General features: G+C 42.6%; 2 protein-coding genes and 1 pseudogene across 18 annotated transcripts; 1 reads left to right on the forward strand and 2 right to left on the reverse strand.

The window, feature by feature from the left end:
- Positions 1-18,452: 18,452 nt before the first annotated feature.
- Positions 18,453-52,697, reverse strand: SP110 (SP110 nuclear body protein). 3 transcript variants are annotated; one of them, XM_059393677.1, is made up of 20 exons: positions 52,471-52,697; positions 49,551-49,698; positions 47,782-47,950; positions 45,492-45,746; positions 45,084-45,125; positions 42,458-42,535; positions 40,352-40,420; positions 38,197-38,346; positions 35,988-36,071; positions 32,921-32,986; positions 31,213-31,356; positions 29,883-29,951; positions 25,861-25,959; positions 25,256-25,398; positions 24,377-24,418; positions 21,961-22,076; positions 21,163-21,271; positions 20,792-20,863; positions 20,087-20,227; positions 18,453-19,000 (listed from the first exon to the last, which is right to left on the reverse strand). In XM_059393677.1, exons 1-20 carry the CDS (start codon positions 52,695-52,697, stop codon positions 18,890-18,892), a joined length of 2,334 nt encoding a protein of 777 aa, XP_059249660.1. In that variant the 3' UTR covers positions 18,453-18,889. The 3 variants fall into 3 exon arrangements, with proteins under 3 accessions (XP_059249660.1, XP_059249659.1, XP_059249661.1); XM_059393676.1 differs by having other exon boundaries at positions 18,454-19,000; positions 45,084-45,128; XM_059393678.1 differs by lacking the exons at positions 18,453-19,000; positions 20,087-20,227; positions 20,792-20,863 and having other exon boundaries at positions 21,166-21,271; positions 24,366-24,418; positions 45,084-45,128.
- Positions 52,628-121,384, forward strand: LOC132013626 (nuclear body protein SP140-like protein). Of its 15 annotated transcripts, XM_059393681.1 has the most exons (26): positions 52,632-52,713; positions 54,363-54,458; positions 54,597-54,724; positions 57,083-57,246; positions 62,177-62,557; positions 73,514-73,691; positions 74,634-74,802; positions 77,027-77,110; positions 78,567-78,650; positions 85,744-85,809; positions 86,207-86,290; positions 89,521-89,607; positions 90,031-90,135; positions 90,939-90,992; positions 103,488-103,553; positions 105,026-105,106; positions 108,367-108,426; positions 109,743-109,847; positions 112,055-112,197; positions 113,344-113,391; positions 116,235-116,276; positions 118,494-118,609; positions 119,298-119,403; positions 119,744-119,821; positions 120,016-120,159; positions 120,945-121,384. In XM_059393681.1, exons 5-26 carry the CDS (start codon positions 62,469-62,471, stop codon positions 121,050-121,052), a joined length of 2,097 nt encoding a protein of 698 aa, XP_059249664.1. In that variant the 5' UTR covers positions 52,632-52,713; positions 54,363-54,458; positions 54,597-54,724; positions 57,083-57,246; positions 62,177-62,468; the 3' UTR covers positions 121,053-121,384. The 15 variants fall into 15 exon arrangements, with proteins under 15 accessions (XP_059249662.1, XP_059249664.1, XP_059249663.1 ...); XM_059393679.1 differs by lacking the exon at positions 54,363-54,458 and having other exon boundaries at positions 52,628-52,713; XM_059393680.1 differs by lacking the exon at positions 54,363-54,458 and having other exon boundaries at positions 52,635-52,713; positions 54,600-54,724.
- Positions 98,816-99,661, reverse strand: LOC132013324 (large ribosomal subunit protein eL6-like; annotated as a pseudogene).
- Positions 121,385-131,750: the final 10,366 nt, after the last annotated feature.

Genomic DNA, 131,750 nt, shown 5'->3' on the forward strand with positions numbered 1-131,750 from the left:
TCACTTGCAAGGGAAGGGGAATTAGATTCCACCTTTTGGAGGTAACAATGTCAATGACTTTGTAGATATATTTACAAATGACAATGCCATGTGATTGGTTTTGCCAATGAAAACCAAAACATGTCACTTCCAGAGGAAAACACATCTTGTTTTAATTTAAGAGTGATTTAAGAGCTAAGATGTGATTTCCCACATTCTTGCCCCTTCCCAATATTGAGGTTTATGTGTTTAACTGAAGAGGTAAAGCTGAGTCATTGCATGAGGGACAGCTGTCCTAGAAAGTAGCCCTGACTTTCAGGGGACCTTACATGAGTGATAAATAAACTATTGTTTTGAGCCATTGAGAGTTTATTTTATTTATTTTATTTTGGGGGGGTTCTTTTTAAAAATTTAAGTAGAATTAATTAACATACAGTGTATTATTAGTTTCAGAGGTGGATTTCAGTGATTTATCAGTCTTATATGACACCCAGTGCTCATTATATCATGTGCCCTCCTTAATGCTCATCACCCAGTTACCGCATCCCCCCATCCAAGTTTGTTTCCACTCCAGCAACCCTCAGTTTGTTTCCTATGATCAAGAGTCTCTTATGGTTTGTCTCCCTTTCTGATTTCATCGTTTTATTTTTTCTGGGTTTGTTTCTTTAATTAACCAGAATCATGCTGTATGTATTGTTCTTTGATGTGTTTGTTAATGTTCCAGCCTAGAACACTCCTTTTATCCATTGTAGAGCCTATGGAATTAGTGTCACTATTCGGGTTGCTTCATTCTGCTGTTATAATTATGCCCACTTTGTTTATGCATAAACTTGAGTACACTGGCTGGAATTTGAGGGGAAGAGTGTCAGTTTGAGTCCTTGTCAGTCTGAGGTGAAGGTGTGTTGACTTGGCATTGAGCAGGTGGCAAGCAGTACATGCTGACTCAGGCAGGAGGGTTGCTGGACTGTGGATTTGGGATCCACAGGCCTGTGGCATTTTGTGTGATGGGGACATGGCTGGTTTTGCTCCTGGTCATGAATTCCTTTAACTTTTGTTTTCCTGGGCAACTCTATCTTTCCTCTTCCGAATGAAAGCCTTACGGTAGAGTGTTCTTGGCTGCAGATTTTTTCCCTTTTAGCACTTTGAATATATCATGCCACTCTCTTCTAGCCTGTAAAGTTTCTGCTGAAAAATGCACTGGTAGCCTATGGGGCTTCTCTTGTATGTAACTGCTTTCCTTTCTCTTGCTGCTCTTAAAATTCTCTCTTTATCATTACTTTGGGCCACTGTATTTACTTTGTGTCTTGGTGTACACCTTTTGGGGATGGTCTTGTTGGTGGCTGTCTGTGCCTCCTGGATCTGGATTTCTCTTTCATCTCCCAGATTCAGGAAATTTTCAGCTATTATTTCTTTAAATAAATCTTCTTCCCCTTTTCTCTCTCTTCTCCTTCTGGGATCCCTATTATGTGACTGTTATGCTTGACAGTGTCACTGAGTTCCTTGGGTCTATAATCATTTTGTGTACTTGTGTACATTACTCTGTCCTCCAGGTTGATGATCTGTTCTTCTGCTCCCTCTTGTTTGCTATTTATTCCAGGTGATCTATTTTTTAAATAAATTTTTTATTTTTTATTAACATATATTGTATTATTAGCCCCAGGGGTACAGGTCTGTGAATCGCCAGGTGTACACACTTCACAGCACTCACCATAGCACATACCCTCCCCAATATCCATAACCCAACCACCTTCTCCCTACTCCCTCTCCCCCCAGCAACCCTAAGTTTGTTTTGTGAGATGAAGAGTCTCTTATGGTTTGTCTCCCTCCCCGATCCCATGTTGTTTCATTTTGTCCTTCCCTACCCCCAAACCCGCCACTTTGCCTCTCAAATTCTTCATATCAGGGAGATCATATGATAATTGTCTTTCTCTGATTGACTTATTTCACTCACCATAATACCCTCTAGTTCCATCCACCCAGGTGATCTATATTTAATTTCATTTAGTGAGTTCATTATCTCTAACTGCTTCTTTTTTTAGGTCTCCTATCTCTTTGTGGTGGGTCTCATGGAGGTCCTAACTCCTTTCTCAATTCTAGTGAGTATCTTTATGAGCATTACTTTAAATTCACTCTCAGATATTACTTATCTCCATTTTGTTTTGGTCTCTTATTACGATTTTGGTCTGTTCTTTCATTTGGGACAGTTCCCTCTGTCTCCTTACTTTGCCTATTTCTGTGTCTGCTTCTACATGTTAGGAAAGTTAGCTATATCTCCCACACTTGAAAGTAGTGGCTTTATGAAGAAGAGGTCCTATAGTACCCCACAGTGCAATGTCTTCTTTTCACCAGAAACTTGTGTTTCAGGGGTGTCTCCTATGTGTGTTGCTACAGGGGTGACCTACCATTGTGGTGAAGCTGTGTTTGCCTTCAGTGTAGCCTGCAATGGTTCTCTGCCTGTTGTGGGCAGAGTCTGGTGCCTGTGGTATTAGTGGGCCAGTCTGGGGCTGCCTTGGGCTTGAGTTGAGTAAGACCAGGTGTTTGCCAGAGATGAAGTAGCACCAAGCTGCAGGGCACTTTTCCTGTGTTGTCCCCTGAGAAACTTTTGTTGGTGGGTGGGGCCCGTAGTTAGATCAGCTGCTTTCCTCCAGCCCACTGCAGGGGCCACAGTCAGACTGATGTGTGTTTATCTTCTCCTCTCCCTGGAGCAGGACTCACTTTGGAGTGGTGTTGGCCCTTGTCTGGGCTGCTTCCACACTGCCAGGCTTGTAGCACTGTTTTGATGGGATCTTGCCAAGAGTGATTGGAGGAGGTGGGTCCACTTTGTTGTGGCCTCTTGTCTACCTCTGGCTGCAGGGAGTGTTCTGCCACTCTTCAGGTTAGGTTGCTTTCTGGGTTATTTATGCTAATGTGGGTGTTCTCCAGGGGATCACCCTGCACGAGGTGAGCCTGGCTCCTATTCTGTCATTTTCCTGGCAGTCTCTAAGCCACTGAGATTTTAGAGTTACTGCACCATAACCCAGTCTGTCCTGACCAATGTTCCCCAGCATCCAAATTTGCAAGATGGATTGTTTCAGGACAACCCTGGAGATTACAGCATATGATTCAAAAAGATAGACTGCATTACCAATGTTCCTGACAGTATAGAAGAAGGGTTGGCAAACTAAGTCTCACAGACCAAATCCAGCCCACAGTCTGCTATTGCATAGCCTATAAATATGAATGTTTTTTCTATTTTTAAATAGTCGGAAAAAAAAAAACCAAAAGAAGAATATCTCATGACATGTGAAAATGATGACATTCAAATTCCTGTGTCCATAAAGATTTTTGGGACCATGCCCATTGATTTAAGTATTACCAATGGCTGTTTCTCATCACAGCAGTGTCAAGTAGGTGCATGACCCCCACAGCCCAAATTAGTTACTATCTGGTTCTTTGCAGAAAACATTCGCTAACCTTGGCCAAGAAAGACAGCCTGGCAAAACACGGAATCTGATGACTTTGATTTGAAATATGGTTCAAGAAAGTTAGGAATAGATTTAAGAAACACCTTAACCAATCAATTTTCTTTGCATCTATATTTTTATTGGCTCATAGGTGATATGGGATAAAAAAGAATCTGTCTAAATAAGTTTAAAAGCTTCTTGAATAAATACACACTGCAATTCCTAAGAAATAAAAAATAATTGTGGCATAGTTTAATTTGTAACTTTTTTCCCTTCCTTACAATCTGTAGTGTCCTTGACTCAATATAATATGGTAGTGATAAAAAGTGAAAGAATTTCACTTTTCACATTTTACATTCCAACAGTCACATAATAGGGACCCCAGAAGGAGAAAAAGTGAAAAAATTTCATAATTTTCACTGCTCATTATGATAAGCAGACTGACTTAGCATCTCTTTCTTGCACTTACTCTACCTCTGGCAGTTGGCCCAGTACATATAATACAGTGGGTTGTGACTTACCTATCTAGGTAGAACATCAGGATTGGAGAGTCTTAAATCTAGGGCGTTTTCTGAATTTCACTGAGCTGTGTGGGAGACCTGGAATGGTAAAGTGAAGCAGGAATGCCCTAGGGCAGATGCTGTTCACATCTTTTTTCCCCCATCTGTTCTTACTGAGCAGTTCTCATCTCTATACAAAAGGTAACTGCTGCCAGAGATGTCTGGGATGAGTGTTCATTTGTTTTCTGAGGTCTCTGTTGTCAGCACTTCTGAGGATGGCAGCTGACATGTCCTTACTTTACAGAATTCAACCATTGTTTTCTGGTAAAATACAGGGAACCTGAAGATGTAATATGGGATAGGCTTTGTTCTTTTTTTTTTAATCGTCATCTATGATTAAAAATCATTCATCTGATGATCGTTCATCTGATGACGAACTCTTAGCTGGGATGAGAGGAAGGAAAGCAGGCAATTCATTCTAATTCATTATCCTGAGTTGTAGGGATCTTAAAGGCACAGAGCCTTCTTCTGGGTATTTTGCCTTTAAATGGGTCTTTCACTGCAGAAGACTTGGCAGAAAAACTCTAGAAAACTCATCTGTTGTCAAAAGCAAAAGTAACAAGAATGATCAAATTTAAGGAACCACGTGGGCCAAGTGGAACCAAAATGGGGGCTCTGACTTCTTTTGAAGTCAGATTTATTGGGGGATAGTTTACATACAATAAAATTCACCCCTTTTAGATGTAGATTCATTGAGTCCTGATGAATATGGAGAGGTTTATGACACCAATATGATCAAAACAGAAAACAGTTCCTTTATCCCAGGAAGTTCCTTCTGGCCTGCTGGCAGTCAGTTCTCTCTCATCCCCCAATCCCCAGCCCAGGGCCACTATCTATTTGTGTTTTGTTCTTCCCATTTTTCCTTCTCTAGATGGTCATCCAATTGGCATCATATAAATGAAACTATCCCATTACCATCTATTATGGACTAAATTGTGTTTTTTTCTCCCAAATTCATATATTGAAATCCTAACCCTGAGTACCTTAGAATATGACCATATTTGGAGATAGGACCTCCAATGAGATAATTAAAGTTAAATGAGGTCATATGAGTGAGCCCTAACCCAATAAGACTGGAGTCCTTATAAGAAGAGACAACAGAAATCTCTCTACACGCACACATACACACACACACATGCACACACACACACACACACACAGAAGAAAGGCCATGTAAAGACACACCCAGAAGGTGGCTGTCAGCAGGCCAGGATGAGAGTTCTTCCCAGAAACCAACCTTACCCACACCTTGATCTTAGACCTCCAGTCTCCAGAATTGTGAGAAAATAAATAAATTTCTCTTGTCTAGGCCACCCAGTCTGTGATATTTTATTATGGCAACCCTGGAAAACTAACACACCAGCCTTTTGAGTCTGGCTTTCTTCAGTTAGAATATTCTTGGGGTTCATCTATGTTGTTGTGTGTATCAATACTTTATTCTTTATTGAGTAGTATCCCATTGCATGAATGTACCACAATTTGTTTACCAATTCACTGGTTGATGGACATTTAGGATATTTCTCAATTTAGTTTTTGTCCATTACAAATAATGTTGCTATGAACATGCATGCACAAGTCTTTCTGTGGGCCTGTGCTTTCATTTCAATAACTATGGGGGGGGATTGCTGGATCAAATGATAAGCGTATGTTTAATCTTATAAAAACCACCAAACTCTTTTCCAGCATGGCTGTATCATTTTGTGTTCTCTTCAGCCACGCATGTGATTTTTATTTGTTCTGCATCCTTGTTGACTCTTAGTATTGTCAGTCTTTTAAATTTTAGCTGTGCTGACAGGTATGTAATGCTATTTAGCTGGGACTTTCATTTGCATTTCCCTGATGGCCAGTGATGTTGAACATCTTTTCATATGCTTAATTTGCCATTTATTTATCTCTTTGATAAAGCATCTGTTCAAATTTTTGGCCCTCCCCACTTAAAAAAATTGGGTGTTTTGTCTTCTTAATTACTGAGTTGTAAGATTTATTTGTATATTCTGGATTCAGGTCCTTCACTGGATACATGTTTTGTAAAAATTTTCTTCTGGTCTTGGTTTGGTTGGTCATTGTTATTTTCCTAAAAGTATCTTTCAAAGAACAGAAGGTTTTCATTGGGATGAAGTTCAATATATACATTTTTTCCTCTTATGATTCATGTGTTTTTTTTTTTTAAGATTTTATTTAGTTATTTGAAAGAGAGAGAGAGAGTGCATGAGAGGTGGAGATGGGAGAGGGAGAAGCAGATACCAGGATCCTGAGATCATGACCTGAGTCAAAAACAACTTAGCTGACTGAGCCACACAGGTGTCCCCAGTTCATGTTTTTATGTCCTACCTAAAATCTTTAGGTAGGTCTAACCCAAGATCTCTATTAATATTCTAGTATTGCTATAACAAATTACTACAAATTGAGTGGCATAATTCAACATGAACTTCTTTTTTTTAAAAAAAAGATTTTATTATGTATTTGTTTGTTTATTTATTTATTTGTCAGAGGAAGAGAGAGAGGGAGAGCACAAGCAGGGGAAGCAGCAGGCAGAGGGAGAAGCAGGCTCTCTGCTGAGTAAGGAGCCTGATGTGGGACCCAGGATGCTGGGATCCCAGACCCTGGGATCATGACCTGAGCTGAAGGCAGACATTGAAGTGACTGAACCATCCAGGCTACCCAAGACAACATGAATTTCTTATCTCACATTTCTAGAGGTCAGAAGTGTGGGTTCCTTGGCTGGTTTCTCAGCTCTGGTTTTCATAAGGTCAAAACGAAGGTGTTGGTTGGCTGGGTTTGTGCTGAGAGGATCAGGAAGAATCTATTTCCTTGGAAGAATCCAAGTTCATTGAGGTTGGTGGTAGAATCCAGTTCCCTGAGGTTATAGGACCAGGGTCCCCATTTCCTTGCTGGTGTCAGCCAGGGCTGCCCTTAGCTCCTAGAGACTTCTCTTTGATACTCACACTTAAGTGCCTAACCCTCACGTCCAGTAAAAGCATGTGGAATCCTTCTCACAGTTAGAGTCTCTAATTTTCCCTTCTGCTTAGTTGGAGAAAGTTCTTTGTATTTAAGGGATCTTGTGATTAGATTAAGCCCACTTGGATATGCTCCCTATTTTAAAGTCTGTAACCTTAATTACATCTGCAAAGTCGCTCTGCCATATAACAGCATATTCCAGGTTCAAGGTTAGGGAATGGGCATCTTTGGGAAGTCATCCTGCTGACCACAGGGGCAAATATTTTCCCCCATATTTCTTCTAGAAGCTTTCCCATGTTACCTGTTACAATTTAATCTATGATCCATTTTAAATTAATTTTTGTATGTCGTATGAGATTATGAGTTTGAGTTCCTTTTTTTTCCTTTTTAATTTTTTTTGCATGTGGATATCCAATTGTTTTAAAAGTATTTGCTGGATAAATTAGAGTTTTTATTTCTATCATCATGAAAAATTATGATTTTTATAGTTTCAGAACAAACAGAACTATGATTCATGTTAGTTGATTCCATGAACAGTTGTATCATATTTTAGGCATTTATAAAAAATATTTTTTTCTGGGAATTTTTAGGAGTGGAGGCATATGGAAACCTATTCCCCTTCTCACTTTCTACACATACTCAGCATTCCAGATGGCCATGGAATCCATGGCTTAGTGGGCTCAGGGGTGCTAAACAATTCTGAACTAAAGGAAGCCATAAGAAGACTCCTAGTTTCCTCTTCTTGCTTCTTTAGGGTGAGGTGGGCATTTCCTGGGAATAGTTAAGAAGACTTAACGAGGAGTGGCAACAATCCATGACCAGACTGTAAAGATCAGAAATTGGAGGCAGGACTGGAAAGAGTGGGTCAATTCCGGGTGCTGCAATGTTGGGGTAGGAGATTTGGAGGTGGGGCACAGGTAAGAATGGGATCTGACTGCTTCACAGGCAAGGAATGAGCTAAAAGGTAGAATGTCAGACAGATCATAGCACATGCCACTTACAATGGGAATTTGCCCATCTCGAGGCCACGTCTCACACCTGTCTCTCTCTCAGTAGTGTTGGTATCTGAAGAGACCCATTAAGAGCCTGGGACCTCATGCCAAATATCCAGCATGGATCATAGACCAGTCTGGTCTTTGAAATCAAAGAGTAGACACAGCTCAGTAGATGGGGTGAGGAGTCTTAAATTCTTAATGCATTTCCTTCCTAAGTAGAAATCAGAGTCGCAGCAGCTAAGCTTATTAAATTTAAAGCCTCTTGTTCTTTCTTCCGAATCTGTAGGCGAAAAGCCTGAGACAAAAGTCTCTAAACTGGGGTCGGAAATGAAGGTGGTATCAGAAGGTTCCTGAGATGGCCCAATATTCTGTCTGTGGCCAGAAGAACTGGCAAGTCTCTCGATGATGAAGTGTTTTGCATGGTAGCTGAGTCTGCTCATCTGTCCCCTTCTGGGAAAGTTTTTGCAGGAGAACTCTTGGGGCAAAACTAACTTACCACAAGAAGTCTTGGCCTGGGTACTCAGGAGGGAGACCCCCACTAATGAACGAGGAAGAGGGACAAGGAGGCAAGATGCTGCTCAGGGAAGCTCTAGAATCTACTGGCCAGTTGGCTCAGGATACCTGGGAGAATAGAATCATTCATTCATTCTACAAATATTTATGAAGCACTTCTAAGCTTGACAGAGGTATACTGACAAAGTAGACAAAAAATTTTGTCGTCGAGCTTACAGCATAGTGGCAAGAGACAGACATGGATTATAATAAACAAAGGACAGCTTGTGTTGGAACATGATCAGTGGGTCCCTATAGGGAAACAAAGGAAGCAGGTAAGAGGGAGTGAGAGGGGTCAGGTGAGGGCAGGAGTGCAGGGGTAGGGGCAAGTCTGGGTAAACTTCCCCAAGAAGGAGAGATTTGAGTAAAACGCCTTAAGGATGAGAGAGCGAACCATGGGCATTTGTAGGGGAAGGAAACTTCCAGGAACAGGGAATTGTTGCTGGAAAGCCTTTGAGCAGGAGCCCCTGGTGCTCAGGGAACAATGAAGGGGAAGAGTGAGGTGCAGAGGATCCAGCAAAAAGGAGAAATATTAAGGAGTTTTTACCAGGAGGGACCCGGGGCTTTCACTGTGAGGGTGGAGTCAGTGGGATCCGAGGGTTCAGGCACAGTAGGGCTGCTGTTCAGGAAATAGGGTCTGGGATGGGGTTGGGGAGCAGGTGGGATGGGGGTTGGCAAGACAGAAGTGGGGACAACAGGGAAGATACTGCAAAACCTGGGCGATGGTGGTTTTCCAGTGGAGTTGAGGACACACAGCCCATTCTGCATTTATGCCACCTAAAGGCAGAGCCAGTAAATTGTGGGCCAACTCTTTGAAGTGCTGTGGCTGTTTGCCAACTTCCTGCCTCTTGTCTGGAATGTCACTGGGGCTGGACCTTGGGCTAGATCACGAATTTCCACCCCAGGAAGCTGGGGGAGGGGTGGAGTGGGGAAGTGAGGTAGGGATGTTGCCTTGCTGTGAGTATTTCTGAGAGAGCATTCCCTCTCCTTTTAAGAAAGGTTTCCCACAATGAAAACTACATCCAGGAAAACAAGGAACAAGAGGAGGCTGGGTCTCGGGAACTCCACCCTCACAGCTTCCCTCTGTCCCCATCGTCTACTCCTCTGGGCACGTAGTCGCTCTGGGTGGGGCTGAGGTCACGTTCTCTTTGGGGACCCCCGTGCCTAACCTTAGTCAGGTAGTGGATTCTGGCCAGACTGATGGAAGCTGGTCATCTGTGCTGCGTCCAGGCTGAAGCATGGAGCGTGATGGGACCTCAGCTCCATGGACCACCGACAGGCAGGGTGGTGAGGGAGGACCTGGGACAGTGCAGGAAAGGGCTAGGAATGCCCACTAATCTCAGACAATGGCAATGACTTCGCTTTATTGAGTGGCCACTGTGTGCCAGACACGCTGCATGCACGGTTGGATCAATGACACTTCTTCCCTGCTAAGGAATTAACATGAGTAACTTGGGGCTAGGCACCTTCTGTAATCTGCCTGTGAAAGAAAGTTTTATATACTCTGGGGCTAAGGGTAGGTGTTCTTCCTGCAGAAATAAAGCCCAAACCAGGCTTAGTGGTTCTCAAGAAACGACTTCTGTGAAATATCTACATGAAACAGTCAAATGGAAAGAAGTTAGGTGGATGGACCATGACAGCTCGATAGGATTGGGATTCTTTCCTGGGGATCAGGAGTGGGTGTAATTCTTCAGTATGATGGGGGAGCAGAGGGTGGGCTGGGGACAGGGCACAGCTGAGACCCTGCAGACACCCTTCCCCAAAGTGGGGTGTGTGTGGCATTCCTTGGGCATTCCTGGCTGCCGAGGAGCTGAGGGGAGGAAGACCCAGTGGTTGGCTTATGGAGATCGCTGTCCTGCAGGACATGGGTCTCAGTCTGCAGCTGTTTTGGTGATTTGCAGGAAGGGGGCATTCTTGGCAATGACCTAACTTCTGGAGGAAAATATACCTCAAATTGGATGTCCTTGTAGCCTGCAGCCCACTGACAAATACTAAAGGCCGGCAGGGTATAATTTCCTTTAGGAAGCTCTCAACTGTCTTAATGTTAATGCTTTCCTAGAGGGAAAAACAACCTTAGCTTGACAATAGCTAGGCCTGGGGTATCCTGTACGTCTTCTTCAGCATCTGAAAATCCTTTCAGAAGTTTTCTTTGTCTTTACTTCCCCCAACCCCAAAGTGTATAATCGGTCATTCCTCACAATCCCAGGTTGGCAGCTCTTTCTGCCCACAGGTCCTGTTCCCGTGCTTTAATAAAGCCACCTTTTTGCACCAAAGACATCTCAAGAATTCTTTCTTGGCCTCCAGCTCTGGACCTCACCAACATTTCAAAACTACATCAAGTGCAAGGTGTATTTTAGTTTTAGGCATTTTAGGCCAGCAGCTGGAGCTTAGAGGAGCCTCCTCTGACCCCTGTCCATATCATCTGCCTTTCCTGCCTTGGGTACAGTGGTTCTTCTTCGTCACCCCCACTGCACAGCTCCCCCTTAAAAGCCTGGATGGTTGGAACCTGAGGCTTGGAAGCACTAACAGGGAAGGGCGGGGTGGTACAAGGGACATGCCCCCAGCCACCTCCCCTATTTCCTGTCTCCACCTAGATGTTGGGTGACCACAGTGCCTCTTTCAGGATGTGGCTGCTTCTCTTGCCTTCTTGGGGCCTCTGTTCCTCTGCTCTGGGCCCCCTACTGCCTTCACTTCCTGCTTTTCCCTGCAGCCGTTGCAATGAAGCCTGTCTACCCCAGACCTGGCACTATTCTGGATTCCTTGTTCTTTGCAACTGCCCCTAGCTTAGACACAACAGGGGAGGGGGGTGCCTGGCAGCCACCTTAGGGTGATTTCACATTCAAATACACTACCGGACCAACATCCAAGGAAAGCTTCAAAACAAATGTAGACATCTCAGGTCTCTCAAGATTGACTTGGGACAAAGCATCTTAAGCTGGTCTCCACTTGCCCCTCTCTTCAAGGTCCTGCACTTGTCCGCCAACCCCCAACCCCCAGCTCTGCTGCTTTTCCTCCCAGCCCTCCCCACCCCCATTCCCAGCTGCTTTCTCCTCCTGGTCTCATTTTTCCTTCTGGAAACACCTTCTTTCCTTCCTTATCATTGTTTCTGAAAGCTGGTTCTATTTGAATAAATGCTTAAATAAAAAAGAACGCATGAAACGGCCAAACAAAAGAGCCTGGAAGTCAGGCTAACCACAAATGTGTGCTGTGTCACCCTGCAGGGCTTGGGAAGCTCTTGTTATTAAGTTGCAAGCTTCACCACAGTAGTTAGATTGGTTCCCTTGTCAGAAGATAAGCAGTGGATCTTGTAAAAGGGCAGTGGAGGTCAGAATTCATGGTGGCAAAAATTGTCACCTCAAAAACTTGTTAAGCTTGTAGAATGCACCACTTTCTGGGCATCAGCCTTAGAGATTGCCATCTGGGGCCAGGGACCCAGGAATTTGCATCTTAAGCTTCGTGGTGATTCTGAAGCCGTGAGCCACGGACCATGCTGGCAAGCAGTGACCCCACGTACAGCCATCTTGGAGAACCCCTCTCAGAACACCATCAGGTCAGAGATACTTTACTGGGACCAAAGGCCCCTCTAGTGGTGCAGCTTCCCCCAGAGCAGGTCCTATGGGCGTTCCTGCTAATGGGAGATTCCAGAGTCCAGGTCAGAGGATGCTGGTGGCCAGCTCCAGGCTGGGCCAACCACCAGACCCCAAACTGTTTCAGTGAAAAACAGATCCCACAGCCCTCCTTCCAGCCGGCATTCCTAGTGCGCCTCCTAGTGCATCTACGTTGACCCTGAGGTTTTAAACTGGTGACAAGAAGAGAAGGGACCTTTCATCCTCAGTTACTGCAGAAGTCCTGAGTGCCTGGAACTCTCAGAGCTGGTTTGGAGCCTATTCTGGGCTAGTGGGAAGAGTTCTTCTCTGGCTCAGCTGTGCCCAAGTGTTCCAAAGAGCTCAGAACCAGGTCCAGAGAGTCCAGGGAAAACCACTCTGAGGACTCGGGGATGGGTGGTTTTGATTCCAGGCTTGGCTACACATATACATCAGGTGCGGTCCAGATACGGAAATAGCCAAGTCTGTCCTCTGGCCTCTGTCCCAGGGCAATTCTGGCTGCATTGTTATTCATAGGGGCTGAGGGGTAGCCTGACTGCGCTTGCCCCACATTAGGACTAATCCTCTGCCTTGCTTTTTAGGAGGACGAGCCTCTCACAGGGGATATACCTCCCTGCAGGATACAGTAGGTACTAGAGCATTTCAGGTGTTTCCCGCTGCTGAGTGTTCACATGTGCCCGTTAGCCCCAATGCCCACCTTTGATGGGCTGCCAGAAACCTCCTGCCCTGGGGGGCAGAAAGACCAGGATTTCACACCATGAGGGCACTTCCGTGGGCCCATTAATCAGTTCAGACACTAGGCATGGGGTCCACAGAGCCAGCCCCTTGGTCTGGGCCTTGACCACGGGGCATTGCTGCAGCCCTGAGTCTGAGCTCACGATCCCAGCGCCCTGGCTCCCTGTCTGCAGGGCTGCCAAGTCCAAAGGCAGGAAGCCTTAGTGTTGCCCCTGGGACATAAGGACGTGTCTGCCTCATCTCACTCCTGAGACTACAGCTTGAGAGTGCCAAACCATCCCTCCACCTTGAACACATTCTGTCCCAGGGCAATGGGACAGATGAGTTCTGGTGACAGCTGACATCTTTGACCTGCAGCTGCTCCTTCCTGCTGACACTCAGGCCTTGCGTCCAGGCTCAGGTCCCTGTCCTCACTCCCGAGTCTCCTGGCTTGAAGGCCTTGTGCTGTCTGCTGGCAAATTGGCCTCCATGTCACTTCTGGATCAACGGAGGAGAGGGGTCCCACAGGGGTGTCACCCGCTCCAAACCATCAGATGCCAATGACTACTCTTGGCCCAAGGTGTCCCCAGTGCCGAGGAATCTCAGCTCTGGTCTTATCCAACAGAAACACCTGCTGGCACACTGCCTGAAGGAACTTTCTGCTGAGAGGGTCTTTGCTGAATGGCATTCCCTTTTCTAGATCGCTCCAGAGATGCAAGTGGCCCCCTTGAGACCAGGGGAAAAATGAGTAAGACAATGGCTTCATGGATTCCTTTATCTCGTGTCACTTCACAGCAGCATGACTTGTAAAAGGAATAGGGTCTGTGCTTTTCTTTCTCCTTCCCTTCTTTTCTTTTCCTTTCCTTTCCTTTTCTTTTTCCCAGGGACAATGGCAGAAGGGAGAGCCTGGAATCATGTAGTCCACACGCCCAATTCCAGGAGGTGAGGAACTCCATGATGCAGTAGGAGAATCTTTAGGGGGAACGAAGTAGTCAGTCTCCTCAGAGAAGGAAGGGGAGAGGCCAAGGCTCCCAGCAGGACCTACAAGGCCAGCTGGAGGCACAGCTCCCCAGCCACCTGCGGGATGGGACCTTGCTGGGTCTGGTTCTGCCAGAGTGTGGAGAGCATCTGAGAAAGGGACTCAAGCCAGATGCTGATTGCCAGTTAAGTCTACCTCCCCTGAGGACAGGTTAACTTGACCAGGAGACCATGCCTTCCCAGATCCTAAGATTGAATTTTCCAAGGTTGAATTTCTTCTCTTTTTCCCTTTTTTGTTTTGTTTTGTTTTTTAAAATAGGCTCCACATTGGGTCTGGAGCCCGATGTGGGGCTTGAACTCATGGCCCTGAGATCAAGACTTGAGCTGAGGAGATCAAGAGTCAGACACTTAACCAACTGAGGCATCCAGGTGCCCGTCCAAGGTTGAATTTCTGGTATCAGCTGGAGGAGGGTACATATTCTTATGTATAATTCCTTTAGTCACGTCCCATAGAAATGCCTTTGCCCTGCCCAGCTTCAAGGGACCACTTTAGAGTTATTTTTAACCTTCGGTGTCACAGTTTTTGGGGGTCATCTTGGGCTGCCCTAGGCTTTCTAGTAGGCCTGGCCAGTGTGGTTGGGGAGGAATGGAACAGAGCTGGACCAGGAAGGGAGAAACAGCTTGGGTGCAAAACTAGAAGGGGTTCCTGGGGGGAGGCAATTGGCCTGTGTGCAGGGGTGTCACTGACACCAGAGGGTGGGACTGGGGGTGCAAAGTCAAGGGAAGTCAAGGGAAGAGCAGGCAGGAGCCTACCTCCTGGAGGTACTGAAGGTCAGCTGAGTGGAGCAGAATAAACCAAACCCTGCTCTTACAGGTGGAAACAGTGTGAAAACCAGAGGAACAGTGGGATAACAAAAGGGAGCCAGAGGGAGAGATGGCTTCTGGGATGGGGTCTTGGTTGTCACGGCAACTAAACTGCTAGTGTTTGAAACTTTCAAAGGAATAAAAGATTCTTTCAATGTTGTTAGTTTCTTTTTCAGTTACAGAGCACGCCACAGCTGTGTTAGGAGAAAAAGAGACTCGACTCAGCTTGCTAGGGTCAGAATGGAAGAGAGGGTCACCAAAAGATGTGCAATCATTTCATACACAGCAATCTTGGCCACTGGTGAACATTGGGCCGGGCCAGGGGGTGGGGTAGGGTGGGGTGGGCCTAGAAATCCTTTATCCTGATGCACAGACAGTGAGTTGGGAGGAGGAGAGATCTGCCATCTCTAGCCACACCCTACCCCAATCTTCCCTTCCAGAAGAGCATCAGGAACTGCAGTCTTTATGGCCCTGTTTGTCCCCTTCCCACATCATACAAGAAATTCTAATTCTTTACCTGCTTCTTTTAAGTCAGGACTCAAGCTGCCTGCACCCTTTCCTGGATCATAGCTGGCCAGTCCACATCGTGGTTCATGCTGCTGTGGAAACAATGGGGGACTCTCCCTCTCCACTGTCTGTTTATGAGTCTGTGACACCTGGAACCGAGACGGAGGCTCCCACACACTGCTGCCCGAGTTCCTGTTCGGGGAGAACAGTGGGGTCCCAAGGTGCCTCTCATTCTTTGTGTTAGTCGGCCGGGGTTGCCGCAACAAAACCCCCAGCTCAGGCAGCATAGACAACAGGCATTTATTTCCCACAGCTCTAGAGGTTGAAAGTTCTGGGTGTAGGTGTCTGCTGATTTCCTACAAGGGAGAGCAGGCTTGTGGCTGAGAGGGGGCCTCCTTCTTGCTGCCTCCTCACCTGCCCCTCCCTCTGTGGAAGAGAGCACACGGGCAGAGCCCCCTTGGGCGTCTTTTTTTTTTTTTTTTTTAAAGATTTTATTTATTTATTTGACAGAGATCACAAGTAGGCAGAGAAGCAGGCAGAGAGAGAGAGAGAGAGAGAGGAGGAAGCAGGCTCCCTGCTGAGCAGAGAGCCCGATGTGGGACTCGATCCCGGGACCCCGAGATCATGACCTGAGCCGAAGGCAGCGGCTCAACCCACTGAGCCACCCAGGCGCCCTTCTTCCTCCTTTTATAGGGACACTCATCCTAGTTCACTAAGGCCTTGCACTTGTGACTTCATTTAACCATTAACCCTTTCTTACAGGCCCTATCTCCAAGTATGGTGCACGGGGTGTTAAAGCTCCAACATAGGAATTTGGGGGGGTGGACACAATTCAGTCTATAACATTCTTCCATTGACACTACATAAGAATGAAGAAATCAGGAACACAGGTCAGGACAACTTAGTAGTGGCAGTAAGTTTTTATTTATGTTTTGAGAAAAGAAAAGTGTTGTGATAAGAAAAGTTTGCTAGGTTGATAGAGAGCAATTAGCATGATTGAAATGATGAAAAAATCATTAAACAACGTGGGGGACTTAGGGGGTAGGAAAGAAATAAATGAAACAAGATGGGAACGGGAGGGAGACAAACCACAAGAGACTCTTAATCTCACAAAACAAACTGAAGGTTGCTGGGGGGAGGGGGGTCAGGAGAGGGTGGTGGGGTTATGGACATTGGGGAGGGTATGTGCTATGGTGAGTGCTGTGAACTGTATGAACCTGGCAATTCACAGACTTATACCCCTGGTGCTAATAATACATCATATGTTTATAAAAAAATAAAAAATTAAAAAAATTTTAAAAAATCATTGAAAATATTGACCATAGAATTGTAATTGTTTTGAATAAGTATATTTAAGTCTTAGACTGATGACCTCAGAAGAGGAGTGCTTCCCGGAACTTCTTTTTTCTTTTTTTTAAATGATAAATAGGTAAGCCAGAGAGCAGAGAGCCGCGTATGGATAATAGATGTTCTTGAAAGAGAGCCCAGAACAAAAGGATCAGAAAGATTTAATGCAGCTGCTGAAAAAAAGAACTGGGTATGTATATTGAAAGGGCAGAGTGCCAGGCAAGATCAATGATAAGAATATTATACCGAATCCTGTCCTGTCAAAAATATGTAAGTATAGAGAAAACAAGGAAACCTGCTATGTGTCTACACACTAACAAAGAAGCACACTTCACAGGTATAGGACGAAAATGCCCAAACACAGTGGACCAAAGTCCAAGTTGATTTTGAAGATGAGAAGTTTTGATAAAATACATATTGTAGGGGCGCCTGGGTGGCTCAGTGGATTAAACCTCTGCCTTCGGCTCAGGTCATGATCCCAGGGTCCTGGAATTGAGCCCTGCCTCGGGCTCTTTGCTTGGCAGGGAGCCTGCTTCCCCCTTCTCCCTCTGCCTGCCTCTCTGCCTACTTGTGCTCTCTCTCTCTGTCAAATATATAAATAAAGTCTTTAAAATATGTGTGTGTGTGTGTGTGTGTGTGTATAGTAGCCCAACAGTGAATTTATGAAAACAGAGAAAACATTCAGAGCTATGCAAAGTTTCAGAAAACATGCCACCACCTGTGTACTCTTCTTTTAAAATTGCTGAAAAAAAAATTACCTAAAGATACACTGACTGAAAGAAGGAGCAGAAAAAGAAGCAAGGAGAAGTCATTGCCAAGAAGAGACCAGCGGCACTGATTCACAGCATTAATGTTGCTGTCCTGAAGCTGGGGTATCGTGGTTTTAACTTCTGCTTTTCCATTCTGGTAGTTATTTGAAGTAACAAATAATTTCTATAATGTAAAAATAACAAAATAATGATTTACATAATATAATTGAATAAAACTAAAATAATACAAAGTAAAAGTAAGCATTTAATAATGATAATAGATAGCTATATTATAAAATAGTGAATTCTTCCCTGTTTGAATTAGGAAACCAAGGGGCATAAGAGGTGATGAACACCTTGGCTTAAATATGTGGCTCACTGAAGATATTTTATTTTTGGCTCTGACATTTAGTTATTTATCTTTTAAAAGATTTATTTATTTATTTGAAAGAGAGAGCACAAGCAGGGAGAAGGGCAGGGGGGTGGAGGAATGTCAAGCGGACTCCCCACTGAGCTCAGAGCCTGCTGTGCAGGGCTGAATCCCAGGACCCTGTGATCATGACCTGAGCTGAAATCAAGAGTCAGCTGCTCAACAGACTGAGCCACCCAAGCACCCCAGACTCTGACATTTAAAAAGTAAGTTAAAAACACATTTGGAAAGCTTGCAGGTAAATATTAAAATTAAAAACTCTTACAAAGGTCTTCCAGAATAGATGGCAAAAACAAAGAAAATATAGACTAAAATCACATGAAAGTATTCCAAAGAGAAGGAATAAAATAATATGGCAGAAATAAGGCCAAGTCAAAACAACACATACATGAATGACTTCTTAGAAAACTAAAACTGGAACTGATTCAAAAAGCAAGAGAACATCTGAATCATTTAATGACCCTGAAAAAGCAAAGAACGTGGTCAATATTACCTCTTCAAAGAGCAGTAGGCTATATAATTTCACGAGTTGGTTCATTATAAGCTATTCCAGAGCACATAAAAGGTAGAAAGTTTTAGGCATACTTGTGCCAAGCTGAGATAGCCCTACATCTGATTTTGACAGTACACAGAAACTTACGGACCAATCTCATTCACAAATACAAGCGCAAAATTCTAAAAAGTACTCTCTGCAATGGTATATGAAATATATAATGGTATAAATAACATATCATGTATACATAAAATATATTTATTTATATAAATTATATATCTATATAACAGAAACAGAATATAACAGAATATACATATAAAAGAGAAACAAAATAATTTCCACACAATTTAAGATTCAACTTGGTTTCTTTTTCATAGTGGTTGGACTGTAGAAATTCTGAAGCTATTATCCCTATAGTTTAGTTGAGAAAAAGAGACTAGATAACTGTGGGAGAAGAGAGATGGAAATATTGACAAAGAAGAGGCTTATGGTTTTGGCTGGGGATTAGAGGTGTATCTTACACACACACGCACACACTTTTAGGTGTAGAAAGAATCAAACAAAAAAAAAGAAGGCATGCTGATGGTATGAAGGCTCTGGCTTTGAGTCAAGAGGGTAGCCAATAGCATCCCAGACTCACTGGCTATCTAAAGGTGACCAGGGTCATGTCATCTGGGTCCTGAAGTTGGGGTGTCTTAGTCTTTCTAGAACAGGGTCAACGAGTCTGGAAGCTGTTCTCATTGGCTTTGCAAAAAATAAACACCTCTTTGAGGTTCTTTTCAAATTCTGCCTCCAAGTCCAGTCCTATCTGACCAAAGTTGGAAGCCTGAAAGGAAAAAAAAAAAAAAAAAAGCAAACAAACAGACGTTTAAGGATAAAGAATTAGGACTATCAAAACACTTGCATTTTTAAATTTTTTTTTTTAGAGCCCCACCCTGCCTATCCTGAATACTGTGCTTCCCCAGCAGCCAGGTAGAGTGCGCAGGGCACAGGGAGATGCTGATGCCACAATACTGAAATGGACAAGCCTCTGCCCAATTCCTAACTTGGACCTGACCGGTGGTCAGGACTGGAGAGCTGATTTTAATCACTGCAAAGCCTGAGCTTGGGATAAAACAGACAGAGATAAAGCATTTCTTGAAAGTCCACCCTCTGAAGGAAGGTTGAACCTTCCGTTCTCCAAGGCTGACAGTGGGCCAGGCATGGAGGGGCTCCCAGGATAGATTTTCCCTCCAGCTCCACAAGCTGACACTAGTTTAGAATTTGTGTCTTCATGAACAGGCCAATTTGTGCCATGGAGGAAGGGAAGGTGGCTGGGTGGAAATGGAAATCTTCCTTAAATACCTCCCAAGAAGTATCTGTACGAATGATAGTATAAATCAGGATAAACTCAACAGATTACAGTTAACAACCTGTTGGCTTGCAAGATAACTCAACTAGTTGTCTCTCACTGCGGGCAAAGGATGAACCCAACACCCTCTGAGGGCAATTCTGGAGGTTTGGGTCCCCTGGAAAATTTAGGAGTAAAAAAATCCAAGCATGAGCATCCTGGGAGTTTATTTCATGAAGTTGAATTCCTTTGTTCATTTCTGTATTTCTGAGGCATGGAGAACAAAGTTAACCATAAATCACCTTTCCTCCTCATTTGAACGAGGCAGGATGAGAAGGGCTGTTCTCCGCACGACTATCTCCCTGTTCTAGAATTGGGGACAGATTATTTTCAGGGAAGGATGCTTCCCTCTCCCTGTTCTGTCTGAATTCCTCTCCACCCCTGAAGTTAAGAGGCCACTTTCTTCTGTAATCCAACTCATTTTGAGCTTTCTCTAGGACCAGATTGGTAAAATTCTTGCAAAGTTCTGCTGCCCCAGAAATTAGGGAAAAGTGGAAAGGGGTGCCAAGAGACACCCTTTACCTTGTAAAATGTTTTATGGTTGCTAAAGATGAGGCGCACATCACGAACAAACCACGCCACTGTGTAAACGTTCTCACTCAGCCTTTCCTTAATCAGGTCCAACCACATGGCTTCCTTAAAGGGTTCTCCATAATCTCGAATCTAGGGACAAAGCCACCAAAAGAGTGATATTGGCACCGCCATTATTCCTGGAAGGGATCCAATAGGAATCCAGCAGAAGTGATGATATTAGCACTGGACTTGTCTATGCCAGACCTGGTCTAAGCACTGCCACTAGGTTAACATGATCCTACAACAACCCTGTGAGATTGGTACTATAATTACGCCCGTTTTCCAGACAAGGAAGCCAAAGGAGGGAGACCTTAAACAACCTACTCAGGATTTCACAGCTAAACAATGGTGGAGGCGGGACTTGAAGTCTCCATTAGAAGGGCTCTAAACCCTCTGCCGACTGTAAGAAAGACATTCTCATTTAAGAGAAAGAGAAACTGAGGTACACTTGAGGCAGAGCAAGTCGCCCGGGGCTCCCGGAACCCGGATGCAGAGGGTGGGGTTTGAACAGGGGTGTCCCCCCCTCCTAGACTGTGCAACTAAACCCGCTCTCGGCCAACAGCCAGCGCCCTTAGGGGTCACACTCCTAAATTCTAGAGAGAGCTTTCCGTCAAAGAGATGCCCAGAGAACAAGAACCATGAAATGTCACTTACGTTATGTGGGGTTTCTGCAAAAAAGGAGCTTTGTGGATGACAGTAGGCCTTCAAGAGGAGGAACTCACATTTCTGTAAAATGTGAAGAGAGCTTTAAAGGGAAATGCAGCTCCGAGAGAGCGAAGCCCGGCCTGTGCCCAGACAGACAGGCACAAGAGGGCGCAGCTACACATGGCCGGCTGTCCAGCCACATTTGCAAAAGAGCCGCGGGGTGCATCGAACTCTGGACTTTGGGCGCCGAATCGCCATCCTCGGAAGCCAGACACTGCAGGCTCCCTCAGGCACCTGTGGGCGCCCTTTCCCTTCCCCTATACCTGTTGGACTTCTCACGTGTCTGGGGTGAGAAGGCTTGGGGTTGGCACCCAACTCACCAACCGCTCCTCAGGCTGCATCTGCCCCTCCGGGACCTCAGATACCCCGTGACACGGCTGCCTTCCTGAAGACTCCTTTATCCGGCAGAAGGTGCAAGTCCACGGGCTCCTGAGAAGGTGGGGGATGAGTGAGCAAGGGCCAGGACCCTGGAAACAGACCCTGTTCCTACAGCTGCCACCGTCCTCTTTTCAGGCACGGCCAAGGGACAACACAGCTGGGAGGTGAGGGGGACACCTCCCGGAGTGTCCAAGAACCCCAAGCAGAACTTGAGCCCATGACCCTCCTCCCATTGAGAGTGGCACGAGGGGGCTCAGTGCACGGAAAGTGGTGTCAGGGTGCATGGTGGGCTGCGCTTCCCCGAGATGAGATGCCCCGCATGTCATACCCACGTGTCAAAACTGGGGCTTAACCCCTGGGAACCCAGGTTTCTATCAGTCCGTTGAGCCCGTGGTAAAATGCAGGAACCAAGCCATGTTTCCTGCCTTTTCTGAAAAAGCGGGGAACATAAACAGCTGGTGTTTCCCATCCTCAATCCCCAGGGATGGGAGTCAGGGTTGTAAAACTAGGAGAGGATGCTCGCCAGGGGCAGTGGCAAGGTGGAGGCAAGGTGGCTGGGTCACAGACTTAGAAGTAGAGTCTGCCACGAAACCACATGGAACATAGACCCCATCCTCTTGCTCTGGGTCATACCTGAGCCATGATGCTCACAGGTCCTGCTCTTCTGCCTGGAGAAGAGTCACTAGAGGCAGAGCCTGGGCAGAGTCCGTGTGCAAAAGACAAGGCTGCGTCTCACTAACCTCTCTGCCTCTGCAGATGGGATGTGACAGTCCTCATGAAAGGCTCTTGGACAAGTGTCACAGCAGACCAGTGGTCCGCGTCTACAGCACACCTCACATTCCTTGGAGTTTTCTCCCTAGAAGCGGAGAGAATGCAGCAGCACTGGGATCAGCCCACACTGAGGGGCTTTGGAACATGCCATCCTTGTGTGTTGCCCAGTGGAAGTTTCCAACCTGCCTGACCATGGTGCTCTGGGAGGTGGCTGATGGGGGATGAGCGTGGCCTTTCCTATCGCAAACAGGCAAATGGCAAGAATCATCAAGCTGCCTTTGAACCACACCTTGCCAGAGCTGGAAGGGATGGAGCATGCTTTAAGCCCTTTGTATACAAAGTGTGGCCTGAGGACCAGCAACATCAGCATCCCCTGGGAGCTGGCTAGAGATGCAGATCTACTGAACTGAAATCTGTTTTCACAGGATCCCAGATGTTTGGAAGTACATGAAATTTGAGAAAACCCAGCTTTTGGCAATCTTCTTATTTTACAAGCTTGGAAAGGCGAGATGTCTTTTTATTCTGCAGAGTCGATACAACTTGCTACCTGAGCCAGACTGGCACCCAGGCTGCCTGTGCCTCTGGGTTCAGAGCTGTCCCGTCCACTGTGTGCAGGCAAGTGTGCTGGGCAGACCCAGAATGGTTCCTGACGTATGGCCAAAAAACAGAAACATAAAGACAGAGAGCTGCTGTATAAATGGGTCATTTCGTGAGCCTTTAAAATCATTGTCTTTCTCATGGCCTTAAAATGTGATCCAGTAAATTCTACAAGCGATTTTTACTGCTGGATAAAATCTACAGGCAGGAGCCCCTGGTTCTACTCCTGACCCCACAAGAGGGACAGTGGGGCTCCATACATAAGAACATGTTTTCTCTGTACTAAAGGTAGGAGGCAGGAAGGGGCATCTTTCTGGGTGTTGAAAAGGTGGGAAATAGACCATCAGGAGCTGGAGGAAAGGACTGAAGGAGCTGGGGATCAGTCGTATCTAAGGAGAGAAATCCTGCCACTACCCTCGACTGTCCACGACACAAGTACAAGGACCTGGCTGAGGACATAAGGGATGGAAATGTTTTGTCCATTCTCAAAACTAGGCACTCGGAGGGATGCCTGGGTGGCTCAGTCGGTTAAGCGTTTGCCTTGGGCTCAGGTCATGGTCTTGTTGTCCTGGGATCGAGCCCTGTGTTGGGCTCCCTGCTCAGTGTAACATTATGAGTGAGAAGGAACTATAATATTGGGACCATTGATTAATGCTCTGGATTTAAAATATCTTTATTGTTTTGTTTGCTCATTACAAAAGTAATAAATGGACATTTTCTACCTGTACATAAACATATAATATGGAAAACAATGTCTTATATAATCCTATGCCAAAAATAACCAATTCATTCAGATATATTTTCAATCATAGACCTACATAGTCACATAAACAAAATCGGGTTCCTTCTACTACTACTACTAGTTTAAACTTCTGAAACTTTCTTGACTTTAGAACCTTTGAGTGGTTTTCTATTGACTAAGGAGGAGTCTATGACCATGCTTTTTTTTTTTTTTTGAACACCCGTCAGTAGATGTATCCATTTGTTTTATAATAATGATGGCCATTTGTATTCTTCCCTAATTTTTGGCTATTACAAGGAGCACCCCTGTACACATTAAGATATTTCAAATCAGCATGGACAAGATATTTTATAAAATAAACAGCTTTGGGGACTCTTTGGCTTTTTAAACTTTGAATGAATCCAGCCAAGGGTCAGGGCAGCCTCCAGGGTGACATGAGAAAGGCACCATTGCCTCTGCCTAAGGTTTAGATCAATGGGAAGTTCATGAGTGAGATTTGTATCTGGAGGGCATATTTAAGCAAGTGAAGAAGGTTGAGGAGCACAAGACAATGATGACTGCCATTTTCACCTGGAGGGATGTTCTGCTGAGACAAAGCCCAGTTCAAACACTATTTTGTTTTGGTACTGTTGATAGTGAGCATGTTGAATTGAGGAATAGTTACGTTCAATCAAGGATGGTCTTCTTGCTCTTCCACATACTGTTCTTATCTATCTCTATTTCATAATTACTTTTCAAACTAGAGCACTCTATTTCTGACAACTTTGGTCTGTATTCACCCAAATATCCAGGTCTAAAACACATGTACATCATCAGTTTCTGTCCTTTTATTTTAAGAGTTATTTTTGGCCCCATATTAAATGAACTGTGAAATTATGGTGGCACATACATGTACCAGTGTGCCAATGCTATTGTCATGAGGATGCAATGCCTAAAAGTAAAGGTGACCCAGGGCTGGGGAACTTGAGGACTCAAAGGTAAGCCTTTGGATGCAGAGTCTGCAATACGGAGACTGAAAATGTGGTAGAAATTCACCTGCTCTTTACCTCTCTCTTGACACTTCTTGGAGGACAGAGCAAAAGTCCTTTCTGAAAGAGAGAAGGGGTCAGTGATTGAGGTTATTCTAGAGCCTCTTCTTTTGTCCACATCGAAATTCCCACTTCCTAGTGAATATTTGTACTAGGACATCCTACTCAGTCTCAAACCCATGGTGTCTGAGAGAAACATTAGCTCCATCCTCCAATCAGTTCTTCTTCTGGACTTCACTTGACAAAATAAGTTTTTCCCCCATTGCTCAAGCCCAAGACCCATTAGTCCTTTCCAGTTCTTTTCTCACCCATTTTTTCCTCTCCACTTTTCCTTCTGTAGGTAAAGTCCTTATGATTCCATCCCAGTGATAATTTTTTTAGTGTTTTGGGGAGGCTTTGTGTTGGGTTCTGGGATCACAAAGACCACTTGCTTTGTTTGTTGCTCACAGAATAGATTGTGAGCCGGGGAAGTATAAACGAGGGACTGACTGACTGCTTGACAGACAGGATAGTCTGGAAAGGTGTCACCCAGGGGTCCAGGTAGTTGGGTATGGAGGAGGTCTTTATTGGGCAGAGGGTGCAAGGAAGGTCTCAGAGGTCTGTATCTCTATCTGGCTTCCCCGTAGCTCACCCCATCTAATACCCCCAGTCTAAGCTTCTTAAAACTCTCCAGACCTCACCCTCACAGCTCTTTCCTCACATTTAACATTCTCTGCTGTGGGTACCACCACTCTGCATTCCTAACTTTCTCACCCACAAATTTTTCTATGAAAAATCTAGCTCTTTCTCAATCATGCTTTTGAATCCTAAAGGAAATTCCTTCACATTTCTGCTATTGGAATTCCACTTATCCTTCCAGGAATTAAACCCATCACCCATCTGTTCCCTGTTAAATACCTCCAGCAGTTCTCCTAAGGTCTTTCCTCTGCAATATATAGTCTCCTTCCATTTCTTTGTATGTGCCCGTTTTCCTTCGATTTCAAATTCTTTTGGTGTGAACCAAACCCCCTCCTCAATCCGAATGCATTTCTCTGAGGAGCCTGTAAGATAAAGATGGACTATTCCTAGATCCAATTTCATTCTCTGTGAATTCACCCTAAACCTCAAATCCCTAATTATGGTTGTTCCACCTGCCTGGGTCCAGAGAGCCTCCCTGTAGGGAGGGAGCAGTAGCAAAAGAGTCTGGATTCCTCCTCTCTCAGACTGAAGGAAGCCCTAAAACCTGCAGGAGTGGTGTGGGAGTAGGAGAGGATTTGCATTTTTTGTGACATCTACATGAGGCAAGTAGTGCCTTTGGGTCCATGGATGACTTCCTTGTGGGAGTAGAGTGGCCCAGCTGCCAGGTTTACCATGACACAGAAAACTAAAAATTCTTTCTTAGCAAGCACTTCTTTCTCAGGAACCTCGCTTGCAGGGATCATTTTCTGGGTGATTCAACACACTGGCACTTCTCTCTCTTCTAGTGGTTTTAGGGGTTCCAAAGAGAAGAATGAGAAGCTCACCTTGTTTCAGTTTCTCTTTGTATAAAATCCCTTTGGCTTCACCACAGGTCACAGGAAGCTCAGGAGAGAGAAAATCTACAGTTTCATCTTCAGGTTTTTCTGAAAGTAGAAAGGAAAGTAGAAGAGTGTAGTGTTGCTCAGTCTTCATTCTCTTTTCTTCATGGATTTTCCTTTCCCTGAATTCTGATAATAGTAATAACAATTATCATGTAAATGGCACCAGAGACAACTGGCAGGGGGTCTTCCATTTTAAGAGGCAGGTTAGCTAACATGGACAGAGCAGTTTCCAATAAACCAAACCATTGCCACCAACATTACATCAAACAAAATGGTTAGTAAAACATATAACGGTTTTAATTCATAAGCTAACTGGCCATCACCTAAGTTTCCTTTATTTCATAAGCATCCTGCTTATCCTTCTGTGTGAATAGAAGTTGCCTGCTCAAAATATTTTGTGGTGCACATGTGGCTAGAGAAAAGGTTTTTTCCTATAATCTTATCTCCTGATTTAAACCAAGGCAGCATGAGTGTGATGCTTAGCACTGAGTTACTATCGTCAGTCTTCATTTTTTGCGTCCTTTTTCATTTTATTATTTTTCTGTTTCTTTCCCTATGAGTAAAAAAGAAAACCCGCAAGAACTCTAGACTAATCTGCAAATTGCACATGGAGAGATTTGGTAACTGTGAAACCCTGAGTGGGGATGTGGGATATTGATTCAGGAGAAGAAGTTATAAAAGTTTAAAATAAATATCAACAATTCCTGCTTCTTTTTGTCCCAGCCTCTCTGTAGATGGATTCATTCCAGAGAGACTGCAAGAGCTGTCTCTGGGGGCAAGGAGAAAGCTCTTCCTATGGCTTATGTTGCTTATACAGGATGTTACTTGTGGAATAAGTCTAGGTGAACAACCAGTCCAACTTTCTCAAATACTTATTAAAAGAACCAAAGGGAGGGTCCCCTATGTGACTCAGTCAGTTAAGTCTCTGCCTTCAGCTCAGGTCATGATCCCAGGGTCCTGGGATCAAACCCTGTGTCCAGCTCTCTGCCCAGCAGGGAGCCTGCTTTTCCTTCTCATGCTGCTGCTCCACCTGCTTGTTCTAAATCTAAATCTAAATCTAAATCTAAATCTAAATCTAAATCTAAATCTAAATCTCTCTGTTAAATAAATAAATAAATAAAGTCTTTAAAAAAAAACCAAAAAGAAGTGTATGAAAAAGAGAGCACCATTGGAAAAAGAACAGAGCGGCATCAATGGTGAAGAAACCCATTAGTTACTTTGGAAAGATGTGAACTGGAGTCAGATAAGAAAGCAGAGATCCCTGAGGACTGATGACTCCCCTGAATAGAATGATAGAAGATGTCCAGTCTAGGAAGGGCAGGGTCTATAGCAAGCCTGGGTAGGAATAGGGGGTAGGAAGAACTTAGTTTCAAGAGCCAGCCGGAATTCTTGCATGGAATGGCCGGCTCCACTACTTGTCTCCAGACTCTGGCTACTCAACTAATATGGCCCAGAGGATGACAGCTCAGCCTCAGGAGCCAGATTGGCTGGGCGTATAGTCTTGACTATGCAATTTACTTGCAAGTTTATGTTAAGTGCATATTATTGTCAAAGTTGAGTGAAAGATTTGTCCCTGGGGTTTCCTAATGTGGGTGACAAGGCAGAGCCACAAGCAACTTTGGACTACTGCAAATCCCAAGGGGGATTAGCAGGGCACTGGGGACCTTGTATAGTTCTCTGTCTCATGGAACTAATTTCTTAATTCCCTATGGTAAATACAGGTCCCAGACATCCTTATAAGCAGATGCAGGAACAGTGGGTGGCGCTGGCAGTTCTGGGCAGCAAGCCAGGGTGCAGAGATGTGGGCACAAGCAAGACTCTGTCCTTTTCTTGGTGTAGGCAGCTTACCAAGTCAGGCAGGACCTTGGGTCCTGAGTAGCTCCAAAGCCACCACCATGTATCTAAGGAGGGACAGCTCTCTGATCTGTTCCCAATAATTTTGCATTTGGCTTATTCTTCCTCTTGCAAACAGGCTTTTAAGGATGGAACCCTGAGGAGAAGGCCTGCCTGGAGCTCTCCCACATCTATGAGATCACCATTTATAAGTGTGAGCAAATAGTGAGGAACCTGTTATGAAAAGTAAGCAATTAACAAAGAGAGTTCATGGGAATGAAAAGCATGATGGAGGAAACAAAAAGAAAGCCTAACAGAGACAAGGAAAAACAGAATGGAAAAAAAGTAATTACTGATTGGATAGATGAACATAGGGAAAAGGCAAAAGGTGAGAATCATTCATGGACAGACATAGCCTGGGGAAAGGTCTGGAGCTCCATGGTAGTAGTCATTGGAGCTCATACTGCATTGTATGAATAAACTGAGGCTCTGATATTGGTATTCATACTTTGCAAAGAAGAACGGATAAAATATTGATCTGGCAGTTATTTAAGCATAAACCCTGTGAGGCATGAAGAAGCTGGACGTAGAGCAATGAGCAAGATTGACTGCTTACTGATCTCATTTTCCCTTCACAGAGTCAACAGTTAATTATAGTTGTGACAAGTGCCATGAAGAAAAACAACACCGGGTTCTATGAAGTCATGTCAGGGAGACTCATCCTTGCCTGCTGGGACAGAGAATGCTTACTTCAAGTTGAGGCCTGAGGGTGTGAAGCAAAGGGAAGTTGAGCAAGGGGGATTATTAGCTTTGGGGAGGGAGTGTATGAGGGGGGACACACTGAGGAAGTCCTGAGCAGGAAAGGAGGACATAGCATCTAGTTTCAAAATGGCCCATCTCTGAGAAATCAGGCTAGTGGGGGCACTCAGCATGTGGGTAGGGGTTGGATTGTGGGTGTGGGTTATGTTGTGTTTCTTGACCTAGGTGCCAGCTACATGTGAGTTTTTCCTTTGTGTTAATTCCTCAAGGTGTACATTTATGGTACATGCATTTTTCTTAGGCCTATTACACGAGCGCTACTCAACATGTGATGTGTTAAGAGATAGCAGCTTGATCAAAATAGAATCAAGGCTCTCAAGGTTGTGGCATCTAGCCCTATGTTGGGCTCCACGCTGGGTGTGGACGCTGCTTGGGATTCTCTCTCTCCCTCTCCCTCTGCCCAGGTGTCCCCTGGGGAACTCATTTACTTTTGTCACACTCTCTCTCAAAAAAAAAAAAAAAAAAAAAAAAGAAAGAAAGAAAAAAGAAAAAGAAATGGATATCAAGGCATCTCCACTGAGATGGTCTGTAAAGACAGTGTTCGGTGTCGCAGATAATTTATAAGCTCCTTCTTTTTGCAGACCTGCCACAGACTTGTCAATGGCCCCAGTCTGTGGGCCCTACCTCAAGTAGCACCTGTTCTACCTCAACAGTAAATTCAATACATTCATGGGGAAAAAAAGACCAATGTCACTGAACCATAAAGGGAAGGGAGAGTGAGAGGAGATAGTGCTGAAGAAGTGTCACAAAAGCAGAAGAAAAATGAGTGCAGGCAGAAAAAGAGGAGGGGGAAAAGGAGGAGGAAGAGAGGGGGAGAATGACCCCAAGAGGTCTCAGAGTGCAGGGGGCAGAAGCAAGCCAAGGGGCCGATCCACAGAGACCAGTCCGGCACCCCTGTCTATCACAGGAAGAGAAAGCTCAGCTCTCTGCAAATAGGAACACCATCAGGGTCTTGCTTCCCTAAGAGTTTTCACCAAATTTTACAATGAAGGAAGTAGAAGTTGATGTTAGAACTTGACTCATGGGTTCAGTCATTTTCTCTTAAACATTTTGGGTCTTTGTTGGTGGATTCTGTGTTGAAGAATCCATCCCAGTGGAGAAGTTGGTGATTGGGTAGGCAACCCAAGGTATGCACTGGCTTTCACCTGGAGTGTCAGGTGTGACATTTTGTTAGAGCAGAGAAGAATGCAGGTGAGAACCTATGCAGAGGAGGACAAGGATGGGAAGGAAAGAGAAGAAGACAGGAAGACAGACAATCAGCTGCTGGCCAGGGTGCCATGCAGTCTGATGGACAGTCCCTGCCTCTGGCTTACCCTTTGGAGGAATGTTTTTCTGACACTTTCTTGTTGAACTTGAATCAACATCTTTTTTCCTTTTCTTCTCTAAAAAAAAAAATGAAAGAAATTAATGTCATCAATAGTTTGAAACAGATTTTTATGTTTTCTATATCAACTATTTTAATGTAATTTTTTTCTGTCTTTCTACCACTTTGGAGAAACAAGATAGATATGAATCTTGTGAAATGAACATTAAGTAATAATAAGTAAAATCTAACAAAATAAACATAAAAAATAAAAATAAAGTTTTATCTGCATTTGCTTATATATAATTGTCTCTGGCTCCTTTCATTCTACAGTGGCAGTGTACAGTAGTTGCACTGGAGACTGTATGGCCGACAAATCTTGAACCATTATCTGGCCCTTTTAGAAAAAGTTTGCCAAGTGCTGGCTTAGAACAACCCAGTTGTACTTCTCCTTCATGTTACTCATTTATCACAAGCTAGTTCCGTGTCATTGACATACATTCATCATATGCAGTTCCATGTCATTGACATACATGGATCCTGGGAACAGAGCAATCTCTCTCTAGAACACTGTTGGTCCCATGGCAGAGAAAAAGGTGATACAAAGGTTGTTAAAGCTTTGGCTTTGAAGTGACCCTCACACCTGTCCACATTTCTTTGGCCAAGTCAAGTGAATGGCCACACTGGAGTCCACAGGGCAAGGGTTTATAACCTTCTGAGATATCAGTGAGCAGTAATACAATCTATCACAAGCAAGATGCAAAAAGATTCCAAGGAAAACACGGGTGGAATATCATTCTTTGTTTTTAATCTGTCAACACAGAAAAGTTCTATTATTTCTAGTTTTGGTGGAGGTGGAGGAAAAAGAGCATCTGTACGCTGTCAATGGGAGTCTAAAATGGCAACAATACGATCATCAGTCTGTGCTAATTTTAAATATTGATTTAGCTACTTCACATCTAGAAATAAGCCATTAAGAAATACTCTTAAGAGTGTGTCCACTTTGAGGATTGGTGCCACTCCTCCCATGGAACAAGCATGAATCTGACAGAAGCCCTCAGACCCATTGGAACAGTGGTGACTCTACTAACAGAAATGTAAACAGTAGACACTGGGAAGTGGTCATGTTGAGTCCATGTGGCACAGCTGAACTGACCTGCTTGTTGAGAGCACTGCATTAACTTCTTCCCACAATCACTCTCAGTCCAGAAGCTCCTTGCTGTCTTGTCTGCTCTACTCCCTTCTACCATTTCCTTCACATAATACCCAACCCTGTGCCTGCCCCCTGAGAGGCCCTCCCACACTGAGCAATCGGATGGCAGATTCAGTCCCCAGCTTACCCTTTGGTCCAGAGGTTTGGACACATTCAGTCCTTGCCTTTGGGGCCCTTGTCATGATCTTAGAGTTCCTGGTTGAATCACCTTTCCCTTCAGTTGCTTGATCCACCGCATGGAGTTTCTCTTGGATTCTGGGCCTAGGTGAGGCTGCATGTGGGATAGCGATTTGTGAATAGTTTAAATGGGGTCCCCAGTGAGCTGCCTCCTCCCCCTTTAGTGACTTCCCCTCTCATACCCCAGTCCTCAACCTTTCAGGAAATCCCTGTACCCTTGTACTTCATTTTTAATGTTATTTTCTTATAGTTATTCCTCTTCTTTTTTGTGTGTAGCTTTTTTTCTTTCCCAAACTAACAATACTTCATCTTGTTTCTCTTTCTCCCCGTCAACTCCCCCTTTTGTCTATTACACATCAACTAAACTTCATGAGGGCAGTGATATTTGTGATTTGCTCACTGCTGAACCCATTGGACCTGGGACATGGACCTGGCACATACCTTACACTCCATTCGCCTTTGTTGACTGAATATATAAGGGGAGCATATTTTTGAAAATATTAAACTGATGTATTTCTTATCCTTATGAATCACAATGGCCCAAGGTTCCCTAATTATTATATCAATAAGTATCTGGGAAAGGATAGATCCTGGCTAGAACTGAGATGTCACTGCTCAGTAGAGGCTGTTTTGGAGACCTCATACTAAATCTTGAAACACAGAACTTGTTGAGAGCCCAAGGGATTTCTAAGTTCCAAAAATTACCGTTATAGGCTAAGAATACAAGTTTGGAGGTCTAAATGTGATGTTTTCCTAGAAGTCATTGGTAAAGAAGCATATGACAAAGACTAAATTTCCTCCAGCTGTGGAAGGTGATGGGGTTGAAATCAGGAAAAAGAGAGAAGGGGAAGAAGAAGGCAAGCAAGGAGATCTGAGTCCCCTCCTGGGTCAAACCCGAGACTGAGAGGCCCTAGAAACAAGCAGGAAAATTCGGAGCATGTCCAAAGCAGTGGTGTTTATGTCATGAAGCATGTTGGGAGCCGAGGGGAGATGCCCTCCCAGGGTCCTCACAGAATGGCCCAGAATCCAAGGAAATCCTTACTGATTGGCACACCTTGGATACATAGTTTTGAGTAAAAGTATGAAGGAAAAGGGAAGGAGAAATGTAGGAGAGAGAGAGAGAGTTCAGGGAGACAAGGACAGCAGAGAGATGAAGCAGAGGAACTAAAAAATGCAGTTTCACAAATTTTTTTCCCCTAAACTGCAACTAATCCAATTTTCATGCATGGAGTAGATACAAGAAAAACAAGCATGAGTCGATCCAGGTGATTTTGAATGCTCAGTAATTCTAAATCTAACTCCAGTTTGATACTGGGAGTCTGAATCCTGCCTGTCCATTAAGATTTGCTTGGTCTACTCATCCTTGCTCTGAGCCAGACTAGACACAGTCCTAATCTCAAAACTGTCTGACACCTCCTATCCAGTTCCACCCTATTCCTCCTACTGATAAGAGGAAAGAAGTCTGCTGGAACCAACATGGTGTCTGGGTTCTCCTTCTTTTGTGAGGGGATGTCCTTTAATAGGGTGGTCTAGGAGGCAAGGATGGGACTGTCTGTGCTCCAGGGATACCCAGATGGCCATGTGGCTGGAGGAGGTCATACTGGTTATCCAGGTAAGCCCCTGAACAAGGGAATAGTAGCTTCATTCTTCTTGCTTACTTCTTGGGAGCTTTCTTTCCTGTCTTCTTTTTGAAGATGGAAGATTATATTTTTCTGTCCTCTTTCCTAAAACAGGAAAAAAAAATCACTTATGGCTATAAATATTGATCTTCAAGCTTAAAATATCAATACTTTATAAATAAATTTATGTAAAAATACTCTTTTTTATTTGGAAATAAAAAAAGAATTGAACAAAGAAGTAATAGATATACCAAATTATCAACATTTAAAATATGCCATTTAAAAAATAAATAAAACAAAATATATAATTTTTTTCAAGTTTATAACTAGTTTTTCAAGAGTAGAAGAAAATAGATTGTTATAAGCCACATATAAGAGATTTACTTAGTTAAAACTTAAGGATAAAAATCATAAAGGTGAAAGATGAATAGATTTGAATGTTTAAAAAATAAAAAATCCCCACACTTTAAAAAACATCCTTATAATATTAAGACAAAAAATGAGGGAAATTTCAGTATATATAAAATTTGCCTACATAGATAAAATCAAAGATGTGCAGGCTCTAACCAAGTAATTGCACTTAGAAATTAATTCTGAGGAAATCAATTGGACATGTGTGCAAAGATACAAACACATACAAACATGATTTCTATTTTCATATAAAATTAGAGATAGCCTAACTGTCCGTCATATGGGCGATTATTTAAACTAAATTGCTAATTATACAATAATGTGCTGTATAACTAAAAGAAAGAAAAATAGATAACATTGATATGCAGATATGTGTATTAAGTATATAATTAAAAAGCTGTTTATAAACCCTATAGTGTGAGCTTCTATGTATATATATAGAATGAGATAATGTATGCAGATGTCTAAGGTACAGAAATAAACTAGGGGAAGCAGATATGAAATAGGAGTTTCACTTCGTGATTATTGAGAACACTGTATCACACAGACCAGGATAGTCTTATGCTACAGTACAAACAAAACCACAGTTTGGTGGCTTCATGTTCACAGTGTTATGTCTCAGTCACACAGAGTCCCTTGTGGGACTTGGAGTTTCCCTGCAGCCTTTGCGGTGGGGCTGAGACCCATGCTTCTGGCACCTCCCTCTTCCACACACTTCTGTAGTCAGGGGGAGGAGGTGCAGAGTGGCACAGTGCTCTTCTGTGTTTTGACTCAGAAGTGACCCTAGCACCAGCTTATTGGCCAGACCTGTGATCGCCGCCCTATCTCCTACAAAGAGCTGGGAAATGCAGCATCCAGGGCTGGGAAGAGAACTGGAAATAATGGTGAGCACTTAGCATTGCTCACCACCACGGTACATGGGGCAGGGACTGCTGATTATTCAGCTTTCTCTGGTGTCACTTTTCTTTGCTCATCAAGTGGTTGGATTTTGAGCTGGATACCTGTCCTTTGAGAATAAAAATGACATTTCCCAGCCTCCTTTGCAGTCAGGTGTAGTTGGGTCACTCATAGTAAAGAAATGGTAACAGAATGTCTAAATGCAACCTACAGATGGTGTCCTCAATGGAGGGGACGCACCCTCCTAGACCTTGCCTCTTTCCTTTGGTGGGAATGTAGACCTGCTAGCTGGGCCCAGTGAGGGGATGCCACCCTCTGGGAATGGTGGTACAATAACTAAGGAGTTTGAGATTCTAGCCTACCTCCACATGGGAGTGAGAAATAAGTAAGCTCTCTTATTTCAGCCACTGGTTCTTGAGGAGAAAGGTGGTTTTTGTCCCACACAGCAAGCTAATCTCAATGGCGGCTGCATATTGCTTTTATAGTGTGGAAATTTTTTTATGTTGAAAAAAAAATAAATTATTATTTTAAAAAGCACAAATCTTTTTATGGTCTAGCATGTCTTTCATAGCCTGGAAGAGTGTTAACTACCCAAAAAAGTAACATTAGATCCACCCTAACAGAGACCGAATAGGTTCTTTACACTTAGGCTTTTCCCCAGGTGATCTTTCCAAAGATGGTTTATTTCCATTATTTTTTGGATCTAGAAAGTAATAAGATAAAGTCATTTTAAAGAGGCTTTAAACTTGTGACCACCTCATTTCAGACATTACTGAGTTGGCAAAGAGTTGACAACATTATTTAGGTCTCTTCCATTATAATGGGGTCTGAAGAAAGTTCTAGGGGACCAAGGTGTTTGTCTTATGCCACCATCCTTTATCCATGGGATCTTGGAAAAACCCACTCATCCTTGACATGTCTCAGTCTCATCTGTAAAATTTGAAATCATTATTCAACCTTTTTCAAGGTTTGTTGTACAAATAAAATGAAATTATCCATGAGAAAATTTGAAGTATTTCTATATAAGTTAGTGTAATATGGGAGAAACTGTTAAAATGATCATTTGTATTTCAAGGTGGGCAAATTTTACCCATTCTTTCTGACAATAAATAGTGGTCATTTGAGAGTTGCATTCTGTGGTTTTGTGACACAATGACCACATTGCCAACGCACAGAAAAATATTCATATTCTTTTCCCCTCTGAGGATAGTGGTAGCAAATGGCCAATGGTAGCGGTGGTGAGGGTGCACTCCCCTCACCGTTTGTCAATGCATGCCCACAGCCGTGTCAGCTGTAACCCCTCAGTTGCTTATAGGAAACACAAACACAGTTGCATTTGTGTTTATGATGAGCTGGTCTCTTCCCAACTCTCCCAGAAAGGTCAAGTGGGCAACACGGAAATCTGGGTCTTGGGAAAGATTTGTTCCATGATTTGGGAACTTCCAATAGAGTACCATGAATGTATTTAGAACACATTCAGCAGTAGTGGTACTGCTCCTAGGTAGAAAAAAGCTGACTTGGGGATTGGGGTGGGAAATCATTTTCTTTATGTATAAAGTATATGGAGAGACATATTTGTTCCTCCTCAAAATAATTATCTACCTAGCTATCTAAACATAAACAGACATATAATATATTTGTGGTATTAAAATATCATAGATTGTGTTCATGATTAGGAAAAAATATCCTGAGGGCAGTGATAATTGAAAAAGGTTGAGAAACACTAATTTAGAGTCAAACAGTTCTAATTTGGGCTCCTGGGGACTGCATGCAGGGACTTGCAATCCCTCCTGTTTACCATGTGGGGTGCTTGGTGCTGTGCTGGGCGGCTCCTCCTGGAGGCTCTTTTCTTCATTCATTTCTGGTGAGTCATCACTGGTTTCTGAAAAAAATAAAAGACATTTCTTTCAGATCTCAGAATATCCTCTGGAAAGTCCCATAGGAGTTTCCAGAGGTCCCAGGAAAGATCTTTTGTGGTGAAGGCAGGAGTTTCCAGGTCTTGCTTGTACCTCCAAAACTCTTTCTTTCTTTCTTTCTTTCTTTCTTTCTTTCTTTCTTTCTTTCTTTTATAAAAATATTTTATTTATTTATTTGACAGACAGAGATCACAAGTAGGCAGAGAGGCAGGCAGAGAGTGAGAGGGAAGCAGGCTCCCCGCTGAGCAGAGAGCCTGATGTGGGGCTCCATCCGAGGACCCTGAGTTCATGACCTGAGCTGAAGACAGAGGCTTTAACCCACTAAGCCACCCAGGTGCCCCTCCATAACCCTTTCTGAGAATGATTCTACTACTGGGTCTGTCTGCCTCTGTGGAGGGGGAGCAGAGCAAGGCTGGGCAGTAGCTTGTCTTCTACCAAGGGAGATATCCAGTGACGGGCAGTCATTTGAGCCCCTGGACCAGAAGCTCAAAGTGAAGTTGTGAATTCCTGGGGTGTCCCAGAAACCCTTTCAGGAGATCTTTGAGGTCAAAACTGGTCCCATACTAAGATGATCTTTGCCTTTTCGCTATGTTGACAAGTTTTCATGTGGAGCAGCAGTCATGGCAGGGAAAGCTGCTGGTACCCTAGGACAAATCAAAGCAGTGTCCCTAAACCGCATACAGTTTTCTCTGCCACAGACCATAAAAAAAAGAAGAAGAAGAAGAAAAAAGAAGCCAGTTTCATTTAAGAATGTTCCTGATGAAACAATGAAAATTATTAACTTTATTAAATTTCTACCTTTGAGTATATATCTTTTTCTTTCTTAAGGATTTTATTTGTTTATTTGAGAGAGACAGTGAGCAGGAGGGAGAGGGAAAGAGAATTAGACTCTTCGCTGAGCACAGAGTCTGATGTGGGGCTGGATCCCAAGACCGTAAGATCACAACCTGAGCTGCAACCAAGTCGAGAGTCAGATGCTTAGCTGACTGAGCCCTCCAGGCGCCCCTGTGTAGACATCTTTTTAATAGTCTATGTGGAAAACTGGGGAGTTTATCTAAAGCAGTTCGCTACATCTTGAAGCATGAATGTCAAGAGAAAAATACTCGTGTGATTGAGCTGCAAGCTTAGTGTCGAATTCAGTGAACCAATATTTTCCAAATGTTCGAGATACTGTAAAATCCTGTGTAAGCAGATATGCCATTTAAAATGCAAGATGGCACAATGCGTTGTATTGCAACAGAGTATAACAAGTTAATTTAAAAAAATTTTAAATTTTATTTTATTTAAATTCAGTTAATTAACATATAGTGTATTATTAGTTTCAGAAGGGTGTAAGAAGTTAATTGCTGTGGTTTCAGATGCTAATTCACAACTAACCTTTAAGAAACCATCCCTTCTTCCTTTTGGGTGCAATATCAAAGAATTATCTCAAGAAACTGTTTAAATACTCCACCCTTTGGAACTACAGATCCTCATGAAGCTGGATTATCTTCCTGTCCTCCCACCAAAGCAATGTTTCCCAACCGATCGAACACAGAAGCAACTACACACATCCAGCTGTCTTGAATTCAGCTAGACACGAAGAGGTTTGTAAAAATGTAAAATGGTGCCAGTCTTCTTACCAGTTTTTGCATTTGGAAAATATATTTGTTTTTCATGAAAATATGTCATTTATGTTAATAGGTAGTTGGTATATTACTGTTATGTTTAAATGAACTAACACATAAATATTTTTAAACGATCGGTTTAAATGCCTAATGAAGTACATACAGATAAATATAAACAACAGAAACAGAAGGTCTTTAGGGTACTCCGTAATTTTGATGAGTGTAAAGAAGTCTTGGGACCAAAAAGGTTGAGAGCTGCTGTCTTAGGTCACCGCTGAGGTCAGCGGTACTGTGTGGACAGAGCTGTTTCTGCACAAAATGTCCACAGGTACAACAGATCTGTGTCCCTCTTGTCACACACACCTGTCTCTGCACTTCTCCCTCCCTCTGCTGTTACCTTTACACACCCGCCTAACACTGCTTGTTCCGTGAAAGACCCTCCCACACCGACCATTCAAATGGCAGATTCTGGCACTGGCCTTACCCTCCGGTCCAGAGCTTTGGGCACTTTCAGCGCTTGCTTTTTGGGCGCTTGGCATGACATTTGACTTCCTGGGTGAATCGTCCTTCCTTTGAGTTGCCTGTTCCACCACTTGGAGCTTCTCTTGGTTTCTTTGCCGAGGCGAGGCTTTCCCTGGGCCAAATAGTGATTTGTGAATAATTTTCACCGGGGTGTCCAGGAAAGCACCTCCCCCACCCCCCCGCATGCCCCCAGCTCCCACAGATTTTGAGATCTCTGAACTCCTGTGTCTTATTTTTCTCCTGCTATTCTCTGTAAAATTACATATTTTTCTTGTGTGCACCTTTCTTTCTCCCTTAGACTTCCCATCTGCTCTCACCCCTGTATAACCTGTTGAAATTAACCAGAATCCCAGAGTAATAGAATTTCTTTCCTGGACCCTGTTGTATGACACCATATGCGGCGGCCGCATCCGAATAAAAATGGCCAAGTGGTCTGTTTTGGCTCAGGGGCAGTGTTTAAAAGTACCTCTTCAGGTTCCTGAGGGCCTAGGTATGGATCAGGAGAAATCCAATGTCCTTAGGTGCCTCTGGTGGGGAGAGTGCAAAGTATTAAAGAATTGAGGGGCCCCGTGACAGTGTGAGAGTCTGGAACACAGAGGATTTGCAATGCCTGAGGTGGGGCTTGTCAAGTTTAGGGTTCTTTCCCAAGGTCCTGGATGCTTTCATTTTGCCAAGGACTTATATTTATATCTTTGAGTCTGATTTTTTATCAAGTACCAGAGTGACATACTGTGGGGAAATTAAACTCCCTTGATTTCTCAGTGCTTCTGTAAGAAGCCCTCGCCCCCAGAGACATGGAAATACATACAGAATAAAGACAGGGAACGCTTGCTTTCACTTACCTAGACACATTTGCTCTTCACATATCATGAGAAAGAGAGCTATAGCTAGTCAATTGCTGTCTGATCTAAAAGGATGATAAACTTCTCATCTCCTGTGATTGCCCAATGCCTAGAGCAGGGCTAACTTCTAGGTTAAGTCCCAAAGTTAACTTCCCAAAGTGAAATCCAAAGGGCGGGGGAGGAGTCCTCCCTCCATAGGTATTTACACATCAAAAAGGGGTGAAGCCCAGAACTTGAAGACAACTTTAGTAAAACCTGGAGACACCTGGGCTTTCTCTGCCTCTTAGAAAGAGGCATTTAAATCCAAAAGTTAAGGGTGAGAACCCAGGTTTGTTTCAATCTTAATCTCAAAGCAGCAAAAGGGGTGTTTTTGTTTGTTTGTTTGTTTTGTTTGTTTGTTTGTTTTCTTTTCCTTTCAGGAGGGCAAGAGGATGGTTGTCCTTGTCCATAAACAGAAAATCCACCATTCTCATTCTCTGTCTCTTGTCTGTGGGATATCATCTGCCCTCAGAAAGATTCCATCAGCTCTCTTCTCGTTGCTTGTGGGTCTGCATGTGGGGGGGTTAGATGCTGCAGTGTTACTCTGGATGTTGAGCTGGTTGTGAATATTAATAAGGAATTAATATTAATAAGGAATTCTCTTAGATTCAGGTGCCTGGGTTCTTTAGGCACATTCCCTAAAGAATGTGCGTATCTAATGGGGTACCATCTCAGACCCTTCACAGTTTTTGACAAAAAACTTACTGTCTTGGCACAAGGTCATAGACTGCTAACACCAACCTTGAAAGAAATGGAAAAGTCTAAAATTTCTCCTCCAATTATTTGCATCTTCTTTAAGCAACACATGCTACCCTCCACCCGGCCATTCAAGCCAGATACTGAAAAGCAGGCCTCGTTTCTCTCTGCTCCCAGCTTCCAGTTTATCGAGGCCTTTCAACTCTACCTCCAAGCTGGTCTTGAACTGGCTGTCGTCCCCATCTCCACTGCCAGATCTGAATCCAGAGTTCTATCCACTTGTGTGACATCTGCCCCCCAAATGGGTTGCCCTGCTTCCATTCTTTTCCGTTTCCAGTTCATTCTTTACACAGCCCCAGAACCCTTCTTGTCAAACATAAAATGGGATCATGTCACTTTATTGATGAAATCTCTTCACTTTATTGATGAAATATCTTCAATGTCTCCTCATTTATTAGAATAAAATTCAATTTCCCACACCTTGACCTGCAAACATGAGGTGTCTGTGGCCTCTGACCTGCTCTTGTTCTCTCATCTTACCTTTTGGGAGGCTTTTTTTCTGGCGTCTCTTTTTTGGAGTTGACCAGATACATCTTTTTCTTTTCTTTCCTAAACAGAAAAAGTACAGATCATCTTTTCATGGCTACAAACATAAACCTGCCAACTTTACGTGTCGATAATTTTCAGCTTTCCCTTTCGGTCTTCACACCATAGTGGTGAGGAGGTACTGGGATGACCTTACTTGTTGCTGCTTCATGGAATGAGGGAGAAGAAATTCTAACACGGCAGAGGAGAGAGCGACATGAAGAGATGTAGACAATGAGTTTAGTTAACTCATTTCTAGCAGTTTGGTTGTGAGATGGAGGAGAGAACTATGGAAGCAGGTGAGGTGAGCTGAGAATCAAGAGGAAGCTCTTTTCATGAGCTATGATAAGCTTGGCAAGTGGTTGAATGCAGATCCTGTGACAGGGAGATGCTGAATTCTCAGGAAAGAGAAGGGGTCATGGACCTCATCAGGGGAGGTGGAAGGATTGCTATAGAGGGAAAGAGGGAACCGGAGAGGAGGGGACAGATTCAGTTAGAGTTTGCTGGTTGATAGCAGGAACTGAGGGGATTCCTATCTGAACCTTTCTATGAAGTAGGAGGAAAAGTAATCTGTTAAGAAAAAAGAGGAGGGTTGGCAGTTCAAAGAAAAAGCTCAGGATTGGAAAGGATCATTGCAAGAAGTGCAATTGTCAGGCAGCATGGGAGGGTCATTCATGCTGGAGTCATGAAGACACAGCCCATGTGCTCTGTCCTGCTGTGTGGCTCTCCCCAGCAGTACCTGCCTTCAGACACAGTGTGCAGAAAGCCGATAATGGGGTCCCTCCAAGACCTGCCAGAGGATACTAGGAAAAGACAGTGAGAGTCAAGGCAGATTAAGATATCAGCAAGACGTTACTGAAGTAACGGTTTCTGGGCTCTAACCTTGTATAAAGGGGCATGAAGAGGGCATGTAATGAACCAGAAAAGAGAAATGCCAGTGCACTGGTCATTCAAATGAAGTTGAAGGACAGCTCCAGAGGGAATGAATTGTAAGGAAGAAACCAGGCAGGGATACCTTCATATTAATTTCTGAAAAAGATTTTATTTATTTATTTGAGAGAGAGAGCATGCATATGTGAGCTGGGGGAGGACCAGAGAGAGAGGGACAAGTAGACTCTGCTGAGTGTAGAACCCAACATGGGCCTTGATCCCACAATCCTGAGATCATGACCTGAGCCAAAATCAAGAGTTGGAGGCTTAACTGACTAAGCCACCCAGGTGTCTCTCAAATTAATTTTTTAAGATTGGGCAGAGGAGGAGAGCTCAGAGATGGAACAATGGCTGTAGAAGCAGGAGACTTTAAGTATTAGAGGTCAAAAAAGAGAATTCTGAAATTAATCATTGGGAGGTCGAGCCAGGCTTCAATGATGGGAAGGCTGATGGGTTGCCTTTGGGTGCAGGAGCCAAGAATTGGTGCAGGAAGAAGTTGCTGGAAAAGAGCTGAAGAAGGATCTGAGGGCACTCTTATCCCTGTGTACCTTGAAGGTGTCCAGGATGGTGGCAGGACTTGAACTGATAGAAAAATTCTAAGTCAGCCTTTGGGGTGTGCTGAGGAATTGGGGGCAAGTCAAGGATGGTATTGATGACTGGGGAGGGAGTATTTCATTTGAATGGTTAAGCCTCAAAGTAGAGGATGGAGGAGGAAGGGGCTGGCTGGGACTGGTGGATAGCAAGCAGTGGACATCCTCCCTGCCTTCCACCAAGAGCGAGAGCAGTCGGTATGCGGCCTTATCTTGAGAGAATGCAGTGTCCTCTCAGGGGAACCCACTTTCAGTTAGAGGGAGGTATGACTAACCCTTCAAGGAGTTGTGGGTAAAGAAGACCTTGATGATTTCAGAGAAAGTGACTGCAATGGATACATATTTCAAAGGCCCTCAGTGCCTCCTGGCTTCCTTACAGTCTTCATGAAAGCCTTCAAGGAAGACACAGTGAATGCAGAAACATGTGTACATCATGACTACAATCATATGGTGGGATCTTCTGACAAAATAGCAGAAAAGCAGAAAGTATCTCCAAATTCACGCTCCTGATGTCTACAGGAGAAAGGCAACCCTTCCTTACCTTTCTTCTTGGGAGGTATGCTGGATGCCTCCTGGAGCTCTCTGGGGTCATTTGGTTCGGGAGAGTCATCTGTTATCACTAACAAAGGAAAAAGAATTCAGTTCAGAGCTTGGAACAGGCTGAAGGAAAAGCCCTGAGGGAACTGAGGGCAGAGCAGGAGGGTGCAGAACATGTTACCATGGGCTGGGGGTCTGCCAGCCCATGGGGCCCCCTGGCTCTGCCTTGATGTGATCAATTTGTGGTTAGAGTTGCCTGGGTGGCTATCCCTGTGAAGCAGGGAACAATTGTCACACAGAGGAAGGCTCAGTTTGACCTGTTTCAAGAGGCTCCCCTTATTCAGTGGAAGAGAGGAGGAAGGGTTCTCAGCTGCTCTCATGCATGGAGTGAGGCTTCGAGCTGGGTGAGGGCTGACCTTGAGTTCTGGTGGCTTCAGTGAAGGGGATTGTCTTCGCCATAGGAAAAATACATGTTATTGCTTAGAGGTCTGTGAATGGATATTTTTGGACCTTCTCTTTGTCATGATTTACCTTGAAAAATAGTGAAGGAAGCTAAGAGTCTTGATAAGAAGTTAGCAGGAGCTAACTGTTAACTTAGTTAACTTGCTAAGAAGTTAGTAGGAGCTAACTTCTACTTGTAAGCACGTGTTAACAGCAAATAAAACCAAAGTTCTACTTTTTTTGCTGCACTGAGAAGACAGAAGGGCTGGAAGCCATTATAAATCTCAAGTAAGACTGTCACCTTCTTGTTTGCACAGTGCTATGAGATCAATCTCAGATTTTGGCAAGCAGTCATGAGACATTTAAAATAATTTGTTGCATTTAAAATTATTTTAATCCTATCAACTCTTAAAAATCAAGATGCTATAGAAATGACTGGTTTTAAAGTTGAAACTTCTCCACAGTCAGAGTGGGAACTGGGAAAAATAACCATCCACACCTGGGCCACACAGCGATTTTGTTTCCTTCACATTTGGATGGAGCAGTTTTGAAATTTACCTTATTGCAATGACCTCAGAGTGTGGGTGACTTACACAGTTCTGCTCTGACTCAGTTCCTGTCCTTTCCCCAGGGTTCCTACCACCAACACTCATGGCAGTGAATGCTTGTGCTTAGCAGACCTCCTAGTGATGCTTGTAGCCCAGGTCTAGTGGGTACCAACTGGGCTCCTGCCTCTCATCTTCAGTGACCCCACTCTAGGTTTTCCTTTCCCAGACTTGTCTCCCTTGTCTACCCCAGGGTCTCCTGCGTGTAGAAGCTCCCGAAGGCTGGGAGCACAACCCAGAGATGGTGGTCTAGAGTGGCAAGGAGAGCTCTGTCTCAAGAAGACCTGAATGACCTCGTCTCTCGGTAGACACAGAAAGTAGGGCAAGCTAAAGTTATCTACATCAAAATTACCTGGCACGTAGCCTGGTGGGGCATCTTTTGAGCATTTTGTTATCTTTTATCTGGGGGCTCCAAGTGTTACCAGACACTGAACCGGGGAAGAAGAGGAATTTCAGGTCCTAGGACCAGCAAACAGGGATCTTCTCCCGCCAGTATAAACGATGGGGCCCAGCAAGGGTGGGATAGAACGGGAGAGTCAATAATCAATTCCTTTCAACTAGCTGCTTACAATTTCTTTAAACTTTATTATTATTTTAAAATTTTAATTCTAATGTAGTTAACATACAGTGTTATATTAGTTTCAGGTATAGGATACAGTGATTCATTACTTCCTAATTTAATAATTGATTTCTTTCTTTGGGTAGTCTAGAAGATAGAATCTTCTGTTGTCATTGGTTTCATGATTATGTTAATCTTATATGGATGGTGGGTATTAGAGGAATGAAGGAAACATTTGGACCAAATGGGGCCCTTTATGCTCAGTGTTGGAGAATCCATGATACTATTTTCGACAGTGCCTGATAATACTCCATGGTTACATTTAATGAATCAATGTCCTTAATAATGATGGTCGGGAGAGATATGATACACAATTTTGGAAACTAAATCTTTCAGTGTTTTAGCAGATTTATCAATCAGCAGATCCTTCAACGTTTTATCATCTTTTCTTTCTTTTTTAAAAATATTTTATTTATATATTTGACAGACAAAGACTGCAAGTAGGCAGAGAGACAGGCAGAGAGAGAGGAAGGGAAGCAGTTTCCCTGCTGAGCAGAGAGCCCAATGCGGCTCGATCCCAGGGTCCTAGGATCATGACCTGAGCTGAAGGCAGAAGCTTCAACCCACTGAGCCACCCAGGTGCCCCTATCATCTTTTCTAATAATTTCTCTAACATTTCATCTAACTCTTAGAGTCCACACCACATAAAAATGAATATGACTGGAAGGACCATGTAACCAGAAAGTGAGAAACTTAGTGAGGGTCACAGAGAGGGGTATTGTACAAGTTATGTGTCAGTTCAGACCACTGTTATTAGGTGGACATCATGGCATCAAACTGGTTGTGGAGGTATCCCTGACAAGTAGTCCTGTGCTGAGCTGGGACATCGGTCCTCCTGTTTCTTTTTCTTTGTCTCACCCAGTTCTTTTTCTCTGGGCTTCTGCTACATGCCTCTGGGGTAGCAGGTGCATGTTTGCCCTCATATCCACTCTGAACTAAACTAAGTCAGCCCCAAGCAATATTACCTTGAACAGTGTTGGGGGGAGAGCCAAATGTCTCCTGTGGGTCTTCTTCATCATTTATTTTGGATGTTAAGTTGTCGTCGGGCATTGAAGAGAGGAAGAAAAATCATTACAGGGTACAGGGACAGCATATCAGGGAGGAAAGCAAATGGTAAAACAACCAGGACAGAAGCATCAATGCCCCAGGGCAGAGAGTTGGGTTATTCCAGGGGTGGGAAGCAGGTGTTTAGGCTCTAGGCTTTCCCCAGGCCCCTAACAGCGCTCATAGTCCTTCTTGGAGAAGGCTGTGTGTGGTAGGTGGGCACATGGGATGGACAAGATAACCAAAAGGTGGGACCCTGGGCTTCTAGACCCGACCACAGGTACCCTAGGCCACGGAGGCACAGGTGTCAGACAAAGTCTTTTCCTCACCTTGAATGATCCTTCCTTCCTGGATGGCTCTGGGGAGAGCCACAGCAGGGTCAGAAGGGCTGGATGGTTCGTCCACGATCTCAGCTCTATGCTGTGCTGATGAACTGGGTTCAGTGACACTGGGCGAAGGGGGCTGGTGGCTCTGGGGTGGGGGCAGGGGCAGCAGCGTCTTGAGGGAGCATCCTTCTGCTGGGTTGGCTGGAGCTTCGAGGGGGGTCAGCACAGCTCTGTTGCATCCTCCATAGGCAATGACAACTGGGATCGGTGAAGGAACACACATCAACGCCCTGGCTACTCAGAATTATTAGGGAATTTCTTTGTACAGGACTTCCAAAGAGTTGGGGGCATGGGGTGATTCATCCTCCCTCAGGTGCATAGAACCCATTCACGACCAGCATCTTCTGTTTGTGGCCCCTTTCTATTTATGTGTTTGATTTGGGCATTAGACCTCTGGTCTAATACCAAAGTCATTTCCCACATAAAGCTGAGTTTCACTTTGAACTCAGAGATTTAATTTTCTTCAGCTTTTCTTTAATTTTGGTTTCAGAATTTAGATAATTTTGTATACTATTATAATTTTAATACATGTCCCTGTTTTAATAAACACATCATACCTCCCTGTAGCAAATAAGATAAAATGTAAATTCCTTCACATGGTGCATCCTTTCTACTCTGGTTTATGCTCATTTCTGCAGAACAAGTCTCATGATCCCTGCCTCACACCCTATGTGGGCCACACCAACTTTCCACCCCATCCTAAATACTCTAGGCCCTTGGCTTTCTGTATGTGATTCCTTCAATTGCCAGGTTTCTCTTATGATTCTTCTCCATCATTTATTTCAGGAGTTAAGTTGTCTCAACCAGTGAAAAGAAAAAATAATTAAGGTGGGATTTTGGAGAGGGGCCTAGAACAAAAGCTTAGAGTTGCAGATCCAGAAAGATGCGTGAGCTTGGCTAGGTTGGGGGGAGCACTGCGGGGTGTGGTGCCTCTGGCTTTCAGACTGACTCAGCATGGCTTCTGAGAACTCAGTCCTCCTCATGCCATCCCGATGATGCCAGGAGCATGGACTCAAGTGCACCTGGGTTAACACGGAAGGGCACTTTTCTCATTTGCTACCCCTTTAGCTCAAGGAGTCATTTCTTCTTTGGGAGAGGAACCTCTTGCTGTTAATAGTGGTGAACCCACTAATAAAATGTTACAATCCAGGGTGACCTGCTGGTCCTCTTCCTGTTGTTCTCAGCTAAGTGAACCATGCACTTTAGGCCTTAAGCCTAAAGTGATCATGTCACCTCTTCCTCTTGCCCTGGCCTCCTCCTTCCCATCCCTGTCCTTGCTCTTTCTCCTGGTCTTTATCTATCCAGCTTGTTCTTGTTCCCAGTGTGCATCACGTTCTGCTTCCTTCTTCTACCCTTTCTCTGTCTTCAGCTCCCTCTCCTCTCCTCCAGGAGCACACCTGTCCTTATTTAAAAGGGGGATTGATGGGCGCCTGGGTGGCTCAGTGGGTTAAGCCGCTGCCTTCGGCTCAGGTCATGATCTCAGGGTCCTGGGATCGAGCCCCGAATCGGGCTCTCTGCTCAGCAGGGAGCCTGCTTCCTCCTCTCTCTCTGCCTTCCTCTCTGCCTACTTGTGATCTCTCTCTGTTGAATAAATAAATAAAATCTTAAAAAAAAAAAAAAGAAGGGGGATTGAAACCTCAGGCCCTGGTGCTAGGAACCCCCAGTGGGACAGCTGGCTCTGCTCTTAGCAGACAAGTAACTTTGGGAAACTTATTCTGAGCTTTAATTTCTTCAAATGTCAGATGGGAATAATAATGGCTTCTTCATATGTCAGATGGCGATAATAATGGGATAATAATAAAGATGATATGAGGCAATCAAATAGAGGGCTTGGGACAATGCCTGGTACAGAGTAAGTACTGAGAAAAGAAGATAATTACTGTCCATTACTATTCATTTCTCTTCCCCTCTGGCTCTCCTCATCCTTTTGCCAGACTAAGTCTCTGGAACTGCATTTCCCTAGAGACTCCCCAGTGGGGTAAACTGGACAACTTTCCCCCTACATTATAGAACAGGTAAGACAGAAATGTGTCTTCTAGAAATTCATCTTAGAGAGCTGGGGCCAGAGGCTGCTCTTTCTGGCACACCCGTGACAGAGTACGCTCCCTATCTCTCCAGAGAACCCAGCACTGTAAGTGCATAATTCCAGGGGGCTGAAAGCCAACCCAAGATTTGACCATAGCAGCTTCTGGCATGCTTTTATAGCCCAAAAGATATTCAACAAGCCTCGTACCGCTTCTGAAGCCCTTGAGAATAGTTGTCAGATTGGGATATTCACTCAGGTTAATTCGGCTGAACAACGTCTCCAGAATCGACGGACTGAAGGTCTTTTCCAGGTGGGTGAGGATGTTGTACACTACTCTGGGTACGGGGACCTGATTTCTACAGGCTTCCAAGGATTCCTTAAAAAATGGAGTTGAGGATTATTATAAATGATTATAAAACGGAATGGAAGCTCATTACACATTTATGGTTTTCTGAGTTGTAAGAATGGTATTCTGTTCCGTTAAGAAGGAATTCAGCACAAATGCATGGTTCAACTCTAACATAGAAAAGTTACACAGTTCCACATGTTTACTTTTAGAACTTCACATACATTTGGATTGTTAGTCATAGGAATAAATAAGTGTTAAAGTAAGCTTGCTTTGTGAACCTTATTTTAGGTACATTTGAAGGAAGAGAGAAATAGGGAAGGAAAAGGGGGAGTCGAGGCTGCCACTGTGTCATTAATTCTCCACGGCTCTGGGCAGAACTCTGTAGCAATGGATCAAGGAGTTGGTCACAAGGGGGCAATTCTGCAATTGCTTGTTAGCCTCTGCTCCCTCTCTTGGACTTGGGATAGCCTGACTGGGTTCTAGCCACAGGGAAGTCATCCAGAGAACTCCTCTTCAGGAGAAGCTGGCTAAAGGGAGGAATATGGAAGGAAAATTAACAACATAACACTGAATACCTACTAGACTAGTCTTGGGTAGAAAGCAATGGATAAGATAAACATGGTGCTACCCATGCTGAGCGAGGGACACTGTCACGTGGAGAAGATAGGCATTAAATAATAAACAAATTAAAGAAATGCCCAGTTTCTATTGAGAAAATTGTTATGAAAAGAAAGCATAGGTTTCTTGGAGAAATCAATTGGATGAGTGGGTTGAGGAAGCCTCTTTGAGTAGTGACATCTGGGCTGTGATGTGAAGAAGGGTTGGAACCAACCAGGTCGAGACTGGGAGAAGATCGTTCAACCACTGATGCACTTCCCTGGGCCTGGTCCTCAGGAAGTGCATTAAGAAAATCCCCAAATTATAAAAGAATGCCCTTTTTGTCTGCATAGTCGTATCTTCCAATGCCTGTCTTGCTTCATATCTGAGTGGATTGTGCTCAACAAGCTCTTAGGAACTGGGAGGGTGCCCTTTGTGGGTTGAATGGTGTCGCTCCTCCAAAAAGACATGTCTGCCCGAACCCTATAAATGTGACCTTATTTGCAAAAAGGGTCTTTGCAGATGTAATTAAATTAGGATCTTGAGATGAGATTACCCTGGACTAGAGTGGGCTCTAAATCACAATGACCAGTGTCCTTATAAAAGGAGAGAAGGAGAAAAGACAAGGATAGGAAAAGGTCAGAGCCTGATGTGGAGATTGAAACCACGATTGTAGGTGATTTTTCTATAGGCCCAGGAACACAAAGGTTGCTGGTACCACTAGAAGGCAGGAGAGTTAGGGAACGGATGCTCCCTCAGAGCCTCGAGAAGGAACCAACCCTGCCAACACCTTGATTTTGTACTTCTGGTTTCCAAAACTGTGAGACAATACATTTCTCTTGTTTCGAGTAACCTTGGTCGAGGTCATTTGTATGGAAGGCCCTGAGACTCCATATTTCCTTGACAATGAGCCTTTTGGAATAGGTCTTTTGAGTTCCAGAAGCCCTAGGAGTTTGGGGTTTGTAACTTCAGTGATGGGGACTCCTTGGTGAGGCTGGGCTGACATGGGAAAGTAGGCAGCATGACTCACCCTGTACATTGTCTCCGTGATGAAGGATTTGTCTCGGAAGCTTTCGAGGAAGGGAAATGGCTTGTATATGGCATAAGCAGTTTCCAGCTTCTGGTATATGAAGTGCTGGAGAAGAGCCTCTTCTAAGGCCCTGGTCATGGTGAGCATCCTATGAAAGAGGCATGAGAAGAGAAGAAAGACTCTGGGAATTCGGGGAGCTGCTCTCTGCGCTCAGTAGCCATCTTCAGACGAGCATCCTGGTCCCAAAGGCAGCCCTGAGCAGTCTGCAAAGCAAAATGCCTGCCTCAAAGGCTCATGGGCATAGGAGGCAATAACAACACCCGAAGACCATGGAGATGGAAAGCGACCAAGAATATGATGCCGAAATCCCAAAGGGGCTGCTGATAAACATAAAACAGATTTCAAATAGCCAATATCTATTGAGTACTTCCTATGTGCCAAACTTTGTTCTAGCTTATTAAACTTTGCACTAGCTTATTCGAGCCTCACAAAACCCTTGCAAGATGGTTACTGTGATTGTAGCCATTATATTGTGAAGGACACTGAGACATAGAGGTGTTTACTATCTTGCCCTAAGTCATATGACTTGGAAGTAGTAGAAAGTAAACAGATTCCGACTTTTTGCTTCTAGGTTTATGGTCACAAGTTCTATCGTCCATGGCTACACTGAAAGGAGTTAAGATTGCCTGAGCAGTCACTTAAGGCAGACACTAACAAAGCCCATGAAGAGGGACCACCCGGTAATGAGTAGAAAGACGAAAACCTGATAATATGTAGAAACTTTACTAACCCACCTATAATCTTTGACACAGAAGCAAGACAAACATAAACAGATGTGAAAGATGTGAAAGACATGATTAGTAAAGGCAATGTAACTGATTTATTATATGTATCAATTTCATATCTCAGAACAGACATGGCCCTTTCCCATGCTCATGTGACATTTATAAAAATTAGCTATGATAGGCCAGGAGAAAATGTTCATGTTATAATAGGTAGCAAACTTACAGATGACATTCCTGACAAATTGTCAAGAAAAGAGTACTAACAAAAAAATTCAACCACCCAGAGATTTTATTTTACAACAAAACAGAGATTCCAACTTTCCAACTTCATTTTGTGTATGATTGAAAGTTAAACTGTAAGTAATGACTGTTCCAGGGCTAATACCAGTGGAAGACAGAGCATCCCTGCTCTCTCTACTCATTCCCACTTCCTGTAAGTTTGACAGGAAAAAAGAAACATATTGTAAAAATAGGATAATCCATAACAGTCCTGAGAAAGAAAGGACACCATGGGAGATCTATAATTGTGAATAAATCCTGGAAGACTGAGAACAGGTAGAAGGGAGATCTAGAATCCCTGATACAGACAGAATCCATCCAATGGGGAAGGATACTTCAAAGATCAGCACAGAGTAAGAGAAAGCCAGAATGAACAGGTGGTAAGAAGAGGAAGTGGCTCTGGGGTTACATTTAGGATGATTAATTATACTACAGCATTCAGAACATAATATCCACTAGATTCCTTTTTCTTCGTCTGTTATGATTCTCAAGAATGGAAGCAAGGCACAGAGAGGTTAAGTAACTAGCCTAAGGTTGGTAAAGCAGAGCTTGTCTGACTAAAGCCACATTTTTAAAAAACATATGTATATATTTTTAAATATTGTATTTATTTGACGCAGACAGAGATCATAAGTAGGTAGAGAGATAGGCAGAGAGAGAGAGGGGGAAGCAGGCTCCCCGCTGAGCAGAGAGCCCAATGTGGAGGCTCAGTCCCAGGAATCTGAGATCATGACCTGAGCCGAAGGCAGAGGCTTAACCTACTGAGCCATCCAGGCAACCCTAAGCCCCATTTTTTACTAGTGCATGATACTGGGTCTTGTATGCAAGTGTTCAGATTTTTATCATGTAAAGCAGTCTTAAAAACGAATAAGCAATAGATAAACATCCACATAGAAAAAAAGCAAAAGGCATAAACAGGCAATTAAGTCAAGTGTGCAATAAATACATAAAAACATGGCAATTCACTAGTAGTTGGGACAGTACAAAAGAAGACAACGTAAAAATTTTTTATAAAGATTTTATTTATTTGTCAGAGAGAGAGAGAGAGAGAGAGCACACAAGCAGGGGGAGCAGCAGGCAAAGCAGGCAGAGGGAGAAGCAGGCTCCCTGCTGAGCAAGGATCCCAATGCCAGACTTGATTCCAGGACCCCAGGATCATGACCTGAGCAGAAAGCAGATGCTTAACCACTGAAACACCCAGGCATCCTGAAAACTAAATAATGTTTGCCTATTAAATTTTTCCATATAAAGAATAAAAGCAATAATCACAAATGCTCCTGGTGAAAATGTAAACAGGTCCAAATGTTCTGGAGGCTAATTTAGCCATCAGGGTCAGATGCTCTAAAGCATGTATTCTGTTGAGTTCCAAATTCCATTTCCAGGAATTTATTTCAAGGAACCAATCTTAAATGTGCTTAAGAAAAATATATAAAAAGTTCATGAAACACTAGAGAGGAAATTAAATGTTTTCTCTTTATTGTCTCTTTCCCAGCAACTACCTCTAGTCACTTGCACGATGGATAATAAGTAAGTTGCCCATTTGGGGCAGAGTGCAAATCACAGAGCACGAAGAGGAGATTAGAGAGCAAATCTTGATTCCATCCACAACAACAGGCTAGAATTTAGGAAAAAAAGTGTTTTATATCTGCTCCCCCATTACTCCCACGTCTGTCCCCCTTTTTCAGAGTCTCTGGTTAAATCCCACTTTGCTCTCTATGTTTGGAAGACAATATTTTACAAAGAGAGAGGCTCACAGTTTGAGTAGTTGGTTCCATCCTGTAGCTGCTGCCGGGAAATCAGCTATCAGAACCCAATTACCAAACATGAAGAATAAAGCAGCCAAGACAAAAACCCACCTGGATGCTGGGTCTGTCACCTGCTCTGTCCCTTTCCCGGTCCAGGGTCTGAGCCAGGAATCACTCCTGGAAGACTTGGAGAACAGCAGGGGAATGCCAGGGGTGAAACAGGAAGTCTGTGCTTTGCCACATGCAGTGAGGGCCAGGCTTCCGGAGAAAAGAAAAGTGAAAGTATTTGGAGCAGATCGTGCAGGAAGCTGAAGACAGTGCTTGCTGCCTCCCTCCATCTCCGTCCAGACACTTGTGAGGTTCTCGGGGGCATTTGGGGGAGGTGGGGAGTGCTGCCATTTGGATCAGCCTGGGGAGGGCTGGGCAGGGGGGAGGAGGCATTAGAGTCCAGCCCCAGGGGCCATGGGAGGGAGGGAGCTGGGAATCTACCATCTGTATGCTTCCCTACCCACTTTCTATTTGTTCTCCTTCTGTAATTTTGGGGGGATGAAAATGTTTCCAAACTGAAGTATGGTGATGGTTATACAACTGAATAAATTTACTAGAAACCATCAAACTTCAAAAAACAAACAGAAACCAAAGGGGAGGGGAGGTAACTCAGAAATGCCCATAATTTGTCAGAATAAAATTATTGTCTGAGAAAGTTGAGATAAAAGGGAACCTGAATATAATCTGAAATCATGGGACGCCTGGGTGGCTCAGTGGGTTAAAGCCTCTGCTTTTGGTTCGGGTCATGATCTCAGGGTCCTGGGATTGAGCCCCTCATCGGACTTTCTGCTTGCCAGGGAGCCTGCTTCCCCATCTCTCTCTCTATCTGCCTCTCTGCCTACTTGTGATCTCTGTCTGTCAAATAAATAAATAAAAATCTTTAAAAAAAAAAATAATCTGAAATCATGTAAAGGTAGGGAGACTTCTGGGCAGGAAAGTGACCAGGGGCCAGGCAGACATTTGGGAGCAGGGGATGTGAGGAAGCCAGGTCTAAGAGCTGGGACCAGGAGAAGACTCCAGACAGCCACTTCAGGGAAGGCAGAATACTCCCTCCAAACACCCTTGAAAGATTCCTTATGTACATTGGGTCTGTGAGAACACAGAAATCTGTTTAACTTTATTTAAATCAATAATTCTCAAATGTGCTCTACCGATGAGCTTCCCTTACTTACCAGGACCCCCATGCTCCTCACAGGGGGAAAAAAATAGGAGAAATGGTTCTGGGGTCTAAGGAGGCTTGAAACCAGGGCTCACAGGCTCAAGTGAAAGCCCTTCCCTGCTTGTTTTGGAGGCACCAGCAACCCAGGCATATTCTAGAGTAACAGGCCAGGGCTGGCAGGTCAGCACTGACAGAAGCATAGGAGACTCAGGAAGCCCGTGGTAATAGAGGGACCCCCAGGACACAATGTGGTGCTCACGGCTGAGAGGGTCCTGCCGTGCTCGGTAGCATACAGCACTGGGTGGTGCAGGGGTGTGCGTAGTGAGAGGGAATCAGAGCATTTTGTACAATTGTCACAATTCATTTACCTGAAGCCCTCCGCTTACCCTAGAGAACCCCCTCATGGACATTGGACATCCCAGCCTGGAACCAAGAATCCCCTCCTTTAGACCCACCCAGAGATAGATATGGCAAAGGGGGGGAAAAAAAAAGCAGGTGAGGAAACAATGCCAGATCAGACGGAAATGATTAAACTAGAAAAAGATGTGAATAACGATGAAAGATGTTTTTATCTAAGCCATGCATGCTTGAGAATACAGTACTAATGAGAAAAGTTGAGCTGTTTATTTCAATGATACATGCTCTGAGAATTTACTAAAATTATGCATAATTCCTTTTTAGCTCAATTTTACTGAGGCATAAAAATGCATTCATCTTAAGTGTCTGTTTAACTCGATGAGTTTTAACAATGTAATCATAATTACAATTAAAATATAAATCATTTCCTTCATTCCAGGAAGTTCCCTCATACCCTTTGCAAATAGCCTCCTCCCCAACCACAGCATCAGGCAGTCACTGATGTGCTTCCTGTTATTGAGGATTCTCTTTGCAGGTATCAAAGTTTTGCAGAAATGAAAAAATACAGTATGTACATTTTGATATATGGCTTCTTGGGGTCGTCATGATGCTGTTGAGATTGAAGGTCAATATTATTCCTCCGTTGTTGAGGGTCAATATTATTCCTCTTCAGCAGATGTGCTGGCCAACTCTCGTTCATCCTGTCCGATCACCATGATGTCACCAATGTAACTGATCGGTGTGATGTTCTGTGGGATGTCCAGGTGATCCAGATCTCTTCTATTTTATGACAAAGGACAGGTGAGTTAATATAACCCCGAGACAAAACTGTAATGAGTGTGCTTATGTGTCATGCAGGAACTAAAATTCCTCCTGACCCTCCTTTCTAACCAGAATGGAAAGAACACATTGCCAAATCGGTGCCCACATACCATGGATCTGAGGTCCGTGGAATGACCTGGGCTTAGGATCTTACTGCCCAGACTGCTTATCTTTTTATCTCAGTCCTTGGCCATCCTGTAAATTCTGGGAGTTACCCAACATACATCTAAGAAGTTGATTTTCTGCCCGAGTTAGCCAGTGTCAGTTTTGATTACTCATACCCCAAATCTCCAACTGACTAAAAGTTGGTATCAGAATGAATTGTGGGCAACGAATCCTCACAGAAGTATGCTTAGTCTGAGCTTGGTTATCTTACCTGCCTAGACACAAATGGAGTGAACATCCCATTAGTGTTCAAAGATGGGAGTGGTAGATTTGGGCAAGGAGCAAGGTAGCATATTAACTTCTAGCACTGGATTGTGATTAGGACTACACAATTCTAAGTGCCAGATCTTAGCACACTTAATAAGATGGAGAGGAATTTTTCAGTTATAAAGAAAGCATTGACTGGCCTTCAGAGGTTCCCACCTACTTGGCCTAAATCTGGGTGGGGAAACAGAGGCAGGACAGAGGTCAGAATCTTCTTATCTTACGGGTCATAGGGAAGAAAAAAGAAAACAACTCTACCCTGTGTTAGGAACCAGGGACCATCTGATGGTTTTGGTCCAGGATCTGTTATCTCAGGGAGATTGGTTCTCTAGCAAACATAGAGAAAAACAAGATAGAGGGAGATACAAGCTAAAATTCCAGTCTGTTGTTATCTGGGCTAATGCAGGATACTGCAAACTAGGGCTTTCTTATAAACTCGATGGGAGTACCCCTGAGTAATGCCAAAGACCTTGTGTTTCTAAGCAAAAGAAGCTGGTACATTTATGTCATTGTCCAGTTGAGTGATGGCCTGGGTCTGCCTGGTGCTTAAGGGCAAGAAGAGGAGAGAATGGAGACTCCGCAGTGGGTTCTCATAGTCTGTGCCAGGCCTTGTCTGGGCCACTCAGTTCAGTTTCACAGCTCCTTTGACCCACAAAGTGAGAGAGGGAGAGAGAAAGGACGGGCAGCAGGTGGCTGCAGGCGGTCCCATGTGTGTGCAGCACCTGCTAAGCTTGTAGGCTCCACCCACTGGTAAGGATGTCCTCATCAATATTCCAGAATATGCAATCTGTCCCACCCGGATGGATGTTCACTTCTTTGGAGGAAAGAAAGAGCTGAAGTGTGCAGAAGGGTAGAAGTCTCTGGCCCTCTACACTTGACAAACAGATCTGTGCAAATTTCTAGCACAGTTATAATGAGCCGGAAGAAGCAGAATTCGGCGGAACATACTTTAGAAACATCCTGCTTTGCTTCTGGTCCCCCAGGCCTCACCTGCTTTGGCCCACTGTGCTGATAGAGGCCCTGGACTCTACAGATGCCTTGGCTCCCATTTGCCTGTCTTGGACCCATTGTCCTACCAGGATTTCTAGTCCTCCAATTTTGTTTATTTTATTTGTGCTTTGCTCCTGTTTCTTTATCTTCCATCTTTATGCTGATACAGTGTGGTTTTGTAAGTGGCTTCAAATCCTTTACAGAATGAAAGGCTGGCTATGTGTGAAAAAAATTACATACAAACATGAATGTGATGCCCTTGGTAGCTAGCATCACGTCGTCCTTTAAGGTCTAGGTAATGTCAGTACCAAACCCTTCCCCCATCCCTCGGGAAGCCTGTCACCCCGACTTCAGTGATGAGTTGAAGCTCAGTTTTTCTCATCACCCTGGATGCATCTGTAAAGTGCCCGTGAATTTAAGAAAACAGAATGGCACACCAGGCCTCTCTGCTCAAACTTGGAACTTCCCTCTGGTTGCAGGAGTCGGGAGTTCTCTCGTCTCTGGCTGCTTTCCAGCAATTTGAGGAACATCTTCCCCATCTTATAATGCTGTTCTGGTTCAGGCTGAGTACCATGCCAGGCCAGTCCACCATTTCAGAAAAGATCTGAAATGTCTGGCTTTCCTTCTTTCCTTCTCACGACCACCTGAGCAGAGAGAGGCTGGGGCAAACATGGGGTTCACTTCCTGCCCCCATATACTATGCCCCCTCACCACGAACAACCTGGATCTATTTGCGTGAAATCAACCTTTCTGTTCTCCTTCCTTTGCACAAACAGTGACCTGTCTGCCATGGAAACCCAGCTGGCCTTGCCCCTCATCCCCACGGCTGAGAACTGCCTTAGAAATTGGGCACAGAGGGGGACGTCGTGTCGGTGCAGTCACATCACACGGTTCAGTGATTTCACTTTTACCCTTCAGGTACCACACTTGAGAGATCAATCAATTGGTAGACATTTTCCTCAGAGCTCCAGGGAGGCACAAAGGGAATAAACGTCTGCTCAAGGTTGATCCTGGGCCAGCTCCATGACCCAGTGGGGCTGGCAGTGGAAGATGGCGAGTGGAGGCAGCCAGCTCAGCCGCAGGTCAGTCCTCACCTCTTGTCCTTGATCCCTATCTCCTGTAAGGTCGGTGTCTACATTGGTTATTTCTGTCTTCCCAGACTCATTCCACAGGTATATGACAGAAAAAGATTCCACATAAATCAATAATGGGCAGATCAGATTTCTTAAATCACAGCAGATTAGCTGCTGGGGAAACTTGGGGCCACCCTGACTCATGTCACCCTTTTATTTTTTTGCAAAAGTCATGCAACTGGACCTACATGGGTGGAACTGATCCTCCTGAGGCCTCGCTGCGGGGTTCCATGACTCCCATGCCCTACAAATCTTCTCATTGCTCCCATGTCTCCTCTCTCCCTACCCCAATCCCCCAAAGACAACTCTGCCCTGAAAAGTTTCTTTTAGAAAAAGTAACATTGAAATTGGATGCCTGTTACCAAACTTCTGGTTTCTGGGTAGCCGGGGGATAGTTCTGCTCAGAGCTCATCTAAGCAGGGCCCCTGAACACCAACAAGTTAGGGGAAGTGAAAGCAGATCCAATACTGACAAAGGCAACCAGGTAAGAAGTAAAACCGGGGTTTTACGCATTTGACTAGGGAAGGGGGGGAATTTGTCTTCTAAAAATACAAGATAAAGACATCAACACATTCTTGTTCGAAATCAAAGTAATGTAGAAGGGTATGGAAACCCCTTTAACCCAACTCCAGTGCTGGCCAGACCCCAGAATGTCACCCACCGTTGCAGAAAAGCCAGGTAGGTCCTCAGCACCCAGCACCCTCCCTCCTGGAAGCCAAGGATGCAGCCCACAGCTGCTCTTCCACCTGGTCCCGAGAGATGGGAGATGAGCACGCTTGAGTCCAGCCACTCCTTGGCCTCCAGGCAGGGAAGGAAGGCACTGAGAGGTGAGGGTGGGGTAACGCTGACCTCATAAAATGAGTTGGGGTGTGATGCCTCTTCTTCTATTTTCTGGAAGAGATTGGAGGGAACTTCTATTATTTTTTTCTTTAAATGTTCCATAGAATTCACTTGTGATACCATCTGGGTCTGGTGCTTTTCTTTTTTGGAGATATTTTTTTTTTTTTTAAGATTTTATTTATTTATTTGTTTGTTTGAGAGAGAGAGAGCCCATGTGTGTGTGCGCACACAACCATGAGTGGGGTGGGGTTGGGGAGGAGGGCACAGGGAGAGGGATAGAGAGAATCACAAGCAGACTTCAAGCTGAACAAGGAGTCTGGTGCTGCCTTGATCCCACACACTGAGATCATGACTTGATCCTAACTTATGAGTCCAGTGCTCAACCAACTAAGCCACCCAGACATCCCTTTTGGAGGTCTGTTAATCGTCGTTCCAATTCTTTTAGTAGATATAGGTTATTCAGGTGATTGTTTCTGCTTGTGTGAACTTTGGTAGTTTTGTATGTTAAGGAATTTGTCTGTTTCATCTTCTACCAAATTCTTCGTTGTAGAGTTTTCCATGGTATTATTTCTCTGCTATCTTTTTTAACATCCATGGGATTAATAGTGATGATCCCTTTTTCATTTCTGATATTAGTAAGGTCTATCTTCCCTCTTTGTTAGCTTTTCTAGAGGTCTATCAGTTTTATTGATTTTCCCCCCAAAATCAGCTTTGACTTCATTGATATTCTCCAATGTTTTCCTCTTTTCAGTTTCATTGATTTCTACTCTAACTTTTATGATTTATTTTTTTCTGCTTGCATTAGGTCTCAGTTTCTCTTTTTCCTTTGGTTTCTACAGGTGGAAGTTTAGATTGTTCATTTAGATCTTTCTTCTTGTCTAATATGTGCATTCAGTGCTGTATATTTTCCTAAGCACTGCTTTTGCTACATCCCTTAAATTTTAATAAGCTGTGTTTTTATTTTCACTTAGCTCAAAATAGTTTATAATTTCTCTTGATATTTCCTCTTTAACCTAGAAGTGTGTTCTTTAATTCCAAGTATTTGCAGGAATTTTCCAGCTATCTGTTACTTCTACTTCTATTTTATTATGCTCCAAGAACATATTTTTAAACGACTTCTATCCTTAAAAATTTTTAGGGTATGTGTTATAGCTCAGAATATGGCATATTTTATGGCATATGTGAGCTTGAGGGGTATGTGTATTTTGTTGTTGTTGAGTGGATTTTCTATAAATGGCAATTAGATCAGGTTGATTGATGGTGCTTTTCAGGTCAACTATATTCCTACAGATTTTCTGCTTGCTTGATCTATTAATTACTAAAATAGGGGCATTGAGGTCTCCAACAGTTGTAGAAGACTCGTCTATTTCTCCTTATAGTTCTATCAATTTTTGGATTATGTACTTTGATGCTACTTTGTTAGTTGCATGCATATGAAGGATTCCTGTGTCTTCCTGGAGAAACTGACCCCTCTATCACTATATAATGCTCATTTTTAGCTCTGACAATTTTCCTTGTTCTGAAGCCTTCTTTGTCTAAAATTAATATAGCTACTATGGCTTTCCTTTGATTAACGCTGGCATGGTATATCTTTCTCCATCCCTTCCCTTTCATCTTATCTATGTTTTTATGTTTAAGGTGGCTTTCTTATGGACAGCATATAGTTGGGTGTTTTTTGTTTTATTTTTTCCACTCTATTGATCTTTGTCTTTTAATTGTTACATTGAGATCATTCACATATAGAGTATTTGTAGAGTACTTGGATTAATAGCTATATGTCAGCAACTGTTCTCTACTCATTATTTTTGTCTTTGTTTCTACTTTTTCTTCTTATCTTTTTCTGCCTTTTCTGGTTTTATTTGAACATTTTATGACTCCATTTTCTCTTCTCTCCTGGTATATGAATTATGTTTCTTTTAAAACATTTTTAGTGCTTTTCCTAGAGGTTGCAATATATATTTACAACTGTCATATCTGTTAGTTATTTATTTACTTATTTATTTTTACTTTGCTTAATATCATTTATTTTCTTCATATCCACGTTTTCAAATTACATTGTCCTGCTTCATGGGAGATGCAGGAATCTTAGAATGTCACCAACTTCTCCTTCCTGTCCTTATCAACATTGCTGTTGTCATTTTGCTTGTCCAAATGCTCTAATCACATAGTTGCTATTATTACTTTGAACAAACAGTATCTCTTAGATGATTTGAGAATAGGAAATCAGTGAGAACTCTATCTATATGATTACATCTATATGATATTTGCCATATTAGGAATTAAAACTGAGCACTTAAATATTTATTTGTTCATTAAAAAAATAATGTACTCATTACCTGCTAATATAAATGACATATTTTATGAAAAATAACTGTTTTCTAAAAGAAAGTAAATTAATAAGAAGATTAGCAATGCTTTATATTTTCACAGATCTCTTTAATAGTTGCCTCAGTAGAAGATAGCTAGATTCTCCTATCAGCTCTGCATTCAATCTTTTGTGATGCCACAGAACATGTATTCCCTGGTAAATTCCACTATACATGTGTGACATGACAAGAGAGAAAAAGGGTTAATAATGTCTTAGTACTATTATGAAAACAGTTTTGACCCTGCTCATACCTAAAAGGGTCTTATATAACCCCAGGGGTCCCCAGACCCTACTTTGAGAATCACTATTTTATTTTTTGTTTTTACTTATTTATTTATTCCCTGAAGAATTATACCAAATATTTATATTTTTTCATTTTTAATTTAATTTTATTTTTTCACGATTTTAAAGTAATTTTTGAGGGGCGCCAGGATGGCTCAGTCAGTTGAGCTTCTGCCTTGGCTCAGGTCCTGATCTCAAGGTCCTAGGATGGAGCCCCGCATTGGGCTCCCTGCTCAGTGGTGAGTCTGTTTCTCCCTCTTCCTCTGTGATCTCTCTTTCTCTCTCTAAAATAAATAAATAAATAAACTCTTTTAAAAATTAAAAAAAAAAAGATAACCTTTGAGATGTGCTTTTGTTTCCAAATAAAATTTATAGGTTTTAGACATCGCTATTTTAACTGGTTTGGGTGATGCCTTCTACTTCCCTTGTAACAAAACTTTGCTGGTATTGATTTCTTAATTCTCTTTTGTAGTACATCATCAAATAATTTTTCTAGAGAATGTGTCAGTAAGAATGGAGTAGATTATTCTATTGCAACAACGATTCTAAAATTTCAGTGGGTCAATGACCTCTGCTTCAGGGAACCCTCAACTTGGACTCTGACTCTGGCTGATGAGTGGCAGCCATATGAAATGACAGCCACTGTAACAGAGGAGAAGTGAGCATGGCTAATCAGGTGTTAGCTGGGAATTCTGCCAAAGTGATACCTATCAGTTCAAGGAGACAGGAAGATGCAGCTTACCTTTGCCCAGAAGTAAAGAAATGGCATTAAAAATTGTGTGACTGGGACATCCAGGTGGCTCAGTCAGTTAAGTGTCTGCCTTCGGCCTACATCATGATCTCAGGGTCATGGAATCGAGCCCGGTGTTGGGCTCCCTGTTCAGAGGAGAGTCTGCTTCTCCCTCTCGCCCTGCCCCTTCCCTACCCTTGTTCTCTCACTCCAATAAATAAATAAAATCTTAAAGAAAATTGTGTGACCAACATAGATGGTGCAGGAGAGAAATATTTTTTGAGCCTTTGCACAATGATTTGTTTTAATTGAAGTTTGGTTGACACACGATGTTACATTAGTTTTAGGTGTAGGTTATGCTCTGCTCAGCACAGTGTACCTTGCACAAGTATCTTGCCTTCACACATGAATAACTGAACAGAGTATATATTTTTGAGTCATTTCCTTTTACCTCTGAATCTGTAGAATTGAATAATTGTTTTAGGCATTGAGGGTTTCAAGTTTAGTTGGTTAGGTTCCCCTTTTTTTCCCCACTATGTTCTGGGAAATTTTTCTTATTTTATAACCACTTTCACTAACCTTTTTGTCATCTCTTATTTATTTATTTATTTTTTACCAATGTCCCACGTTTATTTACATATGAAATGTGTTTAATACAGTTATGACGGATGTACACCTGACAGCAGCAAGACCTTCTGAGGAACCGAACGTCGACTACAGTTTATCATGCAAATATCTATATATACACAAACGAGTTTCTTTTCTTAAAAAAAGAAAAAAAAAGTACAAAATGTGTTCAGGGGATAAATACAAGATATAAAATGCAAACGAAAACACACACAAAAAAAAACCCAAAACGGAAAGATAGAACTCTCCCAGAGAACTATAAATGGAAGGGACAGGGGAGGAGCCCTGCTGTGTTTCGAGGCCGCAGAACCACTGATATTGAAGATGCTTATTGAAACGACCGAACCGAAGCCGGGTGGCTCAGTGCTTGACCGCCCAGCCCATCACGCCCCGCTCTGCTGCTGCACTGACAGGTGTCATCTCTTTTTTAATCTTAACAACCATTTCAAATTTCCAGGCCCACTGTATTCTTATTTTCTGATTTTTCTTCATGTCATCCTGGAAATAATATATGCTCCTATCTGTATGACAATACTTGTTTTTTGGAAACTTTCTTCTGTCCCCAGCACTATTTCTGTGTATGCTGGGGTCATTTTTATTCTTTGCTCATCTTGGTTCTACTCGTTCTTGTGGTAGGTTTGTGCAAACGCTTGTCGCCTGTTGTTTGTTCCTACTTAAGGGCAAGGGGCTGAGGTATTAGTGTGGAACTCCATTAAATGAGATGGACTTGAAAATCTGTGGTTTTGGCTTTGTGAATCTCAAATTCCTGAGGTTGAAGGCTTTTCCCATCTGAGTCATCTCTATTTTTCTTAAGCAGCCTCGAATCTCCTGCATGGAGGCGCATGGGGGCGTTCAGTATTTTGCCTTTCAAGCAATCCTGCTGGTTAATGCTTGAGTCTGCCTCCCAGGCCCCACTGCCTCTCAGGGCTGGAGGATATACTGGATGGACTCCTTCCTTGCCTCTGGGGTCTTTGGCCACCAGCTACAGCAGTTAGCACCCAGACCACTTTTGTTTTTTCAGACTTTGATTTCAATTTCTCACCTAACTCCCTTCCCTTAGTTATTGTGCCTTTAATTCCTTTACTTCCATTTTAGGGAACTCTTTAGTCTGAGGGCAAAGCACTTGTCTTGGGTCAACTAGCTTTAACAGAAGTCATTTTCTTTTTTAAAGGAATTCAGGGAAGGAATGGGTTTCATTCTGTTCTAATGCATATTTATAACGGGAAGTCCCAATGACCCTCTTAATGCGGGATAGAAAAATCATACAAGTGTTTACACCTTTTAGAATTATAGAGAGGTTTATTAAGATACTATCAGCCAGGGGAACCACCTATTAAGAACCAGAATTACAAAGCTTTTTCGGTTTAGAAATTATTTTTCTCAGGCTTGACCATAGTGTTTGGAATCCAGGGGTCTTACAGATCTCCATGTATAGAGAACACTTACATGGACAGGTTTAGATACACAACAATGAGTTATACTTTTTAATATAGACACGTCTCTATATTAGACCAGAGAAAAACATATATTATTGTGACTGTTACTTGAAATCTTATGGGAGGGCATCTCTAACCTAATTTTATGATGTAGAATGCCATTCTTACCCCTGCAGGTACAGATGGGTGTGAGAGAGCTACCTCTTGTACATTTTCCTTGAGATTTCTTCCATTTGTTGTTCACTAGGAAGATTTGCTGTACAATTGTTGTATTCTTTTTTTTTTTTTTTTTTTTTTTAAAGATTTTATTTATTTACTTGAGAGAGAGACAGTGAGAGAGAGCATGAATGAGGAGAAGGTCAGAGAGAGAAGCAGACTCCCCATGGAGCTGGGAGTCCGATGCGGGACTCGATCCCGGGACTCCAGGATCATGACCTGAGCCGAAGGCAGTCGCCCAACCAACTGAGCCACCCAGGCGTCCCACAATTGTTGTAAATACTCAACACACATCTTACTCAAGTTTCCCCAAATCCTGTAAATGGATATTATCACTACTTCTGTGTCACATCAGGCAACTGAAACTCAGAAAGCTGGCCAAGGTTAGAGCAAGTAGGAAGCACAGCCAGGATTTGTCCTCAAGTGATCTGCATCCAGGGTCTGTACTTGTCTTTGTGCAGGCTCACTGTGGAATGGGCAAATTGAACAGGCTTTTGCAAAACTTCATATTACCATACTTGTTTATGATACCACACAGTAGGGTCAAAGAACAATCTGGAATAACCAAGAATGATCTCGCTCTGTCTAATAGAGGCAAACAGATTAAGGAACATGTTAGATAGGAGAATGTGAGGAAAAGTTCTTATAGGTGATAACCAAGGTGTTCTTGAAAAAAGTAGGATTTTTCTAGGCAGAGAATATTCAGTTTAATATTCTGCTTACAGAATACTGTGTAGCAGAATAGCATTCATTGCATGGTTTCATTTAAGTCTGTGATTTAAAAAAAAAAGATTTTATTTATTTATTTGACAGAGGGAGACACAGTGAGAGAGGGAACAGAAGCAGGGGGAGTGGGAGACAGAGAAGCAGGCTTTCTGCTGAGCAGGGAGCCTGATGTGAGGTTTGATCCCAGGACCCGGGATCATGACTTGAGCTGAAGGCAGACGCTTAACGACTCAGCCACCCAGGCGCCCCTAAGTCTGTGATTTTGAGAGAGAGAGAATATGAGTGGAGGGAGGAGCAGAAGGAGAGGGACAAGTTGACTCCACACTAGGCCTGGAGCTTGACTTGGGGCTCGACCTCACCACCCGAAGATCATGACCTGAATTGAAATCAAGAGTTGGCCGCTTAACCTACTGAGCCACCCAGGTGCCCCAACTGTCAGTGATTTTAGTTATATTATACAATGTAATCTCAAGAAACATACCAGACAGAACAGGATTAAGGGAAAGAATGCTGAGGCACAGTTTGAGATGCCTTGATGGCAGATCATATGCGCTACATGTGTTTTTTTTTTAAATTTTTTAATAAACATATAATGTATTATTAGCCCCAGGGGTACAGGTCTGTGAATCACCAGGTTTACATACTTCACAGCGCTCACCATAGCATATACCCTCCCTAATGTCCATAACCCCAACACCCTTTCCCTCCCCTCCTCTCCCCACCACCGCCATTCTCAGTTTGTTTTGTGACATTAAGAGTCTCTTATGGTTTGTCTCCCTCCTGACCCCATATTGTTTCATTTATTCTTTTCCTACCCCCCAAACCTCCCATGTTGCATCTCCACTTCCTCATATTAGGGAGATCATATGATAGTCGTCTTTCTTCTATTGACTTATTTCGCTAAGCATAATACCCTCTAGTTCCATCCATGTCCTCGCAAATGGCAAGATTTCATTTCTTTTGATGGCTGCATAGTATTCCATTGTGTTTATATACCACATCTTCTTTATCCATTCGTCTGTTGATGGACATCTAGGTTCTTTCCATAGTTTGGCTATTGTGGACATTGCTGCTATAAACATTCGGGTGCACACGCCCCTTCGGATCACTATGTTTGTATCTTTAGCGTAAATACCCAGTAGTGCAATTGCTGGGTCATAGGGTAGCTCCATTTTCAACATTTTGAGGAACCTCCAAGCTGTTTTCCAGAGTGGTGGCACCAGCTTGCATTCCCACCAACAGGATAGGAGGGTTCCCCTTTCTCTGCATCTTCGTCAGCATCTGTCATTTCCTGACTTGTTATTTTAGCCATTCTGACTGGTGTGAGGTGGTATCTCATTGTGGTTTTGATTTGTATTTCCCTGATGCTGAGTGATGTGGAGCACTTTTTCATGTGTCTGTTCACCATCTGGATGTCTTCTTTATAGAAATGTCTGTTCATATCTTCTGTCCATTTCTTGATTGGATTATTTGTTCTTTGGGTGTTGAGTTTGCTAAGTTCTTTCTAGATTTTGGACACTAGCCCTTTATCTGATATGTCATTTGCAAATATCTTCTCCCATTCTGTCAGTTGTCTTTTGGTTTTGTTAACTGTTTCCTTTGTTATGCAAAAGCTTTTGATCTTGATGAAATCCCAATAGTTCATTTTTGCCCTTGCTTCCCTTGCCTTTGGCGATGTTCCTAGGAAGATGTTGCTGCGGCTGAGGTCGAAGAGGTTGCTGCCTGTGTTCTCCTCAAGGATTTTGATGGATTCCTTTCGCACATTGAGTTCCTTCATCCATTTTGAGTCTATTTTCGTGTGTGGTGTGAGGGAATGGTCCAATTTCATTTTTCTGCATGTGGCCGTCCAATTTTCCCAACACCATTTATTGAAGAGGCTTTTTTCCATTGGACATTCTTTCCTACTTTGTTGAAGATGAGTTGACCATAGAGTTGAGGGTCTATTTCTGGACTCTCTATTCTGTGCCATTGATCTATGTGTCTGTTTTTGTGCCAGTACCATGCTGTCTTGATGATGACAGCTTTGTAATAGAGCTTGAAGTCCGGAATTGTGATGCCACCAACTTTGGCTTTCTTTTTCAATATTCCTTTAACTGAGGTCTTTTCTGGTTCCATATAAATTTTAGGATTATTTGTTCCATTTCTTTGAAAAAATGGGTGGGATTTTGATAGGGATTGCATTAAATGTGTAGATTGCTTTAGGTAGCATAGACATTTTCTCCTTCTAATCTAGGAGCATGGGACATTTTTCAATTTCTCTGTGTCTTCCTCAATTTCTTTCATGAGTACTTTATAGTTTTCTGAGTAGATATTCTTAGCCTCTTTGGTTAGGTTTATTCCTAGGTATCTTATAGTTTTGGGTGCAATTGTAAATGGGATTGACTCCTTAATTTCTCTTTCTTCTGTCTTGTAGTTGGTGTAGAGAAAGGCAACTGATTTCTGTGCATTGATTTTATATCCTGACACTTTACCAATTCCTGTACAAGATCTAGCAGTTTTGGAGTGGAGTCTTTTGGGTTTTCCCCATATAGTATCATATCATCTGCAAAGAGTGATAATTTGACTTCTTTGTCAATTTGGATGCCTTTAATTTCTTTTTGTTGTCTGATTGCTGAGGCTAGGACTTCTAGTACTATGTTGAATAGCAGTGGTGATAATGGACATCCCTGCTGTGTTCCTGACCTTCGTGGAAAAGCTTTCAGTTTTTCTCCATTGAGAATGATATTTGCAGTGGGTTTTTCATAGATGGCTTTGATAATATTGAGGTATGTGCCCTATGTCCCTACACTTTGAAGAATTTTGATAGGAAGGGATGCTGTACTTTGTCAAATGCTTTTTCAGCATCTATTGGGATTATCATATGGTTCTTGTTCTTTCTTTTATTAATGTGTTGTATCACATTGATTGATTTGCAGATGTTGAACCAACCTTGCAGCCCTGGAATAAATCCCACTTGGTCGTGGTAAATAATCCTTTTAATGTACTGTTGAATTCTATTGGCTAGTATTTTGGTGAGAATTTTCACATCTGTTTTGATAAAGGATATTGGTCTATAGCTCTCTTTTTTGATGGGATCCTTGTCTGGTTTTGGGATCAAGGTGATGCTGGTCTCATAAAATGAGTTTGGAAGTTTTCCTTCCATTTCTATTTTTTGGAATAGTTTCAGGAGAATAGGAATTAGTGCTTCTTTAAATGTTTGGTAGAATTCCCCTGGGAAGCTGTCTGGCCCTGGGCTCTTGTTTGTTTGGAGATTTTTGATGACTGTTTCAATCTCCTTACTGGTTATGGGTCTGTTCAGGTTTTCTATTTCTTCCTGGTTCAGTTGTGGTAGTTTATATTTCTCTAGGAATGCATCCATCTCTTCCAGATTGTCAAATTTGTTGGCATAGAGTTGCTCATAATATGTTCTTATAATTGTTTGTATTTCTTTGGTGTTGGTTGTGATCTCTCCTCTTTCATTCATGACTTCATTTATTCGGGTGCTTTCTCTTTTCTTTTTGATAAGTCTGGCCAGGGGGTTATCAATCTTATTAATTCTTTCAAAGAACCAGCTCCTGGTTTTGTTGATTTGTTCTATTTTTTTTTTGTTTCTATTTCATTGATTTCTGCTCTGATCTTTATTATTTCTCTTCTCCTGCTGGGTTTAGGCTTTCTTTGCTGTTCTTTCTCCAGCTCCTTTAGGTGTAGGGTTAGGTTGTGTATTTGAGACCTTTCTTGTTTCTTGAGAAAGGCTTGTATCACTATATTTTCCTCTCAGGACTGCCTTTGCTGTGTCCCACAGATTTTGAACCATTGTGTTTTCATTATCATTTGTTTCCATGAATTTTTTCAATTCTTCTTTAGTTTCCTGGTTGACCCATTCATTCTTTAGGAGGATGCTGTTTAGTCTCCATGTATTTGGGTTCTTTCCAAATTTCCTCTTGTGGTTGAGTTCTAGCTTCAGAGCATTGTGGTCTGAAAATATGCAGAGAATGATCCCAATCTTTTGATATCAGTTGAGACCTGATTTAGGACCCAGGATGTGATCTATTCTGGAGAATGTTCCATGTGCACTAAAGAAGAATGTATATTCTGTTGCTTTGGGATAGAATGTTCTGAAGATAACTGTGATGTCCATCTGGTCCAGTGTGTCATTTAAGGCCTTTATTTCCTTGTTGATCTTTGCTTGGATGATCTGTCATTTCAGTGAGGGGAGTGCTAAATTCCCCTACTATTATTGTATTATTGTTGATGTGTTTCTTTGATTTTGTTATTAATTGGTTTATATAGTTGGCTGTTCCCATGTTAGGGGCATAGATATTTAAAATTGTTAGATCTTCTTGTTGGACAGACCCTTTGAGTATAATATAGAGTCCTTCCTCATCTCTTATTATATTCTTTGGCTTAAAATCTAATTGATATGATATAAGGATTGCCACCCTGACTTTCTTTTGATGTCCATTAGCATGGTAAATTGTTTTCCACCCCCTCACTTTAAATCTGGAGTTGTCTTCAGGTCTAAAATGAGTTTCTTGTAGGCAAAATATTGATGGGTTTTGGTTTTTTATCCATTCTGATACGCTGTGTCTTTTGATTGTGTCATATAGCCCATTTACATTCAGGGTAACTATTGAGAGGTATGAATTTAGTGCCATTATATTGTCTGTAAGGTGACTGTTACTGTATGTTGTCTCCTTTTCTGGTCTACTACTTTTAGGGTGTCTCTTTGCTTAGAGGATCCCTTTCAATATTTCCTGTAGAGCTGGTTTGGTGTTTGTGAATTCTTTCAGTTTTTGTTTCTCCTGCAAGCTTTTTATCTCTCCTTCTATTTTCAATGATGACCTAGCTGGATATAGTATTCTTGGCTGCATGTTTTTCTCATTTAGTGTTCTGAATATATCATGCCAGTTCTTTCTGGCCTGCCAGGTCTCTGTGGATAAGTCTGCTGCAAATCTAATATTTTTACCATTGTATGTTACAGACCTCTTGTCCCTGGCTGCTTTCAGGATTTTCTCTTTGTCACTAAGACTTGTAAATTTTACTATTAGATGACAGGGTGTGGACATATTCTTATTGATTTTGAAGGGGGTTCTCTGCACCTCCTGGATTTTGATGCTTGTTCCCTTTGCCATATTAGGGAAATCCTCTACAATAATTCTCTCCAGTATACCTTCTGCTCCCCTCTCTCTCTTCTTCTTCTGGAATCCCAGTTATTCTAATGTTGTTTCATCTTATGGTATCACTTATCTCTTGAATTCTCCCCTTGTGGTCCAGTAGTTGTTTGTTTCTCTTTTGCTCAGCTTCTTTATTCTCTGTCATTTGGTCTTCTATATCACTAATTCTTTCTTCTGCCTCATTTATCCTAGCAGTAAGAGCCTCCATTTTTAAATTGTACCTCATTAATAGCTTTTTTGATTTCAACTTCATTAGATTTTAGTTCTTTTATTTCTCCAGAAAGGGCTTTTATTTCTCTGGACAGGGTTTCTCTAATATCTTCCATGCCTTTTCAAGTCCAGCTAGAACCTTGAGAATTGTCATTCTGAACTCTAGATCTGACATATTTATTAGGTCCCTAGCCTTTGGTACTACCTCTTGTTTTTTTTCTTGTGGTGAGTTTTTCCGTCTTGTCATTTTGTCCAGATAAGAATATATGAAGAAGTAAATAAATACTAAAAGGATGACAAAGACCCCAGGAAAATGTGCTTTAACCAAATCAGAAGAGACCCCAAATTGTGGGGGGGTGGGGAAGCATGTAAAAAGAAGTTCAGAAAAAAAAAAATTAAAAAAAGAAAACAAATAAAGAAAAAATATAAAAAAGAAAAAATGTGTATATATTAGACTGGTGACTAGAACAGGGTCACCCACTTAATTTTGAGAGTATTTTGGTCTCTTAGAAGAAATTACCTCTCCAAATTTTAAAGAATGAAAAGCGTATATAAGGGTAAACACAATGAAGGGATGGAATATGACTATAAAGATGAAAAAATTTTTTTTTTAATTTCTAAAAAAGAAGTTGATAAGGTAAGTTGGTTGGGAGAATAATGAAAAAGAAGGTGGAGAAAATTTTCTCAGGCTGGAGACTAGAACAAGCCCGGTGTTAGATTTAGGGTGTATTTTGATCTATTAGAAGAAGTTGTACCCCAAATTTTTTAGAAGAAAAAACCCTATGGCTATACAAAAAATAAAGTTAGATACAATGAAGGACAAAATATGACTATAATAATGAAGGTTCAAAAAAGGTTGTTTTTTTTTAAATGAGAGGTATTGTTAAGATAAACTGGGTAAAAATGTTAAAAGAGGAAAGGGTAAAAGTTAAAAAAAATTTAGTAGAAGAAAAAAATACAATTAAAAAAATTAACTAACTTTGCAAGTCTAAATCATGGGGAGAAAGCTATGAATTCCATGCTGTGCTTTCTCCTCCTATGGAATTCCGCTCTTCTCCTAGGTAAGTGAACTTGTTCTTGGCTGGATTTCTCATTGATCTTCTGGGGGAGGGGCCTGTTGTAGTGATGCTGAAGTGTCTTAACCGCCCTTACCAGGGGCCAGGTTAAGTAATCCACTCAGGTTCCCTTTTGGGAGCTTTTGTTCCCTGAACGCTTTCTGTAGAATTCAGGAGGACAAGAATGAAAATGGCAGCCTCCCAATCTCCAGCCCGGAGGAGATGAGAGCTCGGAGCCCCACTTCTCAGTGCACCCTCAGAGGAAAGTGCTCAATTACTCCTGTCTCCCTGGCCCCCAGCCGCGCTCTGAGCTCACCCAGCCTGTGACCAAGCATCTCTGTCTCTGGCCTGCAGCTCTGCCTAGAGTCTCCGAACCCTGCAGATCCCTGAACTCTTCCAGGGGGTGCCTCCTCGGATCTTGTAGGGACCCCACTCACAGAGCAGTGGCCTGTGCCACGGATTATGGTTCAAGGTAACCCTGAGTTGAGAGCTCACTCCTCGGCTCTGTCTCTGTAGCCGGCTTCCCTGCTCTAATACCTGTGAGTTCTATGACATTCAGAGAGCCCCGATCCTTCTGTGACCCCACGGGACTTGAGGCCACGTGTCCCTGCGTGGGCTTCACCCCGGTTTAGCCTCAGGAGCGATGTCCCTTGGTGGAGCAGACTTTCAAAGTTCTGATTTTGTGCTCTGTTACTCTGCCGTTTGCCGGGAGCTGGGCCCTTCCCCCGTGATGTATCTCCCCGTCGCTTTGGATTCACTTCTCCGCTGATCTACCTTTCAGAAAGTGGTCAATTTTGTTTCTAGAATTGTTGCTTTTTTTATCTTTGATCTCCTTTTGGATTTGTAGGTGTTCAGAATGGTTTGATAAGCTATTTAGCTGGTCTTCTGTTAGCTGATGTCGTCTCAGCCTGCTACTTCCTGCATGTGTTCTTTTAACTGCAGAAAATACTTCCTGATGTAGATGAAAACAAAATTAAGTTGGCTTTACAGCCATCATGATTGGAGTTTTGAAGTATGACAATACTTAGTGTCTACAAAGGTCTAAAGAAAAACTCTTGTGAAATTCTGGCAAGACTGTAAACTAATCAATCACTTTGAAAAAGAACTTAGCAACTTAAAAGTTTGAAGATGGTATACCCAATTACTGTACAATTAACTTCTAGGTACATAAGCTAAAGGAATTCTTGTTATGTTCACATAAGGAGATCTAAATAAGGATGTTCACAAAAATACTGCTCATAAGAACAAAAAATTGGAATAGACCTAAACATTTACCAGTAAAGGATTATTAGGTAAATGTTGTCTATATTTATGTAAAATGTTATTACACAGCAATTAAAATGCACTGATTTGACTTAAAAATATCAATATGGACACATTATAAATATAATGATACATGGAAAAAAGCAAACAAATCAGGCATACCTTGTTTAAAGAAAAAACACCTTGCTGTTCAGTGCTATGTTCTATAATATTATCTTAGTTGTTTTTGTATTTTTTTGTCTCTGAACTTCTTTTAAAAACAGTATATATGGAGTGGCTGGGTGGCTCAGTGGGTTGAAGTCTCTGCCTTTGGCTCGGGTCATGGTCCTGGAGTCCTGGGATCAAGCCCCACATTGGGCTCTCTGTTCGGCAGGGAGACTGCTTCTTCCTCTCTCTCTCTCTGCCTGCCTCTCTGCCTACTTGTGAACTCTGTCAAATAAATAAATAAAATCTTAAAAAAATAAAAGGAATCAGCTCACATGACCATGGATCCTGGCAATTTCAAAATCTGCCATGGAGCTGTCAGGCTGGAGTCCCATCAGAGCTGATGGTGTAGTTCTGGTCTGAAAGTGGTCTGTTGGTGAATTTCTTCAGTCTTTTTGTTCTATCTGGGCCTTCATGGCAAGGTCAATTTTTTTGTTCTATGTGGGCCTTCGCCTGATTGGATGAGGCCCACATTACAGATGGCATACTTACTTGAAATCTACCAATTTAAGTGTTATTCTCTTCCCCAAATCCCCTTCAAGTTGACACCTAAAATTCACTATCACAGTATCATATCAATTTCTATAAAGATGTTAACATTTTTAAATTCAATGTTTTCTTTAGAATATTCAGGTAAAGTCTTTCTCAGTAGTTTTGATTATCTCAGGGTGAACTCTTTCACTGCTACATACAAGTCTTTCTTTTTTTTTTTTTAAACTTTATTTATTTATTGGAGAGACAGAGATCACAAGTAGGCAGAGAGGCAGGCAGAGAGGAGGGTAGGGGAAGCAGGCTCCCTGCTGAGGAGAGCCTGATGCAGGGCTCAATTCTAGGACCTTGGGATCATGACCTGAGCTGAAGACAGAGGCTTAACCCACTGAGACACCCAGGCGCCCCTCACATACAAGTCTTTCTTAAGTGAAGTGTCTTCTTCTACTGCATCCTTGATTACTCTATCAGTAAACAAATTCCATTTATTCTGGTCCTTCCACAAGAACACTATTGGAAACACATTGGCTCTCCCGTGATTGTCTTTCCTGTCTAAAATCTTCCACTCACTACAGGCCTCTTGGAAACTCAATTCGTAATGTGTCTTTGTTTCTCAGGATGTTCACAGAGAACCAGAACCTAGAAGACCAAATCCCAGAGGAGCAGGCTTTCTATGAATTTATTTTTACGTTCTTCAAAGAGAATAAGGTGGAGATAGCAAGTGCAATAAATAAGCCATTTCCTCTCCTTATGGGCCTCCGAGACCGTGGCTTTATCTCTGAGCAAAAGTACGAAGTAAGTGAGACTTTTCTTATGATACCCAGCCCCACCAATGTTCTGCCAGACTGCGGGGTGCAATGAACAGGCCCAAGGGTCTTCTGTGGGTGGGGACCGCCACCATCCTGTAAGTTAAGAGGTGACAGGAGAAACAGCAACACAGAAAACATTCCTTCTTCTGTAGGAAATGTAGGGGGAAAGGCATGGTGGTGGAGATGGAGCTGGATTGGGACTGGAGATGTTACAAAGCTACAGTGCATCGTAGGTACATTTATACAATTGAGTAACAGGAACCAAAAGCAAATAAATGAACTGGGCGATGTTTCATTACAAAGCCCTCTTATATGACACATCTGAACCCGAGATGATTGAAACTCACAGGCAAGCTGGGTCACGTTAGGATAAATCCAGAGGCAAATGCTTACATTCTCAGTCAAAATCATTTCTTGCTCTTCAGAAATTTCTGGAGCCCTAGGACACAGGTGAAGGTTAATAATGGGTCTTCCTGGGGACACTGAGGACAAGCCTTCTCTTTGTCTTTATGAATTTTCTTTGCCCTTTGGCCACGTTCATTGCAGGGGAGAGTGGTCACCTGAATTCCTGGAGCCCTTCAGGGCAGGTCAGTCCTGGTGGGAGGGCAGTGGTTACTGTCCCATCAACAGAATGGCCTCTCATTATCAGTCATTAGCACTCTTAAAGCATCCTAGCCAGGCTCTTGAAGCCTCCACAATCATTCGACTTTGAAGCCACCTTTATTCTTCAAAATTCCTCCCTCAATTGTGCATCAGTGTCAGAGACGTTCAAATAAGGGTCTATTTTTGTGATGGTTATTTAAGAAGTCATCCAAACATGTGCGACATTCTAACGTTTCACAAGAGAACAGGTGGTCTGGGCTACAATCTGCATCTTCTATAACCTGCAAATCCATATCTACATAATTCTCTGTTCAATATTTTTAAGAATTATGAAGAAGCTTGTAGTAATCGGGTCCCAGTGCAAAATGTGGTCTATCGTGTGCTCTGTGAACTGGAGAAGACATTTGACAAGACAGTTCTGGATGCACTGTTCAGCAACACAAACCTAAAGGCCTATCCTGACTTACTTGAGATCTGCAGAAGCTTCCAAAATGGTAATTACAGCTTTCAACAACTTTGGGGGATTCAAGTCCATTCATTTACTAATTCATTCATTCAATCTTCATTAATATTTGACAATCGTTTTATTGAGAGACTGCTCCATAGCAGGCACGGACAGTGGTGAAGAAAATGCACATGATCCATGTCCTCATGGAACTTACAGACAGTGGGGGTGACAGACCTTTAGCCAAGTAACTCCACCAATGACTGCTCAGCCAGGACCTGAATTTGGTGCTGAGAAATGTAGGATTTGAACCTCTACTTTTTTTCAGGGGGGAAGGCATGCATGATGTACTTTTGTAGGAAAGGGGAGGAAGCTTCTCTGTTACCTGTAGTCATGTTCAAATATTCAAAGGTTTTCTTTGTCTTAGAAAATGTGTCATTTGGTGCAGTTGTTGCCAACTTACTTCTCCAGACAAATAGCGGAGAAGTCACTAGAGAGGACTGGGGAGCGGCAGCTGGGAAAGGACCAGTGGGCTGGCAGAAGACTGTGGCTGAAAATACAGCCTGGGAGAGAGTGTTTGGAAGCTAATTCTGGGAAGGGAAGTTGCTGGGGATTTTTGAGGGTCTGATTCCCAGTGCCGAGAAATTTGAAGTTTACTATCTGGGAAATAAGGAGGTAATGAAGGATTTTTAAGCAGAGAAAAAGTGAAAGAAGTCAATGTATAGATTGGGATGTGCTGGCTTGCGAAAACCATACCTTGATTAAAAGAAAATCTATAATATTTCCACGTTATGGTATATCCAAGTCAAAAAGGAATAAAGGAAATCAAATACCAATCATAAATTTTAAGTCAGTTTAATATGTAGAACTACGATGGCCCAAGCTCATGGGTATAAAGGAATAGCAGTTATTGTTACTGCCCACATTTCAGAGGCTCTGATCCTCTCTGTGGTCTGTGGGGATCCCCTTCCTTGGGCACCAGCACCCACACCACATATGTTAGTTTCTGGGGCTCCCCATGCTGAGGCTTACCGCGCCCCTGTACACCCACCAGGAGGTTGCTGCTGGCGCCTCCTAGACCCTACTGTTCAAGGGAGCCATGGGTCAAGGTCCAAAGCCAAGAAGCTGGTAGGATGGTTGTTCAACCTGCAGAGAGACACATACATGCACGTGGGGCACCCCCTGTGTTCCCAAGACCTCTGTCTCACACAGCATTTATCCCCATGTCCTCCTCTGGTGTTTGCCTGGACAAGAAGTCAATGTGTCCTGGGGATTGCAGAAGCATCTCTTGTGCGAATTGAGCCTTTCTACCTTCCCCCCAACCTTACTGCCCTCACCTTTCCTTGGAGGCTGCTTCCAGGAGTTGTGCTCCTGTCGTCTTTCTTGGCTGGTGTCTTTCTCTATTTCTTGGATTTCTTTTCTCGTGTTTTGTGAGTCTTGCTTTTCCGTCTATCATTGGTTGAGTTGCCTTTGGATGCAGCTGTGAAGCAGGGTGCCCTAGGCTGCTTTCCTGAACTTTTTGTTGTCATTTCCTGGGACCCTGGTACAGCTGTGATATTCACTTTCAGTTGTGTCTTTCAAACTGTTTGTGCCTAATAGAGTGTCTTTTTGTTGCTGTTCCCTGTATCTCTCCCCACCCACCCCACCCCAGGAAAATGCTAGTTCCTCTTCACTGTGAGTTTACTTTGTCACAAGATCATCCTCCTTCCCTGATCTAAGATCCCCTTCCTCCCTCCGTTCTTTTCTCCCTCCCCCTCCCCTTCCCTCCCTTCCTTCCTTCTTTCTTTCCTCTTTTTCTTTCTCTTGTTTCTTTGCTTCTTTGTTTCTTTCCTTTAAAACCTCCATCCTTAAAAGATATTGGGGCTCTCTTTTTTTATATAGGTCTATTTCTCTTCCAACATTACTTTTCTCCTGGTGAAATCCCTCTGCTTCTTCTATATTCCTAGTTGCATGTAGAATTCACAAAATACATTTCATACATATATATATGTATGAAATATATATATATATATATAAAATCTATTTTAAGTTAGCTTTCCTTGTTCATTGAACTATTTACAACTTTTCCACTGTCCATCTTCTCTTAAACCTTGTGAGATGTACAATAACATCAGTCTCTCATCCCATGAGACCTGCTGAAGCCCAGGGTTCCCCGAGAGCTGGAAGGCTCCTGCTGAATTGCTGGAGTCAGAGGTGAGCCAGGTGTGTAGTTGAGAGAGGAAGCTCCTGGTCACTGCCAGAAGTCTCTAACTGCCTTTTCTTCCTCTTCCCAGTGATTTATGACAACTTCTATCATGAAGCCATTAATGAAGAAGAGACAAAGGAAATGTTCCACTTACAAGTACCCCACCAGTTAGGTATGTGTGACTTCACAGAGACTTGTTCTCTCATCTGCTGAGAGGAAAGGCAGCAGAGATCAGGGGGCCAAGCTCCTGGGTGGAGAGTGCCCCCTGGGGAGGAGTGTAAAAGGAGATGGTGGGGGAAGGGAAAGCCAAGCCAGTGATGGCTTGTATGGGATCCTAACTAACCAACCAGGTGTGGAATTCAAAAATGTTGCCAGGCAGATAGGATCACTCAGAAGGTATAACAGGAATGCACAAGAGCAGATCTTACTGTGACCAGGAGACGCAATTTAGTGGGAATTGGGAATTTAGTGGATCTGGGAAGGGGTAAGATTTGGCACCAGGAGGCAGATCCAAAGAGAAAGCCAAGAAACTGCTGTAAATGCTTCCCATAATAAGAGAAAAGAGAGGGAGAGAGAGTAAAAATTGTGTGCAGAAGACAATATGGAAGGAGTGATGCTGGAAGAGGGACGCTGGGGTGGTTCAGTCCATTAAGCATCCGACTTTTGAGCTCAGCTCAGGTCTTGATCTCAGGGATGTGAGCTTCCAACTTAAAGAGCGAGCGAGAGAGAGAGAGAGAGGGATAAAGAAAGTGTATGGGGGTAAAGAGAATAAAGGGCAATAATCACTTAACAGTGACAACAGTAGCAACACCAACCTTTCTCAAATTATAATGCTTATGGCATTAATACAGAAAATTATGATTTCTTGCTAAATTACTCTGACACAGCTATCCCTTCACAAGTACTCCTCATTACAACTCTATAATAAGGTTTTGTTAGTCCCACTTTCCAGGGGAAGAAACAGAGACATGAGGATATTTAGTGATTTGTGCAAGGTCGCATGACCAATCTAGGCTCGAATCCTCTTCTATACACCAGTAAAGGGCAAACATGTTGAGTCCTCACTGCCTGGCTTCGCATTGGGCTCTACCTCTTGCTTACTTCAGCGACTTAGTTACGTTCTGTGTTCTAGCGTGTAAATTGAAGCTACCAATATAGAAATCTATATATCTAAAATAAAGTTGTTGTGAGTGCTGTTCAAGAGTCCAATGTACACTGAGCAAAAGAAGCCAATCACAAGAGTATATGCTGTGTGACCCTATTTATGTGAGCATCAGGACAGATGAGCACATTTCCAGAAAGAAAGGACTTAATTGAAGGTGAAAAAAATCAGAAGAGTGGTCGCTTACAGTAGTTGTAAACAGACTTGAAATCAGCACATGGGAACTCTCTGGTCTGGTGGAAATGTTCCAGGTGTTGAAAATGGCCAGTAAGTGCCACAGCTGCATTGGGGACACAGTTGTTTTACATTTCAGTTAGGTGCATCACAATGGGAAAGAGGTGAGCAAGGCTTTGGTGAGCCCCAGGTGAGGTCCTTGGAGCTTGAACATCAGAGTTCAGCTTCAGCACACAGAGGTCTCTTTTCTGGTCACTGTCTGAGTCCTGCCATATTCTTGTCCCCTTTTCAGAGTCCTGTGAACACTCACTTCCCCAAATGAATAATGTCAGAGCACTGGAAGAGACATCCAGCTTACTGCCTAATGAGGGGCGAGGTAACTATCATTCAACTTACAATTCTGCATTAAATCTTTGTTTTCTTATCTTTGTGGGAGGAAAGCCTGCATTTTGTCTCTGATCCCAGGCTTCTGCTAATCCCTCTTTCTACCTGAACTTACCTACCCACAGATGTAACAGACACCATGAGAAAAACGAATCTGAACTCCTCAGTAGAGAGAGTACTCTTTGATGGAGAATATAGAAGGAAGACAAGGAAAAGGTAGCTAGGGTAACAGGACAAATCACACAAATGGATCCAATTTTCTAAAAGGAACATACATTCTTACCCTCAAGGGTGGGGAAGGGGAATGATTTTCAGTTAAATTCAGAGACCATTGAAAGGAATTTGGAGGTAGCATCCATGTGCGGTCCATGTGGGAGACTGGTCCTCTGGAGCTGGCCAGTGGGAGGCCCCTGGTACTGTAGTCTAAGCCTTGAGTGCTGGAAATGACGAGAGAGTTAATCAGGAGAATTTCAGCACATGGAGGGATAGAAGCTCAAGGTAAAGTGGGAGAAACAGTGATAGGCAGGGAGGAAGTGGGAGATGTAGCAGATAGTTTATTTAACTGAAAAATGGCTCAAGGATTAGAGATAAAAATTGAGAGAAAAACCTACAGTAAGAGCAATATGGAGTGGAAAATAAATACTAGAACATGGGGAAAGCTGGGGAAGTGCAAAGACACCTATGGAGAGAAATAGAATAGATGGAAACTAGGGGGCTGATTAATAGGGGACAAGAAGGAGAGGAACAGGTTGGGATGTTGCAGGTTTGGGGCCAGGGCAGGGGATAGAAGCACCTTTGGGCACAAGGGCTGACATTAGCTCTGAGTTTCCAGATCAAACTGTCCCTAATTATCAAAGTGGCACTTACGAAATGTCAGATTGTGATAGGCCTCTCCCCGAATATTTCATTGATTCCCCAAACCAAATCTCCATCCCAGGTCATCTTCAGAGCTCATTTATCCATGGACCTGAAGGCTAGGAGTCAGATAGATAACAACACTGGAATTCTTTCAAGAGCCTTAACCTCGGCACACACCGAACTGAGAGCATTGTTCATTCTTCCTTGCTCAAGCTGGATCTAACTCATTATTTTGTCAGTGATAGACTGCTGTTCACCTGTGTTTTTTTCAAGTTGGAAACCTAGCAGTTGCCCATGACTCTCTGGCCCTCAGTTACATACCTGTCACTCTTCCAACATGGTCAGTTCTCCTTCAGAATATCTCCCACCTGTCCATCTGTCCAGTGCCAGAGCCGAGTCTCTAATCCATGTATCTGTCAACTATCGTGGTTCTCAGAGGCAGGCTTCTGCCTCCCTCCTCCCTCCAAACTTATTGCCATTAAGTGCATTATTTGCCCTTCAACTGAATGGGACATTTGAAAATAAAAGTTAGGTTGTATTATTTTCCTACTTAGGAATAATAAGAAGTACTTCCTACTTCCTAATACATCAAGAATTAAATAAAAGTTTCTCTCAGTGGGGTCCAGCGTTGCCCCACAATGAGCCATCTGCCTATCTCTCCAGCTACACTATTACTTCAAAATAGAAGAAACTGAGTGGCTCAGTGGGTTAAGCCTCTAGCCTCTGCCTTCGGCTCAGGTCCTGATCTCAGGGTGCTGGGATGGAGCCCCGCATCCAGCTCTCTGCTCAGCAGGGAGCCGGTAACCCCCCGCTGCCTGCCTCTCCACCTACTTGTGATCTCTGTGTCAAATAAATAAATAAAATCTTTTTAATAAATAGAAGAAAATTGGGGCGCCTGGATGGTTCAGTGGGTTAAAGCCTCTGCCTTCAGCTCAGGTCATGATCTCAGGGTCCTGGGATGGAGCCCTGCATCGGGCTCTCTACTCAGCGGGGATCCTGCTTCCTCCTCCTCTCTGCCTACCTCTCTGCCTGCTTGTGATTTCTGTCTGTCAAAGAAATAAATAAAATTTTTTAAAAATTAAAAAAAAAATTAAAAAGTAAAAAAAGAGAAGAAAATAGAAAAATAGAAGAAACTTTCTTCCCCAATGATTTTAATTGTTAGATATCTCCTTCACATCTGAGTTTTTCCATGTGCCTTGTTTAGAACTGTTTTTCTGTTCCACTGCCCTTGGCGTAACTTCCTCCATTCTAGTTAAGTCTTACTTAACACAAGCCATCTTGGGGAGGCCTGTCTTTAGAGAAAGCTAGGCAGGAACTGAGAGACAAATGGTAGGAGAGGAGGAGCAGTATCAGGGGAAAACAAGGGGGAAAGTTGCAGGAGCAGAGAACAAGAGAGAAACACACCAAGAGAAAGAGAAGCTCCAAGAGACAACAGCAGAAACTGAGGGCAGGGAGTGATTAGATTTACAGAATCGGAAAAGGGAAGAATAGAAAAAGGATGGTGTGTAAGTAAGAAGAGGAATATTTTCCCATGATGGGTGAATTATTCTCAGCCTCTAGTGAAAGCTACTGAAGCGAACATAACCTCGGGTCAGGTTGTCTTGTGGAACGGGGCATTTCAGTTTCTCAGGGTTTCTTGGTTTTTCTTATTTTCTTGCTGTGATTTTCCCTTGGTCATAAATTGAGATGTCGGTGAGATTTCCTTTTGAGATTCCTTTCTGCCGAGGATAGCGAGGACTGTTGGGGGACTAGTGATGAAGAAGAGCCTTGGAAGCCTTATGCTCCCCACCAAGGCGTGGGCCCAGCAAAGAAGTGGGGAAGCTTGCCAGTGTTCAGCTGCAGGGTGTCAGGAGGCTGAGGTTCAAGCTGGTGTTTCCTGATGCATTTTACCCTCAGCACACTCCACAGTGAAAAAATCCAGGATGTTCTGGAATCCCATGAATCACATAAATGTTCCCAAATACACACTCGGGGAAAGATTTGCTGAAGAAGGGGGATGTCTTTCATTCTTATTCATACTAAAAACTTGGATTTATACCCACAGACCCTTTAGCTTCTCCAGAGAATAAAAACTAAGCATTATCCTATTTATTGATAATGTTATTATTTTGTGCCTACTACTGGAAAAAGCCCAGAAGAAACATAGTCCTTCAGATCAACGGCTCTCCACCCTAAATTAAAATTTTTGTCAAATAGTTTTTATTATGTTACTGTGATTTTCAAAGAATTTTGGCAAATAAGATATAATTTCATCTTCACAAACTTATGCATTTAGGGAGACAAACTATTGCTTCTTCCTATTTTATAGATAAAGAAATAGGAGCACTGCAGTGTATAAGGGTCTTTTACCAGGTCAAAGTAGTTACCCAAGTTGGAAGGACTATGGTAATCATCATGTGAGGCTGACATTCAGGGTGGCCAGGATCACCAAGGCAGAGTTCACACAGGGGAACCCAGAAAGTGTTCAGGTACTTAGGCCAGTGGCTCAGGGCCCAGTGTAAGAAGGCCCTCATCCTAACAAATATATTTCAGTAGTGAGAACAAGGAAAGGCAGAAAGAGCTGGCAGGATTGGGACTTACCATGTGGGAGGCAAGAGATCTAGAAAGAAAAACTGAGCCACGAGTAGGAAAACTAACAGAGAGCAAGGAAGAGCCCCGAATAAGAAAAAGCCCAAGAGGGAAGCCCAGGGATTCATGGAGATGTCCAGTCTTTCGTGGTACAGAAGAAACAGTGTGTGGTGACAGAACAATGAGAAGGAAAGGAGGTATATGAAGGATAACAGAAGAAGAAGAGCTAGAGGGAGGCTCTGGTAGGTCTTAGGTGAGGTCCTCCTTCCCAAGGAGAATCTCACCCGAGTGCTGAACACCAGAGTTCAGCATGAGGTTCCTGAGCTCTGTTCCCTTATTGTCACGTCTGGTTGGTCATTTTTGCATTTCCCTTCAGTTTACTGTAAGCATAAAGCTCTCCAAAGGACAGATGGAGGTGATTTTAAAGAGATGTCTGAACTGCTACCAGGCAATGGGAGAGGTTCCATTCCTCAGGCAGAAATTTAGGGGTCATCAGTGACTCATCCCCCTCCCTCAACTCACATAGCCCATCAGTCATCGAGATTAGTAGCTATAACTCAAACTTGTCTCTTGCCCATCCATTCCCCTTCATACCCGAAACAAACACTCTAGCCAGGTGTCTCTTCTCTCTGGAACCAGAGCAACAGCCTCTAGTCTCATATCTTCCTTCCAGTCATGTTGCCCTCATACACAATCTCTCCAGGTTAACTAGAGGACTCTGAAAATGCAGGTTGGTCTATTCTACTTTCCTACATTAAGTCGATAACTTCCTATTGTCAGAAGGATTAAATCCACTTTCCTCCCCATCGGTCCAGCCTCATGTCTGTCCTGCAATTACCTCAAAAATTTGTATAAAACTTGTTTAGTAATTTTAATTATCTGATTACTCTTTCTCACCTGAGCTTTGGCACAGGCTTGGCCCTGTGCTTGGACAGTTTACCTGCCCATTCACTCACTAATCTGGTGAAATCATGTAGATATTAGATACCATCTCAGAGATGCCTTTTCTAATCCCCAAGATAAGCGTCAGGAAGAAGAAATAAAACCACAGCACCAGGGAAGCATGATGGGGAAAAAAGGGAGGTGGGAACAGACATGGGGAAAGAAACAAATCAAGATAAAGAGGAGTGCCAAGAGATCCCAAGAGTGAAACAGAGGTGGAAACAGAAGAGGCAGACACATGTGGGAAGGGTAAAAATGAGAAAGAGAACAAAGTGTGGAAGACAGGTGTGCAAAGTTTCTGACAGTCTCCATCAGATTACTGGGTTGTGGGAGACTTCCTTTTATCTTTGAAAAACTTTAAGACACAGGTATATAAACTGTTGTAACCCCTGTTTTGTGAATGGGAAAACAAAGCACAGAAAGGCATGCAGATTGTTTTTGCAAGGGCAAAGCAGAAAAGGCAGAGTGGGCAGCAGTGGATATGTCACTGAGGGAACAGTTGTGGGAAGCCACCTGGCAGTTAAGGTGGGGTCCTGTGGTCAGAACACGAAGAGGAAGCCCCAGGAGTCCCACACATTCCCAAAGACGTTGGGTCCAACATAAGACCTTCATTAAGAGGAAAACTAAGGTGTTAATTTTAGCTATTCTGACTGGTGTGAGGTGGTATCTCATTGTGGTTTTGATTTGTATTTCCCTGATGCTGCATGAGGTTGAGCATTTGCTCATGAGTCTGTTGGCCATTTGTGTGTCTTCTTTGGAGAAATGTCTAACTGTGTGATGGGTATTAAGGAGGGCACTTGAAGTAATGAACACTGGGTATGTATGGTAATGAACACTGGTAATGTATGCAACTGATGAATCACTACATTCTACCACTGAAACTAATAATACAGTATATGCTAATTAAATTGAATTTATTTTTTTGTTTTCTTATTTTTTAAGATTTTATTTATTTATTTGACAGACAGAGATCACAAGCAGGCAGAGAGGCAGGCAGAGAGAGAGGAGGAGGCAGGCTCCCTGCTGAGCAGAGAACCCGATGTGGGGCTCGATCCCAGGACTCTGAGGAGAAGTGGGGACATAATTAGGTATACACAAGGGGAGGAAGATGGTGGATGGTCCTTAGGCAACAGGAGTGAGTCACCCTGAGGCCAGGTGAGCCCAGAGATTGACCAGATGGTTTGTGAAAGGAACAGCCCCACCTAGCAGATTCCCGAGTGTTCCATGCTTTCGCTGGGAGTTTTCTCATGATGATCTCCCCTGGTTTGTACTGAGATGACTAGGGGTTTCATTCCTTTCTGCAGAGCATGGCAATGCCTACTGGGAGACCCGTGAGGAAGAAGAGCCTCAGGAAGCTTTGAGTTCCCCACCAACATGTGGGCAAGATAAGGAAGGGATTGCCAGCCCTGGGCTGCAGGGTATCAGGCAGCTAAATTCAGAGCTGAACAGCATGGCCCTTATTGTTAGAACAGATGTATTCCCTCTTCATGTTGTGGTAGATAAATACTGGCAAAGACAGTGCCTTTTTTCCTTCACACTCTTTATGTCTATTTATAGGAAGGACTCAGTATTGTGATTTTAACCCCTGGCTACTTATTATTTTCTATAAAGAATCAAAAGTTAATTAAGTATATACCTAGTGCTTAATATTATTATTATATTGTCATAAACTTGTAGGCTTCAGATGAAATGTGGTTCTGAGATCTTCTTGTCAGAAGGAAAGATCAAGGGGTGCCTGGGTGGGTTAAGCCTCTGCCTTCAGCTCAGGTCATGATCTCAGGGTCCTGAGATCAAGTCCCACATCGGGCTCTCTGCTCGGCAGGGAGCCTGCTTCCTCCTCTCTCTCTCTCTCTGCTTGTCTCTCTGCCTACTTGTGATCCCTCTCTGTCAAATAAATAAAATCTTAAAAAAATTAAAAAAAAAAAGAAGGAAAGATCAAGGGCCCTTGAACCCAAATTATAGCTTTTGTCATCATGTTATTGGATTATTTTGTGCTTTTTATTTTTTTTTCAATCTCCAAAATACTTTGGCAAGTGAGGCTTTAGGACTTGGGCTAGGGAAACTGCTATTATTTCTCCTTAGAGAAAGGCATGGAAGCACAGATGAAGATTACTTGTTTTTCCCTAAGATCAAGTAGGAGGAAGAGCAGGGACCCATGCCCTGAGCATCTCATTGCAGGTAGTGGCTATGTGAAGCTAACAGAGGTCAATGTGGGTCATGTAAGAAGAGTCCCAGGGGAAACAGAACAGGGCCTAAAGCAGAAAAACTTCCACTTTACAAGTAAAGAATGCCAGTTGGAAGGGGAAGAAATCAAGAGAGACAGTGACAGAAGCGGTGGACCCTGTTTTAGGGATTAGAGAGACCTGGAAGAAGAGAGATAGGAGGAATAAGCAGGAAAGAAATGATTAAGATCACCACTGAGGAAACAAAAAGATAGAAAAGTAAAGAAATAGAAGAAGTCGGGGGAGTGGAGCCCACAAAATCAAAGATGCACAAATATTTTCCTAGTGCAGAAGTGGAAATCTCTGGAGGAAGATCTATGGGAAGGAAATGGAGAAGCAGAGAGTAGGGGAGTCAGAGGAAGAAGGGCTCAGTTGGATCTCAAGTGGGGTCCTTGGAACAGATGTCCCTTTTCCCAAAGGGCAGCTCACCTGTGTTCTGAACATCCTGGCTGAGCTCATTTCCTTATTTCCCTTCATGGTCCTGTGATCCTGAAGCTCCCCAGATGATCAGTGAAGGAGAACCAGTGGAAGTGCCCAGGCAAGTGCTATGTGACGGGGAAGGTAAGTACAATTTCAATTTCCATTTTACCAACCAAATCTTTGTTTTTCTCTCTACAAGGAGGAAAATATCCCTTCTCTTCCCTCCTCCACTGATTCCCTTCCTCTTCACTTCTTCATACAGAAGAAATGTGTAAAGCCAAGTGAAAAGGGTCAAAAAGAGAGGGAATTAGGTGTATGGTAAGGGAGGGAGATGGGTGAACCATTCTCAGCCACTGGTGATAGTGACATGAGCCATGTTAACTTCCAGGCCAGGTGAACTCAAAGGCAGGAGGGTCTGAGGTCAGAGACATTCCCACCTGGAAGCTACTTGAGCCACCTTGATTGTCAGGGTGTTTTTTTCTGCTATTGTTTCCATTGGTCGTATGCTGGATCCTCTAAGGGATTATATTCTGTTCAGCAGAAGGTAACAGTGCCTGTTTAGAAATGTGTGATGAAGAAGAACCTCAGGAAGACTTGAACTCATTACCAGAAAGTGAATCAGGTAAGGGAGGGCAAATGGCAGGATTTCCCTCTTTTTTTTTTTTTTTAATTGATGAATAGTATTCCATTGTGTGTATATGTATCTACCTATCACATTTTCCTTATCCATTCTTCTGTTGATGGACATGTAGGTTGTCTATGTCTTGGCTATTGTAAACAATGCTGAAATGAACATGGGGACACAGATAGCTCCTTGACACACTTATTTTGTTTCCATCACATATATACCCAGAAGTGGAATCGCTGGATGATATGGAGGTTTTAATTTTTAGGTTTTTTTTTTTTTTGAGGAACCCCCATACTGTTCTTCATAGTGTCTATACCACATTACAATCCTACAAACAGTGCACCAAGACTTCCTTTTTCCCACATCCTTACCAGCATTGGTTATCTATCATGTTAATTATCTCTTTTACTTAACATCAACTCTGCCATATGCACAACCTAAAAATAGAGGTAACATCTCATGATATTTGCAGTCCCTGGGGTCAGGGAAGGAAATATTGAGTGGACATTGAGACTTCTGCCTACTACAATGAGACTTAAGTACATTTCTAGAAAAATACCAGTCCAGTTGAGCCACTGACTTTCCCAAGTAAATAATGTAACATATTCTTATCAAATGGGACATCAAACAAAGCTGAGCATAAATGTATTAAAGAAAAGAATCTGGCTTTAGAAAAGAGTTATAGTAATTGGGTTAGGTACTACAGAGAAGTGAGTTGTACCTACTTTGTCAACTTCAAATCATGCATAGTGTAGACATACTAATGTTCAAATCAATTATAAATTGATTATGCGTAGGAGAATTTTCTAGGAATTCTAAAGTTATTCTTCCTTTATATTTAATCTGGTAGTTTCATTTTATTTTAATTAATTACTTAATTATTAATGATAGAAAATTTTATTTTTTTATTGTGTTATGTTAGTCACCATACAGTACAGCATTAGTTTTTGATGTAGTGTTCATTGTTTGTGTATAACACCCAGTGCGCCATGCAATTTGTGCCCTCCTTAATACTCATCACCAGGGTCACCCATCCCCCCTACCCTTCTCCCTTCTAAAACTCTCCATTTGTTTCCCATAGTCCATAGTCACTCATGGTTCCTCTCCCATTCTGATTTCTCCCCCTTCATTTTTCCCTTCTCCTAATGTCTTCCATGCTATCCCTTATGTTTCAGAAGTAAGTGAAACCAAGATTTTATTTAGTTATTGGAGAGAGAGAGAGAGAGAGAGCACAGGAGCAGGGGGCAGGAAAGGGAGAAGCAGACTCACCGCTGAGCCAGGAACATGACATGGGGCTTGATCCCAGGACTCTGAGATCATGACTTGAGCCAAAGGCAGTTGCTTAACCATCTGAGACATCCAGGTACCCCTTAATCTGGTAGTTTCATTTGCAAAATAGATCCTTCCTATTAAATTTATGGAGATTTTTTAAAAGAAAAGAAACTGTTAGACGATGGTCTTAAATTAGCAGTTACTGGTTGGGACATGGGAACTTTTGGTCATCTTTCTCTTATAGAAGTACTACTAAAAGCATTGTTTACTTTTGACATGTCCAGACTTCTCCTTTGAAACTCAAAGTTATCTTTGGTGAAATTTTGCCATTTATTAAGAAAAGTGCAAGACTGATTCTGAGAGTACAAAGAAGAAGTGGAGTTCTTTCAGGGGGAGACTGTAGCTTCAACCAGGACACAGCCATGGCAAGTAGCAATGAGGTCACCACATGCAGTCCTTGATGAGAATTGTGTTCTGCAAGTGAATGGAGTATTGGGTTCATCCATTGAGCAGAGACTGCAAAGGGAACGTATGATTGATAACATGATAGCAGTTGACCTCAGATTATTTGCTAAACAAAATGATTTTGTTTCTCAAATTGATGAGAGGTTTTGGAGAGGGACTCAAGGCCAAGGGTGACCAAATATTTTTGCACACACTAGCTGCTGTCTAATGGACCCACATCCATCAATAAGTTTTGCATAGGGGACTTCTCAGGTCTGTGTCTCCATCTATTTGCTTTGGATCACTTCCTTCCAGCTTTCAAGAAGCACAAGAAAATCAAGAGCAAACAAACACACATAAGAAAACCTTTTGGAAAATAGACAAAAGTTAGAGTAAATGAAACAGTAGAAGAATAAAAAATATTAACAGAATATTTGCTAAATGCTACACCTCCAAACCAAAGTGTCTAACTACTTTGTGTCTAATTGCATATACATATTTAAGTAATAAGATTAATTCAGGGGATGCCTGGGTGGCTCAGTCAGTTAAGCCACTGCCTTTGGCTCAGGTTGTGATCCCAGGATCCTGGGATCAAGTACCACATTGGGCTCCTTGCTCAGCGGAGAGCCTGCTTCCCTCTCTGCCTCTGCCTGTCACTCTGCCTGCTTGTGCTCTCTCTCTCTCTGACAAATAAATAAATAAAATCTTAAAAAAAAATTAATTCAGAAATAAGAAATCAATGAAACAAGGCAGAGCTCAAGTCATTATTGAGATGGATTTATCAGTCACCCAATCTGAGTCGGGCACAAGAAACAGTGGATTGGGCCTATTGGCTCAAAGATCCCACATGGTGTTGCTAAACAAGAGTCTTCAAGATGGCTTGGTGGGAAATCCATTTTTGGAGGAATAGACCATCATGCCATAAGCAAGATGCATGGTGGAAGGAGGTCTGGTACTTAGAGAATATAGTTTCTTTTTAAAAGGAAATTGCTTTTAGATAGAGTTTTAGGAAGCTTGTAGTTCAGGAACTGCAGACTTTCAGACCTGGGGAGTGTTTATAACTAGGTTATCGTTTAGTCATAAAAACAGGCTTTCTGGAATGCGGCTCTTGCTGATGGGCTGATTTTCAGAAGTGTGAGGTTGTCACTGACTGGCTGGCTTTAAATGTGGTTAGTGATGTAAGTAGTGATGGACCAACTAGGATGAGTTTAGAACTGTTCTCATAATTACTTTTTACTATTTTCAAAGAATAGCTGTTTTTTTCCTGAAAGGATAAGATCTTTTTCCTTTATTCTTGAGGCTACAGGTAGAAAAGTAGGAATAAAAGAAAGCAGAATGAGGTATAAAAGATGGGAAAAGCATGCCTTTGGCAGCTCTAGGTTGTGATTATTGGAGCAGGTGTAGTCTTCTTTTAGCTCAGGATATCATGGTGCAACATGAAAGCACCAGAAGCTCTTCCCTGGTCACTTTCAGGATCCATGGACTGTAATTTTCTTGCTTCTCTTTAGTATCTGGAAAACTAGAAACTCTCCAAATGAATAGAGAGGAAGAATCAGAAGAGCTTAGCTCCAGACTACTACTCTGTGATGGAGAAGGTAATTATGACTTATAGAATAAGAAAAACAGAAACATCTTAATCTCACAAAACAAACTGAGGGTTGCTGGGAGGAGGGGGGTTGGGAGAAGGGGGGTGGGGTTATGGACATTGGGGAGGGTATGTGCTTTGGTGAGTGCTGTGAAGTGTGTAAACCTGGTGATTCACAGACCTGTACCCCTGGGGATAAAAATATATGTTTATAAAAAATAAAAAATAAAAAAAAAGAAAGAAAAACAGAAACAGAGCTGATAAAGAGAAAAAGACAAGGGAGGAAAAAGGGAGACTTAAAGGAAAGGCCAGAGATGGGGATGGTCAGTGGAAGATTTCAGAGGAAGAAGCAGAGAAGGGGCGATCAAGAAGGCTACAGAAAAGGGGGTACCTGAGGTAAATTAAAGTCTTCATACATCACATTTTGGCCCAGAAGCTGAGCTACCAGCAGATGGAAATGAAAAGTGTTCCTGTGTTATGTGCTTTTCAAAAGATGTGCCAGAAGGTCCTGAAAGTAGCCAAACATGTGACATGAGGGGTAAGGCCACCGGAGAGTTATGGTATGGGAGTGGCTCTAGGGGCTGGGTAGTGGCAGGTGGTCCAGTCCATTCCAGTATCCTGTTCCCTGTTTTGTTTGACCTGACCCTTTTGGGAATAGTAGAGAGGCAAGAGATCATAAGAAAGTTTTGTTTAACAGGATGGCCCTGCCAATTACACATGAGTGTTGTAGTAGAAATACACACTTAAAGATGGCAGTATCATGTTTACTACATTAGTCTACTAATAATGAACACTTGCATTTATAAAGTGATTTCCATCCCTGTCACACCCAATCTTCTGTGGAGCCCAAGAAAGCCAAGCATACTTCTGCTAGTACATAGCAGTGTCTTTTTGTCACAACCTTAGAAAAATCTCAAAAGATAATTAGTGATGCCACTAGTGATGCCACTAGTGATGTCAAGAGGAAAGACTATCCTTAACTCAGCATATATTTTTGATGGATGCCCTCTAGCATGTTGCTGGTTTATCTAGTGATTTCCTGTAAATATTTTCACATAAGATTTTGTTTAATCTTAATACCTGGACAAATGTTCCTGAGTAAAGTGAAGTACAAAGGTATTTCACAGTGTTTTTCCAAGGACTGTTGAGAAACAAAAGAAGACCTGGGGCCCATCTTGGACTGCTACTTCTGAACTCAGTAGGTTTTTAGTCCCTTCAGAAGGGAGAGAGAAATAACCCAAACATCTTATAAATTCAAGTCTTCTGCAGTATGAGTAATCCTAAAATGTGTAATTTTGTTTTTGAGTTCTGTTTCCTCACCCTCACCTGTCAATTCTCTAGATACTGTGGATCTTGAAAACACCTCTTCTTCGGGAAGACTCAAGAGGAAGAGAAGTAAGAGTACATAAGATTTTACTTGCTTTTGATGTTAAAAATGAGATTTTTAATGCTAGAATTGCATTATTACTATTTACAATATTAAGTGATGATAATATGCTATCTGCCCAAAGATGTCCATATCTTAATTTCTGGAATTTGTATTACCTATTATCTTATGTGGCAAAAGAGATTTTACAGATATAATCAAGTTAGGGACCTTGGAAGAGGAGATTGTTCTGGATTATCTGAGTAGACCCAATATAATGGAATAGGTCTTCCTAGCTGTGGAGAGAGGGGGAGTGGCCATGGAAGATAGTCACACAGAGATATCATATTGTTGGCTGGAGGAGGAGGAAGATGGAAGGAAAGAACCAGGAATATGGATGACCTCTGGAATCTGGGTCAAAGATATGTATTCTACTGCACAACCTCCAGAAAGGAATGAAAGCTTACTGGAATCTTTATTTTAGCCCAGAGAGACCCTTGTCAGACTTCTAATCAACATAACTGTGAGATAATAGATTTATGTTGTAAGTCACTAAATTTGTAGTCATGTTATGGCAGCAGTAGAAGAATAATACAGACTTTGGTTATTGGAGGTGGAGTGCAATTGTAATGCATTCCTAAAAATGTAGAAATGTTTTTTGGAATTGGACAGTGGGCAAAGGGAAGAATCTTAAGTGGAATGATAGAAAATGTCTAGATTGCCTTAAGCAGTTTGTTAGAAATATGGGGCTGCAGACTCTGCTAGAGAAAGCTTGGAAGTGCAGAACATGGTAGAGAAAACCTATTTTGTCTTAGAGGATATCCAAATCATCATGAGGACTTGGTAGAAGTTCAAAGTGTCACTGGTGACACTTTGAAGGAGATAAGGAACATGTTTTTAGAAACTAGAGAAAGGGGAAGCCTTAGTATGCAGTGGCCAAAAGCTTAGCAAAATTCTGTCCTGCTGATAGTGTGGAAGGCCAAATTTTATGGATATATAGCTAAGGAGGTTTCTAAGCAAAGTGATAAAGGTGCCACTGGTTTCCACTTTGCTGCTTATAGCAAAATGCAAGGGGAAAGAGGTAAATTGAAGGAAGAACTGCTTAGCAAAAGGAGTCAGGATTTTTAAAAAATTTTTTATTACTTTTCAGCGAAACAGTATTCATTGTTTTTGCACCACACCCAGTGCTCCATGCAATCCGTGTCCTCTCTAATAACCCACCACCTGGTTCCCCCAACCTCCCACCCCCCCGCCCCTTCAAAACCCTCAGATTGTTTTTTTTTTTTAAAGATTTTATTTATTTATTTGACAGAGAGAGATCACAAGTAGGCAGAGAGGCAGGCAGAGAGAGAGAGAGGAGGAAGCAGGCTCCCTGCTGAGCAGAGAGCCCGATGTGGGACTCGATCCCAGGACCCTGAGATCATGACCTGAGCCAAAGGCAGCAGCTTAACCCACTGAGCCACCCAGGTGCCCCTCCTCAGATTGTTTTTCAGAGTCCATAGTCTCTCATGGTTCAGGATTTGATGATTTGAAAAGGTCTCAGCCTTTCCAAGCTGCAAAAGGTGCTAAAATTTGGAGCTTCACTGTCAGGAAAAGTGTGGTCTGTAGTGATAACCAAGAGTATGGCCTTACAACTTTCTGCTAATGCGCCAGAAGTAGTGAACAGTCAGTGTATTCAGTCAACGAGGAAGAGGTTCTTTGAAGGGATTAAGTATGTGACTCACAGATCCCCTCAGCCATGTCCACAGAAGTAAAACAATAGATACATGATTGTATAGGAAAGATCTGTGGAAGGGTCTGTCTAATGGAGGAGATCCCCGTGACATACATGGGAGTGCTATGATCCCTAAGGATCTTCTATCAACAGAAGCAGGGACATCCAAGTCCTAATCTCTGGAACCTGTAACTGATTACTTCACATGGTAAGAGACTTTGAGGGTGTGATTAAACTAAGGATCTTGAGATGGGGAGACTGTCCTGGATTGTGTAGGTGGCCGCAATCTAGTCACCTGGGTCCTTCAAATCCTGTAGCCTCCAGTGAGGAACAAAGCCCTGTAGATACCTTGGTTTTAGCCCTATGAGATTTGTGTCAGATTTCTGCCATTCAGAACTGTAAGATAATAAGTTTGTATTCTTTTAAGCCATGAAGCATATGGCAATTTATTACAGAAGCAATAGAGAACTAACACTTTTCATAAGACCAAAAAATGAAAAAAGGAATGTGGTTAGATCACATCTTTTAAAATAGCAATTTACATTTTTTTTCAAAATGCTCACATATTTATTTATTTACTTATTTATTAATATATGATCTTTGTTGGGTTTCTGGATGGTGCAGTTGGTTGAGCATCGGGCTCTTGGTTTTGGCTTGGGTGGTGATCTCAGGGTCATAGGATCGAACCTGGGGTCAGGCTCCACACTTAACTTGGAGTCTGTTTGGGTTTCTTTCTCCCTCTCCCTTTGCCCCTCCCCACCATGTGCATGTGTGTTCATATGCTCTCTCAAATAATAAATAAATTAATCTTTAAATATTAAAAAATAAAATATATGATCTTTGTAAACTTTAACATATATCTTTCCAGATTTTTTTCTAGGCATATATTAACACATTTAGAATTTTATCATAAATCTGAATAAATCTATTCATACAGTTAGATTTTCTTTACTTTAGAGCAGTATTTCTTGCACAAAACTTTACAAACATTTAACATTTTACCTGTAACATTTTACCTGTAAAAGTTTACCATTCATTCCTGTTTTAATTTGCATTGTTTTCATTTTTGTTGTGGTTGAACATTTTCCAGTTATTATTGGTCATTTGATTTCCTCCAAAAAATGCTTGGTGCATGTGTCTTGCTGGTGATACAATCCTGCTGGCTTTTTTTTTTTTTTAACCATGCTGAACAAGCATAGAACTAATAATATATATACTACATTTTGCTGTTATATGTTGTTATTTTGCGTTGTTTGATGTTATTCTTTTTGGTTGGTATTATCTTTTGTCTTAAGGAAGCTGGAAAATTTTATGTAGTAAAATCTGTCAGGCTTTTCTTTTATGGTTTCTAGCCTATACTTAAAATTTATGGAGATATTTCCCACCTCAAAATTTTAAAAAATATTTGTATTTGCTTTCAGAATATCAGAAGTACTTAATACTTTTTAATGTTTATACCTATATTTCACATTTTTTGTGCATGATGTGAGACACTAATTTCAAGAAATAACCCCAATGTTTTTTCTTTATGACTTGAAATGTCCTTTTTATGTGCCTTTCCTTATATTCTTGGATCTGTGCCTGCACTCTGAAACACTGGTTTGTTTATTTCTACTCTGAAACACTGGTTTGTTTATTTCTAATGCATAGCAATTGGTTTAATTACAAAGCTCTCAAGTATATTTTGCTATTTCTACTCTTTATAGTTTCTTTTGCAAGGAAAAAAGTAAACAATGCAGGGAGGAACATCAGAAAAGAGATTTCAAAATTTTTCACCACTGTTGTTCAACATAGTACTAGAAACTCTAGCAACAGCAATCAGAAAACAAAAAGAAATAAAAGGTATTCAAATCGGCAAAGAAGAAGTCAAATTCTTTCTCTTCGCAGATAACATGATACTTTATATGGAAAACCCAAAAGACTCCACCCCCAAACTACTAGAACTCATCAATTCAGTAATGTGGCAGGATACAAAATCTATGTACAGAAATCAGTTGCTCTCTTATACACTAACAATGAAAATATAAAAAGAGAAATTAGAGAACCAATTCCATTTACTATAGCATCAAGGACCACAAGATACCTGGGAATAAACATAACCAAAAGGTAAAGGATCTGTACTCGAGGAACTACAGAACCCTCATGAAAGAAATTGGAGAGGGCACAAAAAGATGGAAGAACATTCTATGCTCATGGATAGGAAGAATAAACATTGTTAAAATGTCTATACTGCCTATAGCAATCTATACTTTCAGTGCCTTCCCGATCAAAATTCCATCGGTGTTTTTCAAAGAGCTGGAGCAAATAATCCTAAAATTTGTATGGAACCAGAAGAGACCCCAAATTGCTAAGGAAAAGTTGAAAAAGAAAAACAAAACTGGGGATATTATGTTGCCTGATTTCGAGTTTTACTACAAAGCTGTGATCCAAGATAACATGGTATTGGCACAAAAACAGACATAGGCCAGTGGAACAGAGTAGAGAGCCTAGATATAGACCTGCAACTCTATGGTCAAATAATCTTTGACAAAGCAGGAAAAAATATACAGTGGAAAGAAGACAGTCTCTTCAATAGATGGTGCTGGGCAAATTGGACAGCTATGTGTAGAAGAATGAAACTCGACCATTCTCTTACACCATACAGAAAGATAAACTTGAAACAGATAAAAGAACCTAATGTGAGGCAGGAATCTGTCAAAATCCTAGAGGAGAACTTAGGCAATAACCTCTTTGACATCAGCCACAATAACTTCCTTAAAGATACGTCTCCAAAGGCAAAGGAAATAAGAGTTCAGTAATCCTGGCTTGCTTATTGTGATGAGTTTTAGAATCAGTCAAGATTTTCCCCCAATACCTCCCCAATTCTGTGAAAATACATTGAAATTGCAGATTAGTTTGGGTAGAATTGAAGGAGAATGAACCACACATTTTTTCCAGATCACCTTTTATGTTCTTCGAAGTTTTAGTTTTCTTTCTGTAGATCTTGCACATTTTTACTTTCCTTATGAGCTTTATTGAGATATAATTTCATACACTAGCAGTCATCTCTGTTAAGGGATGACTAGATGAGTTTTAACAAATGTGTTGTCATGTAATGCTGCAGTCATCACATGTAACATCTCCATCATCCAGTGAACCTGTACCCCTTTTCCTACCCTCCTGCTCTTGACAACAGCTGATCTGTTTTTATCACTATAGTTTTATATTTTCTGGAATGTCATATAAATGACTTCATACAGTACACAGTTTTTCAACACGTGGTCCCCCTTTTTAAAAGATTTTATTTACTTATTTGACACAAAGAGAGAGAGAGCACAAGCAGGGGGAGTGGCAGGCAGAGGGAGAGGGAGAAGCAGGCCCCTCACAGAGTAGGGGAAGCCTGATATGAGACTCTGTCCCAAGGCTCCAGGACCATGACCTGAGTGAGCTTATGGCAGTGGCTCAACCAAATGAACCACCCAGGTGCCCCTCATGGTCCTTTCATTTAGCATAAAGCTTTTGAGACACACCCATGCTGGTATGTGCATCATTAGTCACTCCATTTTTACTGTTGAGAAGTATTTCTTTATATGGATATTCCAAGGATCTACTCACCTGTTGATAGACATTGAGTTGTTTCTAGTTTTTGGCTATTGCAAATAACACTTCTAGGAACGTGTGCATACAAATCTTTGGGTGGACATATGATCTAATTTTTCTTAGGTAAATATGTAGGAGTGATACTACTGGGTCATATGAACATAAGTACATATTCAACATTTTAAGGATCTGCCAAAGTATGTTTTATGTTGTATCTTTTTATATTCCCACCAGCAATGTAGAAAGTCCCCATTACTCCATATGTTTACTAACACTCTGTATTGCTAATCTTAATTTTAGCCATCCTCATAGGTGTGTAATGGTAATTCATAGTTTTAATTTGCATTTTCTTAATGAGTAATGGTGCTGAACCATCTTTTTATGTATTTAGTTGTCACCCATAGATCTCATTTAGTGAATTGTCTATTCAAATATTTTATCCATGTTTATTTGCGTTGTCTATTTTCTAGTTTTAAAGTTAATATATTCTGGATAGAAGTCCTTTGTTGGTTATGTACTGTATAATCTGTAGCTTCTCTGTTCATTTTCTTAGCAGTGTCAAAGAGCAAAATTTATTTTGAATTGTAACAGCATTTTTTATAATTTGCAACTTTTCAGTTCTATTTAAGAAATCTTTACTCAAGATACTATATTTTCTTCAAGAACTTTTTCTTGAAGAAAATATAGTCTTTCTTGAAGAAAATTTTCTTCAAGAACTTCAAGAATTCCCTCCCTTCCTTTCTTCCTTCCTTCTGACATTCAGATACCCAGTTGTCCCAGATCATTTGTGCATTGAATTAATAAGTTAATTACCTTGACATCCTTGTTGTAAGTCAGTTGCCCATACGTGTTTGGGTGTAACTTTGGACATTCTTTTCTATTTATCTATATGTCTATCTTTATGCCAATACTATACCATCTTAATTACTATAGCTTTATAGTAAGTGCTGCAATCTATTAGTGTAAGACCTCCCATTTTGTTTTTCTTTTTCTAATTTGTATTGGCTACTTTGGGCCCTTCACTTTGGAGCTTCTTCTGATTTTCAGTTCCAGATCATGTCATTGTCCTAGGGTGTCCTAGGGTGCCTGGGTAGCTCAGTCAGTTAAGCGTCTGCCTACAGCCTAGGTCATGATCCCAGAATCTCGGGATTGAACCCCAACCCCACACTGGGCTTCCTGCTCAGTGGGGAGTCCGCTTGTCTCTCTCCCTTTGCCCCTCCTCCAGCTCATAAACTCTCTATCTCTCAATTAAATAAATAAATAAATCTTTAAAAAAAAAATCATGTCATTGTCCAAAGTGCCTCCTGAGCTCCAGCCGTGTGTCTATGTATTAGGCCAACAGAGGGAGAAAGGGTGAAGAGCAAAATACACCTTCCCGTAGAGGTCTATCTCTTCTCTGAGAAGCTTTCCTAGAGTTCTCTTCTTCCCGCAACAATATCCTGCTTTTACTTTACTGATCAGATCTTAAGCTGGTGGCCATGGGAGCTTGAAAGGGACATTATAAACTAGGGTATTGTACAGACACATTGACATCTCTAATAATGCAGGTATTCTGTTAAATAGGAATGGAAGATGCCCATCTGGAACACAGTCTGAACAACTGACCTCATCAGTTCTTTAAAATTTGTTGAAAGTTCCTTTGCACACTAATGTATGGTCAATATTTGTAAATGACCTATGCCACTTTAAAATACTGTATATTGGGCTCTAGCTTTTCCCCATATACATCTTCTTTGTCAAGAACAACTTTGTTCTAAATCTTCTAAATTAAGCTGTATTGCGTTTGCACAAAGATGTGTTCAGTTTTCCCACATGATTGTGTATTTGCCAATTCCTCCTTATTCTGTTGTTTACTTTAAGTACTTTTAGGCAATTCATGATTGCTATGACTTGGTGGATTTTTTCAATCACACAATCTTATTCCTTATCCTTCTAAATATTCTTTTACCTTAAATTCTCTTTCTTGGAAAGCTAAAATTGTTGTTTTAACTTTTAATGTTTTATCTTTGAATTTTTAAAATTCCCTTTTCATTAAGGCCTCTTGTACAGCCGTGTTTTATGTTTCCTATAGTAACACTTAGTTTTTAAAATAATCTTCTCTGATAATCCTAATCTTTTAATAGTTCAGTTCACTTTGCATTTTTCATGGATTCCTGATATATGTGGATTTATATCTTCTATATTACTGTTGACCATTCTTTTCCTGTGTTTTTATGTTCATTCCCTGCTTTCTGATGGATTGAGATTGAATTCTATATTCCGTTCTTTTCCTCTGCTATTTTGGAAATTTGAGATGAGATTTCTGGCATCTCTTTAGCGTGCCTCAATCCTAGATGATGTCAAAGGTCTGAACATGGGGATTCACTATATATTTGGCATTTGATCACCAGGAAGCTATTGTTGTGTAATATTGTATCATTTTATTTTTTATTTTCTTTCATCACAAATGTTGAAACTATTACCATTTTTTTGCAGTTGATATTTCCTTAATTTAAATTTTTAAAAAATTTTATATGCTCACTCTTGTTTCTTTGACTTTTTAAATGATCAGTTACTTAATTAGGTTCTTTGTAAGAAATTTAATACCACCAATTTGTAAGGATAAATTCCATTTGTGAGAGAAAACACTGAGTGTGGGTAGTCTAAAGCTGCGGAACAGTTTTGGTTTTTGGCAGAATTTGTGAGACCGTAGTTTGCTGATTGCCCTTGTGCTGCTCTGTAGTCTCATATTTCTTCTACTCTCTGTCAAAGAGCTCACCTTCCTGGTGTCTGGGTTTATACAGCTTCTTCTTGAAGTAAGCTTCAGTGACGTGTTTTGGGATTATCATAATGCTGATACCAATTTTGGTGGAGACAGCAATGACAAATTTCTGATGTGTTCTACCAGAGGAACTCGACTGAGGGCGAGAGGTCTGGTCACAAGTAGCAAGCCACTGCTCATTGGTTTCAGGAAAACCACCCTCTTGTCTCTGTGATACCCAGTGAGGATGACAATGGTCCCAGGAGTGATGCTAGCTTGCGGTTTTCTCATGCTGACTGAAAGGTTTTCTGTCGTGGCTTAACAGCTTTCGAGGTACATCTTCAGTAGGATAATACCTATATATTTTGTAGGTATTTTTTACCGCCATTCTTGTTTTGTGACAGTAGCAAGAAACTTTTCCTTTACAACCCTGGATTTAGCTGTTGATTACTTTTTCTTGTATTTGGCCTTTCTGGAATGCAGAGCCAATCAGGAATACCTGCCATTTCCTCTGACAAGGATGGGGTTTCTGCAACAGTCGGCCTTCCCCTTCTTTGGTGCTTTAGCCTTGAGGTTCCCCTTCTTAACCTTGCTACAGCATCAGCCTTCTTGGCTTCCAGTTCCTTCTTCCTTGTTTCTGGTGTCTCAGCTTTGTCACCCACCATCTTCCAGGATGGGAAAGAGCTCTTTTCTTTTCTTTCTTTCTTCTTCTTGTTTTTTGGTTTGACTTTTGTTCAGCTGACTTAACTCTATTGGTTCTTTTAGTGAGTGATCTCTAAGTGGCAGACTCTCTAAGTGTTATATTTGCAAATTTGCCTTGATTGAACTTTTTTAGCAAGATTAAAAATTTCAAGTTGACATTTATTTCTCCTCAGTACAGTAAGGTGATTAATGGGCCATCTTATCAAATTATTGTGTGGTGGGTGAAAATTCTTCTTTTATTCTAAGTGTCATTGGTTGGTAAATAATCTTTCTTTTCTTTCCAAAGCTCTTTTTGCCATTATTGAATCATGGAAAGTTTAGGGACAGAGAACTTGGGAGAATTTTGTGTAAACACCAAGATACTTTATGTAGATTCATAATTAGCATTATACTATTCTTACTTTGTCATGTTTCCATCTATCTATCCATTTGTTCCTTCTCTTCACTAACTCATCTTCAATTGCAGATACCAGTACTGTATTTCCCCCCAAATACTTCAACCTGCATATCGTTAACTAGAATTCATTATTTGTTTTCAGTTCTTTTCTTTTTCTTTTAAGATAACCATTATAATGAAATGCACAAATATGAAGTGAATCATCTGATGAATTCTGATAAATGCATTCCCCCTGTATAATCCAAATCCTTATCTAGATACAAAACATGACCATCCCCCTGCAAAGAACCTTTATGTCCTTTGGTATAGACTTATCCATCACTCATAAGAGAGAGCCACTTTTCTAAGTTTTCTCAGCAGGTTGGTTTGGCTTGTATTAAAACCTTAAATAAGCGAGGTTTTGGAGCATGTTCTCATTTGCTGTAAGGTTTCTTTAACTCAGCATATTTTTCAGATTTATTCACATTGTTGGATATATCAACATTTTGTTCGTTTTCTTTGCAAAGTATCACCCAGTATATAAGTATACCAAATTTTGTATATATGTTCTCCTATTGACACATACTGCAAGTGTTTCCTGTTTTTCATTAATATGAAAAAGCTGCAGTGAACTTTAACATTCTTGTAGAAGACTTTCTGTGGCTTCATGCCTTCAGATCCCTTGTATAAATACCTAGGAATGAAATGTCTGGGATATAGGATAGGTACATTAGTTCTTCTCCCTGAAAACCCATGTTGGGGGTGAGGCAGCACAGACAGGCTGTGCTCAAGTTGAGGAATACCACACTTCAGAAACCTCGGTCTTAGGAGGAAGCTGCTGGCACACCTGCTCAAACCTTATCCTTGAAGGAAACATTATATTATTAGCTGGAGCTTGAACAAATCTCCTCTGGGGGGAGGAGGGAGTTTTCTATTTTATACAGGTCAGTAAACAAAGCTGCTCTCTGACCTAGAGTGTTACATTATCTTTGGCTTCCAAGGTTATTTGTTACTCAAACACCTTTGCCAAAAAGATATTTTGAGGCATGTGGAAATGCCATGGAAAATTGCCTTCCCACAAATATACCAAACACAGCAGATCCTGGTAAATTTACCCATGAAGACACCACTCCATCAGCCATTTTGATTAATTTGGCCAGTGTAGGCTAAGACCAAATCCACTCAATTTGTTTCCTACAGTATTTAACAAATTTTATAAAGTATAAATGATTTAGGTCTCTAATGACAACCCTAAAGTATAATTTACCATGTTTGCATAAGGGGTCAAGTGAAGTGCATTTCCACACAAGAAGTGCAATTCCAGGGGCACACATGGTGGCTCTGAAAGGGAAGCATTTATAGTTGCTGAGGTTCCCTAATGGAACATACATCAACCAGAGGAAGATGGATGGTACCTCCAACGTGGGCCTTTGGCGGGCTATGAACCTTGGAGTTCCCAGTTTCATTCATTGCATCTAGTCCCTGATTTGGGGGTGGGGTTCAGTTGGGGGGGACACTTCCTGAGGATAGTCCATCCCAATCTGTCCTTTCTATCCATGACACAAACCAAGTGGCACCAGCCTTCCCTAACTGCCCACCATCCCAAGTGACTGAGAGTAGGGGTAGGAATGATGTCTAGAGGAATCTTGCATGGGATGTGTAGATGCTGGGGCCAATCTTTGTTTTCTTGTCTGATGCAGAAAGGTAGATTCATCATGTCTGTGGTAAGAGATATGTACTGGGGTAGTTTCTCTCTGGAGGTAGGATTCAGGCAGTTCTGCAAGACAGATATCATTAATGCTTCCCCTTCCACCATACCTGTTAGGCTCTACAGGTGTCTGGATTTTTGCTCTTCCTTTTCTGCCACAAAATCTGTGTGTACTGTTTTGGTGGCTGTAACTTCATCTCCTTTCCTTACGATCTCCTATTCCCATTCTGACTTTTATCCTGAAGGTCAGATACAAGTGGGACAAGGGCATTTTCATAAAATGTAATCAGATCAGAATTAAATCTGAATCCCCTAGGCTCTCTGAAGGCTCTGTCCTCCAAACTGATAGGAGAAAGAATGAGGCATCATCTCCAAGAGCAGGCAGAACAGAATCCTAAATTTTCAGAATTGTTCTAACACCACTAATCCCCCACCACTTTTATCCTGATCATGGCGCAGGAAGGAACTAATCCCTTTCTGGGGACAGCTGCCTTCACTGACCAAGGAGCCTTCCAGAGGTGGGTGTCCAGGAAGAGATGAGGGACATAGAGTCAGACAATCAGAGTATTGGAAGGAGCTTTTTGATAAAGGGCACCATTGTCGGACTACTAATGGTGCAGGCCATGCTTCCGACACATATGAGTTTCTAGGGCCACAGTGGTGTGGCCAGAGTCAGCTGGTCTGTGAGCTGAAATGTGGATGATGTTGAGGCACCCCCGATAGCTCCCAGAGGAGGTCAAGGCCTGATCAGTGTCCTGGAGCAGTCAGGAACAAAGTCCCTTGTGATGTGGCTCTCCCCACTGAGAGACAAACAGGTCTATCACGACCTTGACACATAGTCATAACCCCTACACAGGCCTGGGCAGGGTCTTGGAAAGCCATGGTACCAACAGGGAAAAATCCCAGAATTCTTGCACATATCATTTTCATTTGATGAGCAAGGCTTTTTATTTATAGGCCCTTCCTGCCTTGTAAGTCCTAGAGTCTGAGTAGATCTACCTCTGAATAGAATGGGAATCTCAAGGGGGAGTCACAAGGCCTCCCTCCATGGATTGGGTATTCACTCTTGGCAGTAAAAATCTAGTAGCTGGCTATTTTTATTTCACAATGGTGACAAGATAAGATCTCTATTTACCCAGTGTCAGTGGTCTACTCACACTCCTATGTGTTCATATGCTGCACAACACATAACCTGCTATGGTTTCTTTAAGTCCTCCAGGACTAGATGGCACAGAAGTGGGAGGATTTGTGTCACAACTACAAGTACAGAGATTGTTTAAGTCTCCACTTCAAAGCTGAGAACATCTCCCAACTTCCAACATGGCATATTATCCATGACGCTATCCAGCTATGAAGAATGTGCCTCCTCATGACACATTTGACACTTGAAGAGGAAACATTGACATATGTCCCCAAAGGTGGTCATTCAGGCTAAGACACCCAAATAAACTCCTGTTTATTTTCCAATTTTAGTGTTTTTTGGTTTTGGTTTTTAATTTTCAAAGGAAGGTCGTCTCTTGTAGTCTCCCAACTCTGTGTGGAGTAAAGCATAACTCCGTAGTCAGCCTCACACAGCTGTGCTGGTATTTAAGAATTTCATCCTCTTCTTGTGGCCTTAAAAAGTACTTGAAACTACTAACATCTGTGGTTTTGAGAATTATATTTACAGCTCTGAATGATTAACGCTATTCTCTTTTGTTTGAAGGAAAAAAGAAAGGACATGCCTGGACAAGGATTAAAAGGAGATATCAGGGAAGAGTAAATCAAAAAGGTAAGCACTTCAGTGTAAGGCCTTGCTTCTTATCTCCCTGCTTGGGCCCTGACCCTTTCCTAGCGGCTGCACCACGAGGACATAAGCTAATACGCTATAAAGAAGGAGGCCTGAAAACTTAGTGGCTTGCACAAAATGGTTTAGTGCTCAACACGGAATCACCCAGAGCTAAATAATCCCAGGAGACAGTGCCATCCTCCATATGTGGCTTCTCTGCTGGGTCAAAAAATTTGTATTAATTTGGTAAGATGTTCCAGAGAAAGCCAAATGCAAAAAACAGCCTGTATGTGTACGTGGGCATGCACCTGTGCACATGGTTAAAAACCAAAAACATATATATTTGTACAAATGTATTTTTAGATATTTGTAAATTCTTATTTATATGTAGTAGTCTATAGAGAGAGAGACACAGATATGCATATATGGAAAAATCAATAGATGGTCATCAATAAAAATATATGCAGTGGCTTATATATGGTCATTGGAATATAGGTGATATTTATGTTATTACTTGTGTTTTTAAGTGTATGTGTGTACAAGGAAAGTATTAAACATGTTCAAATTTTGAAATGAAAAGATATTGCTTAAATAGTAAAATATACAGAGACAAAAGCCTAGGGGAATATTTTTGAACAAATTAATTATGGTTCTCTCTAGAATAGTGATATCTCATATAATTTTTATGTTCTACATTTCCAGTAATAGATTATGTATTACTTCTAGTTGGACCTCTGAAAATTTTTAATTTCAGTCATGCTTTACTTCTTCTTCTTTTTTTTCTTTTTTAAAGTAGGCTCCAGGCCCAGCAAGGAGCCCAATGTGGGGCTTGAACTCATGACCCTGAGATTAAGACTTGAGCTGAGATCAAGAGTGGGACGTTTAATGAACTGAGCCACCCAGGCATCCCTCAGTAGTGCTCTAAAGCACTCCTTCCTTCTAGAAAATGAGACCTAGACTTATGTGATCATCAATTTTAGAACAGAGCCATATAATAAGATTTTGAAGTCCAATTAAAATTATTAATTTTCACCAATCTATGTATTTATGTTTTTGTCAATTTATATGACTACCCTGTTGGTGAATGTGTACAGTTTTGTTTGGGCAAAAAAAAAAAAAAAAATGTGGTAGCATCTATTTTAAGAATACTTATTTTCAAAATATCAAATATTTGGATTTAATTATTATATCATTCTCTTTTAGGTGTACATAGATAAACATATAGATAAATTCTAAACCACTTTGTACTTTCCAAAGTACAATAAAATCTTGTACGTAATTAAAACTCTTCCTTCCTAAAAGTAGAGTATGCTCTAGACACCTGTGTGAGATCCCTTACCATAAACAGGCTTTCTTGGCTGAGTGAATAGGAAAAGGGGCTTCAGAATTGAATCCGGTGTTTACTCACTTGCTTTTGGTCTCTCATGTCAACTGCTGTTTTGTCCAACTCTGTATCTTCCCCTGCTTATCCCCAGAAAGAAGCGACACTGCTGACCAGTTGGTCTCCAGTGAGAGAAAAGTGAAAAAACGTCTGCAAAGAAGTGCCGAGATCAGGGGTAAGATAAAGTTTGTACCACTTCCACTTGGCCCCATGGGTCAATACAAATTTAGCAAACTTAAACTGACAGCTTAAGTTATCAGTCAGTTTGAGAGCAGCAAAATCTAGAAAGCAAACCCATTTGGAGCCAGGCTTATAAATTGTTTGCATTTATATAATAGTTTTTATCTGCCCAGGACCTAAAATCTTTTCCCTGAGTTTTATCTGCTTTTTGTGGAAATTTCTTTACCTTGCATCATTGGTTTATTAACATGGCCAGACTTGGTAAATTACAGGTAGAAAATAAGTTCTTTTTTTCACTGCCCTTTCAAATCTACCTTCTGGGTGAGTTTTTCCTGACTTGGGCATGCCTGATAGATTTCCTGTTCCCATGTCACAAGAGTTAAGTCCCTCTTCAGTAGTTAAGAGTCCTTTTGGGACTATTATTAAAATTTCAATATTTTCTCCATTTCAAAGCACCTCCCCTCCTTCAGCCTGAGCAAACCTCTGTCTGGGCCACCTGCAGTGGGGATGCGGCATGGTCACATTCTTCTCACATTCTCGCTTGGCTCCACCCACACTCAACAGCTACTGGTTTGGGCCACCTCAGGATTGGAGGGGGGATGGATGAGAGAGGAGAGATAAGAAATGGAAGTGTGTCACTGGAGAGATAACACTGGGAATGCAGGGGACACAATTGCTAGCCCTTTCCTCTATGAAATTCTCTCATCAACTCCACAGTGTGGTCTGTCACCACTGCTTGACTTTTTTGCAGAGAAATGTAGCCGTTCTTCTACTGTGTGGATATGAGTAAAGAACTAGAGCTGGCATAACCTGTTCCACTGATACTTTGTACGGTCACATAGGTGACTTGGTCCCGTTGCCTTATGATCGGATTGCTTGAAACTAGGGTGAACAACACAACCTGGTTTGCCCAAGACATTACCAGTTTTGCCACTGAAAACCCTGCATCCAGGATACCCCTTAGTCCTGGGTGGACTGGGACAGTTGGTTACCCTCCTTGGCACTTAGTGAGTCGTTCCCATCTACTGAGACTTTTACTAAAATTTTGGGAAAACAGGAAATAATTTAAAATTGTGTCACAATTACTATTAGAGATTAATTAATGCCAAGCCCAACAATTAAAAAAAAAACCTTAAATTATATATTAAATGCCATGATAGAATTTATGGTGGGGGATTCCATATTATTAAATGGGTATTACAACCTGGGGACACAAAAATTAGTTAGATCCTGTCTTGCTTAGTCACTCTATTTTCAAAAGAAAACACAACGGTGCTGTATTATAAATTAGCTGGTTTTAAGCTCTAGGTTTCCTTCTATCAAAAGCTTCACAGGCTAGAATGGATTTCAGTGTGTTTCCTTTTTCTCCCTAAAAATATTAGGCCTAATGGGTTTGATGAAAGATAAGTTTAACATAGCTACCAGTCCCAGGAAAGATGTAACCAGGGAGAGGGACAGATGGAGACCAAAAAAGCTCTCTATTTATTGGGTTGTTCAAAGTTAAGATTAGAGCTTTAGTGCCAAGCCTGGCTGGGATATGGGAGGGTAAGAGTAAGATATCTGGATCTCTTCTCTTGCTACTATGAGCATAGACCTTCAGGAGAGTAATGAGAGAGCACCAGAGAGTCCATAACCACTTTACCATCTTGGGTGAAGAAGAGATGAGGAGAGTCCCTTGGAGAGCTAACTGGGTAGATGACCTTCTATTGGCTGATGATCCCACTTTCTGGAGGGAGAAACCAAGAGGGGGCAAATGATTAATCTGTCTTTTGAGAACCACAGTTTCACCCTTTTAGTTATTCTCCTTAGCCCATGGCTGGTAATACCCAAGTCTTTTACTTTCTTATAGAAATTTACCAATCTTTTGTTTCCAGTGATTTTATCTTGGTTAAATAATGTTAGACAGGTTATAACTAATTTTTGTGTCCCCAGGTTGTAATGGTTAAATAACAATGAGTGATGACTTGCGAGTCTATAACTTGTCTGATGTGATAAAGTCTAATTATCAATATTCATCCATGGGGCCATTTTGGTCTTGAAGAGATGAAAACTCTCTCAGTAATTGTGTAGGATAAAGTCCAGAAAGTGGGGCTATTTACCAAGCAATTTTGGATTTAATTGAAAGAAAGATTTTTTTTTTGCTTTGCTGATCTAATATGCTCATAATCTGCTTATAGTTTATAGCACTTAGGACTGAGTAGTCTGGAAAATATTTCCTTATGGGGTCTACATAATCCCACTTAGTACCACCAGATAGTGGGGCATTGAACACAGAAAGAAGAAACTAAAGCACATTTGAATGACAGCAAACAGACATGCATATCCATAGCCAAAACTTGCAAAAAGTAAGAACATTTCCTGATGCAACACCTACCAAGTCAATTCTTTTTTTTCTTAATTATTTTTATTAACATATAATGTATTATTTGCTCCAGGGGTACAGGTCTGTGAACCACCAGGTTTATACATTTCACAGCACTCACCATAGCATATACCTTCCCTAATGTCCATAACCCAACCACCCTCTCCCTCCCTCCCTACTCCCCAGAAACCTACCAAATCAATTCTTAATAACTATTTGAAATTAAGATTTTGGAAGACTCAATTCTACCCATTCTTCTTGGTTAGTTTTCTTCTGGTAGTTTCTTAGATTCTAGTATTTTTTGTCTAAACCCAGGTAAACAAAGCCCTTGGTCACATTTATTATCGCTTTCAGCACAAACGTATAAATGACTTCATTCTAGGTGTGTGGAATGTGTCTCACGTGTAAAACCTGTCGTAGGGTTTTCCCTCACAGAACATCTGTTTATTTCCATTTCTCCACAAGAAGAAACCTGGAATGCCTTCACTTAACTTTATAGTTTTTGTCCCAATTTTCTCTGAACATTTTAGTTTCTGTAATGGCAGTAATCATCATCTTGATCTCATATGTTTGTTGGAAAGACTAAGTAAATTAGTAGATGTACAACTGACATCTATTAAGCCCTTAACACATGAGTGCTTGAGGTATCAGTGGAATGCTGATTTCACTTGTTTTTTGTTTTACTAATGTGGGACTATGAAAAATAAAATATAAGGTAAACCTAAGATTAGCTATCTAATTCTTGGTATCTTAACACTAGGGATTATATGTTTTTCTTTATCCATTAGATAGGCTTTGGGGAAATTATACTTAAATGGAAATTTTGAAAAGCACTAATATATGCAATGCAACTGCATGTCTGTGATTGTTATTATATTTTTCTATTTTATCAGGGAAAAGGAGAGGCAGAATTCATAGTGAAAGGGCCCCACAGAAAAGATTCCAGTCAAGAGGTAAAGAAGAAAAGGGGAATAACTTTCAATAACTAAACAGCTAATTTCCTGTGCTTTCCTGGTTTCTGTGATTTTAGTAATAAACCCATTTCCCTAATTGCGTGATAGCTTTACTAACTATTGAAAGATGTATATAATTTGGGTCAGTTTCAAAATACATCAGCAAGAGAAACAAGATAATCCCACAAACAAGTAATTTGGTGACCAGACCATGTGGGTTCAGGGGCCAGTGTAATGACACCGTCTTCACTGAACTGATAAATTTTGAGCTGGAAATCATCTGTTGCCGTATAACCCACATTATTTAGTTGATCCTTCTTTTGCTACATAGAGAGTCACAGGTTGCACACTGCAGGTAGCCTGGAGTCATAGTCAGTAGTCTTTGCCTTTCTCTACTTCTGATTGTGTGTGCTTGGACTTGTCACTTGAGCACAGAGCAAGAGAGAAAATTAAGCCAATAATTCTCAGTCCATTGCAGTTCTGATAGTCTACCCAGCTCAACACTGGACCACAGACATTCCCTCCTCCCATCATGGTTCTAAACATCAGCTGGAAGGGCAGCATCAACTACACATCCTTCTTGAGTTAGTTACTTTGAAGACCTTTCATCCCTACTTCCACAGTCAGGTCGCCAGTCACCTCCCCTTCTGCAGTGCAGATTGTTCTAGAGTTCCTGAGCTCCTCTTTTAGCTCCTCTTTTAGTGAGGGAGAAATGAAGCAAAGCAGAGACAAGAATAAGAACAAGAGACAGAGACAAAAACCAAAGAAGGCAGACATCATCTCCATTGGGCTACCCTGTCATTCATTCCCCTCTCTCTGCTCAGTGAGTCAGATCTCAATTAGGGAGACATAAGTACAGTCTCTCACTTTGTTTCCAGCTACCTAACTGTGGTGAAATAATGTCGCGAGAGACCCCCCTTCAGAACAAGGTAGCTGTTGTGTGTTTCATATAAGAATCATATAAGAATTTATTTGAATTCTTATATTGAAATTGAAATCCAAGAATTTCATGTAAGAATTCATGGTCATGTAAGAATCAGCAAGGCTAACTAGATTGGGAATAAGGCAGTTTTATTGAAGACTTATTTCTCTATAAAAGCATTCTGGTTTGTGTGGGATTTGAAGGATAAGATGGAGGTAGACATTCTATAGTTATGTATCAAAAATATCACATGGAAGAAAGCCTTTGATGCTAGAGATTTGTAGCATAGACTTCTCTAAGCACCTCTGTATTTTACAAGAACAAAATCCACAAGGTTAGAGAGGTGCATGTGCATTTGCAAAATGAGGTGGAATGAGGAAATCTTCCCTTTCAGGGTCAAGAAGGCGCAGAGATGATAGTGTGGATTTTCACTCTCAAATACTTCCTGTCACCTGTGGTAAGGTGAAGGGGATGTTATATAAGAAGAGACTGAAACAAGGTAGGTTCCATGGTCTACTTGATTTACAGTATGGAATTACCCATGTGAATTAAACAACATTCAAGGAATTGAGGAAAGGAGGAAGGGATCCCTAAGATGACATTTTTATACTTCCAGAAATTATACATATTAAGTGATCACTCCCACAATGCCCAAAGAACCAAAGAGAAGTGAACCAGAGATAAAAGGGAAGAGGCCCTCAGCCTCAATCTTCATATCCTTCTCCCTTATGGATGATTACCACCAGGACAGGGTGCTGGATGCAGTGAGACCACAGAATTTAGAATTGGACAGCCCTCACAGTATAGCTGTGAGGAATTAATTTACATAATCCATGTAAAATACTTCAATAGCTTAACTGAGATATAATCACATATCATGAAGTTCAACTCTCAGAGTGTACAATTCAACGTTGAATTTTGCTTGCGTTTCCCCAGGATTATTCAGCCATCACCACAATCTAATCTTAGAACATATGTGTCTATCCCCCATTAAAGCAAATGCCACATCTATTTGTAGTTGGTACACATTCCCAGTTCATCCTGGTGCCCAGCCCTAAGCAGCCACTAATCTATATTCTGCTTCATAAATTGGCCTATTTTAGGTATTTCATATAAATGAAATTACATAATATGTGCCATTTTATGACATGCTATTCACTTATCATGATGTTTTTGAGGTTCATCCATGTGTTAACATGTATTGGTGCTCCATTTTTTCCCCAAATAATATATTTCATATGGTGTGAATAAACCATGTACATCATTCATTCATCAGTTTGGGTTGTTTCTACTCTTTGGCTATTATGGATAATGTTGCTTTGAATATTCATGTATGAGTTTTTGTGGGAACAAATGTTTTCCATTCTTTTGGTTATATACCCAGGAGTGGAACTGGTGGATCATATGCTAAATCTACATTTAACTTACTGAGAAAGCACCAAAATGTTTTCCACAGCGGCTTCACTATTTCACATTCCCACCAGCAATGTCTGAGAGCCCAAATTTTTCTACATCCTTGTCAATACTTGCTATTGTCTGACTTCTTTTTTATATTGTCTGATTTTTTAAATATGACCATCCTATTGGTTATGAAGTGGTATCTCATGATATTTTTGATTTGCATTTCCCCAATGATTGAGAAATGCTGTTTAGCATATGGTTATCTTTTATACATAGCTTAATTTTCCACTGGGTAACATTTCAAAATTAGTTTTAATATCAGCTATCCATGATTTCAGGGAAGGGAAAAGCTCTGCTTAATAATGCCATTACACTGGATTTAAAAAAATAATAAAGGCTTCAGAATCAGGTGATACCATTCTAAGCTCAGTATCAACCTGAGGTTCTTCCTTCATATTGTCCCAAGAGCTATTGGAAACTGGTCTGTTCTCTGTCCCCAGCAAATTGAGATCCTCTCACTCTTCAGGTTCATGTGCTTTTCCTTTGTAGATGATTTTGAAATACTTTTAAAAGGTTGATTTTGATGGTAATTATAACCTTTTATTGTACAAAGTTTTAAAGAAATGTTGCCCCAAGGCAGGAAATCTCCTTTAAGGGGTCTTACAGGCTATATTTGGGCATTCCAAAGGCTGAAAATGGAAGCTAGACTCTCCTGCTATAAATCTTGAGCCCAAATTTGGTGGTTCCATGTTGAGGGCCTCATGCCTAGAAGGGGTTAACCCAATAGAACAACAGTTCTTGGGAGCCTCTTCAACCGAGGACCTTCACAGGTGGCGAGCTAGAGTGCCACCGTGTCTCCCTGGTGATTGTTATGAGAACATTGTAAGGTTTGGCTTATTGCCATTGCAGCTGCTGTCTCAAGACTAAGCTAATAAGGCTCCTGTGTTTTGTGAATATTGAGTTATGGCCTAGGTGTCCAAACCTCGAAGGTCAAGGCTGTCTGATATCTCTGCATGGCCAGCTACTCTCAGGCTAAAATCGACACTAGCACCAGATGTACAGGAGGCGATTCCCTTACTGTGTGGTATAAATCAGAACTCTGCAAAATAAACTTTGGCACTTGCTTGACACGTTTGCCTGTGTCCCTCCTGTTCCCCACACTCCCTTTCTTCATTCTCCTATCCTTCAACCCTACTCCCTCTTGTCTCGCTGGCTGTGACAGTTCCAGATACATTGTGGTGGGAGCTCATCATCTGAGTTCTGAAGACAAAGAGGACTGAAGCTTAACTTACTTTGGTCTTACAGGAGTCTTGGAGAAGTGTATACAGAGTGAGGATGGAAGATGGTTCACCCCCAAGGAATTTGAAGCCAAAGGAGGCCACGAAAAATCAAAGAACTGGAGGATGAGTGTGCGTTGTGGTGGGAGGCCCCTACGATGGCTAATGGAGGTATTCCAAGGACTGGAGTAGATGGGACTTTCCTTGTTGTACAGTCATTATTTGCTCACCAAATTTTTGTTGAGTTGTAGCTAAAAATCTGATGCCCCTGAGTTTATCTGCTGACCCAGGGAGAGATGCCCCACATTCTTAACCTCTCTATAATGTTGCACATTAATGTTATAAAAGGGCTCTGTCTGCATAGAGGCCAGAGCTTGAAGGAGGGAGAGGTCATTGTGACCCAAGTGCATGCAGAAAATTTCATGCACCGAAACAAGACTGTCTACAGCCAAACAAATGGAAAAAGGAGGCTCCAGAAAAAGAATGGCATAAAAACCAGAACCACAACAAAAGTAGCTCTGTGGGTTGGGGTAGACTAGCTGTGTATAATTAAGGGGTGATCCATCAATGGGGTTTGTTTACGAAGGATTTAATGTTAGCCTAAGGAGTTTAAACTCATAATATAGACAATGAAAAATCAGTGAGGTCTTTTGAGGCATGCAATGACATATTTAAAACAATATTTCAGACAACCTTGGGGGCTTGAAATGATTTCAGTGTCTTTCAGCCCAAAGATACCTATATGCAACTAATGTCTCCCTTCTCTGAATAGTCCCTGAACGACCTGGCCTGGTCCTCCCTTCCCTGGACTCCATGAGCCCACTACTAAGACCCTTATTATACTGTTTTATACTTATCCTTCCATGCATTCTCTTTTTCTTTCAAGATACCACTAGGGTTTGTCCATCTTTATGTGTCCAAGATTGTCCAGAATGTCTGATACTCAGTACACATGGGACAAATGTGTGTTGATTGAATAGTCCTGGTGTATGGATTCAGCATGAGTGGCATTGGTGAGAATGGAAAGGAAGTGAGAGGTGTCAAAGAGATGAAGGAAAACCTCTTAAAACTTGGGAAAAAAGACAAGAGAAAGGAAAAATGTTCCAAAGATGATTTTCCAATGCTTGCAATTCTAACCACTGATTGAATTCTAGAAGTACAGCTGAGAAGAGGGAGATATTTTTTTCACTTAGCCATCCTGGCTTTGATCTGGCAGTGGGACATCCAGGTAGAAATATATGGGAGGAGGCTGGAAGTGCCAGACTTACAAAATAGAAACATAGGCTAGCCACAAACTTGGATCTTTTTATCTTTCAGAAAGAACTTCTACACAATCCTCCAAGAAAATATTTCAGGAGAAGAAAGGTGATTATTAGTCACTTTTTATAAGTTCTCATCATGTAACTGATGTTATATGCACAATTATTCATAGTATTCAATTGGATAATTATAATTCGGCTTCCTCCAACCCCCGCCCCCTTTTTTGGGGGGCATGTGACTTCAGAGTTGCTACTTTGAACATTATGCTGTATAAAAGGCAAGATCTTCTTTGAATGATAAATCATTTGAGGTAGAGATGATAAGGAGTCATCAAAACAGACCTCATATATATGCTTTAACTGTAGATGCAGATGTTGTAAGGGTGTCAAAGTTGTAAAAGCAAACATGATTATGCAATACAAAAAAATTTCATAGTAAGATAGGGTTGGAGCCCCTGGATGTCTCAGTCAGTTGAACATCTGAGTCTTGATTTCAGTTCGGGTCACGATCTCAATGTCCTGGGATTGAGCCCCATGTTAGGCTCCCCACTGAGCAAGTGGTCTGTTTGTCTCTCTCTCCCTCTGCCTCTCCCCCTGCTCATGCACTCTATCTCTGTCTCTTAAGTGAATAAATAAATATTAGGGGGGAAATGGTGATATAGGGTCATCTTCAACTCAAATACAGATTTTTTAAATCATTGTTACTATTGTCCAACTTTAATGAAATCTAATGGTGATTTCATTAAATGATTCAGACAACTCCTTTCTAGCAGATAGTCCATTCTGGGACATAGACAAAACCAAATCATTTCATGAGATCGGAAACAAAAGGCATATTTTCTTTTCTGATTCATTTCATCCCCTTTCACCTTTCATTAAAAAGTACACACAGACCTTTTTTTCTCAGGGGAAATTACTTGCCTGTCTTGAGGATGATGCTGTTGGGATAGAACTTCTTGGGAGATTGATGTATCATATGGGAGGGGCAGATCTGGAAAATTGTTTACTTTGATGCTACCCTTTTGGCTACATCGGGGCGGGGGGCTGTAGAGACCTCTTTTCTATCTGAGAAAATGGTTTCTTCCTCTATAGAAGAAGTCTATGTAGACAACAAATAAACAGGTTAAGTGTAGTGTAGATTCAGGACAAGGTGATGGATTTTCCAAGATCGAGTATGAACAAGAACTTGAGAAAGAGGGGGAGAAAAGAAGTGTCATTCTCACATACTTCAAGTAAGAATGGCCATCTAAGACATTCATAGACTTCTAAGATAGGCCATACCTAGCTGGCCAAAGAAACATCATCTCCCACTGGGAATGTGATTTTCTGATGTTCTGGATCATTTGAACTTTCAGTCCTTGGGACATTGCATCCACTGGATTTCCTAAAGGGAAACTATTATTTGATCAATTTAGTATATTAAAGACCAGCATCTGTATCATTTCCCAGATGTCAAGAGTTACTCTGGGGGACCCGACTGGCTCATTCAGTGGAGAATGTGAGTCTTGATCTCGGGATCATGAGTTCAAGCCCCATGTTGGTCATACTGCTTACTTAAAAAATGAAATTAAAATAAACTTTAAAAAATAAGATAAAATAGTCAGATTACCCTTGTCAGCTGGCAACTTCTTATCAACAGTATCTACCCTTATCCATGGGTGCAATACTTTCCTACAACAAGCTTCAGCTGCCTTTATATTCTGCATCTCTCCACGAACTCCCCAGAAAGGAAGATCTTACAATTCATTATTATCCCTATGGGTCCTCTGTGTCTCCCAGAATCTCTTTTGCTGTTGGAGCCCCTTGGCTTTCAGAAACTTCAGTATCACTCTTGATATCACATGATAGCTTATTGGCTCCTGACAAGGGCCACTAATATCTTTTGGTGACAGTTGCAGTGTTGCAAAATAATATATTCCTCCAGTATATTGTATACTAATATTTCTTAAGAGATAGCAAGTAATCTCTTTTCCTAAGCTAAGTAATATTCACTTATTTACTCATTCAACGTATAATTATCAAGTCCATACTAAATGTCTAATGGCCATTAAAGTTGACTGAAACAATATTCCTGACCTCAAGGATTATTTCAACCTCAAATTCTAACCTGGGGAAGAGTGGGAGATTTTAGGTCACCCAGAGAGATAGGCAATGACTGGACACTTCTCAGGTCATTGTCCCATGGATCACACTTGTCTATGACTACTATGCTCTGGGCTGGAGATAAAAACCATATTACAGAGGGAAGGATGCCTGGTCATTCTATTGAATATGCAAAAGCACTGTAAGTTTAGTGAGTGATAATCAATTACCTCTGAAAAGTCTCCCAGCTGACATCTTTTTGGGAGGAGAGAGAAGGATGACCTTCTCTCTGGAAGAAAAGGAGGGAGGAGAGAGAAGGATGACCTCTTCTCTGGAAGAAAAGCTGCCACAATGGGGACCTTGGGCACATTTTATCTTTGAGGCTGTGCCCTAAGAGGACTGCAAAAGTCAGTGCAATTCTCTGGTATGTTTCCATGGATTCCAGGACTCTGGGTCCTGTGGTCACTGGGGACTGTTGATGATGAGTTCTCAACCTGATTCTCCTATTGCACCTCTTCCTGGTGGGATGATACTTTCTAAGGTAGAGAAAAATGCCTGAGGGTTCTTCAAAATAGAAGAACCAGTGGAGTTTCTTCAACTCCATCTGTGGAAATCAGGGCTGGACTCCCTGCCTGGTTTTATAAAGGTCTACTTTGGGTCAGAAATCCAGGAAATTGAATTTGCATTGGGCCAAACAGTGGTATTTTGGTACTTTTTATTCTCTAAGTAGATATATAGGTCCATACAAAAAGTATGAAATAATGGGTAGACTGTGGCTTGAATTCCTCCACAGATAGCTGTTAAATAAGGGATGGATGCAATCCTTGTATTCAATATTGTCATTCAGTGTTTCTTTCTTTTCAACAGAAAATACCAAGGACTCATGACAACATCTTGGTTGACCCTCAAGTAAGTACTACACCTGTAACCCCAGAATAATCGAGGCCTTGTTCCTCTATGTACTGTCATTGCTGTTTCCTTGAAGCATGCTCACACTCAGTTGGAATGTGTCACTGTGTGTGATGAGTGGAGAAGAGCAGATGCAGCACCCATACCAGGGAGGTGGTTCTGGAGTTGGTGTCTCTGTGTGAAAATATTTTTTCCTATTTGTTCAGGGGAAATTTCCTGTTTCCTCATTTCCCCTTGAAAGTGAGTATGGGAGGCAGAACTTTAGACCATTCGGGTCTCTAGAACCAGGGCCTAAAGTGGTAATAGCTAGAGCTGGCCAGCAGATTAGGGTTAAGGAGCAAATTTGGGAGAATAGCATTTTAAATAAGGCAATAGGGGAGGAAAGGAAAATCACAAACATCCACTCCAAGGTACAGGCAGAGCTAAGATCCACCAGAAAGAACAGGCTCGGCCAAGCTGGTGATATAATCCAGGGGGTAGACCCTATTGTGAGTCCTGCAGATAAGTGCATGCAGGGCAAGTGGTCTTTTTTGGAGGCCATGTCTCCAATCTCAAGGGAGCCATCAAGGTGCTAAGGTGGTGAGGGCTGAAACCATCACCACGTAGCCAATCACACAATCCCCACAATATGGGATCACGTGGTCCCATATGGCTACCTCTATAACTTCTGCCAAAATTATGGGTGATTGCTCTCGCTACGCTAAATCATACTTTGATTTCCTTTCATTGCCTCAAAATAGACTTTTGAAGCAGAGTGATCTTTGTACAACTCCAGGGGGCAGCATTCACAGAGGATATCAAGCAGTAAGATTGACACAGTACACCCAACAGAGGAGGGGTATTCGGATGGGTTTGTGTACACTATACCTTCAAAGCAATCCCCCAACAATATTTAGATCTTATCCACACTGATTTTGACACTTGGCCAACTGAAGGAGTCTTCAATCATCTAAACAGCCCTCAATTCCAGTGTTGTGTGGCTTGTCTGGGATAGACATAGACCCTCACCCCTGTTCATAATCTTTCCAGGGGTAGATACTATGGTCCAGTTCAACATTGACTTATAATATCCCCATGCCTAATAACCAGGCTAAATCTCAACTTGGGTTAACTCAACACTGAATCACTTGAGGACCTTTGAAAAATAACATTGCCTGATTCCACTCTGTGAAATTCTGATTTATTCAATCTAGGCTATGTTTTGGACATTAGGATTGTTTAAAAGTCCCAAATGATTCTGATGCACAAATTACCCATTTTATGAATTTAAAAAGAACACCAATGGCTGTACCCACCCAGACCAATTGATTCAGTATCTCTGGCATTGGGACCAGGATTTTAGAATTTTATATAATCTTCCTGGATGAGTTTAGTGTGCAGCTGGACTAAGAAACAAACAGTTGTATCTGTTAAGAAGTATACAAATGACAGATTCTTAAACATTGGCTGAATTTGTTATTTCATTGTCCTTCTGGGGAGAGGGGTCATCACTTCCTAGAGACTGATGACAGTAATCTATGAGTGCCTGCACTGATGAGAAGAAAAATGCCACAGCTCCATGCCAGAACAGTCTCAGCCCCAGTGGAGGTATCTTTGAGGATCCCCTGGAACATTGAATGGGAGAATTTGGCTAGATGTTCATTGGGGTTAGCACCTCCTCATACATGGCCATTCTTAAAAACAAAAGAAATAACCAGAACCCAATTCATTCAACATAAGTATTTTCACCCCAAATCCCAAAACAAGACTCAAAATATTGTTAATGAGTGTCTTTTCATCTTTTATCACTTTCCACATGAAGGGGTTTATGCTATCTTATTAAATTCTCAAAATTTCATCTTTCCATAAGTCTGTCTTCCTTGTGGCATAGGCAAATACATTCAGCACTTTCTCTTGGGAACTTGTTTTATCTGCAAAGGAATAATAGTATTCAGATTCCTATAAAACCATCTTCTTGTTTTGCTGCTAGTCTTTCTGTGTTAGATACTCTGGTTTTATAGGGAGGACTTTCTGGCATGACACACAGGCTCCTCCTCCCAAGCGTCACTGAAGATGGTAACTTTTTCTGAAGCCTCCACCCCATGGTGCTCCTTCATACCTCAGGGAGAAGCTAGATGTGTCCAGGCAGGTTCGCACAAAGGTCTCAAATTCTAGATTCCCGTAGCGGTGGTCTGTCGGGGTCTTACCAGGGACACGGACATTTTTTTCATCTTCTAGCTGGGAAACTCCAACATATGTGAGATGTGCCGGAGAGGAGGAAAGCTGTTCTGCTGTGATACTTGTTCGAGATCTTTTCATGAATACTGTCACATCCCACCTGTGGAAATTGAGAGGTTTGTGAGATAAAGTCCCCTGGCCCTGATTAGGAATCCTTCCCCCCGCAATAGGAGGAACCTACGTGTCCGAAGCAGAGACAAAGCAGGGTTGGACATTGGGGTCCAGTAGTATGGTCCAGAGAGATGTTTAAAGACACTGGCAGGAAATAATACTGTTCTTTGCTGAGGCTGGGATGCTGAGGCTGGTGGCTGCATCCCTTGCCTTCATACTGCTACTGTCCCTTCGAGGTGTTTTCTGGCCTAGGCTCCTATTCACAAAGATGGGAACATCAACTGTTTGCATTTTGTGCTTTTTCAGAAAAGGCAGAAAATGTGGTCTGGTTCCTGCATTTTACCACAGCTCAATGGGCTGATAGAAACCTGGGTCACAAGGGGTTAAGGCCCAGTTTGGACACTTGGGTGTTACAGGCAGGGTGTCTCGTGCTCCCAGCAGCTCAGCCAAGGGAAGGAGAACACACCACTTACCCTGACACCACCCTCCATGCACTGAGTCTTCTGGTGCCACTGTAGATGGGAGGAGGGTCATGGGCTTAAGTTCTGGTTGGGGGTCTTAGAGACTCTGGGGCACCCCTTAATCTCCCAGCTGTGTCCATCAGCCATGCCTGAAAGGAGGATAGTGGTAGCCATTGGAGCAGAGTCTGTTTTCAGGGCACTGGCCCTTGTCCACTCATGCCCAACCTCTTAGGAGCCCATGGAGTTGCACCATCTGCAGGATGGAGTCTTTTGGAAGGCAGCCATGTCACAGGGAATCTGAGGCCCTGGAGAGACAGATGCAGCCTGAGGAGCAGTTGGTGAGTTGGGTGCAATCCCCAAGCCTTCTCCTTATCCTGTACATGTGAGAAGTCCAACAGGTAGAGGGGGAGGGGAAGGGCGCCCCAAAGGAGTCTATTTATCCAAGCCATGTCTCAGCCATGCTGAAATCATACCAGAACTTGATTGTGGAAGAAATAACTCTGTTATTACATGTCTGTTTCCAAGAGCCAAACATGTTTGGGGAAACTTCCAGAACACTGGTGTGAGTCATGTCTCTGCCTGGGCATGTGTATGGGTTTAATGTCTCCAAAGAGCTTCCCCCCACACACCCCCCTCCCACCCAAACGGCTTTTTATTCACAGCCTTCCTCTTTCGCAGAAATGTGAGTTCCTCCTCTTGAAGATTTATTGCCATTCAGAGAGCTCATTTTTTTCGAAGATCCCATATTATTACTATGTAAGTAATAACAACCAACCACACTTCTAGGCCACTGTGATGTTCTGGGCCCTTCACACAGGCGCTGGAGAAATTTGTGATCTGAATCCCATGAGACAGCATGAGCCGCCATTATCTGTACCTTGTGTCTCTGCTGGATTTGGGGACATTGAACTATGCCAGTAACTCTTCCATTGATATTATTTTCTTACCAGATTAGAGAGATTTCTCAAAACCTGAAGGAACCCATGTGGTTGGACAAAATCAAGAAGAAGTTGAATGAACAGGGTTATCGCCAAGTAGGGGACTTCGTGCAGGACATGCGTCTCATCTTTCAGAACCACAGGGTGTCTTACAAGGTACAGGCTCTCCCAGCCTTCATTTCATTTTTTTCCTTTGAGTCACTCTGCCCTCATAGTTGGTGCCTGGAAAATTTTACATTTCCCTCACCCTATGACAAGCCTGCACAAGGAAGTGTTCTGGAAAGGAGTGACTTTTCTAATTCAGGACGTAAGCTCACCATAGCAGGGTAAGAGTGAGTCAGAGGAGTCAGAAGCTATTTCTGTAACCAGAACTCCAGGCCCCTGAGAGCTCATTCCCTTGCTCCAGGTGTCCCCAAAGAACAGTGGAGTCCTGCCTGCTTCAAACCCAAGGAGAGAATTGCTTCTTAAAGTTATGTCACCCTTCTTATCTCTCCCCAGATAAAATCACTGGAAACTCTTAGAAGTCCCAATTTCAGACTCCTTTGCATGTGAGTGGAGTGTGTAGTCTTACAGGGTCACCAGAGAGGACTAGAAGTCCTTTAGGACTAGAAGGAGATGGCTGATTGTAGTTAGACTACTAGCTCTTTGATGGTTGCAAAGAACGTAGATGACTTTTCTAAGTCTCACTAAAATAAACAACCCAAACCAAATAAGTCAAGGTCTCAGGTAAGCAGTGATTTCCCATCCCTGTCTGCTTAATGAGAAGTAATTGTGCATTTAGGAAACAACAGTTACTCTTAGCTGCATGAATTTTTAAGTGTCACCTGGTTAATGTAACTTAGGTGTTTAAGCAAGGTCTTCAAACTTCTTGATTGCAAGGTGTCTAATAACACTGACAAGGAGGATTGTTATTTTTGTCCTTAAATTTTTTTTCTTTTCAGTACAATGACTTTGGCCTAATGGGACTTAGACTGGAAAAAAAATTCGAGAGGAAATTCAAGGAAGTGTTTGCTATTGAAGAAACAAATGAGAGCAGTTCACAGGCATAGTGGAGGGTGTTGGTATCCTGGAAAATTCCCTTTTGGGGCAGAAATTTCATCTCCCATCCGCTGTGAGGATTGGCTGTGGATGCCACCCTTCCCCCAAAATATCACGTTCTGCCAATGCCAGCTTCATTTGGAGTTAACACCTCTTGGACCCAGCCCCAAGGTGGGACCAATGTGTGGTGTGATTCATGCTCGTGCACCCCCCAGAAGATCAAGCTAGAGCTAGCCTCTAGCTGCGACCACATCCATGCTTGGTTTTTCCCACCATGCCATCCTTCTTCCCTCTCCTTTCTTCTCCTGAAAAACTTCTCATAATAAATCACTTACTAAAGAGACTTTATCTCAGCCTCTGCTTCCAAGGAACCCAACTTCAGGTAACTGTCCCAGCAAATGGGCCTTAAGGATGGAGTTCTGATGTTGGATCACTGCTTAGCCAGATGGTGACAAGCGGAATGTTGATAGTTCCTGGGATGTTATAACAGTGCCATTGCCCAAACTTTCACCTGTAGGAAACTGGATGAGCTCCAGGGGAAGAGGCACACCAGCTGATATGATGGCCTGATATTTACGAAAAGAGAAATAGTAACACTAAGAACCATGGGTTTTGATGGTTATTGCTAAGTGCCTCTAATATGTTGAAAAGAATAAATGACGGGCTTAAATCTGTTAATCACTACCTAAACAAAGAGATCCTCATACTTGCAGCTGGAAAGCAGACAGTATGGAGGGCCTGACCCGAATTTTAAGAACAGTAGAACTTTAGAGAAGACTGAATTCTAAGCTCAGGATGGTCTCTTATGCCAGAGGGATGGTACTAATGAAGAAGGAATGAAACCCTGGAACTCAGAAAGGGGCTCTCTAGGAAGATGTATATGAGAACTCTGAACTCCAGATCCCCCTGAACCCACTGGGCCTGTAGAAGAGAACTCCTGCCCCTACTTTGGAGACAGACCTTATCACCCCACTTCTTCCCTGAATGAGGACCCTGCAGAGTAGCCTCCACACGCCCTGACTGGGAATGTCCTGAGTACAGCTGCTAGGTGAAGAGAGGGTTTCTAGTCCAATGGTGCTATGGGACTGGCCAGTGTGTACCAGCAGGTGCCAGGGGATTGTGTCTGGGAGTGGATCCTAAAGGAAGAAAGGGGGATGTGAAACTGGAAAGAGGAGAATTCTGCTGTGCCACAGAACTTCATTAGCCTGGCAAGAGCCAAAGGTGATGGTTCTACTGTGCTCCTGGGTGGCTCTTATAGGCTTGCTGTAAGGCAGGGTACACACTAGACAAAGCAGAAGTAGAGATATTGGACCTAGTGGGACAGATTATGGAATGGGGGCGTCTAAAAACAAAGTGAAATTGGCATAGCTCTGCTTTCTGCAGTTGGAAATCCCATCCTTCAGGTAACTGTTCCTCAGGAAGCCTCAGAGATGTTGACTTAACCAGGTGATGGTGCACTGCTGGGGGGGCACCAGTATTCTTGGGATGCTCAGCAGGGGCCACTCTCTGTTGGTTGGGAAAATGTAGGCATGTTTTACAGAACTGGATTCCCTAGTAGCAATGGAAATGAGTGGACAACAAAAGCAAAGGGCAGCATTTAACTGTCAGAGCAAGATGATGTAACTTCTGGAATGGAGAGCAAGGTTGGAATGACAGCCAGGGGGCCTGGCCCATGGATGTCTCTGGAGATAGTTAATAAGACATGGTGTTCTTATAGGCAAGACAGATGGGCAGCCAATAAGGAGATTGCTTCATATATACCATCAAAAGTGATTAAAAATTGATGATCAGATAACTGAGTTCAGCTGCCCCAATGAAAAGTCAAGATCCCTTGCCCAGTTTCCAGGCCTGAGTCAATTCTTGGACCCAAAACCTGCTGATGGAAATGAGAACTGCAAATAATACATGTAGTGATTTCTTCAGATCTTCACCAAAATGGTCGATGTTCTTTTATTCTAGAACTATGGGTCAGAAAATGGAAAATACATAGATCTTTCAAAGATTGTTGAAAACAACATCTGATTTGATGCTGCTCTAGGGAGGCAAAGCCCCAACATGATCCTTGTTAGAGTGGAGTATATGGAAGTCAGGTAATATCCATGTCACAATCTTTGGAGCCACCCCAGGTTCTGAGTATATAATCAGGACACACATGAGAGTTGGATGAACTGGTCCTTTAACCTATAAAATGCCTTGTGAGATAATAATGACTGCCTTAAGAAAATCCCAGTGGAAGGCTGTGGAACTGGGCTGGGGAATGACCGAGATTAGTGCCACCTGCAAAGACTTCAAGCCTATAGTGGTTGTATACTCATTATCCTTCCATTTGGTCTGACCTCTGTAGAAGCCACTTGGTTCATGGCTACTAGACTTGTAATCAAGGGGCACCTGGGTAGCTCACTCAGTTAAGCGTCCAACTCTTGATTTCAGCTCAGGTCATGATCTCAGGGTCATGAAATCAAGCCCCATGCTCAGCGTGGAGTCTGCTTAAGATTTTCTCTGTCTCTCCCTCTGCCCCTCCCAGCCTGCTTGCACGTGCTCTCTCTCTCTCTCTCTCTCAAATAAATAAATAAATAAATAAATAAATAAATAACTGTAATTAAGTTGTAGGACCGAGCTAGCTGTTGTTCTGGATGTGGTATCCTCATTAGAGCTGAGTTGCATGGCTTATGGTGTACACACTATGCAACTTTAACATGTGCTTTTTTTTTTTTTTTTTAAGATTTTATTTATTTATTTGACAGAGAGAGATCACAAGCAGGCAGAGAGGCAGGCAGAGAGAGAGGAGGAAGCAGGTTCCCTGCCGAGCAGAGAGCCTGATGCGGGTCCCAGGACCCTGGGATCATGACCTGAGCTGAAGGCAGAGGCTTAACCCACTGAGCCATCCAGGTGCCCCTTAACATGTGCTTTTAACGTATCTGGTAGGAAATAGGGTAAGAAGAAGTTCAGAAGTTCATGTTCACATAGACTGAACAGCAGTCCATATTTACAGTCTTGCCCTGGAACCATATGAATTTTCCTGTTCTCTGTTACAACATGGCTGGAAGGAACCTAGTCTGCCTGGTCACTAAAATATAGTACATCGGTCTGCTATAGCAATGACTGTATTAATCAGGGCTCTTCTGGGGGAACAGAACCAAGAATCTCCACGACATGCCACCTGCAAGCCAGAAGCCCAGTAAAGAAGAGGTATAATTCCAGCCCAAGTCTGAAGGCCCAAGAACCAGAGGAAGAGATCATGTAAATCCCTGTCTAAGAGAGTAGAAAATCCAAGAGAGTAATAAAGTGAATCCAAGCTCAACTAAGCTGGCAGGCAGAGAATGAATTTCCCTTTCTCCCCTTTTTGTTCTATCCAATCCCTTAATGATGTGGCTGGTGCCTGCCCACACTGGGGAGGGCAGTTGATTTTACTGAGTGCATTGATTAAAATGCTGATCTCATCCAGAAACATCCTCAATGACATATTCAGGAATAATGTTTAAACAGGGTGTCCTCTGGTCCATCAAGCTGACACATAAAATTAACCATCACTATGACAGTATGTAAATTAGATCTGAGAAGCAGGAAGTGTTGTGTTCTGAAAGCCTTGTTGAATCACACTACTTCAGATGGTGAGAGATAAGCCCTACTGAGAATTCCGGTACATGCCATATAGGTAAGTATTTAGGGGTTCAATTGTGAGGGGCATATCAGGACATCCCCTCTAAAGTTCCAAGCTATTGTACCTTGCATCTTCTACCATGAAGAAGCGCAATGCCTGTTAGTCTTCTCAGGGTAAGGAGAATAACCATGCTTGCCAATTTGATGAAAATTATTCCAGGCTTTGTAATGGGATGAGGGTGGGGTGAGTACCAGCTAGGAGGGGGCAATGGTTATACTGTCTTAATAATAAAATGTGTTCTAATCAGTATTTTTCACTTACTTGTGTATAATGGGCACTGTTACGTGTCAGTAAATATGATTCTATATCGTCCTTATCACAGCTTTTATTTTTCATTAAGCCTCAATTGCAGTTGGCTCTCATTGACTATTCTTGGTGTTGTGAACGGTTCTAAGTTGTAATGAGGGACCGCAGAGCCTCGTGTTTGAGAACACAGACTATGTTCTCAAAGCCAGCACAGGAGGTGGAATCCCAGCTCCTCATTCGGGGCCATCCAACGTCATTCGTGGCTGTGCATCCCTGGGCACATGACTTGCTCCCCCAACCCCATGCACTAATTCCATCTGTAAAATAAAGAAAGTGGTACGTAGCTCGTGGGATCATGAGTATTAATGAGTTAATATTTGCTGTGCTCCTCAGAAGTTCCTGGTCTTGAAAATAGTAAGTAAATAACTCACAAACATCCTTGTATCAGTTAGGGCTCTTTGCCAGCCAGACTAGCTCTACGGAGGTTGAACAAAAAGACACTCTTTGAACAGACACCCAGTGGCTCATGAAAGGGCAGGAAAGCTGGGCCCAGAGCCTGCAAACGGCCCCAGAGCCAGGTCAGGAAACAGAGCAGCTCCAGGAACAACTCCGCCATCTTGTCAAGGAGCCACCACAGAAGGAATGTTTTCTTTTCTTTCTTTCTTTCTTTTTTTTTTTTTAACTCCATAGCAAACTTCTCTCAAGAGTGCAACTCCCCAAAGCAGCTGATGGGTATGGCTCGCTCAGCAGCCTGATACTGATCAGCAGTTGCTCTGCTCCTGCACGTAAAGGGGAGATGTTGTCTACCCAGAGGAAACTGGGAGCTGTTAGGAAAGTGGGGGAAGAAGTTGGATGGCCAAGGAGATGAAGTCTGACCCACCGACTCTCCGCGGCAGGCCCTGTGTCTCACGGAGGGTAGGGCAGTGCCTGGCTGCTCAGAGGGGCTGAGGTCCCCCAACCAAATGGAACAGGTTGATTGAGGTCCCACTGCCCTGTGCTGTGGAGATGAAGGTTGAGATGGTCTTCATGCTTGAAAGGAGGGTGTCTACTCCCCTCCCCTCCAGGACAGCAAAGGGCAATGAAGGACACTAAGCCTCTCACCCCATCAGTCTGGTTTACCTGGGCTCAGTTGCAGGCTGTTTGCTGAGATGTTGGGGAGCTTGGCTGTGACCTTATAGGGGGCGGTGTACCGTGGCCCTGGGAGCTGTAGGAGGACCTGGTGTTCCTGAGGTCCTGAGGCTCTTGGTAAGGACCCCTCAGCCTGAACCTCCCAAGGCAGCTCTATTGGGCTCACCCCTTGCTCTGCTGGGCTGAGAGGAGTGAGGGGGTTCTCTAGCTCTTTCTATGCAAACAAGGTGGTGAGGCTTCAGAAGGCCCGAAATCAGGGCCCAGGAACTGAATTGCATGGCTGGGTTTCCTATCAAGCTAAATACTAACTTACACACATCCAGTCGGGGACTCTTTCTTTCCTAGTTTGTGGATGGGGAGTTAGTGCAGGAGGCAAGCAGAGGGAGGGCTGTGGCCCCAATTCCTTGGAAAGACAAGGTTGCTTAAGTAAGCCTTTTGAAACAAAAACAAGATCTCTCCTTGAACAAAGAAAAAAAGTGGTCTTAGACTTCTCAGCAACAATTTATATGTCTTATCTGTATAGATCTATAAGTATTAACTCCAACTGAAATTCTAGAATAATCCACATTTCCCCCCAGGCATTTCATTTGCTCTGTCATTTTGTTTACTGAACAAGCCCCCCACCCTCCTTAAGTAAGTGAGATTTGTGTTCTCATGGGCACAGAAGAACACAACGGGCATAGTTCTGGCTGCGTCTCAGCTGACCAAGGGGTGCTTTCTGTTTGATGCATGCACTACACACTCGTGTCTCTCTCTCCCTTGGCTGGACAGAGGGCTAGGCGGCATTGGAACCACTGGCGTCTACAGAAGCATGGCTGGGTCTGGGAGGGGGAAGGACGGGCCTGCGGCTTCGGACTGAGGATGAGGAGGTCTGCTTTAGACCTGCAAGCCTGGGTTCCTCACCAACCAGCCTCTTGTGTAAAACAGCTAGAAGCTCTGGACAAAAAACCATCCCCAGAGGCCTCTGAAAAGTAAACCAAAGCAGGCCGACTTTGGAGGGAAGTCAGAACTCAAGAGGAAACAGCCAATGTAAGACGTTTACTGTTTATTATCACCTGGCCCCAGAGTCACCGGGCCAGTCTTGCATGGGGTGACAAAAACTTTGATAGAAATCCCACATTCCCTCTGGTCAGCAAAGCCAGGGAAGAAGGCCTGAGTCCCTAAGCTTTCTGGGCAGCGAGGGGGAAATGCTAGAAAAGAGAAAGTCATAGAGAGGAACACCTGGTGTCTAAGCCCTCCCCACATTGCTGGCTGATGGCCCGGGACCAAGTGAAAGCAGGCTGATCTAGTCTGAGCTGAAGATGAGGAGGCGACGGGGGGTGGGGGGTGGTGGTGGTGTCTGAGCCGGGTCTTGTGAGTGATCATTCCAAGTCCAGCAAGAGGTGCCGAATAGCTGCCAGTTTAGTAAATCTAGACCCAGCCTGGACACAGGAGTTGTGCCAAACAGTAATCAGATTCTTATCATAACTTCAGCAGGCCCTGCTGCTCAGACCCATGCGTCTGAGATTTTTCATCTGACCTGGAACTACTGATTCCTACTTTCCATCAAATGTAGGACTTTTCTCTCCCCCGGTCATCCTCCAGAGTTTCCCCTGAGTCCCATGTGTGGGACAGAAAGAGTCTACACTAGTTCATACCAAACATAGTGGTATTCACACCTGTATCTCCACTGGAAACAAGAGTGGGGAGTATTCAGGGGAGGGGTGGCCCTGAGCTCTGCCAGAGCTGCTGGGGAGGCAGGGAGGACCACACTCCATCCCACCATCTCCGAGGGCCCATCTACGCTTGCCTGTGTTTGGATGGGGAGGAAGATGCAGGACCCCAGCCTTGAGATCTCAGGTGCATGAACCTTAGCTACAAAACGATGTGGCCCCAGCTTCTGGCTTGTCTGGTGTCTGTGACCACTTCCCAGGGTCTCTGAGAACAGTGACAGAGCCCGTGGCAGATGCTCTCAGCATGCCCTTGGACATATCCACTCTTTGAAGTTTTTGCAAAATCTTGTGTCCCTGCGTGCGGTGGAAGTGCCCTGTAGGAGCTGGCTGATGCCTTTACTTTGTGTGTATTCAGGAAATACAAGACAGTCCCTGGATTCCTACACGATACCTTCATCTGATGGCAAGTGGTAAATCCAGGCCCAACCTGCTGAAGTTCCCTAGGGGACAAGGACCCAATTTCTTGCAGGCACAGCTCAAGCAAGCCATTATTGTTCTCACATCTTGGCCTGGGATCCAGGCTCTTGGACACATGAGAGCCCCTCACCCTGGCTTCACCCTCAGGAGGCTGAAGTTTCCCTTCTACCCTTAAATTATTCATGGGAGGGGCTGCCATAGACTATAGATGGAATGCCCAGAAGAGGCAGAGGGGTCTTCCTTCTCTAGGGAGGGGAGGGTTTCACCTATACGACAGAGCCCACTGGCCATTCTCAAAAGGAGGGAGAAGTTGCAGAAATGGCATCCGACCTCCAGGGAACTTTCCCTGTATTCCCTTAATGCCCCAGGATAATTTATGAGCCAGAGTCAAATGAGAGTGGTGAGGTTTTAAATTCAATGTCATTGTCTTGAGGAATCTTTACAACTATGCTGGTTGTGGTCTTGACCATGAACCATTGGACTAGAAGACCCGGGAGGATATCTGTTGCTGACAAACTTCACTCTAAGGTGAGACATGGGATGGCCCACAGAGCCTGGTGGAGAGCTTCAGGGGCATATCTCTGTGTTCCTGGGGCCACTTGATGACCTGGCTGGACATACATGTTCCTTGTGTACCAGTGTGCTGGATCCTCCAGGATGCCAGCCCATTTCACCAGCACAGTACTTGTACATGTGAGAAACACGGGCCCTAGGCCGGGAAAAAGCACAGGACTTGACCCTAGCAGGGAGGGGGAAGCTCATTAGACTCTAGTTGGGATTCCCCTGGCCCAGGACTGTTAAGCTGCAGGTTTGTGAAAGCAACCTCATCCTCTGCGTGGGACTTTCTCAGCCCCAGGCACGGGTGCCCTGGGAGTGTCCAAGGTCTCCCCAGCCACACCCATTTCTAGTCAGAGCTCCTGCTGGTAAAGCAGTCTCTCTCCCTCCCCTTCACCTCCAGATGATGGTCAGCAGGTGTGGAGGACCCTCCCTGTCCAGGCCAGAAGCTTGTCCATGTGTGCATCTCAAAATCATCTCAGGACCCAATCCTTAAATTGGTTAACCTTCATGTAGAAAGAAATAATGGCGCTCCTGCTAGTAATTTCGAGGGGTTAAAGAGTTACAAGAACAATTTCCGGTTTCGGTTTCTGGGAACAGGCGGAGCAGGCGACGGACGCCTGGTCTAAGGAGACTGCAATGCCTAGTGTGACCACTAGAGGGGAGTGCAGGCTTTCGGAAAGTGGCCCAGACGTATTTCTCAAGGGGCCCGGGAGTTCTCTGTCACTCCCCACAACCCACGCCCCTTAACCACTTCCTCTTCTCCCCACTGCCTCTTCCCAGCCCCCTTTCCAAGAAGTCACTCTCTTCCCTGTAGAAACCTTCACACTTCACCCCCAGCAATCCCTCTGGCCTTGTACAAACTTGGCAGCAACAGGAGTCTGCGCCTCCGCCACCAACGGTGGGGTCCCTGAGATTCTGCTTTAGTGGGAAAAGGGCCCCGCCCCCACCTCAGCCCCTCAACACAGAAATACTGCCGCCAAATACCCACAGAATCCGTTCGGGATGACTGGGTTATGACCATGCAATGGTAAGAGGGTAGGACTCTGAGCCTCTTTACCCATCCCGGGCACGAGTGGATGAGAACTGGTGGAAAGAGATGTGTACCCATAGGCTGCCCCTACCCCTCAAAGTGCTTCCCTTTCCCTCACCTGAGTTCCACACCAGCAGGCAGATCGGTATAAAACTGAATAGATGGGGTTCAAAATACCAGCTTTCTTCCTGATAAAAGCTACATTGGGACTCATGTATATAGCAAAAATGGATCCTTCAAACTGAACCCCCAAACTGAATTTATCCACACCGCCTCAGGCTGCTCTAATCAATCAGACCCCCCAGCCTCCCACAACCCCCCTCAACGTCCTGTCCCTATGTACTTGACCTTGGAAAAGCCAACAGAGACCTAGCCTTTCCAGGCGCCATGAGCCCTGGGAGACCCAGCAAGGAGCCAGCTCACCCCTTCTACCAGAGTCTCTGCAGAAAGGAGGGAAGGTTAGGGAGTCCAGATGAGTCCCACTGATGGATGTCCCTTTCAGGGACATTGGAGCAGGGCCTGAGTGCTCCCACTCACATCCCAGGTGCTTCTGTGATTCCACATCCACAGAAGTGCCAAGGCTGTTATGTCCTTTCCCTAGCGGCCACTGTGGCTGCTGTCACCAAGCCTTCCCACCTTTGAGTTCCTAGGGACAAACCTCTGGTCCCAAAAGGGATCTCCTGAATTGGAGACTTAGCCTTGCTATGAAAGGCTGTCCCCTGGTGGGTCCTTTGCCCCATAGTTCCTCCTCAGCATGCTTCTCCCACCTTCCAGGCCTCCAGGTCCAGCATTGGGCTACTTTAAGGACAGCGCCCTGATGTCAGTGCTCCTCACAGCAGCAGCCACCCATAGATGTCCCCACCCCTGCCGGCCACTCAGTGGCCTCTATTCCAGATGCCCTATGCAGACCCACAGAAAAGTTGGCACATATATGCCAATACCCAGTATGGTGATGGCCTTGGGTCAATGTACTGCCCAGGGACAGAGAAGGAGAGAGACAGGGGACACTGGAAAAGGCTGGTGTCATCTGTGTCCCATGGAGGCCAGAAGCAGAGGACAGATGTGCTCAACACTGCCTCAGCTTCCAGTCCTGCTACCCCTGCAAGTGAGGGAGAGTGGGAGAGAGGGAAAGCGGGAGAGAGGGAGAGAGATCCAGGTGTGTGCTGCTCCTGGTATAGACACCTGGCCCACGGGTAAAGGAGTCTTTGTCAACAACCTGGAATCCCAGCCAGACTGCCATTTACCCCTTTGGGGGGAAGACAGAATATCCATGGAAACAGAATAGAAACCTCCTTCCCCCGGCGGTTTCAAATGTAATGAAGTCTTCTCGGTCACTTCTCAGGCTTTGTGGAATGATGATTCACATCTGAAGGAGACATCGTGGACAGACAGGACTCTGAGGCAGAGGGTCCTCCTCCCCACGGGGCTCACCTGCCCATTGGCTTCCAGGTCCTGTCGGTTCCAACCTCCCTGTCCATCCAAGGGAAGCCGATGCTGCTCGGCACCCTAGTGACTGACTGCTTTTCAGGTGTCTCAGGGCTGAATTTGGGAAATACACTTTAAATCCAGGCACCTGAGATGTTAACCAATGTCATCGCCTTGGCTGTGGCCTTGAAGGTTTATCTCTTACCTTTGGTGGATTTCCAGGGACACTAAGCACACGTGCCCTGGTTTAGGATGCTGAGAATTTGGGCCTGCCCATTGGCTTCCAGGTCCTGTCGGTTCCAACCTCCCTGTCCATCCAAGGGAAGCCGATGCTGCTCGGCACCCTAGTGACTGACTGCTTTTCAGGTGTCTCAGGGCTGAATTTGGGAAATACACTTTAAATCCAGGCACCTGAGATGTTAACCAACGTCATCGCCTTGGCTGTGGCCTTGAAGGTTTATCTCTTACCTTTGGTGGATTTCCAGGGACACTAAGCACACGTGCCCTGGTTTAGGATGCTGAGAATTTGGGC

The sequence above is a fragment of the Mustela nigripes genome, chromosome 3 (genome assembly GCF_022355385.1).
Source record: "Mustela nigripes isolate SB6536 chromosome 3, MUSNIG.SB6536, whole genome shotgun sequence".
Classification (NCBI taxonomy): domain Eukaryota; kingdom Metazoa; phylum Chordata; class Mammalia; order Carnivora; family Mustelidae; genus Mustela; species Mustela nigripes.

Coding starts and splice junctions, on each gene's coding strand:
- LOC132013626 (XM_059393679.1), top strand. CDS start 62,469: ATGCTTATTGAAACGACCGAACCGAAGCCGGGTGGCTCAGTGCTTGAC. Junction 78,651..85,743: donor ACTGCCTAATGAGGGGCGAG/GTAACTATCATT, acceptor GTGATCCTGAAG/CTCCCCAGATGATCAGTGAA. Junction 120,160..120,944: donor ACCACAGGGTGTCTTACAAG/GTACAGGCTCTC, acceptor TTTTCTTTTCAG/TACAATGACTTTGGCCTAAT.
- SP110 (XM_059393676.1), bottom strand. CDS start 52,697: ATGGAGGGAGGCAGCAAGCACTGTCTTCAGCTTCCTGCACGATCTGCT. Junction 49,699..52,470: donor GTGACAGACCCAGCATCCAG/GTGGGTTTTTGT, acceptor CCTCTTTCATAG/GATGCTCACCATGACCAGGG. Junction 24,419..25,255: donor CCTTAGGAGAACTGCTGGAG/GTATTTAACAGG, acceptor TCTCTCTTTCAG/AAAGGACTTTTGCTCTGTCC.